This window comes from Aquarana catesbeiana, linkage group LG03 (genome assembly GCF_042186555.1).
Source record: "Aquarana catesbeiana isolate 2022-GZ linkage group LG03, ASM4218655v1, whole genome shotgun sequence".
Lineage (NCBI taxonomy): Eukaryota > Metazoa > Chordata > Amphibia > Anura > Ranidae > Aquarana > Aquarana catesbeiana.
Window position 1 is genome coordinate 676,984,145 of NC_133326.1, and position 132,932 is coordinate 677,117,076.

The window sequence follows — 132,932 nt, forward strand, 5'->3', positions numbered from 1 at the left end:
AGCCGCCGTGCAACACTGACAAAAGGCGACCTTGAGCAGACTGAAACCCCACCCCGCAACAGCGAGGCACAATATGAGAACTATGGTGTCCCTCCGCTCTGTGAATAGTTTTTAATAATGTCCATGTTATTCTCTTTTCCGTCGGAAAATGCCTCCTCTGATGTGCGCATGCGCCATGGTCACGTCATTCCAGCTGATCGCCAAATCAGCTGGAGTGCAGCTCCATCGCGGACACTTTTTGACGGAGGGAACATATCGATAGAACACTGGCATGGGGAGCTACAGTTCATTGATGGGACCATGAATACCAATGTGTACTGTGACATACTGAAGCAGATCATGTCCCCTCCCTTCGGAGACTGGGACACAGGGCAATATTCCAACATGATAACGACCCCAAACACACCTCCAAGATGACCACTGCCTTGCTGAAGAAGCTAAAGGTAAAGGTGATGGACTGGCCAAGCATGTCTCCAGACCTAAACCCTATTGAGCATCTGTGGGACATCCTCAAGAATAGGTGATGGAGCGCAAGGTCTCTAACATGCACCAGCTCCGTGATGTCTTTATGGAGGAGTGGAAGAGGACTCCAGTGGCAACCTGTGAAGCTCTGGTGAACTCCATGCCCAAGAGGGTTAAGGCAGTGCTGGAAAATAATGGTAGCCACACAAAATATTGACACTTTGGGCCCAACTTGGACATTTTCACTTAGGGGTGTACTCACTTTTGTTGCCAGCGGTTTAGACATTAAAGGCTGTGTGTTGAGTTATATGTATATATATATGCTTGGCCAATCATCAGCCAGCAATGCACTGCGATGCAGAGGCTCAATTATTAGTAATATAACAGTATATGTATAATAATATAATCCACATTGGGACAAAGGTTTGGAGATCAAATATCCAGCGGGTTTCACGCCAAGAGATAGTTCTCTTTAAATTACTCCCCTGCCAATGTGAAGAATATTTTTTGATCCCCGTTAACTTCAACAAAGAGGAATCTTTGTGGTGTCGAAGAAAACGAAAAAGACAAATTATGTCCCCTGAAACCATTGGAATATTAGAGAGATGTTCACCAATCCTTACATTCAGTGCCCGCGTGGGTTGACCCCCACAGACCAAATTTTTTGCAGACCACACAGACACTGAAGAGGATAAACAACCCCTTGGGTGGAACAAGTGATGAATTCCTATATTGCATATTGTTTACCAGTGACATTAGAAAAGAAGAATGCAGTTCAGATGGTGTTACAATTTCTTTTTTTTTCAAATTCTTTATTTATATAGAAGAGTAAAGTATCCATCAAAATACAAGAAAGCACCAAAGGTCACATCAAACATAGATACAAGTCATGGAAACACAATCTGAAGCAGAGTTGCTCGAAAGCAAGGTAATATAACATCACTGACACGCAGGTGAGCGTCTCACTTCATAAGATCAGGTGGTAACCATGTACATTCCGCTCGCATTGTGCGAATGGACACTACACAGTTTCAGACAGAAGGAAGCTAGATTGTAGAGGCATAGGGTCACCCAAGCGAGTGCCGAAACAAGAAGTAATGAAGAACAGGGGAGAAAAGAAAAAGAAAAAAGAGGAAGAAAAAGGGGGGGGGGCAGGGTAATGGAACGAGTGGATGCAACAGTAAAAATGACAGGAGGACTTCAATCCCCAGAGCAACTCCAGGATGGACTTCTCTTCGTCCGAATAAACAAACATGTCTCAGTATGCCCATGTTTTCATACATTGTTTTCTCTTGTTTTGAGCAGTAAGTTCCAAATCTACGGTAGCTGGGAATACTTCAATGAGCCTACACAAGCACCTGGCTGCAGGTAGCTATACTGTAGGTGAGACTGTGCAGGGTACACAGTACAGTAACTAGAAATACTTCAAAGTGCCTACACAAGCACCTGGCTGCAGGTAGCTATACTGTAGGCGAGACTGTGCAGGGTACACAGTACAGAAACTAGAAATACTTCAATGAGCCTACACAAGAACCTGTCTGCAGGTAGCTATACTGTAGGAGAGACTGTGCAGGGTACACAGTACAGTAACTAGAAATACTGTAAAAACACCTGCCTGTCTGTCAGTATATTAGGAAGAGAAGAACAGGATCTAGCTAAACTGAATACAGTGTATATATATGTATATATATATATATATATATATATATATATATATATATATATATATATATATATACACAATACACAATACACTGTAACTGCAGTTAACTGACTCGACCTGCCTACTCTATCTAACTTAAATCAAATGACACTGTCTGTCTCTCTCTCTATCTCTATCTGAACGCTGAAACACACTAAACAGGGCCACCGTGCAGGCGGCCTTATATAGTGTGGGGCGTGTACTAAACCCCCTGAGCCATAATTGGCCAAAGCCTCCTTGGCTTTGGCCAATTACGGCTCCCTGTTCAGACGGCGCTGTGATTGGCCAAGCATGCGGGTCATAGTGCATGCTTGGCCAATCATCAGCCAGCAATGCACTGCGATGCCGCAGTGAATTATGGGCCATGACGCGCCACTCGAATTTGGCGCGAACGGCCCATATTGTTCGTAATTTGGTGAACGAACACACAATGTTCGAGTCGAACATGGGTTTGACTCGAACACAAAGCTCGTCCCTACTCATAACTAATGTTTGCAGATAATGTACATGATGTAAATCTATACCACTCACTATAGGTCTACCAGGTGGTCTCTCTAAACTTTTATGCACTTTTGGTAAGTAGCACAGTATATTATTGGAATACTGGGTTAGAGTGGTATTAAATAGTTATTTTCTTTCTTATCAATCACCCCTGCTTTATACCCTGCCTGAATAGTTCTATCAAGCTGTTTCTTATATGTATGAGTGGGGTCCCCCTTTAAGATCTCATAAGTGCCAGGGTCATCTCATCAAGGTAGTTCTGCTTTTTCAACAGCACTATACCCCCACCCTCAATAAAGTGAGACCCAAGTCTCAATGCCATGTGCTGCAGTCACCAACACACTTACACAGGGATAACTAAATATTATTACAGAAAAAGGTGTCCCAGACCAAAAACTTCAAAAAGTGTCTTTCTTAAAACTAGTTGTTTTATTTTCTCACCAAAAAGGCAGCATCACGGTGTAAAAAATGGCAATGTTTTGACCCCATAGCTCTTTTTCAAGACCTCAAACAGCGGCAATTGTGGAGGAAATCAGCTGTTCACTTTGCAAGAAAAGTGGCACTTTGCAAATGAAATTTCTCTTAGCTTAGTGAATGAGCTGAAGCTCTGCTAGCAGCTTCCATCATCCAATTATGTGCAAGCAATGCTCATCAGCTGTCCCTCATTTTGAGCTTATGTATAGATCTCTGCTTAAAAAAAAATACAAAACTGTTTAATCTAACCTGCTAAATAACCTTTTTATTTGAGAAAACCATTACAAAGGTAAAGCAGTGGTGAAAAAAGTACATTTTTTTTGGCATATTAATTCCTTATGGTCTGTTTAACTGGGGTGTCCTTTGGCTACATACTTTTTGTTAAGAAGTCTCCTTCATTGTCATCTCAGAAAGTTGAGAGGTACTGTATGTCTACATCACTCTATTCCTTTCTGCACACCAAACTCCTTGCAGTAGAGGAAGTTGCCATTACCAGACTATCAGTCTATCATTGTGTGAACTAAAATATAACGCTTTTACTGCGAGCCCCCAATAGAGGGAACTGAGCATGTACTAAATCAACAAAGTAAGGATCATAAAAGAAGTTGAAAAATACCAGCCTTGGGGTGAGATAAGGTTAGAGGAGCCCTGCTCCGGCAAGCTTACATTTTAAGAGGGAGGGGCTGGTGAAACAAAAGGTAGGGAGTGTGAGGGATGAACTGATGAGGGCAGTAGAAGATTCGGTTGTTAGCTGGAGGCAGGATTATTATTATTATATTATACAGGATTTCTATAGCGCCGACAGTTTACGCAGCACTTTAAAGACGTTTCTTCAGGATAGGCCATCCTGAAGAGATGAGCTTTCAGGGATCACCTATAAGTGAACAGAGTAGGAGATAGCCGGACAGAGTGGGGTAGTGAGTTCCAGAGGATGGGAGAGACAAGCATGGGAGGAGGAGACAAGGGAGCTAGAGAGGAGAAGGTCTTGGGAGGAACAAAGAGGACGGTTTGGGGGATATTTGGAGATAAGATTGGTGATGTAGCTCGGGGCAGAATTGTGAATGGCTTTTGTATGTTATTGTGAGTGTTTTGAATTGTATTTGTTGGGCAATGGGAAGCCAGTGGAGGGATTGGCAGAGAGGAGTGGTGGACACTGAATGATTGGTAAGATGGATGAGTCTGGCGGTGGCATTCAAGATAGACTGATAGCTTGAGGAGAGGTAGGCCAATGAGGAGAGAGTTACAATAGTCAAGGCGAGAGATAATGAGGCAGTGAATAAGTTGCTTAGTGGTCTCAACGGCTAGAAAGGGTCTTGTCTTCGAGACCTTGGCCTCCCTGGTAGTGTACCCTGCCCATGTTGAGTGCACGTGACCTGGTATGGTTAGGGGGTGGATATTGGGGGAAGGGGGGTGTTAGCATACCTACCGCCCCTGCTTTCCTGACCAGAAATACTAGGATAAAGATCTGCTGTGGGTTTTGGAAAGGGGCCCCACGCACCTCCCACCCCCTTAAAATTTATACCAGATCCTCATGAAGGATAAAGATAGGTTGTTGAAGGTTTTTGGTGGAGTCCCCTTCACAATTCATAGCAGATGTTCATCTGGGATAAGGGTCTGGTTTGGATGTGGAACATAATCCTGGCTGCTTTGTTTACAAACAGAACAAAGCGGCTAAAAAAATTTAATTTAGCAGCAGGCAATTTAAATTGTATTTTTTTTACCTGCATACTTCCTACAGATGTTCCACCTCAGACAAGTTTAAGGCATCCCCCAAGCTTGTTATTGATTTTATTTTTTCATTTCAGATACAATGGAGAGGGATTAGAACACCTGTCAGTTTTTATTGCTGTCCGTGGACCCATAAGATAAGGGAGATTCACCATCTCTATTTGTCATATTTATCATCAAAAGTGAAAGTAAAAGAAATTCCCAAATTTTGGGTTGACACCAGTAATAGAGGTAAAATCTTCCAATGGGAAGACTAGTTCTGGTGACAACCGGGGATTCCCTCGCTTTGGAGGGATTTCCACTCACTTCCCTTTTTAGCTATGGGACAGGGAGTGAAGAGAAATCTCCCTATTGGCACAAAAAAAAAAAAAAAAACAATAAAAACTGACAGGGGTTATAATCCTCCCTTATCCTATCCAAAATAAGAAAAACGTTTTGCCTTTAATTGTGCATTTTAATGTTGCCTTTTGAGCCTTATTAAAGAGCGCCTCTCACAAATAGCATTTTTTTTTTTTGGTACATGTCCTTGTGGTAGTGTCCAGCCGACAATGCACTGTGTGGGATAATCCCTGCTCTGTTAGCCTTAACAATTGAGATAATTGATTTTCACGATTAACTCTTATTAACTCATCTCCTATTAACTTTAATTGGGTTTGCGTTAACGTTTGCAATCTTTTTGTTGCCTGTGTGACCACAGGAAAGACTCACTTCCATGTCCAGGTGATGGTTTGCTTATTTACAACATAGAAATATTAGTAAAATAATAGATATGTGAATAATCCTAAGGGGAGAGTATAAGCATGCATTTTATTAATTACCTCCTGACAATATGCAACATACAACTCGAACATATCCCCAAATCTAAGATGTCATCAACAAAAAAGCCATTTGGCAACATCTGCAAACCAATCTAGTGGTTCACGAATTATGTGTTTCCATTCTTTTTTTCTTTTTACAAAAAATTTTTCCTACTTAATATATGCTTATGGGTGAGATCTTTGGATATTGTAGTTTTCATTATCAGGAGAGCTGTTTAGGGGTATCTTTGTTGAATTTTTATGGTACTCTAGCATCTCTCGAGGAGGCGTGGGCATTTCTTCATTTTTTTTCCCTACATGTTGGTTCCTGTGGGAAACACCTTTTGGGGGGTTTTTTGTGCAATTTTGCAAAAAAAAGTTAGTTTTTTTTACCTTTTTCTCTTTAGAGCCTACAATATATTGTGTTGTATCCAGGCCTAGACAGTGTAACATATCTTGTCATTTATAGTCTGTGTGGTTTGAATTATTTCTATTATGTATAAAAGTTTGGAGATTATCTCATGAAATCTGAGGAGGGAATAAAAATTCTAATAAAAAGGAGAGTCATGTTCACTACCTTACTGCATTGTTGGTCTGCAATTGTCTGCATGAGATGCACCTAATTAGAGGAACTGCCTTTCATTTATGGCTAAGGATTTTCCGATTCAATATCATGCAGTTTACTCTAAATATGGGAGGCACAAGTGTACTTACCTCAACTAAGGTGTGTTTTTCCTGCATGAGGGCAGTGAGGGGACACATTGGGCAGATATTTTTTTTTTGTTATGCATGTTAAATGGCTTGGAATGTATACATACGAGTATTTATATAACCCCTCCATACAATGATGGGGTTTTAGGAGTAGTGACCAGCCTTATATCTAAATACCCGGATGCTCCATTTTGATACTAGGGGATTTTAACAATGTCCATAATCCGAGTATAGACCAGTGGGTACATAGTAGTACCATAGTACCACATAGTGGTACATAGTAGGTACATAGACCAGTGGGTACATAGTGGGTACATAGACCGGTGGGTACATAGGTTGACATTGTTCTCTCAATAGATATGCGAGTTGGGACTGTATGATATCTGGAGAATACAATATCTTGCTGACCAATAGTTCTCATGCTGCTCCAGTACTTACCGGTCCCTTTCGTGCATAGATCTGGTATTAGGAACAAATACTATCCTTTCTTATATAATGACATCTTTTTATCATGCAAGAAGGCTTTACAATCATTCTCAGAAGGAGGTAAATCTATCACCTATTCAGCAGCTCAGTTGCTTACTCTGGAAGCTAAATCTATTTTGTCCTAAAGTGCTCCCATAACCAGATCTTATAACTCAGTTGCTGAATTTTTTTTGTGAATTACAAATCATCTTCATCTGCTTTACCAGTATAGGGTACAACAAAATCATATTTTTGGATTGTGAACTTAAATGATTTTAGCAAAGGGCTGCAATATAACAAAGAGTGAAAAATGTAAGGGGGTCTGAATACTTTCCGTCTCCACTGTACATCTTATAGGACAGAACATACAGGCATATGGGAAATCATTATAGACACTGATACAAATGCACCTACACAAGTTGAACTGGATGGACTATTGTGTTTTTACAGCCTTACCGGCTATAAGACTATGAAATTCAGCAGAAAAATAATAGCTAGGGGGAAGAAGGATAGGAAAGAAATAGAAAGGGCTCACTAGGGTAAAATTAGTGGTTAATGAGGGGAAAATAGGAAAACTTTTTTTATCTATTTTTTTATTTTTGGGTTAGTTTAACTGATGAAAGCTCACCCCTTTGATCTACATATGAATGACATGGTAAATGCAATGTAACAATTATGCTGTTACATTGTATTTCTCAGTGACACTTGCAGAAAAGGAAAATTGTGGCAAGTATTTGAGACAATTTTCCATTTTTTCTGGTGCAAGCTATGACATGTAGACATGTATCTTGCCACGGACTAGCCCAGTGAGGGGAAAATTATGGTATTTGATACAATTTTCTGTTACTATGCGAAAATCATTTGCCAAAAGATATCTAGGCCCCAGCGAGATTTGAACTCGCGACCCCTGGTTTACAAGACCAGTGCTCTAACCCCTGAGCTATGGAGCCCTGTTAACATTTGTTTGAACATGTGCTAACTTCCCATGTGCTAACTTCTCATGGTTATGCCTGTATAGGACAAATGTTTTTTAACTCGTTCACGCTGACGTAATGTAAATAGGCGGCCTTCTGCTTCAAGGGGTTGTACCAGAGTGATGCCTGCAGCTTCAGGCATCACGCTGAAACCGTTTTTTAGAGCTGACGGATAGCTTTCTTGTGATGGAGCCCTAGTTGTTTAGATAAGAATTACCCCAAGGAGGATTTGTGGGACTTTAACGGGAACAACATAGTATAAAAATAATTTTATTAAGTAGAAAAATATATATATATATATATATATTTTTTTTTTCTACTTGATAAAATTATTTTTATACTACGTTGTTGCCGTTAAAGTCCCACAAATCCTCCTTGGGGATAATTCTTATCTATTGATCTAGGGATGTTGGCAACATACATGATCTAGCTGGATGGTAATCTTTTTTATTAGAGCCCTAGTTGTTGGAGAGCAAATTTATTAATTTTTCTTCTGCTCCAAGTACATGTATAAGAGGGTAGATAAGCCTACATTTGAATTTCCCCTTACAACTGGTATATAGCGCCATAAAACATTTTGGCATTCTGCCTCCACTTTTTGGCATTTTTTGGTATTGGTTCCTGTTCTGTCTTATTCACTGTCTGGTTCTCTTCTTGGGATTTGAGTTGTCTGTGGGGACATTTGGGTAATAAACAGATTGCTGAAGTGTTCTAGGGCACAGCTTCTAAGGTTTTCTTTCATGGAGCAGGTGTATCATCAGCTAATAACTACTCTAAATATTAATAAGAAAACACAAAATCTAGCTAATGTAAAGCAACCTTGCTGAAAGTAATTTTTTTTCATAGAGCTCACTAACAGGTTCTTAGCAGTTGGCCGGTTAGCTCAGTTGGTTAGAGCGTGGTGCTAATAACGCCAAGGTCGCGGGTTCGATCCCCGTACGGGCCAAATATTTTTCTCACGAAGTGCTTGAAATCTGACTTCCCTCTACTCAGGTGTATACATAACATATCCTGAATATCCCATTTACAGTATAGCATTCACCAGATACGCAATAGAAATAGGACGAATGTACTTCTGCATATTGAACACATAGCTCCCAATTGTCCCTGATTTTGAGGGACTGTCCCTGATTTGGAAAAAAAAGTCCCTCTGTCCCTCTTTTCTCCTCAATTGCTCCTCATTTTGGTCTGATCTATATAGCTGTATATCAAATGCATTTTTTATCTTTCAAAAAATGTTTCCCAGTGCTTTCATCCTTTCTAGGTTTCTAGGTTTCTAGATTTGTAAATCTCAAACGCCAATATAAAGGAACAGTAGTGGTAAAAAAAAAAAAAAAAAAGCACTTGTGGGTTTACCTAATTTTTTTTTGTAAAAGTTGGGAGGTATGTTGAACATATGTATAAAATTAAACTGATCTTTCCTTCTATAATACCTATTTTTTTATAACTTCCATCTGAGCCTCCAAGGTCACTAACCTTACATATCCATAGCTCCATATTGCTGAAAGTTTTTTAAAATGTCTCCTGAAATAGATGTTGTCATCAGATGCAGAGATGACTACTCCATATGCTGATAGGAAAACATAATTCTGCAGGGTTTCTCAACCAGGGTCTGAGGAAACAAGGGTTCCCACTGTGAATCCCGATTGTAGTAGATGTATATTCGCTCAATTCTGCCTTTTTCCTCTGTGTGTTTATTTCTATCCGTACCACTGAGCATTAGAGAATACATTCTGTAATTTCCCTTACCTTCCTTACCTGCTTGGCCTCGATTTTTTCCTGCTGGGATAATGAAGAGGATATCGGACTTCTTGACAGTGGTTGTAGTCTCAATTTACGCTTAGAGAGTTCACTCAACATACCAAAGATACTATTGCAGTTTTTCTTCCACCCTAAAAATGGGAAGTACAATTCCTTGCTTTAGAATAAAATAACATAGTGACCTTTCGAGTAACACTGAGAACATTCTATCTGAGAAGGATATGGTGCACGGCTATTTGCACAACGTATTTAGCAACAAGACCCTTCGGGCTGAGGTGACAGCTACTAAAAAGTTACATTTTCAAGGTTCCACAAAGGAAATGTACAATAAAGACGCAAAATACTCTTGCGCACAGGTGTATTGGCTAAAAGATCCCAAAGGTTCAAGAAGGACTATGAGTTTCGGCCTTGCTGCTCTTCAGGATGGGCTTATCCTAGTAGTAATGATAAGAAAGAAAGAGAGAGCGCACTAGCCTAGTGCATTATCCTTGACAAATTTATTAGTTAAAAACAGAGATTAAAATCTACTCACAAAGGTAGGAGAAAAAATCGCATTGTATACAGGCACAGAAGCGATTGGTCCAATGGTAGCAGTTTTTCCAGGTCCTAGGAAGAGAGCCTACGGACTACTGCTGGCTAACGCGTTTCGAAGGTAACCCTTCTTCATCAGAGCCAGCAGTAGTCCGTACGCCCTCTTCCTAAATTTGTCAAGGATAATGCACTAGGCTAGTGCGCTCTCTCTTTCTTTCTTATCCACAAAGGAGATTCAAGAATATTAATTGAACTAAAAGCTTGCCATGAACACAAGGACAAGTGGTAAGTCTTGGTGGTGTCCTTGGCTAACTGAGGCAGTAACCTCTATTCATGAGATGGACCACTAAGTTATGTACAGTCCATTGGAGTTGGTGAAGGCAGATATGGTTGTTATATGACCCTTCGCTCTTGAACAAAAATGGGTAACCTAAAGCTGAATTCCAGGTTTGGATACGTTTGCATAGTTACAATTGTCCAACTCAGCTCATATAATCAGAGAATGCTTTGCATTCACTGAGGAAATGCAAAGCATTCTTTCAATGGAGTCCATCTCAAGTGAGTGACCTCCTGTCTTGACTAAGCAGCAGGGTAACTGCTTAGCATGGGATTTGGAAGCTAGCTGCAATCACAGTACATACACAGCATAAACAAAGGAGGAAGGGCCTCCTCAAACAGATATATCCAACTTAAACAAAACATACTTGCATTTTGGGGGAGAACCCTATTATTGCCAAGGTGGTCAGGACTTTTATGTCAACACCTCCTTAATGGCCATAAAAAGATGGCCTTAAAGACCATATGAGAACAACCAAGCGAACGCCTGGGGCTGCTCCAGACTGGGAGGAAATAAGGGATTGTTGGTAATCGGGTAACAAGGGCAGAAAAGGGGACATAAGAGAGCTCGAGTACCTCATTGAGTCCCATAGTTTCAGACTATTCTGCATTAATGGGCTCAGGGACCCAGGACGTAGTTTCTGTGGAAGCCATAGAAGTGCCTGTATAGAAAGAGGGGCACAATTAAGAAGCTCCAAGAACACTCACAATGGAACAACGGAGGAGGCGTGGAGCAGGGTCAGTTGGGAGAATTGTAACACTTTTCAATATTTAGAGCGCTTCACTTTATTTTCTTTTATCTATGTAAATACAATGTAACAATGGTGCTGTTACATTGTATTTCTCATTGACACTTACACACACTAGCTACAAGTGTCATTTTAAATAAAAGCAGCCGCAGCCTCTAATGATACAGAACAAGTCCTGTCTGTCACTTTGCCAAGGTCCGAATGAGCCCAGGCATACCTAATATCGTACATGCAAACCATGTGATTAACGTGTGAAAGTAGTCTTCCTAATATAAGGCCATGTAGAAAGAGAGCATCTTGACATTAGATATTGCATTTGACTGTGGGTTTACTTTTGCTTCAGCACGCAGTTAAAAAAACAGTCCTGCCTGTGTTTGTAGTAGATAATACCTATCAGGGCCATCTTTAATGCAGGGCAGCTGCCCTGGACCCTATCATTGTTGGGGGCCCATCGCAGCCGCCCCCTGAGCCCGCAAATATTTGTCCGCGTGTAGCGGGATAAGCCGATCCCCCGCTTGCTCTCAGAGGCTGTTAATTCAAGCAGCCACGCTGTGACAGGAGATAGGCACAGCTGTGGGCTGTACGTGACGCGAGTCGTGCTTCTCCCTCTGTTAGAACTGGAGCTACTGTGACAGAAAGTGAGACAGAGTGGCTCTGTGTTCTCCCGCTTGCCCCCCCCTTCTTTGGTCAGCAGCGCGGAGATCAAACACACTGACTGGGCTGTGTGTGGATTCTTCTCTCCCCTCTCTTGTCAGCAGGAAAGAGATTAATAGCGGGGGCAGGACCGGACCGGAGAAACTTGCAGAAGAGGACACAGGGTAAGTTGCTGGCAATTAGTGAATGGTGTTAATGTGCAGTAACCTCTAGCAACCAAATAGTGATTGGTAATAACGTGCAATAACCTCTCGAGCTACCAATCAGTATATGGTATTAATGTACAGTAACCTCTAGGAACCAATCAAGGAATGGTATTAATGTGCAGTAACCTCTCTAGTAACCAATCAGAGAATGGTAATAATATGCAGTAACCTCCCTAGCAACCAATCAGTAAATGGTAATAATGTGCAGTAACCTCTAGCAACCAAATAGTGAATGGTAATAATGTGCAGTAACCTCTAGCAACCAATCAGTGAATGGTATTATTGTGTAGTAACCTTCAGCAACCAATCAGCGAATGGTAATAATGCACAGTAACCTCTCTAGCAACCAATCAGTAAATGGTATTAAGGTGCAGTAACCTCTAGCAACCAAATAGTGAATAGTAATAATGTGCAGTAACCTCTCTAGCAACCAATCAGTATATGGTATTAATGTGCAGTAACCTCTAGCATCCAATCAGGGAATGGTCTTAATGTGTAGTAACCTCTAGCAACCAATCAGGGAATGGCAATAATGTGCCGTAACCTCTCTAGCAACCAATCAGTAAATGGTATTAATGTGAAGCAATCTCTAGCAACCAAATACTGAATGGTATTACCGTACAGCAACCAATCAGTAAATGGTAATAATGTGCAGTAACCTCTAGCAACCAATCAGTGATTAGTAATAATGTGCAGTAACCTCTAGCAATCAATCAGTGACTGGTAATAATATGCAGTAACCTCTAGCAACCAATCAGTGAATATTAATAATGTGTAGTAACCTCTAGCAACCAATTAGTGAATGGTAATAATGTGCAGTAACCTCTCTAGCAAACAATTGGTGAATGGTAATGATGTGCAGTAACCTCTATCTACCAATCAGTGAGTGGTAGAGATGTGCAGTAACCTCTAGGAACTAATCAGTGAGCCTGGACCAATCAGGGAGTGTGGACCAGTTCTTTATGTGTACGTTAGTAAAGTTTTTTAGATAAAGCCGGCCATAGACAGTTCGCATCTCGAACAGTTCAGCAGGAACTGGCCAAGATTTGAACCATGTATGGGCAGGCTGAATGTACCATCTATCAACTTGGGTACAACCAGCCTGTCAGATTTTACATGTGATTATTGCTAGCCACTAGCAATAATCATGTGTTCGGCCAGGGGAAGGCTTCCCCTGCCGGAAGAACACAATGGGTTTATAGGAGGGAATCCCCTGTCAACACTGTGTTGATGGGGGAAGCTAGATATTTCCTTTCCTGCAACCTGTGGCTGCAGGAAAAAAAATTAAAAATTATTCCGTCTATGGCTGGCTTAGGTCTGTGTGTGTGGGGGAGGGGGGCCCCAAGAAAATATTTGCCCAGGGTCCAATCAATATCAAAGATGGCCCTGATACCTATGTCAATATTTTTTAGTTTCGATGATTTTTATTCAAGTTTTTCACAATACAAAGTAAGGGCCATGGCATTGACTTTAACAGAGTATGGTTTTCATATACAGAGAAGCATAACTTATAGTCACGGATAAACCACCTCCCCCTCAGAAGAGGGGGGATGACACTTTTTATATTGTCTTCCTTTCCTCAATTTACGTCTTGTTTATAAAATCTCTCAACCTTTTATGGAATAGGCCATCCGTGTTGAGCGGAGTGGCGGACCCCAGCCTGACAACACCAGAGTCTCCAAGGAAAATAGAGACAGAAGGGAGGAGAGAAGGAAGGAGAGAGGGGGGGACTCCACGCTCCATGCTAGACCCCTCAGGAGCCTATGTCAATATTTTTAAGAAGGTTATTATTTCATAATTGAAAGGCCTTGGTATCATTTATAACCTTAAAGTGGATGTAAACCCGAAAATTTATTTATTTATTTTTTTTATATCATACTGTAGAGTATAAGATTTGCTATCATTTGAGCCCAGTCTTGCCACACAGAGTTAATCCATGTCTGAGCAATCCTCTTTTATTGTTCAGTGAGACAATTCTTGACAAACTGAGAAAAACTTTGTCAAATCCTCTCCCTTGCTGTGAGTGACAGGTGATTTACATATCTCGTGCATTAATCTAAGAGACATGCAGTATTTTTAAATTCCCTCCCCCACTCCTTTCTTCAGCAGCTCTGCAAGGATTGGCTGTTCCACACCTCACCATGATTTGGCATGCTGAAGTCATGTGGTTACTTTCTTGTATTTTCACTGGATGTTAGAGATCATAGCAGAAGTTCAGTGTTAAGGGCCGTACACACGATCACAAACATGCAAATTAGCTGTTTTGGAGCAACTACGACCGTGTGTAGGCACCATCAGACAAACTTTTTCTGTTTCCATTGGACTTTTGTTGGCTGTGCGAACGGACAAACTTTCCGGCAACAAAAGTCAGATGGAGCAAAGTTCGATCGTGTGTACACAAAAGCATCGGACTTTTGTACAAACTACAGTACGCAGCCGCGAGAATGTTTCCAGCGCGATCCGATCACGCTGGTTCTTGGCGACAGGGTACTGTACATCTCGCGCTGGCTGCAATAGGAAAAACACATTTTCCTACTGCGAAGAGCGCGAGAGGGAATTCCCCTCTGGGGACATACCAGGCCCTTCGGTCTGGTATGGATTTTAAGGGAAACCCCCTACGCCAAAAAAAAAGGCGTGGGGGTCCCCCCCAACATCCATACCAGACATTTATCCACGCACGCAGCCTGGCCGGTCAGGAAAGGGGGTGGGGACGAGCGAGCACCCCCCCTCCTGAGCCGTACCAGGCTGCATGCCCTCAACATGGGGGGTGGGTGCTTTGGGGGAGGGGGGGCGCCCTGCAGCCCCCCCACCCCAAAGCACCTTGTCCCCATGTTGATGAGGACAAGGGCCTCTTCCCGACAACTCTGGCCATTGGTTGTCGGGGTCTGCGGGCGAGGGGCTTATCGGAAACCGGGAGCCCCCTTTAATAAGGGGGCCCCCAGATCCCGGCCCCTCACCCTTTGTGAATGAGTATGGGGTACATCGTACCCCTACCCATTCACCTAGGGAAAAGTGTCAATAAAAAAACACAGTACACAGGTTTTTAAAGTAATTTATTAGGCAGCTCCAGGGGTCTTCTTCCGACTTCGGGGGACTTCTTCCGACTTCGGGGGTCTTCTTCCGACTTCGGGGGTCTTCTTCCGACTCCGGGGGTCTCTTCGGCGTCTTCTCCCTCTCTCCGGTGTTGTCTCAGCGCTCTCTGGTTCTTCTCCGGTGCCTTCTTCCTTCTGCCGGGCTCCTCCGCTATCTTCTGCTCTTTTGCCGCTCTTTTGCCAGCGGAGGAGCCCGGACATCTGGATCGTCTTCTTCCCTCTTCTCTTCCAGAGATATTGACATGCCGCTCTCTCCGGCTGTAATGCTGTCTGTGCGCTCTGCTATGACTTATATAGGCGGTGACCCCGCCCCCCTATGACATCACAGTCCCGGGGCATGCTGGGACTGTGAGGTCATGAGGGGCGTGGTCATAGGATGACATGACCATGCCCCCTTATGAGATCACAGTCCCAGCATGCCCCGGGACTCTGACCTCATAAGGGTGCGGGGTCACCACCTATATAAGTCCATTTTGGAACGCTCAGAGACCATTCCAGCTGGAGATTGCGTCGTGTCAACATCGGGAAGAAGAGAAGAGGGAAGAAGATGATCCAGAGGTCCGGGCCACCACTAGCAAAAGAGCGGGAGAAGATAGCAGTGGAGCCGGCAGAAGATCCGGACACTGGGAGAAGACGCCGGAGAGACCCCCGGAGTCGGAAGAAGACCCCCGAATTAATAAGGGGGCCCCCAGATAGTGGCCCCCCACCCTTTGTGAATGAGTATGGGGTACATCGTACCCCTACCCATTCACCTAGGGAAAAGTGTCAATAAAAAAACACAGTACACAGGTTTTTAAAGTAATTTATTAGGCAGCTCCAGGGGTCTTCCGACTTCGGGGGACTTCTTCCGACTTCGGGGGTCTTCTTCCGACTTCAGGGGTCTTCTTCCGACTCCGGGGGTCTCTCCGGCGTCTTCTCCCGGTGTCCGGATCTTCTGCCGGCTCCACTGCTATCTTCTCCCGCTCTTTTTGCTAGCAGTGGCCCGGACCTCTGGATCATCTTCTTCCCTCTTCTCTTCTTCCGATGTTGACACAACGCTCTCTCCAGCTGGAATGGTCTCTGAGCGTTCTGCAAAGGACTTATATAGGCGGTGACCCCGCCCCCTTATGAGGTCAGAGTCCCGGGGCATGCTGGGACTGTGATCTCATAAGGGGGCGTGGTCATGTCATCCTATGACCACGCCCCCTCATGACCTCACAGTCCCAGCATGCCCCGGGACTGTGATGTCATAGGGGGGCGGGGTCACCGCCTATATAAGTCATAGCAGAGCACACAGACAGCATTACAGCCGGAGAGAGCGTCGTTTCAACATCTCTGGAAGAGAAGAGGGAAGAAGACCATCCAGATGTCTGGGCTCCTCCGCTGGCAAAAGAGCGGCAAAAGAGCAGAAGATAGTGGAGGAGCCCGGCAGAAGGAAGAAGGCACCGGAGAAGAACCAGAGAGCGCTGAGACAACACCGAAGAGAGGGAGAAGACGCCGGAGAGACCCCCGAAGTCGGAAGAAGAACCTCGAAGTCAGAAGAAGACCCCCGAAGTCGGAAGAAGACCCTGGAGCTGCCTAATAAATTAATTTTAAAACCTGTGTAGTGTGTTTTATTTATTGACACTTTTTTCCCTAGGTGAATGGGTAGGGGTACGCTGTACCCCATACTCATTCACATAGGGTGGGGGGCCGGGATCTGGGGGCCCCCTTATTAAAGGGGGCTCCCAGATTCCGATAAGCCCCACGCCCGCAGACCCCGACAACCAACGGCCAGGGTTGTCGGGAAGAGGCCATTGTCCTCATCAACATTGGGACAAGGTGCTTTGGGGGAAGGGGGGGGCGCAGGGCGCCCCCCTCCCCCACAGCACCCACCCCCCCATGTTGAGGGCATGTGGCCTGGTATGGCTCAGGAGGGGGGGGGCGCTCGCTCGTCCCCACCCCCTTTCCTGACCGGCCGGGCTGCGTGCTCAGATAAGGGTCTGGTATGGATTTGGGGGGACCCCCACGCCGTTTTTTTCGGCGTAGGGGGTTCCCCTTAATATCCATACCCCCTGGAGGGGAACCTAGGCCAGTTTATTATTTAAAATTTGGTGCGGTGTTCCCCCTCAGGATTCATACCAAACACAGTGCCTGGCATTGGCAGGGATCCAAGTCGGATCCCCGCACCAGTGTGAACCCGGCTCGCAAGGTGTCAATCTCGCCAATAAAAGTGGCGAGATTGACACAATATCAGACAACAATACACAAGTTGACCAAAGGGTGGTGGTAAAGAGCTGAAAAACCACGTGATATGGTGAAAGTTGGCTGGAAAAGTCCTGTCGTCTGTATGCAAGACAAACTGTTCGGGCAAAGCCCTTTGTACAAAAATCCAAGGGAAAGTTTGTACAAAGTCCTATCGTGTGTATTGGGCTTTAGAAATACACAGGAGAAAATGCATATTGACAAGGGGAGTCTACTGACATCACGACTCCACCCACCGAGCTCCAGACAACAGACCCACCCACAGAATCTGCAGTTTTTTGGGTCTCATAACAGACAGAGGGGAGACATTTGACAGGTAATGATACATGCAGGAGGCATGCATATCCATATAGATAACCCCTATGGCAGTAGTTTAGAAAGGATGACATTGGGTTTACATTCACTTTAAGTCTCTTGAACTCTAAGAATCCTGGGACTTTTCTGAAAAATGATTATTATAGAAGATACAGTTGGCAAAAGGCACAGCCAGGCCCCAGCGAGATTTGAACTCACGACCCCTGGTTTACAAGACCAGTGCTCTAACCCCTGAGCTATGGAGCCCTGTTGACATGTTGTGGAACAGCACACACAACACAACATTTTTCAAATGTTCAGGTAAAATTTAAGAACTTAAGACATTGGTGTGTATTATTGCAGTTCACAGAATCATTTTAAGTTTTGCCTGAATCACTTTGGCTCTTGTACTTGTACATCCCTTATGAATCACAGCAATGTTTTCATTGGCACTACAAGCCTCCTTTTTTGGCAATAACCTTGTCATAAACGAGAATAACAGGGAAATGCATACATTTCTTCTGGCATCATTGTCTTGCGTAAACTAATTTATTTTAGATGCAATGTAGAGATAAAAAAAATGAAATGTGTTTTATTTCTTTTTTTTTTATTTAAACATTTGCTGTTTTAATGTTAAAAGTTTGGCTCCTGCGGTGTATCCACAAGCCTGGGACAGCAACAGCCACAGACCCAACAACCCCAGCAGTTACTAGCGCTCTAGCCAGGTCCAATGTGGAGTAATTTGAGGGACTTATTTCTTGGTAGCTAATGTTACTGCAAAATGATACTGTATGTTTTATTATATAATTTGATGCATTGATAATGAATGTATCTTCATTTTTCTGTTACAAAGCATAGCAATTTATCTAAAAATAAAGAAAGTTATATATATATATTATATCATATTTTTTTTTAGGCATTTTTATGACACCAAAAAAAAAAATCACAAAAAAAATTAAACAAAAAATAAAAATGTAAATATTGGTAAAAAAGAATTTAAACCAAAATAAGCTAAAAGAATAACAGCTAATGGGGGAAGAGAAAGAAAGTGTTAATTAAGGTAGACTAGGTTCAACAAAGGGTTAACAAGGAGTTAAATATGAACACATTTATTCAAACTTTTTTTTTTACTTTTACTTTTACTAATGTGTCATGCAAATCAAAGGTTATCATTTTGATCTACATATCAATTAAACAGAGAATGCCATTTTGAGAACGCCTTGCATTTATCTCAATGAATGCAAATCGTTTTCTAAATGGACGAGGCGGGGGGGGGGGGGGGGGGGGGGTGATGCAACACCTCATCCAATCAGAGAATGCTATGCATTCGTTGAGAAAAATGCAAGGCGTTGTCTGAATAGTGACGGTACTAAGGGTGCACCCCCTAGTGGTTACTATGCAGAAGGGCAGCCACTCAGCACAACACCCAGAAGATCATGGCCATTACTGTAGTAGTTGGAGATACTACTGATTTACAGTTCCACAGGTACCAGGTATCACATATTATTATTATTACTATTATAATACAGGAGTTTATATAGCACCAACAGTTTGTGCAGCGCTATACAACGTGAGGGCAGACAGAACAGTTACAGTACAATTCAATACAAGATGAATCAGGGGGCCCTGCTTGCAATCTAAAAGAATGCATACTTACAAGGGGCCAAGCTGGCCCAAATGCAAGCATGCAAAATATATCATTGCTGGTGTTCCAATTTAAGAAATTCTTCTGAAACGCATCAAGGCATTGTTGTGAAGTTTATGTGTGGCCTTTTTATGGTGGATTGAGATGACTAGTGTTTTCACTGAATAACTGAAAAAAAAAAAAACAAAAGCAAAAAGACGCCCTCTCAGCAAAGTGAAAAAAAAATTCTGGCACATAATTTAGTATCAATAGTGAACATAAGTTCTCCATATTTTCTAACATTCACTTTGCTAGGTGAACAACCTCTAATTCTGAAATAATTGAAAGGATAAGTTCACCTTTTGGAGCTTGACACCTTACACCCATATTTAGGGTGTAAGGTGTAACATGCCCCAGGTCTGCCCCCCCGGTGACAGCAAGTGAGGGATCCTGTCCCCGTTGTCACTTTTCAAAAACAGCACGGCCTTGTGGGGCTCCTGCCACACAGCCACATCATTCATGCGCAGCAATCTATTAACCACTAGCCGACCTGCTCACGCAGATATACTGCGGAAGATTGGCAGCGGTGCACAAATTCCCGTATGGGTACGTCGGCTCCTTTAAGAGCCGTAGCAGGCGCACGCCCGCTGCACGGCGGGGGGGACCCGATGCGCGTGGCCGGCGACCACGATGACCCCCGGCCACCCACGATCGCGGACACCAGAGCCAGAATGGGAATCTGTGTATATAAGCAGATGAATCCCCGTTATGACAGGGGAGGAGAGACAGGTCGTCTGTTCCTAGTAATTAGGAACAGAGATCTCTCTCCTCCTCCAGTCAGTCCCATCCCCCCACAGTTAGAAACACACATGAGGGAACACATTTAACCCCTTGATTGCCCCCTAGTGTTAACCCCTTCCCTGCGAATGACATTTACACAGTAATCAGTGCATTTTTATAGCTCTGATTGCTGTATAAATGTCAACGGTCCAAAAAAAGTGTCAAAAGTGTCTGATCTGTCCGCCGCAATGTCGTAGTCCCACTAAAAATCGCAGATCGCCACCATTACTAGTAAAAAAAAAAAAAAGAATAATAAAGATGCCATAAATCTATCCCCTCTTTTGTAGACGCTATAACTTTTGCGCAAACCAATTTAATATACACTTATTGCGATTTTTTTAAACAAAAATATGTAGAAGAATACGTATCGGCCTAAACTGATGAAGAAATTTGATTTTTAAAAAAATTGGGGGATATTTATTATGGCAAAAAGTAAAAACTGTTTTTTTTTTTTTTTTTCAAAATTGTCGCTCTTTTTTTGTTTATAGCGCAAAAAATAAAAACTGCAGAGGTTATAAAATACCACCAAAAGAAAGCTCTATTTGTGGGGAAAAAAAGGACGTCAACTTTATTCGGGTACAGCGTGCAATTGTCAGTTAAAGCGACACAGTGCTGTATAGCAAAAAATGGCCCGGTCAGTAAGGGGGCAAATCCTTCCGGGGCTGAAGTGGTTAATCACTTCAGCCCCGGAAGATTTTACCTCTTTCCTGACCAGAGCACTTTTTGCGATTTGGCACTGTGTCGCTCTCAAACAAAATTGACGTCCTTTTTTTCCCACAAATAGAGCTTTCTTTTGGTGGTATTTGATCACCTCTGCGATTTTTATTTTTTGTGCTATAAACAAAAGAAGAGCGACAATTTTGAAAAAAACACATTATTTTTTACATTTTGCTATAATAAATATCCCCAAAAATATATAAAAAAAATTTTTTTTCCTCAGTTTTTACCAAAAATTCTACATATTTTTGGTAAAAAAAAATCGCAATAAGAGTTTACTGATTGGTTTGCGCAAAAGTTATAGCGTTTACAAAATAGGGATGCCATTTTTTATGGCATTTTTATTAATACTTTTTTTTTTTACTAGTAATGGCGGCGATCAGTGATTTTTATTGTGACTGTGATGTTATGGCAGACATGTCGGACATTTTTGACACATTTTTGGGACCATTGTCATTTATACAGCGATCAGTGCGATTAAAAATGATTATTGTGTAAATGACACTGGCAGTGAAGGGCTTAACCACTAGGGGGTGGGGAGGGGTTAAGTATGTCCTAGGGGAGTGATTCTAACTGTAGGGGGGATGGGCTAGCAGTGTCACTAGACTGATCACTGCTCCCGATGACAGGGAGCAGAGATCAGTGACACTTGTCACTAGGCAGAACAGGGAGATGCTGTTTACATCAGCATCTCCCCGTTCGTCCTCTCCGTGAAGCGATCGCGGGTATCCCCGTGGCGATCGAGTCCGTGGGACCCGCGGCCCGACTCACGGAGCACCCGGCCGGCGCGCACGCAATGGCACAGCGGGGAATTCAAGTGGACGTACCTGTAAGTCCATTTGCCCAGCCGTGCCATTCTGCCGACGTACATCGGTGTGCGCCGGTCGGGAAGTGGTTAATGAATGAACTACAAGTCTCCTCTTCCACTGCAGCAGACGGCTTGTAGTTCTCAATGAACTGTAAAGGCACTGATGAGCACTCTCGTAGTTCATTAATGCTTCTTCCAGCTTTGTAACTGTCTGCTCGTATGGAGGTACGGGCATGCAAGCTGGAGGCAGTGTCTGCAGGAGTCCTACATTGCACCAATGATCTATTGATTGTGGGTGCAATGCTCTGTAGGCTCTTCAGATGAAAATAATAAATGCACATTTTTTTTCCTGCAAAAACAATGTGCATATATTATTTTTTTCTTAAATGTGAACTTAGCCTTTAATCCCATTATATACAGATGATACAACAATTCTAAAGAGTTGCAGCATTTGTATTATGCCTTCTATGCTGAGGGTAGACAGAGGAGCATGGACAAGGGGGCTTTAAAAGGGTTACTGACCCTGACGTGATTTGAACACGCAACCTTCTGATCTGGAGTCAGACGCGCTACCGTTGCGCCACAGAGTCCTGTACAAAAGCAAACAATAGGCTCCAGATGGCTGAAGGCTTTCTTCTCACTGTGTTCCTGCACAGGTGTTGTCATTGGCTGAAGAGATTTACCAAAACTGTTACGAAATATATACTGTATTTTATCAAATATATAAAAAAAAAAATCTTTGTGCTTAGTCAAAAAATAATACTTCGGGATGCAGCACTCTACAGGTCCGAATACAAGACACCAACTGGAATTAAAACAAACTAGGTGCACTGAAAATTGTTAATTATATCAGCACAGAGTGGTCCTGTGGATACTCAAAGAGTAGACAGTGCCACGTCCTATTAGATTGAGAAGGGGGAATTGGAAAAAAGGCTTGGACTTTTTAGGCACGACCAAACAATTTATACAAAAATATATTTTTATTATAAACTATTCTCACACAACTGGGTGTGCTTAGGGTGCATTTTTTGAAGCCTATTAGAGCCTCAGGCTCATGTGCTTCAACCCCCCATTGGAATCTATGCGTCCGGCACCCTGCATGTAGATAAGGGGGCCAGACGCATGGATGGGGGGGGGCTACGCTAATGCGGCCCTAATGGATGGGCCGCCACTGGACAATACCTTTATTTTAAAAATATAGAGGAATAATGCCTCAAGGGCCAGGTAAAGGCGAGCAAAGGGCCACGTCCAGCCCCCGGGGCAACAGTTTGGAGACCAGTGCTCTAGGGCAAGGGTCTCAAACTGGCGGCCGTCCAGTTGTTGCAGAACTACAAGTCCCATGAGGCATTGCAAGACTGACAGTTACAAGCATGACTTCTATAGCCAGAGGCATGATGGGACTTGTAGTTCTGCAACAACTGGAGGGCTGTCAGTTTGAGACCCCCCTGCTCTAGGGTGTCTGCTTTCAGAAAATATGCAATGTTTGAGAGTTCTAGCTAATCTTCAGGCCTAAACTGATTTTATAAACACACGTGCAAAAAAACACAAAAACTCTGGTGGCAAAAGGATTAAAGGAATGCTCCAATTTTAATCTTTAATCCAAATGGAATTTTTCGATTTTTTGCTTCGGTACATGTCCCCCAGGGCAGTGCCCAGCCCTCCCCATGCCATGTGTTCGACAGTCCCTTGCCTAATAGCCATTACTGGTTTTTAAGTTTCAGCTCCTATTGACAAACGATGGGGTTCGGATTTGCCATTCAAATTTTGGTATAGTTCTCCAAACCTGCCCTGAACCAAACCTGGTTGTCATCATTTTTTTTAGTAAACTGTGTAACAGGGGCGGACTGATAACTCATGGGGCCCCCGGGCAATAGGAGATTATGGGGCCCCCAGGCAATCAGAGATTATGGGGCCACACAGTATACACATACATGTACACACAGTATACACAGACTGATGTAAAAAAAAACACAGATTTATACATACTGTCCCTGGTTTTACTGAGGCTGGCAACCCTGATGGGGCCCCCTAGTAGCCCAGGGCCCTCGGGCTAGTGCCCGAGTGGCTCAATGGTCAGTCCGCCCCTGCTGTGTAAAGATATGACAGTTTTGAGGAGCTGGAGTATTTGTAATTTCACTACTATACACCTTCAGATGTTTACAATATTTCTTCTATGGTAAGGTTAGAAAAGAAAGGACGTTCTCTTTAAATACACTTGCTGACCCCGACGTGATTTGAAAACGCAAGCTTCTGATCTGGAGTCAGACACGCTACCATTGCGCCACAAAGTCAATTACAGCCGAGATTAGTTCAAGTTGTTTTTCCATATGACCCTTGGAACAAGCATCATCACCAGCAGTACAACATTCTTCTGTATATGCCAATAAGTACATATAAATCTCTCTAGTGTTTGAAAACCTGAATAAGGAGTGCAAATTTGTGTTAGGCAGGCCATACACAATTTTTTTTTTTTTTCTCTTCAACCAGCGGGTTGAACGAAAAAAAAAAAAAAATGAAGCGATTCCCCCAATCGACACATTTGAATCACTCCTGCTGTGCTATTGTATTCTGCCAGCAGGGAACCTGCCCCGCCTGGCATAACACAATGATCATTGTTGCAGGCTATAGCTGGTTGAACACAAGTCAATCAACAGAATGACTTGAGTACAACCAGCTAGCCCAGTGGTCGCCAACCTACGGTGCGATCCTTGTCCGCATTACATGCGGTTTCCTCACCGCTCCTGTGTGAACCCAGGCTTGTCATAGTGATCTCAGCCTGGGTTCACACAAGAGCAGTGCTCAATAGCGCATTTGATTCACTGCATTCCTGTTCAAATTGCATGTGATTCTTCGCAGTGAGATTTGGGGCCCGTTCATTTTGTATGGCTGCAAACCGTACCGCAAAGTATCGGTTTTGGGTATTGGAGCATTTTCAAGAGTTCTCATGAAAATACTAGGCATCAGCGCATCCCTACTCTCTAGTATCTGAAATAGAGGTTGAGTAGTTACATTTTCTGCTAGACTCATACAAGGCACTTAGGTAATGGATGGTTAGCTTAGTTGGTTAATACTCAATGCCATTTAAGCCAAGGTCACAGTGTGATCCCTATAGGGTCCAAACATTTTCCTAGATTGTGTTAAGCTGGGTATACACAGCAAGTTTCTTTTTCATTCTGCCAGCGGGCTGAACGAGTGAAAGATTTCCAGCATGACTGTTCAAAAAGAGTCAATCTACCGACTGACTTCTGTCGAAAAGCGAGGGCCACACACGGATGGAAATTCTGCCGGTCCCATCTGACTCAACCAAATCCGTCTGTACCTATCTTAACTAACACTGATGAAATCTGAGATCCAATATAGCCTGAATAGCACCACGTAAGCTAAAAAAGATAGGACAGATATATTTCCAAATGGTAACAAGGTAAAAAAAAAAAAAATGTTACACAGAATCAATAAACATATCCACTTTTAATAATATATAAAACATACATTTTATTAAAAAATATTACAAAAGTCAACTTACAAAAGTAGACATTGGTAGAAAAATAATTTAAAACCAACACGTTGGCATGAACTTTATAGAGCAGGTGCTGGCTGGATGAGGCACCCGTTGGATTTTTGAAATTTTCAGGGACTTTGTTGATATGATTTCTGTGACCATTTCCCAGTAATGCCCTCCTGGCTCCCCATTCCCCATTTCCAAACTAAACTCTTCTGCCATCAAGTTCCCAGTTCTGCCCCCCCCCATCCCAGTTCCACTTGGATTCCAAGCCTTGAGTTCTGCCACCAGCAACACAAAGCCATGCTTCCTTCTGGTACACAAAGTCTCACCACCTGCCATTCAAGCAGGGCCGCTGCTAGCACTAGGCCAACTAGGCAGCCACCTGCTGTCTAGGGTGCTGCCACGGCCCCTGGTGCATACTTTTTGACCTTGACCTACTTTAGTCCCTGCCGTTGTATTTTTTTTTTTTTGGATGCCTGGGTCTTTGGAGGTCTTTGCATTGGAGGCGAGTGGAGAGATTTAGGGTCAAATAGACCCCAGATCTCTCCACAAAAAGGACCATGCTTTCAAACGGGTTGATGTTCATTCCTTGTGAAAGCAATAAAGTTGATAGAAAAAAACAAAAATTAAAGAGACTGTAAAAAAAAAGAAAAAAAAAGAAAAAAGTTTTGAATAAATAATGAAAAAAAAAAAAAATTTTAAGCACTCACCTCCACCTTTCGCATAAACATGAATGTATACGTAGGTCCCACACGCATATATAAACTACAATCGCACCACACATGTAAGGTATCATTGCGAACATTAGAGCAAGAGCAATCGTTTTAGCTTCAGGCCTCCTGTGTAATGCTAAACTGGTAACCTCGCTAATGGAGATTTTGAGGTAATGAAGTTTGGCACCGTTCCACGGGCATACACAATTTATAAGGGTGACATCTTAGGTAGATATTAACTCTGGGTAACATCATCTTTTATATTTTAACCAAAAAATAGGTATTATCTAGTGTTTGTAAAAATAAAACCGCTGTGCAAATACCATGTGACATAAATAAGTTGCATCACCCACCATTTTATTCTCTCTAAAAAAAAAAAAAGTATATAATGTTTGGGTTTTTTTTTTCTAGCAAAAAAAATACAGATTTTTACGTGCAGGAGAGAAATTTCAGAATTGGCCTGGGTGGGAACTGGTAAAATAAATGTTCTGGAATAATGCACTAGGCTGATGATCCCTCTTTTGTTTGTTTTTTTAGGACATCCCCAGTCCTAGAGGGCAAGCAAGGCTAAAAGCAATTGCCCAGTGATGTGGAGCCATCATCTATAATAGGGGTGCTCAACCTGTGGCCCTCCAGGTGTTGCTGAAGTCCTATCATGCCTCAAGTCATTGGGAGTCATGCTTATAACTGTCAGCCTTGCAATGCCTCATGGGACTTGTAGTGCCGCAACAGCTGGAGGGCCACAGGTTGAACACCATGTTCTATCTATACCTATACCAGGCTACCACATTTATGGGCAGGAGGCATTTTGTGTTTAATGTATATACAGTGCCTTGAAAATGTATTCATACCCCTTGAAATTTTCCACATTTTTTCATGTTACAATCAAAAATGTAAATGTATTTTATTGGGATTTTATGTGATAGACCAACACAAAGTGGCACATAATTGTGAAGTGGAAGGAAAATGATAAATGGTTTTTAACATTTTTTTACAAATAAATATGTGAAAAGTGTGGTGTGCATTTGTATTCAGCCCCCCTTTACTCTGATACCCCGAACTAAAATCTAGTGAAGCAAATTGCCTTCAGAAGTCACCTAATTAGTAAAAGGAGTTCACCTGTGTATAATTTAATCTCAGTATAAATACAACTGTTCTGTGAAGCCCTCAGAGGTTTGTTAGAGAACCTTAGTGAACAAACAGCATCATGAAGGCCAAGGAACACACCAGACAGGTCAGGGATAAAGTTGTGGAGAAGTTTAAATCAGGGTTAGGTTATAAAAAAATATCCCAAGCTTTGAACATCTCACAGAGCTCTGTTCAATCCATCATCCGAAAATGATAAAAATATGGCACAACTGCAAACCTACCAAGACATGGCCGTCCACCTAAACTGACAGGCCGGGCAAGGAGAACATTAATCAGAGAAGAGCCAAGAGGTCCATGGTAACTCTGGAGGAGCTGCAGAGATCCACAGCTCAGGTGGGAGAATCTGTCCACAGGACAACTATTAGTCGTGCACTCCACATATCTGGCCTTCATGAAAGTGTGGCAAGAAGAAAGACATTGTTGAAAAAAAGCCATAAGAAGTCCCTTTGCAGTTTGCGAGAAGCCATGTGGGGGACACAGGAAACATGTGGAAGAAGGTGCTCTGGTCAGATGAGACCAAAATTGAACTTTTTGGTCTAAAAGCAAAACTCTATGTGTGGCAGAAAACTAACACTGCACATTACCCTGAACACACCATCCCTACTGTGAAACATGGTGGTGGCAGCATTATATTGTGGGAAAGCTTTTCTTCAGCAGGGACAGGGAAGCTGATCAGAGTTGATGAGAAGATGGATGGAGCCAAATACAAGGCAATCTTAGAAGAAAACCTGTTAGAGTCTGCAAAAGACTTAAAGCGGAGTTCCGCTGGCGGAAAAAAAATTAAAAGTCAGCAGCTACAAATACTGTAGCTGCTGACTTTTAATATAAGGACACTTACCTGTCCAGGGAGCCCGCAATGTCGGCACCCCAGCCGAACTCCGGATCGATTCCTGGGTGCTGCCCCCGCCATTTCTCGTAAGGGAAGCAGGCAGTGAAGACTTTTCGCTTCACAGCCTGGTTCCCTACTGCGCATGCACGAGTCACGCTGTGAGTTCTGATTGGTCCCTGCTGTCTTCTGGGACCTGTGTGTCTCCCAGAAGACAGCGCGGGGGGGGGGGGGGGGTGATTTGCCGGACATTGCATAGTCCGCATAGTTGCATAGATGGCCGCACAATGTGCAGCGATATACCCCGGAAGTAGGAGCAAATACCTGGATTTGACAGGTATCTGCTCCCCCCTTCCCCCTGAAGGGTGCCAAATGTGAAACCGGAGGTGGGGGGGGCGGGTGAATCTGAGCAGCGGTAGTACCATTTCTGGGTGGAACTCCACTTTAAGATGAGGGTGGAGGTTCACCTTCCAGCAGGACTTCGACCCTAAACATACAACCAAAGCTACAATGGAATGGTTCAAAGCATATTCATGTGTTAGAATGGCCCAGTCAAAGTCCAGACCTAAATCCAATTGAGAATCTGTGGCAAGACTTGAAAATTGCTGTTTACAGACACTCTCCATCCAGCTTGAGTTTAAGCTGTTTTGCAAAGAAGAATGAGCGAAAATGTTACTCTCTAGATGTGCAAAGCTGGTAGAGACATCCTCAAAAAGACTTGCAGCTGTAATTGCAGAGAAAGGGGGTTCTACAAAGTATTGACTCAGGGGGGGCTGAATACAAATGTACCCCACACTTTTCACATGTTTATTTGTAAAAAAATTTGGAAAACCATTTATCATTTTCCTTCCACTTCACAATTATGTGCCACTTTGTGTTGGTCTATCACATAAAATCCCAATAAAATACATTTAAGTTTTTAAGTTGACAAAATGTGGGAAATTTCAAAGGGGTATGAATACTTTTTCAAGGCACAGTACATTGACCTGTACCTTTGAAAACCGCAAAACTGAACCCTTCAAGGAGGTTTAGTCCTGGCATTTTTGGGTGCACAATGGTGCCCAAGTGCAAAAGTGTGAATGACCCCCAATCCAGCTTGTTCCTTGTACCCTGTGGATTGCGGTAACAGTAATTTGGTTGTATAAAGAAATCACAGCGGTTTCCGTTTAAATCCAAGCACAGCGATGAAGACGATTATTTCGGTGAAGGCCGGGAAGGCGCTGCGGAGAGAGAAAAGAGGTCAGGGTTACCAGGAGCAGCGTTCATGGGTGCTTAGAGGATATGCAGCAAGAAATGACAGATTATCTCCTCTGCATTATCCTCTTATATCCATCTCTTCTCTACCCTCCCCCTGTCATCTTTATCCTTCATCTTGTCACTGCCCCCCCCCCCCTTATTATGTACCTGCAAAAGCCAAAGATGTACCAATAGGAGGTGCACTCCCACTTCTGGGACACAAACAGGGAAAGGCTGACCGACGCAGAGCAGTGGGCAGCCAGGGCTGGGAGGGCAGCGTCAAGGAAAGCGATGGTAACAATACAGGGCAGAAGTAGAGGAGAGGAACTAAACAATCATATAAAACATTATAGCAGATTGACATTTATTTCCATAGATGGCCTGTTCAATGATTTACAGCCTTCAGCTTGTTAAAGCAGATCAGGAAACATCTAGAAAACCTAAGCAGCACCCTAAAATATTAGCATTTTGTCTTAAACCCCCCCCCCCTTGAAAAATCACAGTGCAAGTTACAAGTGGTTGTAAATCCTTTCATATACCCAGTGAAGAGACAATCCTCAGGTGATACACAGAGATGAAACAAATCCTCCTGCATAAGTTGTACCTGTTTATCTGCAGCCTTCACATTGCAGAATTTATAAAGCTTGTCTGAGCTTCAAGAAAGCAGGGGGTGGGGAGCTGAAGTTACACTCTCCAGAGTTCAATGGGGAAGAGAGCTGATTGGATTCTATTGCATGCAATACCGCATGTGGCCAGAGCTGTGGGGGGGGGGGGGGGCGCTGGAGAGCCTCGGAAAGACTCAGGGACAGCTCGGCTGAACTCACTCAAGAATGGAGTATTTCCGAGTGTTTCAGAGGATTTCCGAGTATTTCCAAACGGCTCCGAACCGTTCCGAGTGTCCCCGGCGCCCCCGCACAGATCAAGGCTATTGTTCCTTTTTTAAACTTAACTTTATTGCTATCACAATGGGGCTATCAAGCCCCCTATCTGATAACATATTGCAGGTGACAGGTTCTCTTTAAGGTGACATCATCAGACCCCTAATGTCACCTCTGCACTTTGTTGAAGCTGATCGAAAACAGAGCGTGCCGAGCTTCTATCCTTGCCAGAAAGACCAGGGTTAGACAGCTCTGAACCCAGAAGTTCTCAGATCTCGGAGCTTCCTGGTTCATACTTCACAGGGGAGATCAGTGAATGGATGATCGCTGATCCCCTGCTGCGCTCTATACTTATACCCTCCATGGAGGTCTCAGGCACCTAGGAGGGTAAAGTAAGTCCAGGACACAGAGGGAGCGGGTTAGGCAGGAGGTTGTGGCACTTACATTCATGCATAGAAGGCTTTACAGCTGCCAAAATTAGAAAAGAAAAATGGTGAACTAGCACCCTACACCCTTCCCCAGTCCCTGTTGTACTTACCTCCTTGGGTGATAAACTGTCAGCACCCATTTTAGGTGGAGTGGTTTTGTGGTCCATAGCGGTCCAGGAAATTGAAATCCCCGCTTTTCAACCCTTTCTTTCTGTAGGGCTTCTGGGACAGACCAGAGCGATTCTGATTGGTCAGTGCTGGCATGTGATTTCTTTGAGCTATCTGAAAATCTTTGATCCGTCCCTGAAGCCTTACAGAAAGAAGGGGGAGAAGAGCAGAGATTTAAAATCCCCGGACCGCTACACCAGCTGCATAGGCACTGGCAGAGCTCATTGCCAACAGAGGTAAGTACAGCAGGGACTGGTTGAAAGAAGGAGGGGGTGTACTTTGCTAGTGTGCCTTCTTTCCTGAAAGGTGACCTTACACTTTAAAATTACCGCTGCTGTTCTGCAGCATTCTCTGTCCCTGCACCACCTTCAGCGATTAGATGATGGTGATGCCCTCCCTCTGATCTTCCCGTAACCTACCCGAAAAACTCACCCCTCCAGCCTGGATTGACATCACGAGCAATAAAACGTTGCCTGACCAGCCAGAGTACTGTCATAACCATTATCAGCCCGTCTCTATAAAGAGAGATTGCTGGTGTCTCTCTCCTCTTCTCCCCACTCTCACAAGCTTTGCTGAGCCAATGGCTCCCACTGCTGTCAGTCTAATCCTGTGACAAGGGAGCGGTGGGCGGGACTGAGCTGTGTGTGTCTATGAATGCAGGCAGTGTGGCTCGGGATCGAGCCTGCAGGTGTGCCATCATAGGAAGTGGCTTTCTATGGTGGCACATCGGCCAGGAGCCCCGGTGGGGGACCTTAGAAGAGGAGAATCAGAGCCGCTCTGTGCAATTCTATTTCACAGAGCAGGTAAGTATTACATGAGACATACAGTAAAACCTTGGATTGCAAGCATAAATTGTTCCAGACACATGCTTGTAATCCAAAGCACTTGTATATCAAAGCAAATTTCCCCATAAGAAATAATGGAAACTCAGATAATTCGTTCCACAACCATTTATTCATAAGTCCTTCAGTTTATAGTCCATATAAAAAGATTATAGCAATGTGATAGGTTGTGTAACCATAAAATGTCCATCCACAAATGGAAGCCTCCCCAAGGGGATTAGAAGCAAATTCCAGCGGGAGCTACACTCAGAGGTGCCTCTCTTCTCTTTCATACTTAGTTGTGACGCTACTTGTATATCAAGACAAAATATATTAAAAATTTTGCTTGTCTTGCAAAATGCTCTCAAACCAAGGTTTTACTGTATATATGTATGTATATATTTTTGTAAATATTTTATTCTATCTTTCATGTGACAACACTGAAGAAATGACACTTTGCTACAATGTAAAGTAGTGAGTGTACAGCTTGTATAACAGTGTAAATTTGCTGTCCCCTCAAAATAACTCAACACACAGCCATTAATGTCTAAACCGCTGGCAACAAAAGTGAGTACACCCCTAAATGAAAATGTACAGATTGGGCCCAATTAGCCATTTTCCCTCCTTGGTGTCATGTGACTCGTTAGTGTTACAAGGTCTCAGGTGTGAATGGGGAGCAGGTGTGTTAAATTTGGTGTTATCGCTCTCACTCTCTCATACTGGTCACTGGAAGTTCAATATGGCACCTCATGGCAAAGAGCTCTCTGAGGATCTGAAAAAAAGAATTCTTGCTCTACATAAAGATGGCCTAGGCTATAAGAAGATTGCCAAGACCCTGAAACTGAGCTGCAGCACGGAGGCCAAGACCATACAGCGGTTTAACAGGACAGGTTCCAATCAGAACAGGCCTCACCATGATCGACCAAAGAGGTTGAGTTCACGTGCTCAGCGTCATATCCAGAGGTTGTCTTTGGGAAATAGATGTATGAGTGCTGCCAGCAGGGCCGCTGATAGAAATCATGGGGCCCCGTACGGCCTACTTGACAAGGCCCCCTTCAGCCCCACCCCTGGTCCCTCCTTCAGCCCCACCCCTGGCCCCGCCTGGAAACAAGGTGCAGGTTTGTCTTCTAGTGATATTTATCACTGCAGACAGTGCCACCCATGCCATAATGTGCTGCAGACAGTGCCACCCATGCCGCAATGCCATAATGTACTGCAGACAGTGCCACCCATGCCATAATGTACTGCAGACAGTGCCACCCATGCCACCATGTACTGCAGACAGTGCCACCCATGCCACCATGTACTGCAAACAGTGCCACCAATGCTATAATGTGCTGCAGACAGTGCCACCCATGCCATAATGTACTGCAAACAGTGCCACACACCTGTGTTAGCCGGGCCCCATGAGCCACTTTCTCTCCCATCCTGCTGCTGATGCCTGGAGTGTCAGTTGCAAACAATTTTAGATGTCAGCTGCTTCCTTCTTCTGCCGCAGCCGCTGTTCGCCCTCACCGCTTCCCAGTCTCACTGTCTCTGTCTCAGGCCGTGTGGAGAACAGAGCAGAGCTCCATGAGCGGAGGGAGAAGACTCTCCACCAGGGAAGGCAAATTATGCAGGCCGGGACTTGAGCCAGCATGAGGAGCGGGCGCGGAAGAGCCAGAGGTCGGTTGATTAAGGGTCATAGGGTGCTGGCTGAAGGAATATTTTTTTTTTTTTATTCTGCATCAATTTGGTCTCTGGGCAGATTGCCCGGGCCTCAATGCTGGCCGGACCCGGTACAACAGAGCCAGTTGTACTGGCCTATCAGCGGCCCTGGCTGCCAGCATTGCTGCAGAGGTTGAAGGGGTGGGGGGGTCAGCCTGTCAGTGCTCAGACCATAAGCCACACACTGCATCAAATTGGTCTGCATGGCTGTCATCCCAGAAGGAAGCCTCTTCTAAAGATGATGCACAAGAAAGCCCGCAAACATTTTGCTAAAGACAAGCAGACTAAGGACATGGATTACTGGAACCATGTCCTGTGGTCTGATGAGACCAAGATAAACGTATTTGGTTCAGATGGTGTAAAGCGTGTGTGGCGGCAACCAGGTGAGGAGTACAAAGACAAGTGTGTCTTGTCTACAGTCAAGCATGATGGTGGGAGTGTCAGGGTCTGGGGCTGCATGAGTGCTGCCGGCACTGGGGAGCTACAGTTCATTGAGGGAACTATGAATGCCAACATGTACTGTGACATACTGAAGTAGAGCATGATCCCCTCCCTTCGGAGACTGGGTCGGAGGGCAGTATTCTAACATGATAACTAGGGTTGCACCGATACCACTTTTTTAAGACCGAGTACAAGTACTTATATTTTTTTTCAAGTACTCGCCGATATCGATTCTTTTTTAATGTCATGTGACAGTTTTCAAAGCACAATACAGACTAATGATATCTTTGCAGCACTGATAGGTGGCACTGACTGACAGGCACTGATATGCAGCACTGATAGGTGGCACTAATATGCAGCATTGATAAGTGGCACTGACTGATGGGCACTGATAGGTGACACTGGTATGTGGCACTGGCTGATGCGCACTGATTTGCAGCACTAATAGGTGGCACTTATGGGCAATTATAGGAGGAACTGATTGTTAGGCAGTGACACTGAAATGCAGCACTGATAATAGCTGGCAGCCTGGCATGATAAACTTAAAATCGTAGCGTATACAAGAGCCCATCTTGATACACCCTGCACTCAGCCTCAGTAAGCCTAGTCAGAATGCAGCAGCGGACATCTTGTTACACCCAGCCCATATAGTTAGTGAACTATATGAGCTGGGTGTAACAAGATGTCTGCTGCCGCCTTGTAACTGCAGGCTTACTGAGGCCGAGTGCAGGGTGTACTAAGATGAGTGTCGCGGTGTACAGTCTCTGACGGAGAGACGGGCCGTCACTTCCGTTAATGATTCTGATGGGCGGCACATGCGGCTGCGACCCACACCCCTGGCCCAGCCAGCTTACCTTCTGCTGCAAGGACTCGCTCTGCACTGTGCCAGGACTCGCGATCCGCCTTCTCCGCCCACTGACTTCTGGGAGCCTCTGCATGCAAGGGTATTGGGTGAAGCATCAGGGGGAATTTGCCCGAGTACAGGTATTTGGGCAAATACTTGGTATCGGCACCGATATTAGTATCGGTGCAACCCTAATGATATTGACCCCAAACACACCTCCAAGACGACCACTGCCTTGCTAAAGAAGCTGAGGGTAAAGGTGATAGACTGGCCAAGCATGTCTACAGACCTAAACTCTATTGAGCATCTGTGGGGCATCCTCAAAAGGAAGGTGGAGGAGCTCAAGGTCTCTAACATCCACCAGTTCTGTGATGTCGTCATGGAGGAGTGGAAGAGGACTCCAGTGGCAACCTGTGAAGCTCTGGTGAACTCCATGCCCAAGAGGGTTAAGGCAGTGCTGGAAAATAATGGTGGGCACACAAAATATTGACACTTTGGGCCCAATTTGGAGATTTTCACTTAAGGGTGTACTCACTTTTGTTGCCAGCGGTTTAGACATTAATGGCTGTGTGTTGAGTTATTTTGAGGGGACAGCAAATTTACACTGTTATACAAGCTGTACACTCACTACTTTACATTGTAGCAAAGTGTCATTTCTTCAGTGTTGTCACATGAAAAAGATAATAAAATATTTACAAAAATGTGAGGGGTGTACTTACTTTTGTGAGATATTGTATATACTTTACAATCACTTTAAATATTTTGGGGATTTGGGAGTTGAACAGTCCACCCACAACCAGACTGCACAACAATTGTTTCAAGACAATAAGCTGTTCCCCTTCAAGGACACTCGTCTTTCCAGCACTCACCTGCAGAAAGCAAATATCCACCAAATCACGGAGCACTGCCAGCCCTCAAAGAGGTAGAAGAGAAGGGCCACACTAGCACTAGCATGGGCTCCTATGGCTGAAGGGCACAGTACTGGGTTAGGGACTCATAAAAATCAAAACCAGGTATTTAATATTTTAAATAAATAATAATATAGTATTGTAATAATAGTATTTAAAATAAAAAATTTGAAATAACATGCATAGTTGCCACACAAGCCATTTTATAAAATAGGTGGAATCCCAGGCTATACCCAACTAGTCTTAAAAATACTCCCTCCCTCCTCCTAACACCTTTGTTCACTAACCTTTGTAAGAAAGATATATATACTTACCTATATTATTGCAGCTCTGGTCCAGTCACATGTTCCCCGTGTATCAGCCAGCGGTTTACTGTTAAAAATAACTGTGAAATGCAAAACTCCGGTGGGTGTAACAAGATGTCCGCCTGCCCCCTTCTCGATGTATCGTTACTGTGGAGGAGTGCGGGGTGTAGCAAGATGGCAGCGACGGAATGTCACTTCCGATACACATTCGCCTAATCTGACAGAACACCTGCCCCGGATGCTGACGATAGAGATACAGATGGTCCCCGGAGTCTCTATGATCGTTCGGAGGCCGGGCGCGATGTTATGATGTCACGCCAGGCCTCTGCATTAAAAAAAAAAAATTGGGCCGCCTCAGCTGGGAAGCCGAGATCGTTGTTTTTATTGCCCACATATCTCACTGTAAAGAGGACCTGTCATGCCTATTCCTATTACAAGGGATGTTTACATTCCTTGTAATAGATGATAAAACAAAGCAGTGCAGCGCTAAACCCAAAAGTCCAAAAACAGTCCCTTTAAAGTAGAGTCAATAATAGATAAAGAAAAAAAGGTTCTCCTCCGTGGTGATATAGGTGCTCAAGATATTCCATGCAGTGCTACATATCCGTGATACCACCACCGGCCAGCCAAACCGCTCACCTCAGCACATGGACCCCTGAACTAACAGGTGGGTCGAAACAGCATTTACCACACTTAGTGGAGGGGGATGGAGACTTGTCTGGGAAGATACTAAATAAGGGAAATTATTCCCGCGCTATCTAATATGGAAGAGGCTGTGGGTGGAAAAGCCGCAAACACCGATAAGGTGAACACCTAACCTTTTAGATAAATGTATATGAGTAAGTGGTGTTGCGCTGATCCTTATTATAAAAACAGGTGAACAATGAATAATAATAATCAATGCGCTAGATAGGAAAATAGTGAAATAGCGTAAGCGTGGGAGATGATTCGTATTAGAAAATGTTCATCTCCCACGCTTACGCTATTTCACTATTTTCCTATCTAGCGCATTGATTATTATTATTCATTGTTCACCTGTTTTTATAATAAGGATCAGCGCAACACCACTTACTCATATACATTTGTCTGGGAAGATGGTCCCACGGTAATGGAGATGGCACTCAAATCACATGTAATAAAAATGAAAGTACATAGTGCACACTGCGTGGCTAAAACAAATTTCATTTATTAAAAATTAAGGTGCTCACAAGCACAGCACTATGCCCTAGTGCTGGGATACAGATAAAATGTCATCAAAGGATAACGTGGGTTAGATGGTGGCTGCAGTGATGTCCAAAAACTCTACGGTGCGATGACCGCCGGGCTCCCGCGATCGCTCGTGACAGAGCGAGAACTGGGATCTGTGTGTTTAAACACACAAATCCCGCTTCTTTCATGGGAGTAGAGACAGATCTTGTGTTCATACTAAGTATGAATACCGATCTCTCTCTCCTCCTAAACAGTTTCATCTCCCCTACAGTTAGAACACATCTAGGAAACACAGTTAACACCTTGATCGCCCCCTAGTGTTAACCCCTTCCCTGCCAGTCACATTTATACAGTAATCAGTGCATTTTTATAGCACTGATTGCTGTATAATTGACAATGGTCCCAAAAACATGTCAAAAGTGTCCAATTTGTCCGCCGCAATATCGCAGTTCCGATAAAAAACACAGATCACTGTCATTACTAGTAAAAAAAAATAATAATAATAAAAATGCCATAAATCTATTCCCTATTTTGTAGACACTATAACTTTTGCGCAAACCAATCAATATACGCTTATTGCAATTTTTTTTTTACCAAAAATATGTAGAAGAATACATATCGGCCTAAACTGAGGAAAAAAATTGTTTTTATATATATTTTTGGGGGATATTTATTATAGCAAAAAAGTAAAAAATATTGTGTTTTTTTCAAAATTGTCGCTCTTCTTTTGTTTACAGTGCAAAAAATAAAAACCGCAGAGGTGATCAAATACCACCAAAATAAAGCTCTATTTGTGGGAAAAAAAGGATGTCAATTTTGTTTGGGTACAACATCGCACGACCGCGCAATTGTCAGTTAAAACGACACAGTGCAGTATCACAAAAAATGGCCTGGTCATTAAGCAGCCAAATCTTCCGGGGCTGAAGTGGTTAAAGTATTTCTTAACCCCAAAAAATAAATAAATACAGATCCTGGTCCTTTAAAGCAGACTACACAGCACAGTGCTTGTGCTGTATAATCTGCCTCCCTCTAAACTGCAAAAAAAAAAAAAAAAAAACCTGGCTGAACCCTCCACTTCCTGTATGCCTTCTCTGCGCTGACCACGAAAATCAGGACTGCTGAGCCCTGACCACTGTGGTCAGAGTACATCCCTTCGTCATATGCTGCTGTCCTCTCTCTCCCTCCTTCCTGCCTGTCAGCGCCTTCTGTGTCTGTCTCCACCCCGCCGCCGTTATTCTTGAAAAAAAAAAATGAAATTGTCACAGCCAGCCCCTCTATTAAAGGCTGGCATAGCACACTATGTAAGTTGTTTTAAAAAACGAGCGTTCTATATACCGAATTTGAGCTGTCTTCAGGCCGGTCACGTGACTCCCGGCCGCTTTACAGCTACGAGACAGAGCTACTGTGGGAGGAGACAAGTGGCCACGTGATCTCCCCGGCTGACGTCAGAGGGAGATCATGGCCCCTCCTGCAGAAGACATCCATCGGAGCTGTAAAGCAGCCGCGAGTCATGTGCCCACCCTGAAGACAGCTCAAATTCGAACACTCATGTTTTTAATAGAGGGGCTATCATAGACTCATACAAATGAGTTAAAAAATACCTTAAAGTCCATTGCCATGCCACCATAGCTTATGTTTTCTCTTTCACTGTAACAAAAAATCCTGACACCAATGGCCGGTTAGCTCAGTTGGTTAGAGCGTGGTGCTAATAACGCCAAGGTCGCGGGTTCGATCCCCGTACGGGCCAAGTGTTTATTTTTATCAAAATGATTAGATTAACACACAGGTACCCCATACAATAATCTGAAAGGGACAAAATATATTCAAAATGAAATATCGAACATCTTATGTATTTTTTTTTTTTCTGAGAACATAAGTAATTAAGATACTAGAATAATAGGCATTACTGTTGTATAAATGGTTTCATTAGACCCCCCACTTCATTGTAAATATATTATTTTACGGAAATTTTTAATATAAATATCTGATACCAGACCCCCTTACAAAGCTTTAACTCTTTTGCTGCCACAGCCGTTTTTCACCTTTTTTGCATACGTGGCTGAAAAAATAATTTTAGGCCTGAAGATTAACAAAAACCCTCAAACATACATTTTCTGAAAGCAGACACCCTGGACAATAAAATAGCGGTAGTTCTAATTTTTTATGGTCATGCGATATTAGCACAGTGCTTTATTTAACACAAAGTTTCAGTGAAAAATACACCAAAGTTCATTTTAGGGCACATAAATGCAATATATTACCTATTTGTTTAATTTTCTGGTAAAATATAAAATATGGGGTTGTGGCTAGTAGATACCCAACATGTCAAGATTTGAGCCTGTAAAATAGTGACAAACGTTGGTACCCTATATTTTCCATAGAAGTTTCCATAGGGCATTGGTTTAGAGCAGGGGTCGACAACCTATGGCCCGCAGCCGCTAAATGTCCGGCACCTCAGTGCACGTGATGAATTTGCGCGCTCCCGGCCCGCAGACATTTTAACCCCGACCGCACGCAAATATGCAGCCTTGGCTTGAAGGGGTTGTACCGGGTTGATACCTGCAGCTGCACGCATCACCCCGGTACAGTTTTTTAGAGCCGGCAGTCAGCTTTCTTAGGATAACAACCAATGCGGCTAAGAAGCCGCTCGGCTCTTATCCCAAGCAGTCCAAGGGGACATCCTCCCGCCGCCTTCCGCGGCTTGCCTGGGATCTACCGTTCCACAGGGAGGCCCGAGCGATCAGCCAGCACATCCGCCGGCTGGCCAGAGACCTGAACGAAGCCGGAATTAGCTTTGATCGGGTCTCGGATCTAGTAACCTGGATGCGATGTCATGACATCAGTTCTGGTTTATAGAAGACTTAAAGCAGGCAACTGAAAAAAAAAATACAGTATTCAAAACAGCCAAACTTGGCGTTTTAAATGCAAAGGAGGGATTTGGGGTCTTATAGACCCCAGATTCCTCCATAAAGAATACCTATCACTGCCTAATACTATCACAAGGATGTTTACATTCCTTCTAACAGCAATAAAAGTGCTTTAACAGATGGGAGGGTAATATGCAGGGGTGTTCGGGAGCTATGTAATGCAAGGGGGTCCAGGGTGCAGGGGGCTATGTAATGTAAAGGGGTCCAGAGGTGCAGGGGGTTATGTAATGTAAAGGGATTCAGAGGTGCAGGGAGTTATGTAATGTAAAGGGGTCCAGAGGTGCAGGGGGTTATGTAATGTAAAGGGGTACAGGGGGATATGTAATGTAAAGGGATTCAGAGGTGCAGGGGGTTATGTAATGTAAAGGGATTCAGAGGTGCAGGGAGTTATGTAATGTAAAGGGGTCCAGAGGTGCAGGGGGTTATGTAATGTAAAGGGATTCAGAGGTGCAGGGGGTTATGTAATGTAAAGGGGTCCAGAGGTGCAGGGGGTTATGTAATGTAAAGGGGTTCAGAGGTGCAGGGGGTATGTAATGTAAAGGGGTGAAGAGGTGCAGGGGGTTATGTAATGTAAAGGGGTCCAGAGGTGCAGGGGGATGTGTAATGTAAAGGGGTGTAAAAGGTGTCCAGAGGTGTGAAGGCTGTGTAATGTAAAGGGGTCCAGAGGTGCGGGGCTGTGTAATGTAAAGGTGTCCGGAGGTGCAGTGGGCTGTGTAATGTAAACTGGGCCAGAGGTGCGGGGGTCTGTGTAATGTAAACGGGGCCAGAGGTGCGGGAGCTGTGTAATTTAAACGGGGCCAGAGGTGCAGGGGGATATGTAAAGTAAAGGGGTCCAGAGGTGCAGGGGGCTGTGTAATGTAAAGGGATCCAGAGGTGTGGGGCTGTGTAATGTAAAGGGGTCCAGAGGTGCGGGGCTGTGTAATGTAAAGGGGTCCAGAGGTGTGAAGGCTGTGTAATGTAAATGGGTCCAGAGGTGTGGGGGGCTGTGTAATGTACACGGGGCCAGAGGTGCGGGGGCTGTGTAATGTTATCTTTGTTTATTAGCAGGTGAATGTGGCCCTCCATGCATTCACATACAATAAATCCTTTCACACGGATGCCTCCGCTAAGTGGAATCCACTTGCTAAGCAAAAAAATTTGTCTCGGAGCAGGCAGATGACAGGTCTGTGTCCACTCCGCTATGCAGAGCGAACATAGACACAACTCGCTCTCCTTTATGGGGAAAATCGGATGGAAACGGACCGCCTAAAAATTTTAAAGCGTATCTCCACTTTTGTTTAGAAAACAAAACATTCCCCTCTGGATGATCTATGTACAATGCAAGGAATAGGATTGTGTATAAGGGATTGTATGATATTATCTTTTATTTATTTATTTATTTTCATGGTTGAACTAGATGGATTTGTGTCTTTTTTCAACCCGACTAACTATGTAACTATGATTATAACAACCTTTGTTGCAGATTCCTACCTTTTGTTATTCCGAAGAAATCCCTATGTGTTTGTCTGTGCCTCTGTTCTGAGTGGGTCTAATGGGAGTGGTTTCATAATTAACTGTCAGGTGTGCAGCTGCAGAGCACTAATGAGGAAAGCTGCTGGGTCCGCATCCCTTTAGACGTGCTCCTTTTGAAAGTATCTCTCCAAAAATGAGATTTTTGTTGCAGGGGATGCCTGAAATCTGAAATCTTGTATCTTAGACAGACTTCTAGGAAAATCGGTGAGCCAATCACACAAGCAGGAAATGATGTTTCTGGGGAGTGTTCAATATACATTCTGTGTACAGAACACCTCCAGGCAGCCATATTGCATTACTTTTTCAGAAAATGACATTGGCTGCAGATTGAAAAGGAAAGGTCATTTTTAATGACATTCAATTACAATGATCAGTGTCACAATTATATATGCTATATTATTTTTTTCTTTAGTTGCTATCCCCCCCCCCGACGAAAGTGGAGTGACCCTTTAAAAAAAAACCTTTCAAAATGTATTACACACCTTATTTTAGACCCAGTAATGCCATCACTGGGTCTCTTTGCTTCTCTATGTAATGCAAGCAGATCATGACTGGTGGGGTGGTGAGCGAGCAGACTGCTGTACACAGCTTCCTGAGAACACCCCAGCACCCCCCCCCCAGGAATCCTCTGCCCTGATGCAAGAAGTGGGACGGCACTTGGGAGGAGTTATGTAAACTCCACCCCCCATCAAATCATTACCTTTTGTACCACCCCCTCCCTTTAGAATGTAGGGCCCTCCTGTATTGAAATGTACTGTAATTGTGCTGTCCCCCCCTCTACATTGTAAAGCGCTGCGTAAACTGTTGGCGCTATATAAATCATTAATAATAATAATAATTAATATGTAAATATCAAAATGCCTTGATTAGTGGATATGAATCTGGGAGGAGTGGGCGTTCCTAGGCGGGCTGTATTTAGGTAACGCCCACATGTGATGATGAGTCTCCTTGATCGAAAGAACTGAAAACCAATGAAATGAATCAGGTGGGCCAGGGACCGCCAGGCTGCGGAGGAAAGAGCTAGATAATGATGGAAAACCTCCAGCCAGCAAAGGAGGCGGGCTCTATCTGACTTGCTGCAGCTTCTAATGCACACTGTGAGAAGCTCACAGTGTGCAGTGACATCAGAGTAAGCAATTTCAGTACAGGAGAGGAGCCGGTACAACTGTGCAAGACTGAAGGGAAGGCCGGAGGTCCGCTTTAAATGTTCTAAAGTTGAAAACCCAAAAATTCCACTTTTTTTTTTTTAGCAAAAACATTCTAAGAGCCTGGGAAATACTGACCCCTGAAAGGTAGAAGAGTCCACATCTCAATACATTGAGGAGAAAGTCCATTCTTAATTAGAAAAAGACCAGGCACTGCTGAGATTCGAACTCAGGATCTCCTGTTTACTAGACAGGCGCTTTAACCAACTAAGCCACAGCGCCCTGGGCGGCTGAGTACGAAACATAAACCATTATCACATATCACACCCTGCTCTTCTTAACCACTTCAGCTATGGAAGATTTAACCCCCAGCATGACCAGGCCATTTCTTGCACTGTTACTATAACTGACAACTGCTCAGTCATGCGACGTTGTACCCAAACGAAATTGATGTCCTTTTCTCCCCACAAATAGAGCTTTCTTTTGGTGGTATTTGATCACCTCTTCGGTTTTTATTTTTTGTGCTGTAAGCAAAAAAAAAGATCGACAATTTTGAATATATATATATCTATATATTTTTTTTTTTACTTTTGGCTATAATACAAAAATGTCTCAATTTAGGCCAATATATATTCTGCTACATATTTTTAGTAAAAAAAAAAAATCCCAATAAGCGTATACTGATTGGTTTGCGCAAAAGTTATGGAATATTTAAGATTTATGGGAAATTTTAATTTCTATTTATTTATTTGTAATGGCGGTGATCAGCGACTTATAGCGGGACTGCGATATTGCGATGGACAAATCGGACACTAATTGACACTTTTTGAAAACCATTGACACTAATACAGGGATCAGTGCTAAAAATATGCACTGTCACTGTACTAATGACACTGGCTAGGAAGGGGTTAACATCAGGGACGATCAAAGGGTTAAATGTGTTCCCTGGGTGTGCTTATTAACTGTGAGGGGGGGGTGTGTGCTTTGACTGGAGGAAGGTAAAGATCTGTGTTCCTGCTTAGCTGAGCCAGGGGCCACCTGCGTTCTAACCGTAAAACATACTCTGAGGAAGAGGCCACCTGTGTCCTAGCAACAAAATACTGCTGCAGGGGTTACCTGCGTCCTAGCAACAAAAAATGCTTTGAGGCAGGGGCCACCTGCATTCTAGCAACCAATAAAAAAACATGGGGTGGAACTGGGCAGTGACAACTGAGCTTTGCCTGAGCTCAACCTTAACCACTTGCCGACCGGCGCACGCCGATGTACGTCCTAAGTTTGAGGATGGATATCGTTGTTATGGCAGCAGCTAGCTGCCATAACCCCGGTATCACCGCTTTCAGCCAGCGGTCGGCTACAAGATACAAGTGGTCCCTGCGGCGAATTCACCGCGAGATCACTTTTATCGGTGGCGGGAGAGGCCCCCCCCTCCCGATCGCGTCCTGTCAGTGGCTGTGCATGGAGACGAGTGAGGGGAAGATGGCCCCCACCCGTCTCCATGACACTGCAGGACGGAAGCGACGTCATAACGTCACTTCCGCCCATGGCTCTTAAAGGCACATTTTTGTCAAATGACATTTTTTATTTATTTTTTTTACTGCATTTAAGTCCAAATATGAGATCTGAGGTCTTTTTGACCCCAGATCTCATATTTAAGAGGACCTGTTCTGACGCGTTTCGTCATATCCTGACTTCAACAGACGCCCTCTGTTGAAGTCAGGATATGACGAAACGCGTCAGAGCGTGGCCTACACGACGCCGGAAGTGACGCTTGCGCTCCACCACAGCCTGGATCACAACCAGGAAGTTAGAGTTCGCTACTTGGGATTCTGAACCGGCTGAAGTTTACTATGGTGAAGTGCTGTGTCTGATGCTTCCTTCTGATGTGCTCTTTTGATTGCAAGAACAATGTACGTATAATGTTTGAAGGGGGGTCTTTGTGTGATGTGAATGGTTTTAAATAATAAACAGGATTACGCTATGTGCGCCTTTCCTTTGTTGTTTGGTGATTTATGAGCCCCGATCGTCTTGGATCCCTCCGGAGGGTTGCTGACAGTGGCCTATAGTTTGGATCTCTCCTTTCTTGGATGCTTGTGGTTATCAGGCTCTGGTGAGTTTAACCCCCTGAGGGGAGTGTGTTCTCACAGGGTGGAAGTGGATGGATCGGTGGAAGGTGCACACTGAATTTCTTTACTCTGATCACCTATGAACACTTTCTGAACTATTGTGCTTACTGCCCTTCTCTCTCAAAGGACTAACTTTACTGTTGTCTTATTTTATTTTTTTCAAAAAAGTGAATTCGCAAATACGGTGCAAAAAAAAAAGTATTACAATGACCGCCATTTTATTCTCTAGGGTGTTAGAAAAAAAAACAATATATAATGTTTGGGGGTTCTAAGTAATTTTCTAGCAAAAAAAAAAACTGTTTTAAATATGTAAACACCTAAAATCTAAAACGAGGCTGGTCCTTAAGTGGTTAATAACGCCTACAAACTGGGCTTCTAACAGGGGAGGAGCACAGAAGCTGGACTGGCTGAATGTATGGTCCTTTATTCAAATGTCTTAATACTCATGAGAGTTCTTCATTAAAGGGCCAAGCTGTATTGCTTAGCTTCAAAAGTCAGATAGAAACGCAAATTCTCTGGAAGGTAAAGCTAGCTCTCATATGTACTTTAACAATGGATTTAGGCATTAGTCCAGAGTTAAGTGTTAATGTCTAAAAATGTGTCTTATACCACCACACCAAAACTTAAAAGGAAAAGTTTGAGGTTGTCAAAAAAAAAAAATAAACATCCATACTCACCTCCATGCTGCAGCTGCCCACTGCCCGCTCTTAGTGGCATGACAACCATCGCTCAGTTCTTGGTCTTCAGTGAGCAGAGACTGTCAGTCACCGCTCTCTGCTCTGCCACTCCAAGCGATCACCGGAGCGATGGGCGGGAGTAGGTAGCTTCGGCTGGTGGTACGCTGTTGAGAGCCCACCAACTTCACAGCCTGGCGCCGATTGTCAGCTGGCACTGGCTCTCAGCTAAGGGATGATAACCAAAGTTACCTGAGCTGGCCCCTTTCTAGCCCGCTGCTCCAGTGAGTGCTGGAGAGGCAGAGCAGAGACTGACAGTCACCACTCTCTGTTTAGAGCTGACCAAGAACTAAGCGATCAATAGTCATGTGATTGCTCAGTTCTTGTGGCTTAGAGCAGGCAGGAGGCAGCTGCAGCATTCAGGCATCTGGGTGGATCCTGACAATATGGTTTGGATCCTTCTAGGCTCTGTGACGTCAGATAACAAGTTTTGTTCATACTTCTCTAACATAATACTTTCTAAAAGTTAATACTTACTTAAACAGTTAGTGATCCCAGCACCTAACCGCTTTCACTGCCCTCCCCTTCTCCTCTAGATACACCTTAGGCAGCAAGTCCAAAATGTACTGCACAAGAAACACACATCAGCAGCATGTACAAACTTTATGGGATTTACTAAAACTGGAGGGTGCAAAATCTGGTGCAGCTCTGCAGAGAAACCAATCAGCTTCCAGGTTTTATCATCAAAGCCTAATTGAACAATCTGAAGTTGGAAGCCGATTGGCTGCCATGCACAGCTGCACCAGATTCCGTGTGCTCCAGTTTTAGTAAATCTCCCCCTTTGTGTGTACATATCAGACACACAATTATATTTACATTGCATAGTGGGTTTATAACACTTGATGTACAAAGGATACATAGAAGGCTCTGCGTGTTGTTGAACATTGACACTCCAGAGAGGAAACCAGCCAACTCAATGACAAACATCCCCAACGTCACAGACAGAGCCACGATCAACCTGCAGGAAAAGGAGATAATTAATACCCTGCAGAAGGAGGACAGACTTATAGCTCCCTTCTGTCTGTATCATCCTGCAGGAGGAGGACAGACTCATAGCTCTTCTGTCTGTATCACCCTGCAGGAGGAGGACAGACTCATAGCTCTTCTGTCTGTATCACCCTGCAGGAGGAGGACAGACTCATAGCTCTTCTGTCTGTATCACCCTGCAGGAGGAGGAGAGACTCATAGCTCCCTTCTGTCTATCACCCTGCAGGAGGAGGAGAGACTCATAGCCCCTTCTGTCTCTATCATCCTGCAGGAGGAGGACAGACTCATAGCCCCCTTCTGTCTGTATCACCCTGCAGGAGGAGGACAGACTCATAGCCCCCTTCTGTCTGTATCACCCTGCAGGAGGAGGACAGACTCATAGCTCCCTTCTGTCTGTATCACCCTGCAGGAGGAGGAGAGACTCATAGCCCCTTCTGTCTCTATCATCCTGCAGGAGGAGGACAGACTCATAGCCCCCTTCTGTCTGTATCACCCTGCAGGAGGAGGACAGACTCATAGCTCCCTTCTGTCTGTATCACCCTGCAGGAGGAGGACAGACTCATAGCACCCTTCTGTCTGTATCACCCTGCAGGAGGAGGACAGACTCATAGTCCCCTTCTGTCTGTATCATCCTGCAGGAGGAGGACAGACTCAAAGCTCCCTTCTGTCTGTATCACCCTGCAGGAGGAGGACAGACTCATAGTCCCCTTCTGTCTGTATCACCCTGCAGGAGGAGGACAGACTCATAGTCCCCTTCTGTCTGTATCACCCTGCAGGAGGAGGACAGACTCATAGCTCCCTTCTGTCTGTATCACCCTGCAGGAGGAGGACAGACTCATAGCCCCCTTCTGTCTGTATCACCCTGCAGGAGGACAGACTCAAAGCCCCCTTCTGTCTGTATCATCCTGCAGGAGGAGGACAGACTCATAGCCCCCTTCTGTCTGTATCATCCTGCAGGAGGAGGACAGACTCATAGCTCCCTTCTGTCTGTATCACCCTGCAGGAGGAGGACAGACTCATAGCTCCCTTCTGTCTGTATCACCCTGCAGGAGGAGGACAGACTCATAGTCCCCTTCTGTCTGTATCACCCTGCAGGAGGAGGACAGACTCATAGCCCCTTCTGTCTGTATCACCCTGCAGGAGGAGGACAGACTCATAGCCCCCTTCTGTCTGTATCACCCTGCAGGAGGAGGACAGACTCATAGCCCCCTTCTGTCTGTATCACCCTGCAGGAGGAGGACAGACTCATAGCTCCCTTCTGTCTGTATCACCCTGCAGGAGGAGGACAGACTCATAGTCCCCTTCTGTCTGTATCACCCTGCAGGAGGAGGACAGACTCATAGCCCCTTCTGTCTGTATCACCCTGCAGGAGGAGGACAGACTCATAGCCCCCTTCTGTCTGTATTACCCTGCAGGAGGAGGACAGACTCATAGCCCCCTTCTGTCTGTATCACCCTGCAGGAGGAGGACAGACTCATAGCCCCCTTCTGTCTGTATCACCCTGCAGGAGGAGGAGAGACTCATAGCCCCTTCTGTCTCTATCATCCTGCAGGAGGAGGACAGACTCATAGCCCCTTTCTGTCTGTATCACCCTGCAGGAGGAGGACAGACTCATAGCCCCCTTCTGTCTGTATCTCCCTGCAGGAGGAGGACAGACTCATAGCTCCCTTCTGTCTGTATCACCCTGCAGGAGGAGGACAGACTCATAGCTCCCTTCTGTCTGTATCACCCTGCAGGAGGAGGACAGACTCATAGCCCCCTTCTGTCTGTATCACCCTGCAGGAGGAGGACAGACTCATAGCTCCCTTCTGTCTGTATCACCCTGCAGGAGGAGGACAGACTCATAGCCCCCTTCTGTCTGTATCATCCTGCAGGAGGAGGACAGACTCAAAGCTCCCTTCTGTCTGTATCACCCTGCAGGAGGAGGACAGACTCATAGTCCCCTTCTGTCTGTATCACCCTGCAGGAGGAGGAGAGACTCATAGCCCCTTCTGTCTCTATCATCCTGCAGGAGGAGGACAGACTCAAAGCTCCCTTCTGTCTGTATCACCCTGCAGGAGGAGGACAGACTCATAGCCCCTTCTGTCTGTATCATCCTGCAGGAGGAGGACAGACTCATAGCCCCCTTCTGTCTGTATCACCCTGCAGGAGGAGGACAGACTCATAGCCCCCTTCTGTCTGTATCATCCTGCAGGAGGAGGACAGACTCATAGCCCCCTTCTGTCTGTATCATCCTGCAGGAGGAGGACAGACTCATAGCCCCCTTCTGTCTGTATCATCCTGCAGGAGGAGGACAGACTCATAGCCCCCTTCTGTCTGTATCACCCTGCAGGAGGAGGAGAGACTCATAGCCCCTTCTGTCTCTATCATCCTGCAGGAGGAGGACAGACTCAAAGCTCCCTTCTGTCTGTATCACCCTGCAGGAGGAGGACAGACTCATAGCTCCTTCTCTCTGTATCACCCTGCAGGAGGAGGACAGACTCATAGCACCCTTCTGTCTGTATCACCCTGCAGGAGGAGGACAGACTCATAGCTCCCTTCTGTCTGTATAACCCTGCAGGAGGAGGACAGACTCATAGCCCCCTTCTGTCTGTATCACCCTGCAGGAGGAGGACAGACTCATAGTCCCCTTCTGTCTGTATCACCCTGCAGGAGGAGGACAGACTCATAGCTCCCTTCTGTCTGTATCACCCTGCAGGAGGAGGACAGACTCATAGCTCCTTCTCTCTGTATCACCCTGCAGGAGGAGGACAGACTCATAGCTCCTTCTCTCTGTATCACCCTGCAGGAGGAGGACAGACTCATAGCACCCTTCTGTCTGTATCACCCTGCAGGAGGAGGACAGACTCATAGCTCCCTTCTGTCTGTATAACCCTGCAGGAGGAGGACAGACTCATCGCTCCCTTCTGTCTGTATCACCCTGCAGGAGGAGGACAGACTCATAGCCCCCTTCTGTCTGTATCACCCTGCAGGAGGAGGGGGAGTACTTACTGAGTGTCGGCTGCATTGTATTGATCCTGTGTATAACTGACAGGCAAGCAGGCTAAAACATTATTTTCCTAGAAAGAAAAAAAAAAAAAAGACAAAAGAGGTTTATTGGTTAATATAGAAATAATTCATGAATTTCTCTGATTTTATCCTTTGTGAAATTTTAATAATATATAATATATATATATTTCTTTTTATTTTTTTTTATTATTAAAATTTCAAAAAGGATAAAATCAGAGAGATTATATATATATATATATATATATATATAGCAGAGGTACTCAGGCATAAAATAAAATCAAGTTTATATGAACAAAGCATGAATGGATAAGATTTACTTGGATTTTTTTTTTTAATCAGCGTGATATAATTCAGAACAAAAGAGAATGAACTTCAGTAAAACACAACAAAATCACCCCTCACATCAGGGTCCCCATCAGAGCCCCTCTTACATCAGGGTCCCCATCAGAGCCCCTCTTACGTCAGGGTCCCCATCAGAGCCCCTCTTACGTCAGGGTCCCCATCAGAGACCCTCTTACGTCAGGGTCCCCATCAGAGCCCCTCTTACGTCAGGGTCCTCATCAGAGTCCCTCTTACGTCAGGGTCCCCATCAGAGCCCCTCTTACGTCAGGGTCCTCATTTGTTTTGTGAACCTGACTGTACATTCGTTCTGTGCAAATAGGGGCACAAATGAATGTTGTTAGGCCATTGTCTTTAAACGTTGAATGTTATTCATTTGTAAAACACCATGAATATACTGCATTATGGCCAGTAGATGGAGCTGACAATCATAGTAAATATGCATATGATAATATGTAATATTATGATAAATATATTATATATAAATATGATCTTATATAAGTATAATAAATATGATAAATATGTATGATGACAATCAGCTACCATTTAGCGGCTATAAAGCAGTAATTGTCCTGATTCACTCTATTCTCGATGAATGAATAGCATTTGACCTGGAGAGAAAATAGACCATTAAAATTTGATTTTGCCCGCATTTGCGCAAAAAGGTTGACACCAGTTTTCTATCTGTAGCTTGTTCCCTATTCCCAGGGCCTTCATTCGAAATCATTGGGCTCCTCACAGCCTACCCAACCCAGCCTTCCCCCTCCTTTCCCATCAATACATCCAGAGACCTTGTCAACCAATCAGTGGGAGGGCAGGAGGTGACAATACACATAAGACCTTGTTCAGCCAATCATTGGGTGGGGGCAATACACATAAGATCTTGTTCAGCCAATCATTGGGTGGGGGCAATACACATAAGATCTTGTTCAGCCAATCAGTGGGCGGGGGAGGTGGATCTAATACATTCAGAAACGTGCTTAAACAATAGGGGAGGGGGGAGACAAGAGGCAAACCCTGGTTATCCAATCAGTAAGAAGGCAGAAGGGGACCTCAATGCACCCAGGACCCTGCTCAGCCAATCAGTGGGAGGACAAGCGTTAACCCCTATACATTCAGAGACCTGCTCAAACAATAAGGGGGACACAGGAGATAAATCATGGTCATCCAATCAGGAGGATTACAGAGGGGGACCTCAATGTACCCAGGACCTTGTTTAGCCAATCAATGGTAGGACAATCAGAAGTAAGCCAGGAGTCCCGCCCACCCTGTGCCATGCACAATGTCCCTGTGTTACACCGTGCTGGACTCATCCTGTTTCCAAGCTGAACCCGGACCCCTGCCAATCTAATAAGGCCCACAAAGGGAGTACTGAACCCCTATACATTATATATATATATATATATATATATATATATATATATATATATATATATATATATATTTAGCAGAGGCTAGAGAATAAAATGGTGGGTTTTGCCAATTTTTTTTATGTCACATTGTATTTGCGCAGCTGTTTTTTTCCGACGCAATTTTTTGGGAAAAAAATATGCTTTCATGAATTTTAGTGCACAAAATCACAATAGAATACCCAATATTTTTGTAAACTATAAAAGAAGATGTTTTGCTGAGTAAATACCAAACATGTCACTCTTTAAACTTGTGTATGCCTGTGGAAACGGCCCCAAACTACGGTACCTAAACCTCCATAGGCGAAACTTTAAAAGCCTCTACAGTTTAGCAGTTTAAAGCTACACAGGAAGCCTGTTGTTATTTATTTTATAAAAAAAAAAAATTAAAAAATACACAGTCTCTCTATTTTTTTTTTGGATCACTTTTATTGCGATCACAAGGGATGGACAACAACTCTTGTGTTAGCATGGGCCGTGACAGGTCCTCTTTACTGAGACATCTGAGGTCTATTAGACCCCACATCTCTCTTCTGCCTCCAGTCTAGGTTCACACTGAATGCGGCTTTGAAATTGTGCAACTTCACTTGAAATCGCACCATTTCAAAGCCGCATGTCAGTGCGACTTCAGGTGCGACTTCATGCACCAATGTTTATGCAAGTCGCACCTGAAATCGCCGAAAGTAGTGCAGGAACCACTTTTTCAAATCGAGGCGCCACCGCAAAGTCGGCGCGGCACCAATTTGAACAGTTTCATTGCTGACAATAGTGTGAGACTTGCCATGCGATTTGACCCGTCAAATCGTATAACAAGTTGCACTGGTGTGAACGGGGGCTCAAAAGCATCTGATCAGTGGCGGCTGGTGTTTTTTTTTTTTTTTTTTGGGGGGAGGCGGCAAACAAAAACCCTCCCCTCCCTGGGTGGCAGGCTGACAGCACCTCCCCCACCCGCCCGTTGTCTTCCGGTCATTTCGGCACATACCCCATCTAGGTGGCGAGCATCGGGCATCAGCTCCTGTGTCCCCTTCTCCATCACGGTGGCTTCCGCCGTGCGTCTCCTCCCTTTCCTTTTAGGAATACAATAGGATTGCCTGTCCTTTCAGCCAATTGGGTGATGGGTCTCAAGACCTGCTTCCTGATTGGCCGGGAGAAGGTTCAGTGTTACAAATAGCGAATATTAATTTCGCTATTGTAACACACCTGGGTGGGCTCGCTTGCATTCCCTGCCCCCCCCCCCCCCCCAATGAGCCCACCCTATTTGGAAGCCTATTAGAGCCTCTGGTTAGGTGGTTAAACCCCCCTCGTGTTGGAATTCCTGCGTCCTGCATAGGGGCCGGACGCATGGATAGGGGGGCGGCGTCCCTAATGGATCCTGCATCTGATCATATCGAGATCGGTTTGATCAGATGCTTTTACAAGCCAGTAAGGGCCTGTTTACATCCTGGCGAAACCGGAAGTGACAACATCCTTGTCGCTCCCGGTTTCTTACAACATAAAGATGATCGGAGACGTTCTGGTCCCCAGTCATCTCTATGGTCAGCCAGTGGAACTGCGCCAGCTTCAGTCCTGGAGAGCCTGGGAAGACAGCCTTCGACTGAATGTAAAAGCAATCCAGCGACTATTAAGCCACTAGGAATGCTTTTACATTAACCACTTCAGCCCCGGAAGGATTTGCCCCCTTAATGACCAGGCCATTTATTGCGATTCGGCACTGCGTCAGTTTAACTGACAATTGCGCGGTCATGCGACACTGTACCCAAACAAAATTGACGTCCTTTTTTTTCCCACAAATAGAGCGTTCTTTTGGTGGTATTTGATCACCTCTGCAGATTTTATTTTTTGCGCTATTAACGAACAAAGAGCAACAAGTTTTTTTTACTTTTTGCTATAATAACTATCCCCAAAAAATATATGAAAAAACAAAATGTATTCTTCAGTTTAGGCCGATATGTATTCTTCTACATATTTTTGGAGAAAAAAAAAAATTGCAATAAGCGTATATTGCAGGGATATGCAATTAGTGGACCTCCAGCTGTTGCTAAACTACAAGTCCCATCATGCCTCTGCCTCTGGGTGTCATGCTTGTGCCTGTCAGAGTCTTGCTATGTCTCATGGGACTTGTAGTTCTGTAACAGCTGGAGGTCCGCTAATTGCATATCCCTGGTGTATTGATTGGTTTGCGCAAAAGTTATCGCGTCTACAAAATAGGGGATAGATTTAGGGACTTTTATTTTTTTTTATTTACTACTAATGACGGCAATCTGCGATTTTTATCGGGACTGCGACATAGCGGCGGACACTTTTGACACTTTTTATTGGGACCATTGATATTTATACAGCGATCAGTGCTATAAATAGCCACCGATTACTGTATAAATGTCACTGGCAGGGAAGGGGTTAACACTGGGGGGGCGATCAAGGGGTTAACTGCGTTCCCTAGGTAGGCGTTTCTAACTGTAGGGGGGATGGGCTACCAGTGACATGACAGAGATCGCTGTTCCCAATCACTGGGAGCAGTGGATCCCTGCCATGTCATTAGGCAGAACAGGGAAATGCAATCGCGGGTTTCCGGCGGAGATTGAGTCTGCCAGACCAGACCGGCAACGTGAGCGCGCGCGCACCGCACGCCTGCCCGCAACAGTGCAAACAATTGTACAGCTACGGCGATTCGCGCAAGAGAGCCATACTGTCACCGTGTAAGGCCGGCGGGCGGTCGGGAAGTGCTTAAACAGCAATCGCCGGTAGAAATGAAAGATCCCGGGATGATGATGACTGTAGCTGCAGGCACCATCCCAGTATAACTGCTCACAGTCCAGGATGTCATAGGACAGTGATGGCAAACCTTGGCACCCCAGATGTTTTGGAACTACATTTCCCATGATGCTCCACTACACTGCAGAGTGCCTGAGCATCATGGGAAATGTAGTTCCAAAACATCTGGGCTGCCAAGGTTCGCCATCACTGTCATAGGACATCCTACGGGGCGGGGAGTGGTTCATGGTGCAGAGGTGGGGGCTGAACAGCAACACATTGTTGAAAAGATCATTTAATCTGTTGAAGGTCACGTGACAGCGATTGATTTCCTCCAATCTGCAGAGAGCGCACCGCCGGACATTAGAAGCTAAGCGCCACACTGTGTGATCGGAAGACAATGGGGGAGATTTACTAAGACTCAGAATCAGGTGCAGCTCTGCATGGCAGCCAATCAGCTTCTAACTTCAGCTTGTTGAATGAAGCTTTAACCACTTGACGACCGCCTCACGCCGATGTACGTCGGCAAAGTGGCACGGACAGGCAAAATCACGTACAGGGTACGTGATTTGCCTTCCGCGGGTGGGGGGTCCGATCGGACCCCCCCCCGGTGCCCGAGGCGGTCGTCTTTTGTCCAGCGGCGATCGGTGATGAGGGGGAGACCATCCGTTCGTGGCCCCCCCCTCGCGATCGCCGCCGGCCAATGAGAATCTTCCTTTGCTGCTGTATGCTAAACAGCAGCAAAGGAAATGATGTCATCTCTCCTCGGCTCGGTAATTTCCGTTCCGGCCCGAGGAGAGAAGACATCAATGTGAGTGCACAACACACACATAGTAGAACATGCCAGGCACACAAAACACCCCGATCCCCCCCCCGATCGCCCCCCGATCCCCCCCCAATCACCCCCCCCCTGTCACAAACTGACACCAGCAGTTTTTTTTGTTTTTTGTTTTTTTTTTTTTTCTGATTACTGCATAGTGTCAGTTTGTGACAGTTACAGTGTTGGGACAGTTAGTATTAGCCCCCTGTAGGTCTAGGGTACCCCCCTAACCCCCCCTAATAAAGTTTTAACCCCTTGATCACCCCCTGTCACCAGTGTCACTAAGCGATCATTTTTCTGATCGCTGTATTAGTGTCGCTGGTGACGCTAGTTAGTGAGGTAAATATTTAGGTTCGCCGTCAGCGTTTTATAGCGTCAGGGACCCCCATATACTATCTAATAAATGTTTTAACCCCTTGATTGCCCCCTAGTTAACCCTTTCACCACTGATCACCGTATAAACGTTACGGTTGATGCTGGTTAGTTTGTTTATTTTTTATAGTGTCAGGGCACCCGCCGTTTATTACCGAATAAAGGTTTAGCCCCCTGATCGCCCGGCGGTGATATGCGTCGCCCCAGGCAGCGTCAGATTAGCGCCAGTACCGCTAACACCCACGCACGCAGCATGCGCCTCCCTTAGTGGTATAGTATCTGATCGGATCAATATCTGATCCGATCAGATCTATACTAGCGTCCCCAGCAGATTAGGGTTCCCAAAAACACAGTGTTAGCGGGATCAGCCCAGATACCTGCTAGCACCTGCGTTTTGTGCCTCCGCCCAGCCCACCCAAGTGCAGTATCGATCGATCACTGTCACTTACAAAACACTAAAACGCATAACTGCAGCGTTCGCAGAGTCAGGCCTGATCCCTGCGATCGCTAACAGTTTTTTTGGTAGCATTTTGGTGAACTGGCAAGCACCAGCCCCAGGCGTCAGGTTAGCGCCAGTACCGCTAACACCCACGCACGCACCGTACACCTCCCTTAGTGGTATAGTATCTGAACGGATCAATATCTGATCCGATCAGATCTATACTAGCGTCCCCAGCAGTTTAGGGTTCCCAAAAACGCAGTGTTAGCGGAATCAGCCCAGATACCTGCTAGCACCTGCGTTTTGCCCCTCCGCCCGGCCCAGCCCACCCAAGTGCAGTATCGATCGATCACTGACACTTACAAAACACTAAACGCATAACTGCAGTGTTCGCAGAGTCAGGCCTGATCCCTGCGATCGCTAACAGTTTTTTTGGTAGTATTTTGGTGAACTGGCAAGCACCAGCCCCAGGCAGCGTCAGATTAGCGCCAGTACCGCTAACACCCACGCACGCACCGTACACCTCCCTTAGTGGTATAGTATCTGATCGCATCAATATCTGATCCGATCAGATCTATATTAGCGTCACCAGCAGTTTAGGGTTCCCAAAAACGCAGTGTTAGCGGGATCAGCCCAGATACCAGCTAGCACCTGCATTTTGCCCCTCCGCCCGGCTCGGCCCACCCAAGTGCAGTATCGATCGATCACTGTCACTTACAAAACACTAAACACATAACTGCAGCGTTTGCAGAGTCGGGTCTGATCCCTGCGATCGCTAACAGTTTTTTTGGTAGCGTTTTGGTGAACTGGCAAGTACCAGTGGCCTAGTACACCCCGGTCGTAGTCAAACCAGCACTGCAGTAACACTTGGTGACGTGGCGAGTCCCATAAGTGCAGTTCAAGCTGGTGAGGTGGCAAGCACAAGTAGTGTCCCGCTGCCACCAAGAAGAAGACAAACACAGGCCCGTCGTGCCCATAGTGCCCTTCCTGCTGCATTCGCCAATCCTAATTGGGAACCCACCACTTCTGCAGCGCCCGTACTTCCCCCATTCACATCCCCAACCAAATGCAGTCGGCTGCATGAGAGGCATTTTTATGTCCTCCCGAGTACCCCTACCCAACGACCCCCCCCAAAAAAGATGTCGTGTCTGCAGCAAGCGCGGATATAGGCGTGACACCCACTATTATTGTCCCTCCTGTCCTGACAATCCTGGTCTTTGCATTGGTGAATGTTTTGAACGCTACCATTCACTAGTTGAGTATTAGCGTAGGGTACAGCATTGCACAGACTAGGCACACTTTCACAGGGTCTCCCAAGATGCCATCGCATTTTGAGAGACCCGAACCTGGAACCGGTTACCGTTATAAAAGTTAGTTACAAAAAAAGTGTAAAAAAAAAAAAAAATATGAAATAAAAAAAAATAGTTGTTGTTTTATTGTTCTCTCTCTCTCTATTCTCTCTCTCTATTGTTCTGCTCTTTTTTACTGTATTCTATTCTGCAATGTTTTATTGTTATTGTTATTATGTTTTATCATGTTTGTTTTTCAGGTGTGTAATTATTTACACTTTACTGTGCTTTATTGTTAACCATTGTTAACCATTTTTTTGTCTTCAGGTACGCCATTCACGACTTTGAGTGGTTATACCAGAATGATGCCTGCAGGTTTAGGTATCATCTTGGTATCATTCTTTTCAGCCAGCGGTCGGCTTTCATGTAAAAGCAATCCTAGCGGCTAATTAGCCTCTAGACTGCTTTTACAAGCCGTGGGAGGGAATGCCCCCCCCCCCCCACCGTCTTCCGTGTTTTTCTCTGGCTCTCCTGTCTCAACAGGGAACCTGAGAATGCAGCCGGTGATTCAGCCAGCTGACCATAGAGCTGATCAGAGACCAGAGTGGCTCCAAACATCTCTATGGCCTAAGAAACCGGAAGCTACGAGTAATTCATGACTTAGATTTCGCCGGATGTAAATAGCGCCATTGGGAAATTGGGGAAGCATTTTATCACACCGATCTTGGTGTGGTCAGATGCTTTGAGGGCAGAGGAGAGATCTAGGGTCTAATAGACCACAATTTTTTCAAAAAAGAGTACCTGTCACTACCTATTGCTATCATAGGGGATATTTACATTCCCCGAGATAACAATAAAAATGATTAAAAAAAAAAATATGAAAGGAACAGTTTAAAAGTAAGATTAAAAAAGCAAAAAAATAATAAAGAAAAAAAAAAAAAAAAAAAAAAAACACCCCTGTCGCCCCCTGCTCTCGCGCTAAGGCGAACGCAAGCGGCGGTCTGTCGTCAAACGTAAACAGCAATTGCACCATGCATGTGAGGTATCACCGCGAAGGCCAGATCGAGTGCAGTAATTTTTCCAGTAGACCTCCTCTGTAAATCTAAAGTGGTAACCTGTAAAGGCTTTTGAAGGCTTTTAAACATGTATTTATTTTGTTGCCACTGCACGTTTGTGCGCAATTTTAAAGCATGTCATGTTTGGTATCCATGTACTCGGCCTAAGATCATCTTTTTTATTTCATCAAACATTTGGGCAATATAGCGTGTTTTAGTGCATTAAAATTAAAAAAAGTGTGTTTTTTCCCCAAAAAATGCGTTTGAAAAATCGCTGCGCAATTACTGTGTGAAAAAAAAAAATGAAACACCCACCATTTTAATCTGTAGGGCATTTGCTTTAAAAAAATATATAATGTTTGGGGGTTCAAAGTAATTTTTTTGCAAAAAAAAAAAACTTTTTCATGTAAACAATAAGTGTCAGAAAGGGCTTTGTCTTCAAGTGGTTAGAAGAGTGGGTGATGTGTGACATAAGCTTCTAAATGTTGTGCATAAAATGCCAGGACAGTTCAAAACCCCCCCAAATGACCCCATTTTGGAAAGTAGACACCCCAAGCTATTTGCTGAGAGGCATGTCGAGTCCATGGAATATTTTATATTGCGACACAAGTTGCGGGAAAGAGACAAATTTTTTTTTTTTTTTTTTGCACAAAGTTGTCACTAAATGATATATTGCTCAAACATGCCATGGGAATATGTGAAATTACACCCCAAAATACATTCTGCTGCTTCTCCTGAGTACGGGGATACCACATGCGTGAGACTTTTTGGGAGCCTAGCCGCGTACGGGACCCCGAAAACCAAGCACCGCCTTCAGGCTTTCTAAGGGCGTGAATTTTTGATTTCACTCTTCACTGCCTATCACAGTTTCGGAGGCCATGGAATGCCCAGGTGGCACAAAACCCCCCCAAATGACCCCATTTTGGAAAGTAGACACCCCAAGCTATTTGCTGAGAGGTATAGTGAGTATTTTGCAGACCTCACTTTTTGTCACAAAGTTTTGAAAATTGAAAAAAGAAAAAAAAAAAAGTTTTTTCTTGTCTTTCTTCATTTTCAAAAACAAATGAGAGCTGCAAAATACTCACCATGCCTTTCAGCAAATAGCTTGGGGTGTCTACTTTCCAAAATGGGGTCATTTGGGGGGGTTTTGTGCCACCTGGGCATTCCATGGCCTCCGAAACTGTGATAGGCAGTAAAGAGTGAAATCAAAAATTTTCACCCTTAGAAATCCTGAAGGCAGTGATTGGTTTTCGGGGTCCAGTACGCGGCTAGGCTCCCAAAAAGTCCCACACATGTGGTATCCCCGTACTCAGGAGAAGCAGCTAAATGTATTTTGGGGTGCAATTCCACATATGCCCATGGCCTGTGTGAGCAATATATCATTTAGTGACAACTTTATGAAAAAAAAAAAAAAAAAAAAAGTGTCACTTTCCCGCAACTTGTGTCAAAATATAAAATATTCCATGGACTCAATATGCCTCTCAGCAAATAGCTTGGGGTGTCTACTTTCCAAAATGGGGTCATTTTGGGGGGTTTTGTGCCATCTTGGCATTCCATGGCCTCCGAAACTGTGATAGGCAGTGAAGAGTGAAAGCAAAAATTTACACCCTTAGAAATCCTGAAGGCGGTGATTGGTTTTCGGGGCCCCGTACGCGGCTAGGCTCCCAAAAAGTGCCACACATGTGGTATCCCCATACTCAGGAGAAGCAGCTAAATGTATTTTGGGGTGCAATTCCACATATGCCCATGGCCTGTGTGAGCAATATATCATTTAGTGACCACTTTTTGTAAATATTTTTTTTTTTTTGTCATTTTTCAATCACTTGGGACAAAAAAAATAAATATTCAATGGGTTCAACATGCCTCTCAGCAATTTCCTTGGGGTGTCTACTTTCCAAAATGGGGTCATTTGGGGGGGTTTTGTACTGCCCTGCCATTTTAGCACCTCAAGAAATGACATAGGCAGTCATAAACTAAAAGCTGTGTAAATTCCAGAAAATGTACCCTAGTTTGTAGACGCTATAACTTGTGCGCAAACCAATAAATATACGCTTATTGACATTTTTTTTACCAAAGACATGTGGCCGAATACATTTTGGCCTAAATGTATGACTAAAATTTAGTTTATTGGATTTTTTTTATAACAAAAAGTAGAAAATATCATTTTTTTTCAAAATTTTCGGTCTTTTTCCGTTTATAGCGCAAAAAATAAAAACCGCAGAGGTGATCAAATACCATCAAAAGAAAGCTCTATTTGTGGGAAGAAAAGGACGCAAATTTCGTTTGGGTACAGCATTGCATGACCGCGCAATTAGCAGTTAAAGCGACGCAGTGCCGAATTGGAAAAAGACCTCTGGTCCTTAGGCAGCATAATGGTCCGGGGCTCAAGTGGTTAACAATGAAGCCTGGAAGCTTTGCAGAGCTGCACCAGATTTTGCACTCTCCAGTTTCAGTAAATCCTCCCCCTATATGTGTTGTATTCCCAATTAAGGAGGAGCTCCAGCGCGTTTCGCAAACCCGCAGAGCCCGCCAGGGAGTCGGCACCGCACGGCGCTAATCACAGGTAGTGAGACATCTTCCTGATCCGCGGCCGCAGAGATCGGGAAATGTCTCACTGCCTGTGATTAGCGCCGTGCCGACTTCCTGGCGGGCTCTGCATGTGCGGGTTTGCTTAACACGCTGGAGCTCAACCAATCAATATACGCCTATTGCGATTTTTTTTTTTTAACAAGAACATGTAGAAGAATATATATCGGCCTAAACTGAAGAAGAAATTTTGCTTTTTTATATATTTTTTTGGATATTTATTATAGCAAAAAGTTGTTTTTTTTTCTAAACTGTCGCTCTTTGTTCATTTATAGCGGAAAAAAATAAAAAAACGCAGAAGTGATTAAATACCACCAAAAGAAAGCTCTATTTGTGGGGAAAAAAAAGGACGTCAATTTTATTTGGGTACAGTGTCGCACGACCGCGCAACTGTCAGTTAAACCGAAGCAGCGCAATAAGTGGCCCGGTCATTAAGGGGGCAAATCCTTCCGGGGGGCTGAAGTGGTTAAAGTAAAAGCATTCCTAGTGGCTTAATAGTCGCTGGATCGCTTATTCCCAACAATGACCCGCAGTATGCAGAGGAGAGCGCACAGGCTGCAGGTTTTTGTAAACAGCGCCCCCCTAAGGGGCAGTTTATGTACTCTCTGCAGCGGCAACAGATCGGCGGCGGATAGCGGCGGTACCAACCAATAGCTAAGCCGTCTGGAAAGAAGGGAGGCACTTACCCTTGACCAGAATATGGTGACAACGATGACCAGGTGAGCTAACAGCGTCAGAAATCGGGCTGGGATTAGACTGCTGATGACGGCCATTGTGGGATCTGTAATCACAAAGATAAAAAGACGTTATTATCAGCGAGGACAGACCGCTATTCTAGCACTGGCAGACCAATCCTGTAGTGCAGGGATATGCAATTAGCCGACCTTTAGCTGTTGCAGAACTACAAGTCCCATGAGGCATAGCAAGACTCCGACAGCCACAAGCATGACACCCAGAGGCAGAGGCATGATGGGACTTGTAGTTCTGTAACAGCTGGAGGTCCGCTAATTGCATATCCCTGCTGTAGTGGGTCTGCCAGGGGCCCTAAAGAGGACCCGCGCTCAAATATCAACAGCCTTAGCGGAATAGATACAAATAGATTAAAAATTGGGACAAAAAAGGACTGAGACAAAAAAAAAAAAAAAAAAATGAAAAATGCCGCCCCGATTGTCACCCTCTAACAGGAAGTGCCTAAACCAAGACCCCACCCACTTGAATAGCAGTTTTACCCCCCAAGTGAATTCTGTTGAACACTTTGAGTCCCAGAGGATTACATTACCCAACACACCCTGGAGGTTCATTTACACTACAGACACAGGAAGGAAAACCTAAACCACACATAGCCTGGCCAGCATCAGAATCCACAGACACCACCCCCCACTAGTCTGGTGCAGATGGTACAGCCCACCCGACACATAAAAAGTCATAACCCGATATACACATCCAGTATTACCTGCCGCGCGGCCCGCTCACCATGGGTTGCCTAGCAACAACTAGCCGCTAAACCACCGCCGCCGCTGGTTCGTCAGAATGTGTACCGGAAGTGGCGGTCCGTCGCCGCCATCTTGCTACACCTTGCACTCCTCCGCAGTAAGGTGAGAAGAGGGAAAGCGGACATGTTGTTACACCCACCAGAGTTTTGCATTTTTTACGCTTATTTTTAACAGTACAGTGAGTTTATATAGGGAAATACAGTACGTAGAACTCCGTCTGATTGGTTAGATGTTGAATTTTAAAAGCAGCGGCAAGCCTGCTCATCTCACAGGTTTGCTAATGTGACAGAAGTTCGCTGCTTTTAAAATTTACCATCGAAACATTCAGACGGAGTTCTAAGTGCCCGTATTTAACTATATAAACTCACTTTACTGTTAAAAATAAGTGTAAAATGCAAAACCCCGGGGGTGTAACAAGATGTCCCCTTTCCCGCTTCTCAGTGTATCCTTACTGTAGTGTAGAGAAGTGTGGGGTGTAGCAAAATGGCGGAGACTAAACGTCACTTCCGAATGGGTCGCCTAATCTGATAAAACAGCGGCGGCGGTGGTTTAGCGACTAGTTGTTGCTAGGCAACCCATGGTGAGCGGGCCGCGCGGCAGGTAATACTGGATGTGTATCGGGTTATGATTTTTTTTTATGATGAAACACCGCCAGATCTCGCGAGATAGTCGGCTTGGGCGCTTAGAGCTCTGAGACCTCTACAGTTTGTCTCCCTTTCCTAGGGTTGGTCTCCAATAATATGGCCGCCGCTGTCAATGGCACAGAAGCGTCGAGAACTAAAACTACCTTCACACCAGTCGGGGCTGGATGTTATTTATGAAAGGCCAGTAGAGTAAAAATTCGGTTTTGAAAACTTTTTTTTTTTTAACATTGGGAGAGAATATTAAATCTGCAAAATCATGGCTGGGAATATGAGTAATTTCGTAATAATTGTGTATTTTCTTAGTTTCTAAAGATTACAAAAAAAAGTGCAACCGGCTATAGATAGCCCCCTGATCCAGAGATTGTTAAGGGTCAAGTCGCCAGCATTGCTGGTTGATGAAATTCTGCAGCAGCTGCTTTGTTGGATAATTGCCATGATATTATTTATGATCCTTTTATCAGTGTCACAACTTTTTCAACATAATGAGAAATATATAATAATTAATTCTTTATGGACTTGAAGTGATCTGATGGAATAAGTAAAGAAAGGGGAAAAAAAGACACATGGCAGCGGTGGGATTCGAACCCACGCCTCCAGAGAGACTGGAGCCTAAATCCAGCGCCTTAGACCGCTCGGCCACGCTACCCTGTTGGTGCTGTACAGCAGCCAGTACTGCAGCCATTGGGTTTGCACATAGCACAATTGAGTACAAGCAAAGATTATTTTAGTTACTATGTGCTGCAAGTACATCAAGTATGATTACTTCCTTTTTTTTAATACTTCACCCCCAGCGCTCTGCACTAATACTACCAAACTTTGAAGTCTGCATTACTTACTCCAGACCACTGCGCTCTGCATTACACCGTACTGACCTCTGAGCCCTGTGTTACATACTACTGGCCTCTGCATTATCCATGACTTACTGCTGACCTCTGAACTCCTTATTAATTACTCTTGACCCCTACACTCTGCATTATTTAGTATTGAACTCTGCTTAACATACTACTGACATCTGAACTCTGCGTTACTTACTACTGACCCCTGCGCTGTATGTTACTTTTTAATAACCTCTGAACTCTACATTACTTACTCCAGACTCCTGCACTCTTATGTTACTAACTCCTAACCCCTGAACACCGCATTGCTTACTCCTGATCTCTGACATCTGCATTAGTTACTCCACCCTGCATTGCATGGTACTGATCTCTGAACACTGTCCCCTGCCCTGTGCATTAAATACTACTGGTCTCTGAACTCTGTGTTATATAGTAATGAGCCCTGAACTTTGCCATACATAATACTGGCCCATGCGCTCTCGGTTACATCGTACTGACCTCTGAATCCTGCATTATATTGTACTTAACCCTGCATTATATACTACTGACCCCTGCACTCTTCATTATTTACTCCTCGCTCCTGCACTCTGTGTTACTTACTCCTGTTCCCTGCACTCTGTGTTACATATGCCCGATGACTGAACAGTGAGTTACCCAATGCTTATTTCTGCACTCTGCATTACATACTACTGACCTCTGAACTCTGTTACTTACTATTGACCATTGAACTCTGGCTTACATTGTAATGACTGTTGAACTCTGCATTACTTACTACTGATCTCTCCAGTATTACTAGTACTACATACTAGTGACCTTTGAACTCTGTGTTATTTGCTCCTGATCCCTGAGCTCTGTGTTACTTACTCCTGATCCCCAAACTCTGTGTTACTTACTCCTGATCCCCAAACTCTGTGTTATTTACTCCTGATTTCTAAACTCTGTGTTACTTACACTTGACCTCGTCCATTTGCATTACATACTACTAACTAGGGATGAGCTTCGAGTTCGAGTCGAACTCATGTTCGACTCGAACATTGGCTGTTCGCAAGTTCACCGAACAGCGAACAATTTGGGGTGTTCGCGGCAAATTCGAATGCCGCGGAACACCCTTTAAAAGTCTATGGGAGAAATCAAAAGTGCTAATTTTAAAGGCTAATATGCAAGTTATTGTCATAAAAAGTGTTTGGGGACCTGGGTCCTGCCCCAGGGGACATGGATCAATGCAAAAAAAAGTTTTAAAAACGGCCGTTTTTTCAGGAGCAGTGATTTTAATAATACTTAAAGTCAATCAATAAAAGTGTAATATCCCTTTAAATTTCGTACCTGGGGGGTGTCTATAGTGTGCCTGTAAAGGGGCGCATGTTTCCTGTGTTTAGAACAGTCTGACAGCAAAATGACATTTTGAAGGAAAAAACTCATTTAAAACTACCCGCGGCTATTGCATTGCCGACAATACACATAGAAGTTCATTGATAAAAACGGCATGGGAATTCCCCAAAGGGGAACCCCGAACCAAAATTTAAAAAAAAAAATGACGTGGGGGTCCCCCTAAATTCCATACCAGGCCCTTCAGGTCTGGTATGGATATTAAGGGGAACCCCGGCCAAAATTTAAAAAAAAAAATGACGTGGGGTTCCCCCTAAATTCCATACCAGACCCTTCAGGTCTGGTATGGATTTTAAGGGGAACCCCGCGCCAAAAAAAAAAAAAAAAACGGCGTGGGGTCCCCCCAAAAATCCATACCAGACCCTTATCCGAGCACGCAACCTGGCAGGCCGCAGGAAAAGAGGGGGGGACAAGAGTGCGGCCCCCCTCCCTCCTGAACCGTACCAGGCCACATGCCCTCAACATTGGGAGGGTGCTTTGGGGTAGCCCCCCAAAACACCTTGTCCCCATGTTGATGAGGACAAGGGCCTCATCCCCACAACCCTGGCCGGTGGTTGTGGGGGTCTGCGGGCGGGGGGCTTATCGGAATCTGGAAGCCCCCTTTAACAAGGTGACCCCCAGATCCCGGCCCCCCCCCCTGTGTGAAATGGTAAGGGGGTACATAAGTACCCCTACCATTTCACGAAAAAAGTGTCACAAATGTTAAAAATGACAAGAGACAGTTTTTGACAATTCCTTTATTTAAATGCTTCTTCTTTCTTCTATCTTGCTTCATCTTCTGGTTCTTCTGGCTCTTCTGGTTCTTCTGGTTCTTCCTCCGGCGTTCTCGTCCAGCATCTCCTCCGCAGCGTCTTCTGTCTTCTTCTCCTCGGGCCGCTCCGCACCCATGGCATGGGGGGGAGGCTCCCGCTCTTCTCTTCTTCTCTTCTTCTTTTCTTCTTTTCTTCTTTTCTTCTCTTCTTCTCTTCTTCTTCATTTTCTTCTCCGGGCCGCTCCGCAATCCATGCTGGCATGGAGGGAGGCTCCCGCTGTGTGACGGCGCTCCTCGTCTGACAGTTCTTAAATAACGGGGGGGCGGGGCCACCCGGTGACCCCGCCCCCCTCTGACGCACGGTGACTTGACGGGACTTCCCTGTGGCATTCCCCGTGACGTCACAGGGAAGTCCCGTCAAGTCACCGTGCGTCAGAGGGGGGGCGGGGTCACCGGGTGGCCCCGCCCCCCCGTTATTTAAGAACTGTCAGACGAGGAGCGCCGTCACACAGCGGGAGCCTCCCTCCATGCCAGCATGGATTGCGGAGCGGCCCGGAGAAGAAAATGAAGAAGAAGAGAAGAAGAGAAGAAAAGAAGAAAAGAAGAAAAGAAGAAGAGAAGAAGAGAAGAGCGGGAGCCTCCCCCCCATGCCATGGGTGCGGAGCGGCCCGAGGAGAAGAAGACAGAAGACGCTGCGGAGGAGATGCTGGACGAGAACGCCGGAGGAAGAACCAGAAGAACCAGAAGAGCCAGAAGAACCAGAAGATGAAGCAAGATAGAAGAAAGAAGAAGCATTTAAATAAAGGAATTGTCAAAAACTGTCTCTTGTCATTTTTAACATTTGTGACACTTTTTTCGTGAAATGGTAGGGGTACTTATGTACCCCCTTACCATTTCACACAGGGGGGGGGGCCGGGATCTGGGGGTCACCTTGTTAAAGGGGGCTTCCAGATTCCGATAAGCCCCCCGCCCGCAGACCCCCACAACCACCGGCCAGGGTTGTGGGGATGAGGCCCTTGTCCTCATCAACATGGGGACAAGGTGTTTTGGGGGGCTACCCCAAAGCACCCTCCCAATGTTGAGGGCATGTGGCCTGGTACGGTTCAGGAGGGAGGGGGGGCCGCACTCTTGTCCCCCCCTCTTTTCCTGCGGCCTGCCAGGTTGCGTGCTCGGATAAGGGTCTGGTATGGATTTTTGGGGGGACCCCACGCCGTTTTTTTTTTTTTTTTTGGCGCGGGGTTCCCCTTAAAATCCATACCAGACCTGAAGGGTCTGGTATGGAATTTAGGGGGAACCCCACGTCATTTTTTTTTTAAATTTTGGCCGGGGTTCCCCTTAATATCCATACCAGACCTGAAGGGCCTGGTATGGAATTTAGGGGGACCCCCACGTCATTTTTTTTTTTAATTTTGGTTCGGGGTTCCCCTTTGGGGAATTCCCATGCCGTTTTTATCAATGAACTTCTATGTGTATTGTCGGCAATGCAATAGCCGCGGGTAGTTTTAAATGAGTTTTTTCCTTCAAAATGTCATTTTGCTGTCAGACTGTTCTAAACACAGGAAACATGCGCCCCTTTACAGGCACACTATAGACACCCCCCAGGTACGAAATTTAAAGGGATATTACACTTTTATTGTTTGACTTTAAGCATTATTAAAATCACTGCTCCTGAAAAAACGGCCGTTTTTAAAACTTTTTTTTGCATTGATCCATGTCCCCTGGGGCAGGACCCAGGTCCCCAAACACTTTTTATGACAATAACTTGCATATAAGCCTTGAAAATTAGCACTTTTGATTATTCATGTTCGTGTCCCATAGACTTTAACGGTGTTCGCATGTTCGAACGAACTTTTTTCCTGTTCGCATGTTCTGGTGCGAACCGAACAGGGGGGTGTTCGGCTCATCCCTACTACTAACCCTTGCACTCTACATTACTACTGACTCCTGAATTCTATGTTACTTAAGGCTCGTACACACAGACATATTTGCAGGCATTTTGGTGCATCACAGTGTACCCCTATACCTCTCTCTATACTTCATCTATCACAGTGTACCCCTATAACTCTCCTTATACCTCTCCTTTATCTCAATGTACCCCATACCTCTCTCCATACCTCCTCTATATCACAATGTACCCCTATACCTCTCTCCATACCTCCTATCACAGTGTACCCCTATACCTCTCTCTACATCTCTCCTTTATCACAGTGTACCCCTATACCTCTCTCTACATCTCTCCTTTATCACAGTGTACCCCTATACCTCTCTCCATAACCCCTCTGTATCACAATGTACCCCTATACCTCTCTACTTACCTCCTCTGTATCACAGTGTACCCATATACCTTTTCTGTCACAGTATACCCCTATGACTCTCTTTATACCTCTCCTTTATCACAATGTACCCCTATACCTCTCTCCATACCTCCTCTGTATCACAGTGTACCCCTATACCTCTCTCTATATCTCTCCTTTATCACAATGTACCCCTATACCTCTCTCCATACCTCCTCTGTATCACAGTGCACCCCTATACCTCTCTCTATATCTCTCCTTTATCACAGTGTACCCCTATTCCTCTCTCTATATCTCTCCTTTATCATAGTGCACCCCTATACCTCTCTCTATATCTCTCCTTTATCACAGTGTACCCCTATACCTCTCTCTATAGCTCTCCTTTATCACAGTGTACCCTATACGTCTCTCCATAACCCCTCTGTATCACAATGTACCCCTATACCTCTCTACTTACCTCCTAATGTATCACAGTGTACCCCTATAACTCTTCCATCACAGTGTACCCCTATACCTCTCTCCATACTTCCTCTGTATCACAGCATACCACTATAACTCTCTTTATACCTCTCCTTTATCGCAATGTACTCCTATACCTCTCTCCATACCTCTCCTTTATCGCAATGTACCCCTATACCTCTCTCCATACCTCCTCTTTATAACAATGTACCCCTATACCTCTCTCCATACCTCCTCTTTATAACAATGTACCCCTATACCTCTCTCCATACCTCCTCTATATCACAATGTACCCCTATACCTCTCTTCATACCTCCTCTATATCACAATGTACCCCTATACATCTCTCCATACCTCCTCTATATCACAATGTACCCCTATACCTCTCTCCATACCTCCTCTGTATCACAGTGTACCCCTATACCTTTTCTATTACAGCGTACCCCTATAACTCTCTTTATATTTCTCCTTTATCGCAATGTACTCCTATACCTCTCTCCATACCTCCTCTATATCACAATGTACCCCTATACCTCTCTTCATACCTCTTCTATATCACAATGTACCCCTATACATCTCTCCATACCTCCTCTATATCACAGTGTACCCCTATACCTCTCTTCATACCTCCTCTATATCACAGTGTACCCCTATACATCTCTCCATACCTCCTCTGTATCACAGTGTACCCCTATACATCTCTCCATACCTCCTCTGTATCACAGTGTACCCCTATACCTTTTCTATCACAGTGTACCCCTATAATTATCTTTATACCTCTCCTTTATCACAATGTACCCCTATACCTCTCTCCATGCCTCCTCTGTATCACAGTGTACCCCTATACCTCTCTCTATATCTCTCCTTTATCACAATGTATCCCTATATCTCTTTCCATAACCCCTCTGTATCACAATGTACCCTTATACCTCTCTACTGACCTCCTCTGTATCACAGCATACCCCTATAACTCTCTTTATACCCCTGCTTTATCACAATGTACCCCTATCCCTCTCTCCATACCTCCTATCACAGTGTACCCCTGTATATTCCCCATTCTCCTCTATATCACAGCGTACCCCTGTATATTCCCCATTCTCCTCTATATCACAGTGTGAGTCTCTTTATAACCCTTCTATAGCTGACTGCACTTCTTACATACTTTCATACTTAACCATTTCATCATTCATCTTCCATTCATCACACCCCACACCTCCCCCCTATGTAGACTGAAGTAAGATAAGCTAAGGGGATGTAAAGGGAACACTGAGTGCAGGAACTTCTGATGATATACAAGACAAGTGCAACATGTTGGTAATGAAGAAAAAAGAACAAAGTAATAACAAAGTAGCATGGTGAGAGGTCAGACAGGCTGGGAGATTATGTACACTAGCACGTGGTGCTTCTTTATCCTCACAGGCTCTGTGGCGCAATGGATAGCGCATTGGACTTCTAGCTGGTGAAGCGATTCAAAGGTTGTGGGTTCGAGTCCCACCAGAGTCGAGTTTTGCTCCAGGATTGTCAATCTACAAGTAGCTGAGTACAGAGGAGGGGGGAGGTCCTAGGAGTACATGTGGTTATGTGTAAACTGCTTGTAATAGAAACTTCCTCTGTGTAAAGAGGTTGTAAAAGTGAGATTGTAGATCCCATGGTGTTGTATAGAAGGTAATGTGTTTTTTTTTTTTATAATTTATATGGGCTGATATATTAGGATAGAACTTCATTCCCCAGGCTGCTGTTCTGCTTCTCCTTGCATACATCATCTTAGCTCATCAGTATATTAACAAATCAATCCATAGATCATAGGAGGTCTTTACTGCCTAATTTTCCAGTTTTTGGGACAATCTCATGTCTATGGATCCTTCCCCACTGATCTACTTTTGGTGTTTAAAGTAGTGTTTCACCAAAAAAAAAAAAAAAAACATGAAAAATCCTAAAAAAAAATACAAAAAAAATTTGGATATTTTTATTTTTTAACTTACCTCTAAATGCCTGTTGCTAGGGGGTCCCTCGTAGTCTGCCTTTTCCAGTGCCTGGGCTGGTGACATCACTTCCCCTCGGCACAGGAAGGGCTCATCTCTGCTCCCTCCCTCCTGTCAATCATCTGGGACCCATTACAGGTCCCAGGTGACTGATGGGCCAATCACAGCCCGGCGGCCACAGTTGCAATGCCGGCGCCGCTGAACGGAGGGGGAGACGAGCGGGGCTTCGATCCCCCACATCGCTGGACCCTGGGACAGGTAAGTGTCCAATTAAAAGTCAGCAGCTGCAGTATTTGTAGCTGCTGACTTTTATTTATTTTTTTTTTTTTTTTGACTCTTTAACCACTTTAGCCCTGAAAGATTTTACCCCCTTCCTGACCAGAGCATTTTTTGTGATTCGGCACTGCGTCGCTTTAACTGACAATTGCGCGGTCGTGGCGACGTTGCACCCAAACAAAATTGACGTCCTTTTTTTCCCCACAAATAGATCTTTCTTTTGGTGGTATTTGATCGGTTTTTATCTTTTGCGCTATAAACAAAAAGAGAGCAACAATTTTGAAAAAAAAAGCAATATATTTTACTTTTTTCTATAATAAATATCCCCCAAAAATATATAAAAAAAACACATTTCTTTCTCAGTTTAGGCCGATATGTATTCTTCTACATATTTTTGGTAAAAAAAAAAAAAAAAAAATCGCAATAAGCGTATATTGATTGGTTTGCACAAAAGTTATAGCGTCTACAAAATAGGGGATCGATTTATGGCATTTTTATTATTAATTTTTTTTTTTTTTTATTAATGGTGGAGTGCATGAGCTTTAGGAGAGGCTTCCTTCGTGGATGAGACCCATGCATTCCATTCCTCCGCAGTGTACGCCGTACTGTGTCTCGGGAAACAATCACCCCAGTTTGGCTTTCTTCTTCTTTAGCTAACTGCAGTGAACGTGCATGGTGATTTTCTTCAACCCTTCTCATCAGAAGACACTCTTGACGAGGTGTTAACTTCCATGGATGGCCTGGACGTCTCTGTGAGATGGTTGCAGTTCCATCTTTGTTACATTTTTGTATCACGTTTGCTCCAGTTTTATGTTTGATAAGTAAAGCTTTGCTGATCTTCTTGTACCCTTCACCTTTCTTGTGTAAATAAATTGTTTTCTTTCTCAGGCCTTGTGACATTCCTCTTGTCCCATGTGGTGCCCTTACTGACAACATGGAATGGGAAGGGGGTTTCTTTGTTAAGTAACACCCTTTTATAATCTGCTGTCTGCTGGACACCTGTTTAATGAATAATTAGACTCACCTGTAGTTGAATTCTTGTTAATTAGGATTTTGTTGTCTAAAATTTAGCTTTGCTCCTAAGACTTTCATTGGGGTGTATTCATTTTTGCAACATGGTCTTGAATGCATTTGTTAGGAAAAATATTATTTTTGTGTGTGTGCGCAAATTAACAAATTAACTTGGTTGCAATTAAGGACGAGCTCCGGCGTGTTCGCACACCCCACGTACAGAGCCCGCCAGGAAGTCGGCACTGCGCTAATCACAGGCAGTGAGACATTGTCCCCGATGCGCGGCTGCAAAGATCGGGAAATGTCTCACTGCCTGTGATTAGCGCAGTGCCGACTTCCTGGCGGGCTCTGTACGTGGGGTGTGCGAACACGCCGGAGCTCATCCTTAGTTGCAATCAATGGCCCGCATTTGTGGGAGTATTTTGTAGTGTAGTGTTCCTTAGAAGATGTTGATTTCAAAAGGAAAATAAAAGTTTCCTGGCAAATCTGTTGGGGTGTACTCAGTTATGCTGAGAACTGCATATCAGCATACAATCAAGTGTAGTACTCACAGGCTCTGTGGCGCAATGGATAGCGCATTGGACTTCTAGCTGGTGGAGTGATTCAAAGGTTGTGGGTTCGAGTCCCACCAGAGTCGAGTTTTGCTCCAGTACCGTCAATCTATTAGTAACTGAGTACAAAGGAGGAGATTTATAACAGATCCTAGTAGTACATGTGGTTATGTGTCAACCACTAGCACCTGCTTGTAATAGAAACTTCCTTCATGTAAAGAGGTTGTGAAGCTAATTTGCAGATCAAGTTGTATAGAAGTAAACTTGTATGTTGTTACTTGATTTTATCATTAATATGAATAGAAATTCATTTCCCAGGCTCCTCTCAATGTTCTCTGCTTTTGTGCTTCTCCTTGCAGCCTACATCTTAGGTTACTGGTATATTAGTAAATCAATCTATAGGTCATATGAGATCATTGTTGTTCAATTTTGAAATCATATTTATTATTTATATGAAATATTTGTTTTTCAAATAAACATTTAATATTAGGTGCCCCCCATGACACTGGCTACTAGGAATGGGCTTTATGTTCGGGACAAAGATGAGTTCGGCTCGAACTTTGGCTGTTTGCCTGTTCGCCGAATAGCGAACAATTTGGGGTGTTCGCGGCAAATTCGAAAGCCGCGGAACACCCTTTAAAAGTCTATGGGAGAATTTAAAAGTGCTAATTTTAAAGGTTAATATGCAAGTTATTGTCATAAAAAGTGCTTGGGGACCCGGGTCCTGCCCCAGGGGACATGGATCAATGCAAAAAAAAAAGTTTTAAAAATGGCCTTTTTTCAGGAGCAGTGATTTTAATAATGCTTAAAGTAAAACAATAAAAGTGTAATATTCCTTTCAATTTCATACCTGGGGGGTGTCTATAGTATACCTGTAAAGTGGTGCATGTTTCTCATGTTTAGAACAGTCTGAGAGCAAAATTACATTTCTAAAGAAAAAAAGTAATTTAAAACTACTCGCGGCTATAATGAATTGTTGGTCCCGGCAATACACATAAAAGTAATTGAAAAAAACGGCATGAGATTCCCTCACAGGGGAACCACGAACCAAAAATTAAAAAAAAAAATACATGGGGGTCCCCCCAAATTCCATACCAGGCCCTTCAGGTCTGGTATGGATATTAAGGGGAACCCCGCGCCAAAATTTAAAAAGAAATGGCGTGGGGGTCCCCCTCAAAATCCATACCAGACCTGAATTTTAAGGGGAACCCTGTGCCAAAATTTTTAAAAAATGGTGTGGGGGTCCCCCCTAAAAATCCACACCAGACCCTTGTCCGAGCATGCAACCTGGAAGGCCGCAGGAAAAGAGGGGGTACGAGAGAGCACCCCCCCTCCTGAACCGTACCAGGCCACATGCCCTCAACATTGGGAGGGTGCTTTGGGGTAGCCCCCCAAAGCACCTTGTTTCCATGTTGATGGGGAGAAGGGCCTCATCCCCAGAACCCTTGCCCGGTGGTTGTGGGGGTCTGCGGGCGGGGGGGTTTGGATAGAGATGAGAGGGATTAGAGCACCTGTCAGGTTTTTATTGCTGTCTGTGCCCGTTTTAGGGAGATTCACCCTCTCTATTTGTCTTGTCTACCATTATAAATGAACTTACCTATCTGTCCACAGTTATCTGTAGAATGTACTCCGAGCTGCATGTGTTCAGCTCAGTTTAGATTCCAGCACAGTGCCTAGATGACATGCGTGGGAGTGACGTCATACCGTACTGGTCAATCAAGGCGGCCAAAGTTGGGTACCCATGATATTTGTGATAGTGTAATCCCAGACAGGATGAGACATTACGTACTTTAGCATGTGGTCTCCATCTTGCCCCTACAGGCTCTGTGGCGCAATGGATAGCGCATTGGACTTCTAGCTGGTGAAGTGATTCAAAGGTTGTGGGTTCGAGTCCCACCAGAGTCGCTTTTTGCTGTACAATTAGCATAGTACAAAGGAGGAGATTTGTGTACAAGTCCTAATAGTACACTGGGTCATGTGTAAAACACCAACAACTCCTTGTAATAGAAAGTTCCTGTATGCAAAGAGGTTGTAACACTCGTTTCTTGATCACATTTCGTTGTACAGAAATAAATATGTATGCTGGTAATTAAATGGATATGGGGTTGACTTATTTGAATATAAATTCATTTCCCAGGCTTCTATTAATTTTCTATGCTGCTATGCATCTCTTGCAAACTTAGAAAATCTTAGCTTATCGGTATACTATTAAATCAAGCCACAGATCGTATGAGATCAATTTGGCAGTTTCATATTAATTTACCTATAATTTATATAAAATCTTTGCTTTTCAAATAAACATTTATTATAAGGTGCCCACATGGATTATCTAAAGACAAAGCAAAGCAGAAACTATTTACTTTCAGACTCTCTCTTTCTATAGATAAGCTAATACTATACTTTATATGACATTAACAATTATTTTGCTGTCAAGAGTCACCTTTTTTCACATGTGATCCTTCACAACTGAAACCTTCCTGTTATTTGATTTAATAAATCAAGCCATTGTCAATCAATTTGTTGTTTTATATTTATTATCTCATATTTATTTCATATATTTGCTTGTCCAATAAACATTTAATGCAAGATTGTAGGCAGGTTGCTATAGTATATTAGTTAGGTAGTGGCTGGCCCAGGCTGGGGAATGGGGTAATGCTGTAAATTGCTGTTCCTGGGATTTTTGGAACCAGCCTCTCCACCCTGCAATATAAATAAGGGGGAAAGACAGGTTCCGGAGTCTACTTCAGCCTGCTCATGAAGAAATGTTATGACTACTGCAGAGGAGGCCTGCTCAGATTGCATTCCATTGGACGCACTGGGAGCCCGGAGATCACCAAGCATGGACTACTACCTTGTGAAGATATTCCTGAGCATTCAAGTAGAGATTACTGCATTACTCCTCCTGCTTGTCTTGCCAAGTCTAGTATGAAGTTATTTAAAGGTGTGCATGATGGTTCCTTGTGTATGAAAGAACTAGGGTCGGTAAAGCACATATGACTTATGAAGCAAAGCCACTACGAAAGGTCTACTCAGCAAGACAAGCAGGAGGAGTAATGCAGTTGCTATGGGTAACCAGCTAGTGCAAGGTACATTGCTGACAGTTGTAAAGTGTGTTATCTGGTGTTGGTGGCGGGTCCCCTGATAGTGAGAGGGTTGGTAATCTGGCTCCCTCCCTAGTGGTTGGTTTCCCAAAGCAACTGGGACTGAACCCGCATTACAGAGTCCCATAGCCTTGTCGCATGGTAGGAGAGTAAAGGAGTTAACAAGTGCATGCATGAGGTCCATGCTAAGTTCATGGCGGGACCCCATTCTGTCACTGGGAGTGAGATTGTTGAACTTTTGAAAGAATGGGAGTGCCACACCATCCTGTTTTTAGCCCTGATGAAGGGGAGTGCTGAGCCCCCGAAACACGCTGGCTGTTACAAAAAAAAAATCTTTTAAAATGTCTGTACAAGCTGGTGTGTTGCTCTCATCCATTCTAAACATCAACAAACTCCTCTGGGGGTCCAGCGAGACTCCACAGTTGCTGTTGAGAAGCCTCTAGGACAGTGTTTCTCAACTCCAATCCTCAAGGCGCCCCAACAGGTCATGTTTTCAGGTTTTCCGTTATTTTGCACAGGTGATTTGATCAGTTTCACTGCCTTAGTAATTACCACAACCGGAGTTGAGAAACACTGCTCTAGGACCACAAACCACCCATTGCGTTAAAACGCATCTGCATAAGGTTCAGCGGTGGAAAGGGCGCGGGCTCAGCGGTGTCCCTCCTAAATCCAACATACATCAAATGAAAGTGTGTACTGGCACGGGACGGTACTTTTCAGAGGAATATATAAAATTATTGTATTCCGCGCTTAGGTGTAGGCTAGGCTGCTGCCTCCCCTGGGGGGCTTCAGTTGAAGCTCTCATATTAAAAAGTTGTATAGGTGTAGGGGTGGGTGGCGCTGCCCGTCACCTGAAGAGTGATCCTCTCCAGCGCCACCCACCCCTACATCTATACAACTTTTCAGAGGAACTCTGTACTTTTATTACTGCACACAGGGACACGGCTCATCTCTAAGTTGGGTAACTGCCTTAATGTTTGATCCTCACATGATACCAGGCATTGACGAGAGGGTGCAGAGTGAAAGGTACGCCCATGTGCAGGGCGAGTGGCCCCGCCCACAACTTGGCATAGTCGGCAGTATACACCACATACACCCTACAACGTGCCCTCATGACACTGGATACACAGAGCACTATGGATTATCTAAAGACAAAGCACAGCAGAAACTGTTTACTTTCAGATTCTCTCTTTCTATAGTTTACTTGATACTATAATTTATCAGACTTTAACAATTATTTTGCTGTTAAGAGGCACCTTTTTCACATGTGGTCCTTCACAATTGAAACCTGCTGTTTATTCTTCTAGTTGCTTTGGTGATCTTGGAAGTTTCTGGATTGTTGCTGTGGCTTTAATATAAATTGCTATTAATTCCAATAATGCTACTATAGCTATAATATCCTAAGCATTTGTCAAAATATGCTGTGTATTATAAATGTTATATTACTGATGTTTCATATTGATTTGTCTAGATTCTAGGATTTACATAAAATCTTTGTTTTGCAAATAAACATTTAATACAAGCTGCACTCATGCCACACTAGATACATGGAGCACTGTGGGTTATCTAAGGGTAAAGCACAGTGGAAACTGTTTACTTTTAGACTCTTTCTTTCTAACTGAAAATACTGATAGCCATGTTTAAAAGCGTTGTACACTTTACATTTTGTTGTTGTTGTTGTTTTAACTATGTAAAGGTGTAGTTATAATCCCTATGTCGTTTGCTTGGCTTACCTTGTAATGATGGGCACATATAATGTAGTTACAGCTTGTAGTGTTATAGCTGATCGATTCCCTTATCTTCATCCATGAATCCACATACCTTGATCCTATTCACCAGCATATCTAGTACACCCAGAGAGCTTAAGTAGTTAATCCAGGACCCTGCACTCTGTACATTACTTAACCGCTTGCGGACCACCTACCGCAGATTTACTGAAGCAGAGCGGCCCTGCTACACTGGATCACGTACATGTATGTGATCCAACACTTCTGGTCTGGCACTCCTATCAACCCGAAAGAACACCTTTGAGATGAATTAGAGTGGAGACTGCGAGCCAGGCCTTCTCGTCCAACATCAGTGCCTGACCTCACAAATGCGCTTCTGGAAGAATGATCAAACATTCCCATAGACACCCTCCTAAACATTGTGGACAGCCTTCCCAGAAGAGTTGAAGCTTTTATAGCTGCAAAGGGTGGGCCAACTGAATATTGAACCCTACGGAATAAGACTGGGATGCCATTAAAGTTCATGTGAGTGTAAAGGCAGGTGTTCCAATACTTTTGACAATATAGTGTGTGTCGTAGAATAGACATTGGCTTAAATTGATGAAGAAATGAAATTTTTTCATTTTTTTATTGGATTTGTTTTATAGCAGAAAGTAAAAAATATTGTTTTTTTTTTTTCAAAATTGTTGGTCTTTTTATTTATAGCGCAAAAAATAAAAACCACAGAGGTGATCAAATACCACCAAAAGAAATCTCTATTTATGGGGGAAAAAAGGATATAGATTTAATTTGGGTACAGCGTCGTATGATCGGGCAATTGTCACTTAAAGTGCCGTACCACAAGAAATGGCCAGGTCAGGAAGGGGGGGGGGGGTAAATCTTCCAGAGGTTAGGTGGTTAATAAATGGATTGTGATGGACATGGATCTACTTTAACTAATAGAGACAAGATCAGAAACGGCATTCTGCTGTTGGTGGGGAAATCCAGCTTACAGTGCTGTCATGACTGAGCAGTTAATAAGGAATTCTGAAATTTATACTTGAGACTTTTGCAATATTTTTAAACATTTATTAAAGAAATAAAAGGAAATACACTCAAAATGCTGTATAACAGCAAAAAACATTATGGTGATACAATCAAACAAATGTGCGAGATTTGAAATACATATGCATAACATATAGGAAGGACATACAGATACTGTATAGAGATACATATACAAACTCATGTCTGTATACATGCCCTGTGATTTATATAATTATAAAGTTGTATGATAGGACAGTACAGTTAAAGAAGCAGTTGTTATATCTGCTGATACAATGACCCTGTCGGGAGGCACCAGGAGCTGCTGATTTTGTCCCTCGTTCTAGTCTCATTTGTCCCATTACTGTTCCAGTTTACCCATAGGAAGCCTACTTAATAATGATTTCAGGACACAAAAGGGTTGCCATCCTCAAACCTTCACTTTGCTTTCATACCCAAGCATCTTGTATCTCATGGACTCCAAAACGGACTCTTTTGTTTTACCCCAGAATTCTCCAGCCCTAATGCATTAAACATTTTGTAGGATAATACGATGCTCCATACTGGTTGCCTGCAGTTGGGAATACTTCTTCAGAGTTTACCAGTTATGCACTCAAAAAACAATTTATACGTATTTGTGTGGACACACATCTAGAAACTTTTTAGGGGGCGTGCCTTAATGTTTTTGAATCATATAAATATATTATACTTATGACCTGTTTGACCTGACAACCATACAGAGATGCTGAATACCAAAATGTATGGTCGGTGTATAGAATAGCTCTCCTTGTTGCTGCAGGTGAACTCATTTTTTGATACCCCCCCTTTAAAAAAAGAGAATATAATCATAACTTGTTTTGAGTATCCAAAAATACGACCCCTTTGCAGCATGGAGTCTGAGACTTGAGTCTGAGAAGTCTGAGACTTTCCAGCTGTGGTTGAGAGATTCCACTTGGGACACTAACAACCATGGAGATTTGATTAGAAAGTCTACAAACAGGTTTTAGGAGTCCATTGTACTTGTCCATTTAACTTTAGGGCCAAGGTCTCCAAACATAGGTTGAAGTATGGTTATGTTCCATTTGGTAAGCACCAGGGTTTGGGGAACTTGAGTGCATCCATCTCGGGGGGCTTACACTTTCAGACCCACTGAGGGGAGGCGAGCAGAGGCTTACTTCTATGGTGGAAGCGGGGGAGACATTCCCTTCAGAAGACAAGTCATTGTCCCGCTTGCCAATTTGGCTGCAAAGGTTGAGCTGATTTGGGAAATGCAACCTGTCCTGAAGGTGCGTCTGCAGCTCATCGAAAAAACGGGCCTTGGCTATTGGGCTTATGTCCTGGATGAAGTCTTCTGTGCGGTCCAAGCAGTCTCGGAACCCAGAAAGATAAAACTTTTCAGCAGGTTTCACCCATCGGTGAGGATCTGAGAGAGAAAGGCAGACAGTTAGAAGAGTAAAGTGTGTTTGAGATAAAAGCTATTTTGTCTGAGTGGAACAAATCTCAAGTAGCATGGGTATGTGCAAGATAATGCACATTTTTTTATAGCATACACTAAATTAATCTAAATAGCAGAAATTGGCAATTTGGGGGAATAATAAATTATACATTGTATCCAATGACTTGGTTAGGACAACTTCAGGATCACCTTGGTCTTATTCTCAATAAGGTGTTGGATCCTAATGGGAAATTTCCAAAGCCCATGGACAGTGATCAAATGCAAAGGAAGTCCAAAAAAAGATCTGCAAACATTACTCTTCTTTGTCTACTATATTGGCATGGGAAAATCAATGTAGAGAAATGGAAGAAGGGTTTTGGGCTGTAATCGGCCTTCTAAAAATACTAGCAGTGCAAATGTCAGTTACTCATAGCACCCAACAAGGTTTTAGTTTAAGCACACTCCTCTGGAAAAGTCGGAATTTGATTGGTTTGTGTTTCTGCGATTTGTACATCATAACTGCACATTGCACCTTTTTCAATCCTTTCTAGTAGTTTTCATATTTCTCTTTTATAAAAAAAAAAACGCGTCGAGAGGACTCCACTGCCGCCATTTTAACTCACAATCGCTTTTTATACCTTTGAGATGTAAGTGTTTCTCTTTAAATAAATGTTATGTTTATACGGAATTACACTATATGGCCCCTTCTTCATTCTATGTGGGTTGTGTCCGAGGACGTTTATACTTCTATATGGAGAAGATACCCCTGGGAACGAACCTTTAGGACTCCACCTTCAGTTCATCTTCGGGGCTCCCCCTCCATTGCCAGTGGGCAATCTAAGCCTGTTTGACCCATACAGCATACACTTTGTGGGTCCCAACTTTCTGGTAAGCCTCCATTCACTCGGGTGGTGGTATTTGCACATTCTTATGTCTACACACATCAGATCTTCTTGAAGGCTTCCAAGATTGCATAATTGTTTTTGTGTCTCTATCAATCAATGATAAAAGTTTACCTGACCTATATAGTACATACTTATTGTGGGTCCAATATCTCTGGTACGCCTTCATCCAGTTTTGGGACAGTATTGTCACTAACATAGCTGTGTATTCACGTGGTGACTTTAACGGTTTACATCATGATGGACTTTGATTTATTCAACATGGACATTCACTAGACATTTAAAGTTATTTTGTGATAATCCTTTTCATCATTTCTATATATTTTTTTTCATTTTTTTCACTTTTGTATCACTTTTAGTGCTACACTTGTTTATATATATGGTTCATATTTCTCTTTTATACCTGTACATGGAACATGTCTAAAAATTTAAGCCTTTTTCTTTGCTGATAGAACCCCTTCTTTAGGCCCTGTGGAATGAACCTGGAAAGGAACCTAAGCTCAGGTCAGGAAGCCCAGTCCCTGACCGCAAACTACCAGGCTGACCCCTGATGCAAATACAAGAAAATGCAAAAAAATAGGTAAATTTAGGCATCTATACAACAAGTTTTGGTGGCAGGGAAGGAAGCAGGTAGGGAAATATGCTGGAAACTGAAAAAAATGGATGAGGGAATGAGCACATGTTGGCTTTTTTGCTTTGGATGCTAAAGGACCTTGCCCGAGCACTGTTGAGTTGGGAAAGGTTAAAACACCTGTCAAGTCCCCCCCCCATCTGTTTCCCCGCTAGAGAGATTCACGTTATTTGTCCTGCTGACGATTGTCAAAACTGTAAGACAGAAAGTGGTTGAAAATTCAAAGTTTTACAATTGTCATCTGAACAAGAGGTAAGGGGAAATCTTTCAATGGAGACATCTGTTCAAGAGACAGCTGTCTAACAGGGGATTTCCCCTCACTTTAGAAAGAAAAACTTCACTTCCTGTCTCAAAACCACAAAGGCAGCGAAGAGATATGCCCAATAGGTAGCTAAAAGCAAAAAAGACACTATTTTTTTTTACCCTTTTCTGTTCCAAAAAAACCCCTAAAAATAATGTTTAATCTTCTTGTACAATTTTCCATTAAATTTACCATATAAACCATATAATATGAGGTCAAAACTGAACACTTTGTTGTATCCAATTAGGCAGGCCCTTACACTACATAATTGAAGGTAAATCTAAAGGGAATTGTGCAGCAAGTTGTAAGAAAATTGTATAATGTATGGACAGCCTTAGATACATTTTAACTGCTTGCTGACCAGCCGCCGTCATTATGCCGCGGCAGGTTGGCTCTCCTGCCAAAATTGGAATAGCTGTACGTCGGTTCGCAGTTGCAGGCGGGCACGCTCCGCTGGCGGAGCTTGCTCGCGCCTGCTGCACGCCGCTTGAGTGTGCCAGCAGGTTGAGCGGACTCGATGTCCGCCGGCGACCCGCGATCCCCTAGCACAGAGGCAGAACAGGGATCTGCCTTTGTAAACAAGGCAAATCCCCGTTCTGACAGGAGACATGACAGAGATCTACTGTTCCCAGTCATCGGGAAGAGTGATCTCTGTCATGTCCCTGGCTGCCCATCCCCCCTACAGTTAGAACACACCCAGGGAACACAGTTAACCCCTTGATCGCGCCCTAGTGTTAATCCCTTCCCTGCCAGTGTCATTTGTACATTGATCAGTGCATTTTTATAGCACAGAGCAATGTAATAATGTCACTGGTCCCCAAAAAGTGTCATTTGGGGTCAGATTTGTCCGCTGCAATGTCACAGTCCCACTAAAAATCGCAGATCACTGCCATTACTAGTAAAAACAATAAAAAATAAATAAAAGTCCCTCAATCTATCCCATAGATTGTAGACGTGATAACTTTTGCGCAAACCAATCGATATACGCCTATTGGGATTTTTTTTTACTAAAAATATGTAGAAGAATATATATCAGGCTAAACTGATGAATACATTTGTTTTTTTAATATTTTTTTTTGGCTATCTATTATAGCAAAAAGTAAAAAAAAAAAATGTTTTTTTTTTTTTTCAAAATTGTCGCTCTTTGTTTGTTTATAGCGCAAAAAATAAAAACCACAGAGGTAATCAAATGCCACCAAAAAGAAAGCTCTATTTGTGGTAAAAAAGGACGTCAATTTTGTTTGGGCATAGCAAACCCCTAAACTCTGTATGTAGCACACGCCTTAACACTGCACTCTGTACACAGTGCACCCTTGAGCTCACAGTACAATGATATGATGATGGTCTGTGAGAAGAATCCTCCTTACATTAGTGGTCAGTGGGAAGAATGCTCCTTACATTTGTAATCATTTGGAAGGATGCTCCTTACATTGATGGTCAGTGGGCATAATGTTCCTTACGTTGATGGCCAGTTGGAAGAATGTTCTTTACATTGGGGGGTCAATAGGAATAATGTTTCTTACATTGGGGGTCAGTGGGAAGAATGTCCCTTACATTTTTTAATCATTTGGAAGGATGCTCCTTACATCGATGGTCAGTGGGCATAATGTCCCTTACATTGGTGGCCAGTTGGAAGAATGTTCCTTACACTGGGGGTCAATAGGAATAATAGTTTATGTTGGGGGTCAGTGGGAAGAATGTCCCTTACATTGGTGGCCAGTTGGAAGAATGTTCCTTACATTGGGGGTCAATAGGAATAATAGTTTCTTATGTTGGGGGTCAGTGGGAAGAATGTCCCTTACATTGGTGGCCAGTTGGAAGAATGTCCCTTACATTGGGGGTTAGTGGAAAAATATGTGGTCATTGGGAAGAATACCCCCTCTCACAAATAGCTAAACAATCAGTGGGGTCAGTGGTTATTTATCTGAGAGGCAGAAATTGTTAATTACTCAAGGAACCTGTAGCAACCTCTGTAGGAACCCCAATTTGAGAAAGTCTGGACTAGATTGTAAGCTCAGCACACCAGAAATCTTTCCTATTGTGTTTGAATTTTACTATGAATCTATATAATCTTCTTTTTTTGTATCACATTATAAAGTGCCATTGGAAACTATAATGGCACTATGCAAGTGAGTAATATTATTAATTGCTACTGCTGTTATTGTTATCCTTACTTCGTACAGGGCCACGGCAGGTGATGTTGCAATACTAATTAATGTTTATAGCAGCCTTTACCTTTGTTAGGGGTTCCTTGAGCACTAACCTGTTTCTGTCTCTTAGGTAAGTAACTACTGACAACATTTATCTTTTTAGCTATCTGTAAAGAAAGTATTTTTCCCACCGGCCACAGGGGTAAGGAGCATTCTTTCCAGTGACCATCACGCTAATGTACTTTGAGTTGTAGACAGAGCAATCAATACCAGGGGTTCCCTGAGACCGGAAAGTTATTTTAAGAGTTCCTTCATGTTAAAAAGGTTGAGAAAGGCTTGAATATAGTATTAATAGTAATAATACTTCTATTGCTACTACAACTACTAATATTACAAGTCAATCTAATACTACTATCTAATACTACTATCACTAGTAACTGCATGATTGCTTCTACTAGTATGACTACTAGTAGTCATACTATTCATTTAATAGTAATGCTAGAAACAAAATTTGGGAGGTGTGGAAGTTTAAAGGTGCTTTTCACTATAAATACATATAACACAATAGATGTTTAAAAAGTAAATCATTTTATTACATAGACATAACCACTTTGCGTCATGACGGCATGACATTCACATCACGTCTGACGCAATGGGGAGGGGTGTAAAAGGACCCACGTGGCGGAAGACATTTTGCTGGAGTCCCTGGGAGCCACACATCACGCATGACGGCAATAGGTAGGTCTGCTTATACAGGTGGCCTTGGATCAAAGCACTGTTATTTTAGTGCATTGCCATTGCAGCGAACTTGACCAAATTTAATGGCCTCCCTTCACATTTGTAGGTCCAGTTGTTAACACCCTTGGATGAACGTATGCCCCAACCTTCCTTTGGTGTCCTAGGACCCATGGACTGCCTATAACACGGAGGCAGGTATAACTAGAACCAAATTTAAGATGTTCAATAAATCATGCATCCTACGCTGAAGGCGCAGCTTGGCCAGAGGGACATTTATTTGTTGGATTTGTTCCCTTTATAGGGCCTTAGATTTGGCCAGTGTTGGATCAGGCAACCAATGCCGTCTGAAATACCTTAGGCTTCCAGTCTCCTATTTGAAGGAAGTTGTTAAGTAAGCATCATTTGTTTGAATTATAAGTTGTTCCAACTGAGTCTATATAGTAACATTAACTGATACAGACATGCTATACCTTAATTGATTTACAGGTTACACCCCTTTAGTTGTGTACACTTCATCAATACATACCCCTTCCTGCGGGTGAACTGGCTCATTTGGGCGATCGTCCTTGTTCGGCTGGATGTACTGGGCCACTGGACCTTACTCCTCCCTCATGTCTTGGCCATAATATGGCTCCAAACCCTCAAACGCATTGAGGTAGGAACCATTATGTGGGGACGCTTGCCATATATGCGGATGTATTCATGTATGTATGTATATATATATATATTAGTATTGCCTTACTTTCTCTTATGTATAATTTCTTTTTTTTGGATTTATGTTTAGTTGATATGTATGTTTATTCATTTAGTAGATGAGATTCCATGTTTTTCCTGAAGAAGCCGTATGGCGAAACATGTAGAACATTAGCGTGGGAAACGACAGTTTAACAGCTCTTAATGTGTCCCTCCTTTCAGCTGGATGTGGATGTATTGTATATAGTGGTTTTTATTAATGTTATATCTATGTATTAAAATTATTTACTTTTAAACACATCTATTGTGTTATATGTATTTATAGTGAAAAGCACCTTTAAAGTCCCACACCTCCCAAATTTTGCTTCTTGTCTATATACAAGGGATGTTGGTGCCATACATACTTTTGATTGACCCTGGCCTTGATCACGCAACCTTTCAAATTTAATAGTAATACTACTTATTTTGCCAATACAACTATTAGCAGTTCAACCTGTCAAACAGATACTACTACTACTAACAATTGTGCTACTACTTTTACTATTGGTGCTGGTAGTATTGGTACTATTATTATTGTTAACATGATTGCGCCACTGTTCAAAACGAGGACATACCATGATATATTTTAATACACTAATACTATAAGCAACAGGAGTTATTATGGTGCCCAAGAAAGCTTACAATCTACTGTCAATGATTTTTTTTCATGACTAGTCTACCGGTGCTCCTGATTGTAAGGTCCATGTCACATGGGTGATCCTGTGGTTGGTGACAACTTAACAGTGACAGGATCAGTAAGAGATTGAAGCTGCTCCCTCACTATTCAGGAGACAGAGATGTTGCCACCCCCATGCCACTACCCCGTTCCTAAAATTTGGGTAAAAAAAAAATGGGTACACAGCCTATAAAAAAAAAAAAAAGGTCACATGATGGGTAAGATTAATACCTTGCGACTTCACACGGATGATGTCTCTGACATAGACAACCGCCAGCTCCAGGATCTCCGCTTTCTCCATTTTAGGATTGTGAAGCTTCTGCAGGAGAATAATCCAGAGAAAATGGGTCAACAATTAAAGCCTAATAGTTACAAAACATACTTGTGCATTATAAAATGTCAGGTGCTTTAGTGATTTTCCCTTCCCATCTGGTCAATCGGCACTTTTTTTTGTATAATATTTTTACTACTAATAATACTAAAAGTATTGTTGCAATGATTTTACTGATACAACTGCTACTATGATTAATATACATTGCATTGCTATGCTATTAGCACTGTATATTGGCATGAAAATGATGGCATAAAAATGATTTAACAATAAAATAACATCAAATCCAAAGTTCCAATTTAGCTGGTCGCATAACTTATAGTCCTAAATCTGACCTTAGAACAGGCAGTATAGATTGACATGACTAAGACACATGGAACACCACAAGGTGTCACTACATAATATACATTGAATTATCAGTATACACTCTTTAGTACAGTGATCACCAAACTGCAGCCCATGGGCCGGTTTGGCCCTTTGACAGCTTTTAATTGTCCCTATTCCTCTCATTAACACACCAACATTGAGCACTCTTGTCCTGATAGCAAAAACAAGCGCCTATTTCTCCAAATCACCCTGATACCAATGATGGGACCCTATTTTCCCACTGGTACCAGTGATGGGGAACTATTCCACCCAATGACACCAACAATGGGCACTATTATTTCACTAATACCAATGATGGAGCACTATGCTTAGAATTGATTCCAATGACTGGGCATCGTTTCTCCCACTCAGGGGCGTAACTAGAAATAGCAGGGCCCCATAGCAAAATGTTTATGGGGCCCCCCTGCAAACAGCCCCCCCCACAGCTGCCCTAGTGTCAATGCAGCGTGACCTGTGCCACATACAGCGTGACCTGTTCCCAATACAGCGTGACCTGTGCCCAATACAGCCTGGTCTGCCTGTGCCCCATACAGCCCCACCTATGCAGAGGAAGAGGCAAGCCACCCGGATCAGCAGAGAGCGGGATTGCCCGCTGTAATAGCTTTCATTTGAATTTCCCGTCTTCCCGGGACTCATCCTCACATAGCCCCACCTCTTGGCCTGACGCCTTTGATGACGTCACATGTCCCGCATTGGATCGGCATGCAGTCTATCAAAGGCACCGGGCCAAAAGGTGGAGCTATGTGACGTGAGCCCCGGGAACACTGGAAGTTCTAATGAAAGCTCTTACATCGGGCAATTCAGCTCTCTGTTGATACGGACAGCTCGCCTCTTCCTTTCCTCTCTCTTCCCCTGGCTGGGAGACTGTGCCGGCGGTGCTCTTATCCTCACTAGGCCCCACCCGGCTGCGGGCCCCATAGCGCCCGCATGGGTCGCTATGGTGGTAGTTACGCCCCTGCTCCCACTAATACCAATGATGGAGCACTTACTATGCTTACCTTTGATTCCAATGACTGGGCATCGTTTCTCCCACTGATGCCAATGATGGGGCACTATGCTTCCAATGGTTACCAATGATGGGACACTATGTCTCCCACTGATACCAATGATGGGGCACCATTTCTCCCACGGGTGCCAATGATGGGGGGCACTATGCTTCTAGTTGATACCGATAATGGGGAACCATTTCTCCCACTGATACCAATGATGGGGAACCTTTTCTCCCACTGATACCAATGATGGAGCACTATGCTTCTGATTGATACCAATGATGGGGCACAATGCTTTCAATTTATACCAATGAAGGGGCACAATTTCTCCCACTGATACCAATAATGGGGCACTATTCTTCCCACTGATACCAATGATGGGGCACCATGTCTCCAACTGATACCAATAATGGAGTCCTATTCCTGCAATGACACCAAGAACGGTATACTATTTATCCCACTGATACCAATGATAGGGCACTATTCCTCACAATGACACCCATAATGGGGCACTATTTCTTCCACTGATACCAATGATGAGGCACTATTCCTCCAACTGACACCAAGAACGGGGCACTAGTCCACCCAGTGATACCAATGATAAGACAATATTTCTCCCATCAATGGCCATTTTTTCCAACTGACACCCATAATGGGACAATATTTCTTCCACTAATATAAACCATTACTCACAATTCCTCCAGATGACAGCAACAATGGGAGAGGATTCTACTGAAAACAACCAATATCCTCCCACCAACCCACAGGCGCTATGTATTTTTTTTTCTCATCGCTCACTAGCGCTGGGACATTGTTTACTCTCAAGGACCACTGACACCAGGCATTTTCTACTACCATTGGCCATAGTCTGGCCCCTCTAAGGTCCCAAAGCAGAACTAAACCCTCATATCCTTTGCAGCCTTGGAAGCTGCCATCTTAGCCTCTGTTTGATTTGAAGATACTACGGTGCTGCATGTGTGATCAGTTGTTCACCAGCCATTTGATGGCTTGACAGTTTAGTTAAGAACACAAGTGATTGTAACAATCATCATTCACGACATGCCTTGACGGAGACTGTTTTGGGAAACAGTTAAACTGATGGATTTAGTTCCACTTTAAGGACAGTGAACTGGCCCTTTGCTTAAAAAATTTGAGGATCCCTGCTTTAGCACGACTCAGTAGCTCATGAGTTTCAAGTGGGCATGGTATGCCAATGCTGATAGAGCCAAGCCAGAGCTCTCACGGTCCAATGCAGGTCAATAAGGTTCCCTTTAGGTTCTTTGTATATCAGCCTCAGAATGTCTGCAAACCTACAAATCTGCAAGGTAACACTTTTAGTCTTGATTGGAGACAACGTCAGATTTTCTTTATTTTTAGCTCTGGATAGAGAGAAGACTTCATGTTTCTCACAAGTTTTTATTTTGTCTGTGGCCTTTTGGGAAGATTTTCCCTCACTTTCCCTGTGACACCCAAAACAAAAAATGAGGACTGCAGCTGTCAATGATGGAGAATATGGATATAACCTTTCCTCGTTCATCTTATGCCCTGTACACACGACCGGTTTTGCCGTCGGAATAAACTCCGAAGGTTTCTCCGACGGAACTCCGACGGAATTCCGCTCAAGCGGTCTTGCCTACACACGGTCACACCAAAGTCCGACCGTCCAGAACGCGGTGACGTACAACACGTACGATGGGACTAGAAAAGGGAAGTTCAATAGCCAGTAGCCAATAGCTTCCGTCTCATACTTTCTTCAGAGCATGCGTCGTTTTTGGTCCGTCGAAACAGCATACAGACGAGCGATTTTCCCGATAGGAATTGGTTCCGTCGGAAATATTTAGAACATGTTCCATTTCTAGGTCCGTCAGAATATTCAAAAAAACAAAGTCCGATGAGGCACACACAATCAGAATAGACGATGAAAAGCTTCTGTCAGACTTTTTCTGTCGGACATTCCGCACGTGTGTACGCGGCACACAAGAACAATTTTTGGGTTTTTTTTTTTTGTCCTCATTGGTCATAGAGGAAATTAGACACAAAACCTGACAGAGAATCCAAAATTTTTGGCTCTATCTGAAACCAAACAAAAACATTTTCCCTGGAATTAAATGTAAAGGGTTATGCATTGCTATTTCTACAAGGGTCAGTTTGGGTATGCATTCCCTTTAAACACCAAGGTAGGGAAAATACAGTGCCTTGAAAAAGTATTCATACCCCTTGAAATTTTCCACATTTTGTCATGTTACAACCACAAACATAAATGTATTTTATTGGCATTTTATGTGATAGACCAACACAAAGCGGCACATAATTGTGAAGTGGAAGGAAAATGATAAATGGTTTTCTAAATGTTTTACAAATAAATATGTGAAAAGTGTGGGGTACATTTGTATTCAGCCCCCCTGAGTCAATACTTTGTAGAACCTCCTTTCTCTGCAATTACAGCTGCAAGTCTTTTTGGGGATGTCTCTACCAGCTTTGCACATCTAGAGCAGGGGTCTCCAAACTTTCTAAACAGAGGGCCAGTTTACTGTCCTTCAGGCTTTAAGGGGGCCGGACTGTGGCCAGTGGGAGTAGAAACATCCCGGGCATCATTGACAGAAAATTATGTTCCATCATTGATTTTAGAGGGAGAATTGTGCCCCATTATTGGTGTCAGTGGAAGGAATAGTGCCCCATTATTGGTGTAATTTAGAGAGATAGTGCCCCATTGATGGTGTCAGTTGGAGAAATAGGGGGAAATTTACTAAAGCAGGAGCTTGTAAAATCTGGTGCATTTCTGCATAGAAATCAGCTTCCAGGTTTTATTTTCAAAGCTTAACGAGCTGAAGTTATAAGCTGATTGGCTAAAATGCACATCTGCACCAGATTCTTTGTGCACCAGTTTTAGTAAATCTCCCTCATAGTGTCTCATCGATAATATCAGTGGGAGGAATAGAGCCCCATCAATGGTGTCAGTGGGAGGAATAGAGCCCCATCGATGGTGTCAGTTGGAGGAATAGAGCCCCATCGATGGTGTCAGTTGGAGGAATAGAGCCCCATCGATGGTGTCAGTTGGAGGAATAGAGCCCCATCGATGGTGTCAGTGGGAGGAATAGAGCCCCATCGATGGTGTCGGTGGGAGGAATAGAGCCCCATTCATTGGTGTCAGTGGGAGGAATAGAGCTCCATTGATGGTGTCCGTGGGAGGAATAGAGCCCCATTGATGGTGTCGGTGGGAGGAATAGAGCCCCATTGATGGTGTTGGTGGGAGGAATAGAGCCCCATTGATGGTGTTGGTGGGAGGAATAGAGCCCCATTCATTGGTGTCAGTGGGAGGAATAGAGCTCCATTGATGGTGTCGGTGGGAGGAATAGAGCCCCATTGATGGTGTCAGTGGGATGAATAGAGCCCCATTGATGGTGTCAGTGGGATGAATAGAGCCCCATTGATGGTGTCAGTGGGATGAATAGAGCCCCATTGATGGTGTCAGTGGGATGAATAGAGCCCCATTGATGATGTCAGTGGGATGAATAGAGCCCCACTGATGGTGTCAGTGGAATGAATAGAGCCCCATTGATGGTGTCAGTGGGAGGAATAGAGCTCCATCGATGGTGTCAGTTGGAGGAATAGAGCCCCATCGATGGTGTCAGTTGGAGGAATAGAGCCCCATCGATGGTGTCGGTGGGAGGAATAGAGCCCCATTGATGGTGTCGGTGGGAGGAATAGAGCCCCATTGATGGTGTTGGTGGGAGGAATAGAGCCCCATTCATTGGTGTCAGTGGGAGGAATAGAGCTCCATTGATGGTGTCGGTGGGATGAATAGAGCCCCATTGATGGTGTCAGTGGGATGAATAGAGCCCCATTGATGGTGTCAGTGGAATGAATAGAGCCCCATTGATGGTGTCAGTGGGATGAATAGAGCCCCATTGATGGTGTCAGTGGGATGAATAGAGCCCCATTGATGGTGTCAGTGGAATGAATAGAGCCCCATTGATGGTGTCAGTGGGAGGAATAGAGCCCCATCATTGGTGTCAGTTGGAGGAATAAAGCCCCATTGATGGTGTCAGTGGGAGGAATGGTGCTCCATCATTGGTGTCTGTTGAAAGAATAGTGCACCAAGGGCCAGATAAAGGCAAGCAAAGGGCCACATCTGGCCCCCAAGCCACAGTTTGGAGACCACTGACCTAGAGAATTTTTGTCCATTCTTCTTTGCAAAATAACTCAAGTTCTATCAGATTGGATGGAAAGTGTCTGTGAACAGCAATTTTCCTTTTATAAACCATTTATCATTTTCCTTCCACTTCACAATTAGGTGCCACTTTGTGTTGGTCTATCACATGAAATCCAAATAAAATACATTTACGTTTTTGGTTGTAACATGACAAAATGTGGAAAATTTCAAAGGGTGTGAAAACTCTTTCACTGCATCATTTGCCTGTAGCCATAGAGGCCTGCCTACATACATCTATCACATCAGACTGATGCACATAAACAATGGTAATATTTTCTTTGTGGCAACAAGCAGATCTCAAATTGGTACACAGAAATATTGTTAATGTTCTTTGCAAAGCTGAAAAAAGTTAAAGTGGTTGGAATCCCTTCCATATACCCAGTGACGTGACTGGCCTCAGGAGATACACAGAGATGAAACAAATCATCCTACATAAGTTGTACCTGTTTATCCACAGTCATCTCTTCTCTACATCCATTCAAAGTGCTGCATTTATAAAGCTTGTCTATTCAGAAAAAAGGGGACGGGGAGCTGAAATGACACTCTGCAGAGCTCAGTAAGGAGAGGTCTGAGAGCTGATTGGAAGGAAGGGACACACCCCCTTCTCACAGCTTACAGGACAGAGCCAAGGCTGTCAATCAGCTGGAGATCCCTCCCCGTCACCATTTTTCTCTTGGTGTCAAGAAAACTTGGCAGAAGTGACTCATGCTGAAAGCAGAGGAAGGAGCAGCAGCAGACAGAAATGACACTTAGGCCTGGTTCACAAATATGCATTTTTTTAGTGCATTTTCAGTTTTGCAGAAACACACTTCAGTCCATTTAACATGGTTTCCTATGGATGTAGTTCACATCTGTGCATTTTATGGAAAGGGCCAGGGACTTTTTCTGGTTTTTAGTTCCATAGACTTTAATGGATCAAAAACGTGCATTGAAAAATGCAAAATGCACCTGGAATATGCAAACTGCAACCAGCATAGGTGTGAACCAGGCCTTAGTGCTCCTTATGGAGACAAGTACACACAAGGGATATGGGCTGTTCATATTTCATGTCTGAGATATACAACCACTTTAATTGTTAAGGTTGTAATATGGCCAGCCTGCATTTGCTAAAAAGGAGAGTAGAGGTCGACCGATATATCGGCCGATATTTGGCTTTTTTTACTTAATTGGCATCGGCCAATTGTGCTGATAAAAAAAGCCGATTATAACTTCAGCGGGACTTGCAAATGACTTCTGTAATAGAAGTCAATTGCAAGCTGTTTGAAGTTTGTTTTCTCTCCTCCTCTGGGCAGCCTGCCAAGTCTGATAAGAAGATACATTGTATCTCTTCGGGTTCTTTTTATCAATAGACTGAACTCCGTGGAGAAGTTTTCAGTTTAACCATTTAAAGACTAAATCTTTTTTGACATTTGTTGCTTACAAGTAAAAATCCTGTATTTTCTGCTAGAAAATCACTTAGAACCCCCAAACATTATATATATATTTTTTTTAGCAGAGACCCTAGGGAATAAAATAGCGGTTGTTGCAATATTTTATGTCACACGGTATTTGCGCAGCGGTCTTTCAAACGCAATTTTTTTTTTAAAAATACACTAATTAAAAAAAAAAAAAATAAAACAGTAAAGTTAGCCCATTTTTTTTTTTTCGTCCAAAAGTTTTGATTACCTGTTTTTGTGTATTTAATATTTAAGATATAGTTTTTTTTTAATCTAAATTCTACATACAAGTGAACTGATTGGAGGTTTGTTTTGTTCAATAAATGTTTAAATGTAAAAAATTTTCTGTATCACTTATTACTTAAGGCTGCTTTCACACTGGAGCGGGCATGCGTTGACGGTAAAACGCTGTTAGTTTTAGCGGCGCTTTACCGTCATTTTAGCGGCGCTATTCGGCTGTTAGCGGGGCGCTTATAACCCAGCTAGCAGCCGAGGAAGGGGTTAAATGCGCCCCTGAAGTGCTGCTGCCAAAACGTTATGCAGGTGCTTCGGCAGTGGTGCGCATTCATTTTAATGGGCAGGAGTGGTGGAGGAGAGGTATACACCGCTCCAAAGATGCCGCTTGCAGGACTTTTTTTTTACATCCTGCCAGCGCATCGCCTCAGTGTGAAAGCACTCGGGATATCACACTGAGACTGCAGGGGAGACGTTTTACTGGCACTTTACAGGCGCTATTTTTAGCCTAAAAAAATGCCCCAGTGTGAAAGGGGTCTAACTGTTAGATTTTATGAGATGAGGGGGGAAAAAGAAAAAAAAAAAAAAATCGGCCTAATATATCGGCCCAAAAAAATCGGCATCATATATCGGCCATCGGCCACCGCGATTTCTAAATATCGGCATCGGCATCGGCCAGAGAAAAACCCATATCGGTCGACCTCTAAAGGAGAGGCTACGAACTACCCCAATGTGAAGAGGCATCATGAAGAAAGCCATTGTGGAGCTCTACTTCTAGAAATGTTAGTAGCTTGGCTCTCGTACTCACTGGCTTTACTACTAAGACTGGCCATACATTATACAATTTTCTTGTTCAATTTTCCTTTAGGATTTACCAAAACCATATACAGTGGAACCTTGGTTTACGAGTAACGAGGTTAACGAGCGTTTTGAAAGACGAGCAACTTTTCTTTTTAAATTCTGACTCGGTTTGCGAGTGTTGTCTCGCAAAACGAGCAGAATTCAAGCAAGTGGGAGGTGCAGTACCGCATTTGACCAGAGGTGTGGGGGCGCCGGGGACACTTGGAACGGTTCTGAGCCAATTGGAAATACCCAGAATGACTCGGAAATACTCGGAAACACTCGGAAATACTCCGTTCCCAAGTGTTTCCAAGCCTTTGCGAGTTCGGCCGAGCTATCCCCGAGTATTTCTGAGGCTCTCCGGCGCCCCTCACCTCTGGCCACATGCGATATTCCATGTAATAGAAGTCAATGCGGAACAAATTATCTTTGTTTCCATTGACTTCTATGGGGAAACTCGCTTTGATATGCGAGTGCTTTGGATCACAAGCATTCTTCTGGAACGGATTTTGCTTGTAATCCAAGGTTCCACTGAAATAGGAGGTCAAACCTAAACACTTTCAATTTGTATGCAATCAGGCAGGCCCTTGCACTACATAGTTGAAGGTAAATCTAAAGGAAAGTGAACAAAAAAAATTGTATAATGTACGGCCAGCTTAAAGCCTCATACACACGATCGGACTTTGTACAAACTTTCCAGTGGATTTTTGTACAAAGGGCGTTGGCCGTAAACTAATTAAGCATACACACGGCAGGACTTTTTCGGCAACAAACACGAATGTAGTGACATTTCAACGTACTGACGACACTTCAAAAAGAGGACGTTCAATTCTCCGGCGCCACCCTTTGGTCAACTTTTGTATTGTTGTCTGATCTTTTGCATTGGTTCTGAGCATGCGTGTTTGTAGTTTGTACAAAAGCCCAATGGTTTTGTGTACACACGATCGGACTTTGCTCCATCTGACTTTTGTTGCCGGAAAGTTTGTCCGTTCGCACAGCCAACAAAAGTCCGATGAAAACTGAAAAAGTTTGTCCGATAGAGCGTACACACGGTCGGATGTTGCCTTAAAACAGCTAATTTGCATGTTTGTTGTCAAAAAGTCCGATCGCGTGTACGAGCCTTTAGAGTCACTTTTCTCTAACCATCCTAATTGACATACTAGGGCCAGTGACCCACAAAGTATTGAAGCAACAGAAGCTGTATAATAGTCAGTAGTAGTAGGATTTTCCAAAAGAGGACAGAGGTGGCACCATATTTTGACTTTTCCGTTTTCATGGCGGTGGGCTATAAAAACCATAAAGGTGCGATGCATACTAGCCCATTACTTTGCAGGGGAATAAAGAGGAAGTAAAACCCATCAGGGTTGATTTCCTCTTTAAAGTGGTTCTAAAAACAGAAGTTTTTTTTATCTTAATCCATTCTATGCAATAAGATAAAGAAACTTCTGTGTGCAGCAGCCCCCCCCCCCCCCCCCTCAGCCCCTCTAATACTCACCTGACCCCCATCTCAATCCATTGTTGTTTCACAAGAGTTTCGGCTGTCTGGAACTCTCCTTCCTCATTGTCTGAGACAGCAGCAAGGCGCCATTGGCATCAAAGTCAGCGAGCCAATGAGAAGAGAGAGGGGGCGGACACACAGAGCAGCAGCTCGGGTGCCCCCATAGTAAGCTGCTTGCTGTGGGGGGCACTCGGCTGAAGGGACGGGCCAGGAGTGTCGGCGAAGGACTGGAGAAGAGGAGGATCGGGGCTGCTCTGTGCAAAACCACTGCACAGAGCAGGCAAGTATGGCATGTTTGCTATTTTTAAACAAAAACAAAACTTTAATATCACTTTAAAAGGAAACAGGTGATAGGAGGTATGTCCTTATAGATACGGCACCTCATCCCTTGAAGAGTATTCAATTAGGAGCAAAAGGAATGGGATTATTGCAGTGCCACAAACAAATTAGAACCAAATTGTTTAAAAATTGTATTTTTATTAATATCAAAAGCTAAAAAGTATATATAATTCATACATATACATTATGCAAAAAAGGAGTCAAAACAAGAAAAACATAATACAGTTTCAGAGTAATGAAGGTCACCACTGATGTTGAAAGGTGATCACTGGTCAATTCATCCCAACTAGTTTCGCCAATACATTGGCTTCATCAGGGTAATGTACAAAATAACGCAAATGGTAAAAACACTGTAGAGAAAAAAAGTGTATTATATAATTGAATCCACATAGTATGGTAAAATAGAAATGACAAAGTGACATGACTGCTCATTTCTATTTTACCATACTATGTGGATTCAATTATATAATACACTTTTTTTCTCTACAGTGTTTTTACCATTTGCGTTGTTTTGTACATTCCCCTGATGAAGCCAATGTATTGGCGAAACTAGTTGGGATGAATTGACCAGTGATCACCTTTCAACATCAGTGGTGACCTTCATTACTCTGAAACTGTATTATGTTTTTCTTGTTTTGACTCCTTTTTTGCATAATGTATATGTATGAATTATATATACTTTTTAGCTTTTGATATTAATAAAAATACAATTTTTAAACAATTTGGTTCTAATTTGTTTGTGGCACCGCAATAATCCCATTCCTTTTGCTCCTAATTGATCACTTTAAAAGGGTTGCTCTAGGATACAAAGGTTTAAAAAGGCTGCCATGGACATTACACCGTCTACATCATCTAGCAATTCTGTGATAATCTAGTGTCCATGTGGCAACAAAATACACCCCCGAATGTGGGGAATAAAATGATCAGGCAAAATAGAATATTTTGTTCAATCTCTATTGAGTCCTTTGATGAAGGGACAGTCTGCATGTGGCCTCGCTTCCTTCGCTTGCCCCAAGTGAGAATGCTTGTATGACTAATGAGTGTCTCGAGATGCTAATTTTAATAGTGCAGCGTTTTATAACTTGATTTTACGAATGAGTGTCTGTTTGAGGCCTAGGAGACATTGCGTGGCAGTACTACAGTTCATTCTCTAATGTCTTCGGTGTGTATTTCCATTATAGACAGAGCATAGGGAAGCTGTAAAAACAGTGCAGACAAACTGCCAAAGGCATCCACTGTGCTTGGTCATGTGATCTGTGATGTGTCGGGGGACACAAGGGAAGTTCCTGGTCCTCAGTAGCTTCCCTGGGCGGTGGCCAGCAACCAGTGCTAGGACAAAGTCCTTTAGCACCTAGGGCAAAAAGGCCAAACTGTACCCTGTACCCCTCTGCTCCTTTACCATGATCTATGAATTCTCTCAGCAGCTTAAATTGCAAGCACAACCTTTGCTGTGCTCCCTCTTTCTGAAAAGCCCAGGGCAAATGCCTGTTCTGCCAACCTATCAGCCCATCCCTGCCAGCAACTCTTAGGTCAGGCTGTTCTTCTGACTGTAATGTATGTAATGCAAGTAATGCAAGGCAGTAAGGGGGGCACTGTTTGCACTGGGTGGCCAGTAAGAGTTTAGGACTAATTGCATATGGAGGGCACTAGGGAAGGAGGGGTCTGAACTGGGGGGTGGGGGTGGGGGGGCAGTAAGGGGAATACTGTTTGCACTGGTTGGGCAACAAAGTTGGAGGACTGTTTGCAGTGAGGGCACTAGGAATGGGGTACTCTTCAAACTGGGAGGGCAATAAGGGGGCACTGTTTGCAATGGGTGGGCAATAGAGGCAGAGGACCGTTTGCAATGTGGGCACTGTTTGCGCTGGGTGGGCAACAAAGGTGGAGGACTGTTTGTAATGAGGGCACTAGGAATGGGGTACTCTTCAAGCTGGGAGGGCAATAAGGGGGTACTGTTTGCAATGAGTGGGCAATACAGGTGGAGGACCGTTTGCAATGTGGGCACTGTTTGCACTGGGTGGGCAACAAAGGTGGAGGACTGTTTGCAATGAGGGCACTGTTTGCACTGGGTGGGTAACAAAGGTGGAGGACTGTTTGTAATGAGGACACTAGGAATGGGGTACTCTTCAAACTGGGAGGGCAATAAGGGTACACTGTTTGCAATGGGTGGGCAATAGAGGCGGAGGACAATTTGCAATGTGGGCACTGTTTGCACTGGGTGGGCAACAAAGGTGGAGGACTGTTTGCAATGATGGCACTGTTTGCACTGGGTGGGCAACAAAGATGGAGGACTGTTTGCAATGAGGGCACTAGAAATGGGGTATTCTTCAAAATGGGAGGGCAATAAGGGGGGCACTGTTTGCACTAAGTGGGCAATAAGGGCAGAGGACTGTTTGCAATGAGGGCACTAAGGATGAGGTACACTTTACGCTGGGGGAAATAAGGGGGGCACTGTTTGCACTGGGTGGTCAGTAAGGATGGAGGACTGTTTGAAATGAGGGCAGTAAGGATGTGGTACACTTCGCACTGGGGGGGTAATAAGGGGGGGCACCATTTGCACAAGGTGAGCAGTAAAAGTGGAGGATTATTTGCAAAGTGGGCACTAGGGAGAGGGAACTGTTTTCAGCAAGGGCAGTAAGGTGGGTCATATTTGCACAGTAGCCCATCCCTGGGCCACTATTCTTTCTTTTACACCCGTTATCCCATGACTTGCAACTGTAAATTTCAGAACCTGCATTATGATATGAAGGGTCAATCCATTCAAAAATGTGGAATATCACTTAAATCGTCTGACATCTCTCATAAGTAATCCAACGATAATATCTCAATGGTTGAGTTTCAAGTCCCGCTTTGGCAATTATGACCATTCGTTTTTTTTTTTTGGATTTAATTTGTGATGTAAAGGAAAAGGGACTACTTAAAGTTAGGAATTCACAAATAGTACTGGAAGTTGAGATCAAGAATTCTTACTGAGGTCATAAAGGAAAGAGCAAGCCAACTGGCAATTTAACCCACCTAAAAATTTACCAACTTTGGTTGGATTGGCCTTAAAGCTAATCTACCTCCATGCTTGACTAGTGTAAAATGAGGCTACTCAATATGAAAGCAGTGCAGAAAGTGGAGGGCTCACACTTTCCCTCTTGGCCCTCAGCAGAGAAAAGAGCAAAGAACCTCCCTATACTTATCCCAATGAAATAACTCATTGATCTCTATGTGATCATAAAACCTCCTAACCACCTTGGAGACTTACAATGGACAATACTCCGTTGAATACTCTAATGATTTTTGGTCAATTTGATATTTTATTATGCAAAGTTTGAAAAGCACACTGGGCTTTCTGGGAAAACTGTGTTAATCACTAGTTCAGAGGTCTCCAAACTGCTGCTCTTTGCTTGTCTTTATACGACCCTTGGGGCACTATTTCTCCAAATGATACCAATGATGGGGCATCATTCCTCCCAATGAATCCTTCGATTAAGCACTATTCCTCCCACTGATACCAACAAGGGGGCACTATTCCTCCCAAATAAAGCCAATTATGGGACATTTTCTTTACTCCCACTGGCCATAGTCAAGCTATAGCTTGAAGGATGGTAAACTTGCCCTCTCTTTAGAATGTTTGGAGACCTATGGGCAAAAACTGACCTATTTCCCCCTTGTTGCTGCTATTAAAAAAAATGTCAGGATGACCCCCAAAAACAAAACTTTTTCCTAGATCTCTTGATTGCTGGCTGCCTCTCTAAAAGGTTAGGTTGGTTGCATCTGCCAGTACCGATGCTTGGTCGAGAAACAGATAAGGCAGCACCAGAAGAAAGTGAGTATTTGGGGGGTCAAACTTTCATTTTTGTTATGCAAGTGGACAGCTTTTTGATCTTAGATCCATTAAAAAACCCTTCTTTTTTTTTGAAAGCCCATGGCATGTGAAACACTCAAAAATTTAATCCGGTGCCAAAAAAATGTGCACACACATAAAGAGTGAAACACAAAAACATGCAACGGGTGTACACAAGTCCTCTAAAATCAGAGGGCCTTGCCCTAATCCCCCAGGGCAAGAGGTTGCAGACGGGGACTGGGGTACTTTACACTTGGTTCATCTGGCCGAAACCAGGCGGACCCCTTTCTCTGGAGGGTCTACCGAAACAGACCCACCCAAGTACTTGGTGGGGCTCCCCTGAAGGGAGACCCCATGAGAGAGGGTGAACCAAGCCAGAAGGCCATGTCCACCCCCTCCCAAGACTTTCAGGGCAGGCCCAAGGACTACCAGTGACACGTAAAAAAAACAGGTACAAACATAAAAATACAACAAATAAAAGTACAAAGGCTTAAATAAAAGAAGGTGGGGGAAAAGGAAGTGGAGGGGAGAGTGAAATATGGCTGTGAAAAGCTTACTATAGCTTACTATATCTGTTAGCAGAGAGGTAGCAGCCAAGTCCCCGTTGTGAGTCATCCAGGATTTACTTTTAGCACAAAAGCACTAAGGAAAAGAACTTACTGGGCTTGCATATAGCTCCCCCTATTGGCTGCAAAGAGTAAAAATAAAATTCATAGGCAATATTTTACATGTAGTAGATAAAAAGAAATATATACAGTATCTGACAAAAGTGAGTACACCCCTCACATTTTTGTAAATATTTTATTATATCTTTTCATGTGACAACACTGAAGAAATGACACTTTGCTATAATGTAAAGTAGTGAGTGTACAGCTTGTATAACAGTGTAAATTTGCTGTCCTCTCAAAATAACTCAACACACAGCCATTAATGTCTAAACCACTGGCAACAAAAGTGAGTACACCCCTAAGTGAAAATGTCCAAATTGGACCCAAAGTGTCAATATTTTGTGTGGCCACCATTATTTTCCAGAACTGCCTTAACCCTCTTGGGCATGGAGTTCACCAGAGCTTCACAGGTTGCCACTGGAGTCCTCTTCCACTCCTCCATGAAGACATCACGGAGCTGGTGGATGTTAGAGAACTTGCACTCCTCCACCTTCCATTTGAGGATGTCCCACAGATGCTCAATAGGGTTTAGGTCTGGAGACATGCTTGGCCAGGCCATCACCTTTACCCTCAGCTTCTTTAGCAAAGCAGTGGTCATCTTGGAGGTGTGTTTTGGGTTGTTATTATGTTGGAATACTGTCCTGTGGCCCAGTCTCCCGCCAGCAGCTTAGAAATTAACGGCTGTGTGTTGAGTTATTTTGAGGGGACAGCAAATTTACACTGTTATACAAGCTGTACACTCACTACTTTACATTGTAGCAAAGTGTCATTTCTTCAGTGTTGTCACATGAAAAGATATAATAAAATATTTACATAAATGTGAGGGGTGTACTCACTTTTGTGAGATACTGTATATATATATATATATATATATATATATCTTACTCAAAATTTTATTTTTTTAGGGCTGAACAAGTGAAAAAGAAAGAAAATGGAAAAATAAAGAAAACACACTCACCTTGATGGCTGCAACACCGAACCCAGCGGTAGCTGTCCCCGTTGGCTCCACACCGAGAACTGAGCAACCATTGACTGTTGATTGCTCAGTTCTCGGTGTTCAGTCTGCAGAGAGGCAGTGACTATCAGTCACCGGCTCTTTGCTCTGCCCCCTCCAGCACTTACTGGAGCAGATGGCATAATTCTCCCAGCAACTCACTGAGAGGATGAGCCAGCTACCTGTCCTGGCATCTGGGTGGATCTCGACTGTAAAGTCAGTCTCTCCAGACTCTGGACTGACTGAGTGACTTCAGCCCACAGAGGACAGAGGACTCAGGTCATGCAGAACTAAATGCAGAGACATAGGGCCAAAATAACTTTGGTCCTACTTCTCCTTTAATATCATTTGCTTTAAAAGCAGACCTATCTTAGAAATGCCACGACAGTAGATATTACAGGAGACAAGTACATTCCCATTCTAAATATATATATATATATACAGACCTTTTGGTCTGTCAAGTATAATAGTATTAAAAGGGTTTTTTTTATCTGTTTGATAAGTGCAAATAACACTGTTAGTTTTGCTCAAAAACTTGTGAACTTACTGGAGTTGAGGATACAGGAGGGAAATGAGAGCAGGATTGGAGAGGGAGATAAGGAAGGGTTATGAAGATGACGGGTTATGGAGATGGGGCAGGTGGGGAGGGGGTGGTGAGGCGTTATGGAGAGGAGGATGGCTGGGGGAGATGAGAAGACAATGGGGGGATGAAGATGAGGGGTTATGGAGGCGATGATGGCAGAGGGAGATGAGGGAAGAGGAGAAGGCGTTATGGGGATGAGGAGAGGTGGGGTTATGAAAATGAGGATGGGGGAGTGATGGGGAAGGGAGATGAGGAGGGGTTATGTAGAAGAGGACGGGGAAGGGAGATGAGGAGGGGTTATGTAGAAGAGGATGGGGAAGGGAGATGAGGAGGGGTTATGTAGAAGAGGATGGGGAAGGGAGGTGAGGAGGGGTCGTACAGAAGAGGATGGGGAAGGGAGATGAGGAGGGGTCGTGTAGAGGAGGATGGGGAAGGGAGAAGAGGAGGGGTTATGGAGAGGAGGATGGGGAAGGGAGATGAGGAGGGGTCGTACAGAGGAGGATGGGGAAGGGAGATAAGGAAGGGTTTTTTGTTTTTTGAAAAGCTGGTGGAGTTATGAAGATGAGGATAGGGGCTGGTAAAGAGGGGTTATGGAGATGAGGCGGTAGGGGGGTGGTGAGGAGTTATGGAAAGGAGGATGGCTGGGGGAGATAAGAAGGGGTTATGGAGAAGAGAATGGGGGGAAGAAGATGAAGGGTTATGGAGACGAGGATGGCAGAGGGAGATGAGGGAAGAGGAGAAGGGGTTATGGGGATGAGGAGAGGTGATGGAGAGGAGGGGTTATGAAGATGAGGAACAGGGGAGGGAGATAAGGAGGGGTTATGGAGAGGAGGATGGGGAAGGGAGATGAGGAGGGGTTATGGAGAGGTGGTTGGGGAAGGGAGATGAGGAGGGGTTATGGAGAGGTGGATGGGGAAGGGAGATGAGGTGGGGTTATGGAGAGGAGGATGGTGGAGGGAGATGAGGAAGGGTTATGTAGAAGAGGATGGGGAAGGGAGATGAGGAGGGGTTATGTAGAAGAGGATGGGGAAGGGAGATGAGGAGGGGTTATGTAGAAGAGGATGGGGAAGGGAGATGAGGAGGGGTCGTACAGAGGAGGATGGGGAAGGGAGATGAGGAGGGGTCGCGTAGAGGAGGATAGGGAAGGGAGATGAGGAGGGGTCGTGTAAAGGAGGATGGGGAAGGGAGCTAAGGAAGGGTTTTTTGAAAAGCCGGTGGAGTTATGAAGATGAGGATAGGGGCTGGTGAGGAGGGGTTATGGAGATGAGGCAGGAGGGGGGTGGTGAGGAGTTATGGAAGGGAGGATGGCTGGGGGAGATAAGAAGGGGTTATGGAGAAGAGAATGAGGGGAAGAAGGGTTATGGAGACGAGGATGGCAGAGGGAGATGAGGGAAGAGGAGAAGGGGTTATGGGGATGAGGAGAGGTGATGGAGAGGAGGGGTTATGAAGATGAGGAACAGGGGAGGGAGATGAGGAGGAGTTATGGAGAGGTGGATGGGGAAGGGAGATGAGGAGGGGTTATGGAGAGGAGGATGGGGAAGGGAGATGAGGAGGGGTTATGAAGATGAGGATGGGGGGGCACGAGGAGGAGTTGTTGAGATTAGGATGGTGGAGAGAGATGAGGAGGGTTTATGTAGAGTAGGATGGGGAAGGGAGATGATGTGGGGTTACAAAGATGAGGAGGTGTGGCGGAAGAGAAGAGGGTTATGGAGGTGATGTGGGAGGATGAAGAGCGGTTGTGGAGATGAGGGGGGAGGGGTTATGGAAATGAGGATGGGGGTAGGGAGGGGGATGATAGGGGATTATGGAAGTCAACAGATGGGAAAGAAATGAGAAGGGGTTATGTAGAGGAGGATGGGAGGAAAAAAAATGAGGAGGTGGGGCGGAAGAGGAGAGGGTTATGGAGATGAAGATGGTTATGGAGGTGATGGGGGAGGATGAAGAGCGGTTGTGGAGATGAGGGGTAAGATGATAAGATGATGAGGAGTTATGTAGTGGAGGATAAGGAGGGGTTGTGGAAATGGGGATGGGGAAGGGAGATGAGGAGGGGTTATGTAGAGGAGGATGGTGGGGGGAGATGAGAAGGGGTTGTGGAGATAAGGATGGGGAAGGGCGATGAAGAAGGTTTATGGAGATGAAGATGTGGGATGGAGATGAGGAGGAGTTATGTAGAGAAGGATGGTGGAGGGAGATGAGGAGGGGTTATGTAGAGGAGGATGGTGGGGGGAGATGAGAAGGGGTTGTGGAGATAAGGATGGGGAAGGGCGATGAAGAAGGTTTATGGAGATGAAGATGTGGGATGGAGATGAGGAGGGGTTATGTAGAGAAGGATGGTGGAGGGAGATGAGGAGGGGTTATGAAAATGAGTAGTGAGGAGGGAGATAAGGATGGGTTTTGGTGGACATTTAATGTAACCTTCATACTGTATAACTATTTCCTATCAAATATATTAATGTTTTAAATCTCTTGCTTTGGTGTATATTTTGTGAATGTGTACAAGTTGCCTATTATACAATATATACAGGTTCTTCATCTGTGTGCAAAGCTGTATTTCAGCATTTAAAAAAAAAAAAACCCAGTACATTAGAGCTGAATTTTAGGCACATATAAAAGATATAAATGAAGTCAGCTCTGCAATCAATAAATCATTAAATATATATTTGTAATCAGAAGTACTGTCAGTACCTGTCTGTGACCTGATATCAGCCCCTTGCAGTCCCTGTACAACTGGGGTGGAGTGCAAAAGGAAGAAGCAGCACAAGGAGCCAATCACTTTAAGCACTGAAAAGAAGGCGTGTTATGGATTACCTGGTCTCAGAGGAATGATGCTTGCCATCTGATTTAAGGGCATCTAGTGGCAGAAAAAAAGCACTGCAGGAGAAATCTCTGGATTGAAGGTGAATTTTGCAGCAAACGCTGGTATTTTTAAATCGATCTTTTAATAGGTTATTCAGGTTTATCTTGTTTTTGACTGGCGTTCTGCTTTAAGATCTTAAAATGCACTGTACACTAAATACCTGTCTGTCGATCGGTGTTTTAAATCATAGAAAGAATGGCTTACAAGACTAAGTTCTCACAGGCCTTGCAATTTAAAAATAGTTTTGGCTACACATACAGCTAGAGTCTATTTATGAAACATTCGTTGAATGAATGGCACACACATTCCACGCAGGCGGTATTTTCTGTAGCAGATTAATTCCTGGTATCATCAGCTCCAACTACTGGCCATAATGCAGTATAGTTTTTTTCTGAAATCCCTCAACGAGAATATATACCTCATTTTGCCCACTAGAGGGAGCTGACGATCATAGGAAATTAATCTGTTACAGAAATGACAGACAAAATTTGCACAGATTCGTGTAACATTTGTCCATTGAATGTCTTATAAATAGATCCCTAAGTGTGTTAGATTAAGGGGTTCATCTCAGGTGGAAAAATATATTTAGCTGCAAAAACTGCTTGAAATGCCAGTTTTAATTTGTCAGTTTAGGGGGGGTTAACATTTAAGTGTTAGTTGAGGGTGTAGGTTAACCACCTGACCTCCTGAAGATTTACCCCCCCCCCCATGACCAGGCCATTTTTTGTGACACAGCACTGCGTTACTTTAACTTACAATTGCGCGGTCGTGCAACACTGTTACCCAAATAAAATTTATGTTATTTTTTTCTCACAAAGAGAGCTTTTTCGTGGTATTTGATCACCTCTGCGTTTTTTTATTTTTTGTGCTATAAACAAAAAAAGACCGACAATTTAGAAATAACAATATTTTTTACTTTCTGCTGTAAAACATACCCAATAAAAAAAAAATGTAAAAATATCAAATTTCTTCATCAATTTAGGCCATCCTGTTATCCTGTTACAAATTTTTGGTAAAACAAAATCCCAATAAGCGTATATTGATTGGTGTGCGCAAAAGTTATCGCGTCTACAAACTACATACTGGAATTTTTTTTTACCAATTTATTTTATACAAGTAATGCCGCCGGTCAGTGACCTATAGCGGGACTGCGATATTGCGGCGGGAAATCGGACACTAACTGACATATTTGACACTGTGCAGGAACCAGTGACACTAATACAGTGATCAGTGCTAAAAATGCGCACTGTCACTGTACTAATGACACTGGCTGGGGAGGGGTTAAACATCTAGGGCAATCAAAGGGTTAAATGTTTGGTAACCAGTGTTTTTGTGTTTACTATGTGTGCTGCTTTTACTAAGGGATCTGGTGGAATTTATATTGTGCTTTGCAGTGAAACAAAATCTATCCCTTCCCCCTTGTCAGAACGGAGATCTGTCTTGTTTACAGGAGCTCCATCCTGTGTCTCTGCTCGGCAGGTGCTGGTGGACATCCAGTGTCCGGCACCCGCAGATCAGCGTGCGCCCCCTAGGTGGAAGTGCAGAAACATGTATATACAGTATCTCACAAAAGTGAGTACACCCCTCACATTTTTGTAAATATTTTATTCTATCTTTTAATGTGACAACACTGAAGAAATGACACTTTGCTACAATGTAAAGTAGTGAGTGTACAGCTTGTATAACAGTGTAAATTTGCTGTCCCCTCAAAATAACTCAACACACAGCCATTAATGTCTAAACCGCTGGCAACAAAAGTGAGTACACCCCTAAGTGAAAATCTCCAGATTGGGCCCAAAGTGTCAATAGTTTGTGTGGCCACCATTATTTTCCAGCACTGCCTTAACCCTCTTGGGCATGGAGTTCACCAGAGCTTCACAGGTTGTCACTGGAGTCCTCTTCTACTCCTCCATGAAGACATCACGGAGCTGGTGGATGTTAGAGACCTTGTGCTCCTCCACCTTCCGTTTGAGGATGCCCCATAGATGTTCAATAGGGTTTAGATCTGGAGACATGCTTTGCCAGTCCACCACCTTCAACCTCACCTTCTTTAGCAAGGCAGTGGTCATCTTGGAGGTGTGTTTGGGGTCGCTATCATGTTGGAATACTGCCCTGCGGCCGAGTCTCTGAAGGGAGGGGATCATGCTCTGCTTCAGTATGTCACAGTACATGTTGGCATTCATGGTTCCCTCAATGAACTGTAGCTTCCCAGTGCTGGCAGCACTCATGCAGCCCCAGACCATGACACTCCCACCACCATGCTTGACTGTAGACAAGACACACTTGTCTTTGTACTCCTCACCTGGTTGCCGCCACACACGCTTGACACCATCTGAACCAAATAAGTTTATCTTGGTCTCATCAGACCACAGGACATGGTTCCAGTAATCCATGTCCTTAGTCTGCTTGTCTTCAGCAAAATGTTTGCGAGTTTTCTTATTCATCATCTTTAGAAGAGGCTTCCTTCTGGGATGACAGCCATGCAGACCAATATGGTGCAGTGTGTGGTGTATGGTCTGACCACTGACAGGCTGACCCCCCACCCCTTCAACCTCTGCAGCAATGCTGGCAGCACTCATATGTCTATTTCCCAAAGACAATCTCTGGATATGACACTGAGAATGTGCACTCAACTTCTTTGGTCGACCATAGCGAGGCCTGTTCTGAGTGGAACCTGTCCTGTTAAACCGCTGTATGGTCTTGGCCACCATGCTGCAGCTCAGTTTCAGGGTCTTGGCAATCCTCTTATAGCCTAGGCCATCTTTATGTAGAGCAACAATTCTTTTTTTCAGATCCTCAGAGAGTTCTTTGCCATGAGGTGCCATGTTGAAATTCCAGTGACCAGTATAAGAGAGTGAGAGCGATAACACCAAATTTAACAAACCTGCTCCCCATTCACACCTGAGACCTTGTAACACTAACGAATCACATGACACCGGGGAGGGTGTTATGTGAGGGCAGCATGCTTTCAAAAGGTGCGGCAAAACAAACGTTTTCTGTATGTTCGCAAATGTACAGATGTGAATGGAGCCTCATTGTTCTTGTGGAAACATCTAGAATAGTCGTAGCGCAGGCTTTTTTCATGCGTTTTTCCCACGACACAGATAGGACAGCCCGCTGATTTCAATGGGCTGCACTACACGCGGCAAAGTAGCTCATGGGACATTCTGGCGTGTTGCGGGTCGCACATTTTTTTATTGAGCGTTTTGCTGTGTTTGATACTCATTTTTTCACGCAGCAAAATGTGTTTGATTCGGTTTTTGTGATGTTGTTATCAATTAATGGCACTGAAATCGCGACTGGTTCATCTTAGGTGTATAAAGGTGTCCCTGGAAGTCTGTAATTCTCACTATACACTATACATGGATAAAGGTGTCCCTGGAAGTCTGTAATTCTCACTATACAGGTATAAAAGAGTCCCTGGAAGTCTGTAAAGCTCACCATACACTATACAATCTTATTGTACAATCTCTGTACAATCTTCTTTGCATCTACCAAAACTATATAATAGGAGCACACACCTATCTATCCAATAACTCTGTGTCCAATCAGGCAGGCCCTTGCACTACATAGTTGATGGTCTATATCTAAAGGAGATTTTACAATCAGATTTTATAGTGTATGGCCAGCTTCACAGACTTCCAGGGACACACTGTTTTCAATACTACAGCCCTCCTCCACATAGGCTGGTATGTGATCGCTCAGCTCCTGCACACTCTGCCAAATGAACAATCTGTGCAAGATGAAGGTAAGGTACAAAACTTTCGATGACTGTGTATAGAGAGAAGCTCACTGACAATATCTGCATTTGAAAACATTGAAACTGCAGAGGGGGGCGGGAGCAATCTCCTGGAGGAGGAGGGCAGGTGCAGGGTGTGAGTTAATGAGGTCAGCTGCTAAGTACTTCCTTCTAACGGTTTTTACGTCCCAAATATCACATTTCAGGATGGAGCAGGAAGTAATGGAGGAGTTTCTTTATTGAACTTACTGGAGGCTCAGGTAAGATCTGTCCTAAAAGTCAGAGAAAGCTTTTACTGTTCTGCAATAGAGGTACATTAATGGTATATTGGTAGATATGGGAGCTGGAATTTAGAAAAAAAAGTGAACTTAGTATTTAACTGTTACAGTTTTATAATGTTCAAGAGTATTAAAAAAATGCAAAAAAAAAAAAAAATGCAAAAAAATAAAAATAAAAAAAAGGTGTCCACATGACCCCCCCTTAATGTGTCCCCAGGTTAGTAAGGAGTGTAAAAGAAAAGATTTAAATTGTATTATTTTTTTAACATATACAATAAGTCTTTGACCTATAAAAGTGTGTAATTCTGTCTCTCCGTTCCTGTGATTGACACTGCTCTGTCCCACTGCTGTGCCAACTATGTGTCACCACTATACATGGTTGCACTTTATAAGCTTTTCTGTGTCATGGGCCTGTTCACTGGACAACAAAAAAGTATCATCAAAATGCTGAAGTCCTAATCTAAAAACATGCTTTCTAAACTCCCAGTACCTGAAACATGTTAGCCTAGAAGCACTATGCAATAGAGTCCGACTTGCTGATAGTATATAACCTCCCTTTCCCAGTCTAATAGCTACTATGTGGGGCATTGTAGAAAGATAATAATATAAGTAGAGATTTTGGGGCCTTGTACTAGTGGAATTTTAGAAATGTTATTAAATATATCCTAAAAATATATATATATATATCTATATATATACATATATATAGATATATATATATATATATATATATATACAGCATCTGACAAAAGTGAGTACACCCCTCTCATTTTTGTAAATATTTTATTCTATCTTTTCATGTGACAACACTGAAGAAATGACACTTTGCTACAATGTAAAGTAGTGAGTGTACAGCTTGTATAACAGTGTAAATTTGCTGTCCCCTCAAAAGAACTTAACACACAGCCATAAACCGCTTTCTCACCGTCAAATGATGGAGGGAGAGTGCGGCTCTCATTCTGGAAGGATGTCATATGACAGCGTCCCAGGAGGGCCACTGTTGCGCGCTCTCTGGGGCACGCAGCACATCGATCGTGGCCACGCCGTGTTGCTAGGACATGGCGCAACCCCCGTTCTCTGTAAAGAGATCGACTCCTTAACCATGTGATCGGCTGTGTCCAATCACAGGTGATCATATGTAAACAAGGAAGTGCCATAAATCGGTTCTCATCGCCTCACACTGACAATGTGTGCCAATCAGCAGCATCTCCTCACAGGGGAGACCTGGGCAGGTAATCAGGGCACTAATCTTCAGTGCCCTGATTACAGGAAAGTCCCAACAGTGCCCATCAGTGCCACCAATCAGTGCCTGTAAATGGTACCAGTCAGTGCCTCCCATTAGTGCTGCCCATCAATGACCATCAGTGCCCATCAGCGCTGCCATCAGTGCTGTCCATCAGTGCCCACCAGTGCCACCTATCAGTGCTCATCAGTGCCACCTATCAGTGCCCACCAGTGCCACCTATCAGTGCGGCATATTAGTGCCTCATCAGTGGTGCCTAATCAGTGCCCATAAGTGCTGCCTCATCAGTGCCCATGCAATTGTCATTCAAAGTGCGACAGCGCTGAAAGCTTAAAAAAATGGCCTGGGCAGGAAGGGGGTGAATGTGCCTTGTATTGAGGTGGTTAATGTCTAAACCGCTGCTAACAAAAGTGAGTACACCCCTAAGTGAAAATATCCAAATTGGGCCCAAAGAGTCAATAGTTTGTGTGGTCACCATTATTTTCCAGCACTGCCTTAACCCTCTTGGGCATGGAGTTCACCAGAGCTTCACAGGTTGCCACTGGAGTCCTCTTCCACTCCTCCATGATGACATCACAGAGCTGGTGGATGTTAGAGACCTTGCGCTCCTCCACCTTCCGTTTGAGGATGTCCCACAGATGATCAATCGGGTTTAGGTCTGGAGACATGCTTGGCCAGTCCATCACCTTTACCTTCAGCTTCTTTAGCAGGCAGTGGTCATCTTAGAGGTGTGTTTGGGGTCGCTATCATGTTGGAATACTGCCCTGTGGCCCAGTTTCTGAAGGGAGGGGATCATGCTTTGCTTCAGTAGGTCACAGTACATGTTGGCATTCATGGTTCCCTCAATGGACTGTAGCTCCCCAGTCCCAGCAGCACTCATGCAGCCCCAGACCATGACACTCCCACCACCATGCTTGACTGTAGGCAAGACACACTTGTCTTTGTACTCCTCACCTGGTTGCTGCCACACATGCTTGACACCATCTGAACCAAATAAGTTTATCTTGGTCTCATCAGACCACAGGACATGGTTCCAGTAATCCATGTCCTTAGTCTGCTTGTCTTCAGCAAACTGTTTGCGGGCTTTCTTGTGCATCATCTTTAGAAGAGGCTTCCTTCTGGGATGACAGCCATGTAGACCAATCTATGCAATGTGTGGCGTATGGTCTGAGCACTGACAGGCTGACCCCCCCACCGCTTCAACCCCTGCAGCAATGCTGGCAGCACTCATATGTCTATTTCCCAAAGACAACCTCTGGATATGACTCTAAAGCATGTGCACTCAACTTCTTTGGTTGACCATGGCAAGGCTTGTTCTGATTGGAACCTGTCCTGTTATACGGCTGTAAGATCTTGGCCTCCGTGCTGTAGCTCAGTTTCAGGGTCTTGGAAATCTTCTTATAGCCTAGGCCATCTTTATGTAGAGCAATAATTTTTTTTTTCAGATCCTCAGAGAGTTCTTTGCCATGAGGTGCTATGCTGAACCTCCAGTGACCAGTATGAGAGAGTGAGAGCGATAACACCAAATTTAACACACCTGCTCCCCATTCACACCTGAGAACTTGTAACAGTAATGAGTCACATGACACCGGGGAGGGAAAAGGGCTAATTGAGTCCAATTTGGACATTTTCACTTAGGGGTGTACTCACTTTTGTTGCCAGCGGTTTAGTCATTAATGGCTGTGTGTTGAGTTATTTTGAGGGGACAGCAAATTTACACTGTTATACAAGCTGTACACTCACTACTTTACATTGTAGCAAAGTGTCATTTCTTCAGTGTTGTCACATGAAAAGATAGAATAAAATATTTACAAAAATGTGAGGGGTGTACTCACTTTTGTAAGAGATACACACACACACACACACACACACACACACACACACACACACACACACACACATATATATATATATATATATATATATTAGAGCTGCACAATTCTGGCTAAAATGAGAATCACAATTTTTTTAATTAGAATAAAGATCACGATTCTCACTGTGTCACATCATCTTTCACATTATACAAAAAAATTGGGCTAACTTTACAGTTTAGTTTTTTTTTATTCATTAAAGTATATTTTTTCCCAAACAATTGTGTTTGAAAGTCCGCTGTGCAAATACAGTGTGACATAAACCGCCATTTTATTCTCTAGGGTCTCTGCAAAAAAATATATAAAATGTTTGGGGGTTCTAAGTAATTTTGTAGCAAAAAATACTGATTTTAACTTGTAAGCAACAAGTGTCAGAAAAAAAAGGTTTAGTCTTTAAGTGGTTAAACTGCCCTCATTTACAGACCAAAGTTCATTCCTTAGATCTAAGAACAAAATGTTACCATGTATCTCTTTATTTCAGATAAACTTGGCAGGCTGCCTAGATTTTTTTTTTCTTTGTCAGCTGTCAGAAGTGAGCAGAGAACTCTCTTCACTTGTTACATAGAATGAGGTAATGCTGTTTTAAGATCAGGAGGGGGGTAGAATCGCGATTTTGATTCTTTAACAAATAACTGTGCAGCTTTAATATCTCTCTCCTATTATTATTATTATTATACAGGATCTATCTATCTATCTATCTATCTATCTATCTATCTATCTATCTATCTATCTATCTATCTATCTATCTAAAAAACTTTTTTATTTTATTTTATATTATTATTTTTTTTTATACATATATTTTTTTATATTTTTATATATCAAGGCACTTTTTTCTATTATGTGTGATTCCTACATGGACAGCGACACCTAGAGGCCATCATAAGCTTTTTTCCAGAAATACAGCAATCAGGAAAAAAAAGCATTGTGGCCACTAGATGGCGCTGGCGATATGGGAATCACACATAATAGAGAACAGCAATGTTTGTTCTGATTGTGTGAATGTTTGTCAGATCCACACAATAAAATGTTTTATACATAGACTCCTAAATACTGATGTCAGAGAGCCAGCATGGCAGCCAAGTACACTAGTTAGTGGCCACAATGCACTTTTTTTTCCCCCCAGACATACCTTAATCAGGAAAGATGTATTGTGGCCACTAGATGGCGCTGATAATATAGGACTCACACATCCCTGTTCTTATATCATCAGTGCCACCTAATGGCCATAAACTGTTTTTTTCCAGAAAAATCTCAATCAGGGGGAAAAAAAAAGTTTTGTGGCCACTAGATGGCACTGATGATATAAGAATCAAACATAATAGAGGAAATATGGCAATTTTTGCTCTGATTGCGTGAATGTTTGTCAGAACCACACAAAAAAAAAACATTTTATACATAGAATCCTAAATACTGAAGTCAGAGAACCAGCATGGCAGCCAAGTACACAGCGTCAACTAGTGGCCATAATGATTTTTTTTTTTTTTCCCAGACATACCTTAAAGCATGTCCTTTTTTATCTTTTATAGTAAAAACAAATAATGATCATACATGCTCCTATTTTATATCCCTGACGAAGGTGTTTAACCAGAAACGCGTCGGGTACCGGGGATCACTATATACCGGAGAGTACAATTTTGCTATGATATTTTTCATGTAACTTGTTGTTTTTTGTTTTTTTTTGTTTTTTATGTGTGTACATTTTCTGTAAAAACTTTGATGCTTTTCTAATATCGATCATCTTCATAATTGCGTATTTTTATGCATATTCAATAAATACAATCTTTTGCCTAATACATGTGTATTAGAGCTGCACGTTTCTGGCTAAAATGAGAATCACGATTTTTTTTGCTTAGAAGATAGATCACGATTCTCGCGGCGTAACATCATTTTTCACATTAAAACAAAAATTTGGGCTAACTTTACTGTTTCGTTTTTTTTATTCATTGAAGTGTATTTTTTCCCAAAAAAAATTGCATTTGAAAGACCACTGGGCAAATACAGTGTGACATAAAATATTGCAGCAATTGCCATTTTATTCCCTAGGGTCTCTGCTAAAATATAAAATATATATATAATGTTTGGGGATTCCAAGTAATTTTCTAGCAAAAAATATTGATTTTAACTTAAAGCGGAGTTCCACACAAAAATGGAACTTCCGCTTTTCGGAACCCTCCCCCCCCTCCGGTGTCACATTTGTCACCTTTCAGGGGGGAGGGGGGTGCAGATACCTGTCTAAGACAGGTATTTGCACCCACTTCCGGCATAGACTCCCATGGGAGTCTATGCCTCTTCCCGTCCCCACCGCGCTGTCTGCTGGGAACACACAGCTCCCAGGAGAGAGCGGGGACCACTAGGGACGCGCAGCGCGACTCGCGCATGCGCAGTAGGGAACCAGGAAGTGAAGCCACAACGCCTCACTTCCTGATTCCCTCACCTAGGATGGCGGCGGCAGCTGCCGAGAACCGAGCGGGTTCTCGGCGTCCCCTGCCGACATCGCTGGACCCTGGGACAGGTAAGTGGCCATGTATTAAAAGTCAGCAGCTGCAGTATTTGTAGCTGCTGGCTTTTAATATTTTTTTTTTTTTGGCGGTGTGGGTGAACCCCCGCTTTAAGAAAGAAGTGTCAGAAAAAGATTTAGGCTTTAAGTGGTTAAACTTCCAGCATTTTGTTGTTATAAACTTGGCAGACTGCCCCGATTATTTATTTACACAGAAGTTCTATCCCTTTGATCTAAGAAGGAAGCTTAGTAACAATGTTTCAAGTTATAAACTGGGCAGACTGCCCAGATGCTTTCTTTTGACAGCTGAGTGAGTAGATAATCTCTGCACTTGTTTATATGAAAGAATCAGCAAACTCAGCAGGAGAAATTGTCAGGGGAGGTGAATCGAGATCACGATTTTTTAACGATTAATTGTGCAGCATAATGTGTATGTTGCCTACAAAGTCCCAATAAAGGGGGATTTTTCTTTTTCTCTACCTTAAAGCAGAGTTCCACCCAAAAGTGGAACTTCCGCTTATCTAATCCCCCCCCCCCCCCCATGGCCACATTTGGCACTTTTGGGGGGAGATAACTGTTTTTTACAGGTACCCTGTCCCCACTTCCGGGAGACCATGCCGCGGCAAATTACATCAGCAGCTCCGTCCCCCTTCTTCTCCCTCCCTTTCTGCGGGGCCAGCGAGAGAGCGCAGTGCGCAGTAGGTCCTGGCCATGAAGCCGATAGATAATATAGAAATCACACATTCTTACAGTATATCATTAGCGCCACCTAATGGCCTTTATGTGTTTTTTTTAAATGGAACTATCTGAATCAAGGAAAAAAAGTTTTGTGGCCACTAGATGGCGCTGATGATATAGGAATTTCACATATGATGGCAATTTTTATCCCTAATTGTGGAAATGTTTGTCACATGATCCGCGCAGCAAAGGTTTTATATAAAGAAGTCAGAGGACCGGCATAATAGCCAGGCACTGAGCATTTCCAGAAGGAGGTCATCAATAGCCCTGTTTTCACTTAGCATGATTTTCCTTTAAATGCATGAAAACTGATTTTCACTGCCTTCCCCGTGAATTAAAAAAGTAAAATAGATTATACTATGCTGGAATTGGAGCTAACGCATTCATTTTTGACACAGGCGTTATAGCCCCGTTAACCCTTCTTGTATTATATTGTAGTGGAACTGAACCGTCTCCCTTTATATTCACATTACAGAGGAATTCATCACTCTGCTCTCTCCTAATACCATCAAGCCCCCCCAATTTTAGTTTGACAGTCTGCAAGTGCTACTGGGACCATAGAAAACGAATATAAAGAGATATTACTGCCCTTGTATTTTCTTTTGAGGAATATAGCGCTGAATTAAATGGTGCCCGCCGTTCAGATTTAACCTCTTGGCGCCGACGGCAGTGGGTGGGCCTCTCTCAGCGGGTGGGCCTTGGTGGCGAGCGGCTGGATATTGCAAAAACAGCTGTGCCGAGAGCGCGTGCCCTCCCAGTACAGTTGGCTAACGCAAGTAGCGATTGGGAGGTTTCTGATCATGTAACAGCCAATCACAGGGGTTGCGTAATCATAAACCCCGCCCCACCTCCGGGCATCCAAAACCCCCTTAAAGGGCCGGGAGGCACCGGCGAGGGGTTAAAGTGGTTGTAAAGGCACAACGTTTTTTTACCTTCATTAATCCTATGCATGAAGGTAAAAAAACTTTTCTGTGTGCAGCAGCCCAACCCCAATACTTGCCTGAGCCCCCTCTCAATCCAGTGATGTGCACTAGAGCCATGGCTCTCCTGGGCTTCTTCCTCCTCATTGGCTGAGCCATTGTCTCGGGCTACTGTCAATCAAAGCCAGTGAGCCAATGAGGAGAGAGCAGGGGTGGGGCTGAACCACGATCTGTGTGTGAATGGACACACAAAGCAGCAGCTCGGGAGCGAGCCTGCTCAGGTGCCCCCATAGCAGCTGCTTGCTGTGGGGGCACTTAGCAGGAGGGAGGGGCCAAGAGGGACCCAAGAAGAGGAGGATCTGGGCTGCTCTGTGCAAAACCACTACACAGAGCAGGTAAGTATAACATGTTTGTTATTTTTAAAGAAAAATAAAAAGGAGACTTTAAATACTCTTTATTCTCACTTTTAAATGAAAAGTAACAAATAAAACAGACAAGAGTATTCTCAGTATTGTAACCGCCATGACCTCCGGCCTCCCCTTCACTCTAGCACAGTTGTACAGACTCCTCTCTTGGACTGAAATGGCTTCCTCTGATTTCACTGCACACTGTGAGCTTCTTACAATGTGCATTAGAATCTTTTGCAAGTCAAATACAGCCTGCCCCTCCCCCCCCCGTCTGACTGTCCCTTCCAGCATCATCTAGCCCCTCCTCCCCGTCTGACTGTCTCTGGCCCGCCCCTTTTTATCCATTGGATTTCAGTTCTGTCGTACATGTAGTAATGTAGTAGGCTCACCATCCCATGTGGGCGTTACCTTAGGCGGTCTGTATGGGAACACCCACTCCTCCGAACTGACATCCACCTATCCAGGCACTTTGATACTAATATAACTCCTCCCAAGAGCCCGCCTACTGTTTACATCAGGACCAGAGGCGGGGCAAGGGGGAGGGCAGGAGGGACGGCTGCTCTGGGCACTGCGGTGTCATGTGAGGTGGGGGGAGGGTTCTGCAAGGAAATTGGGGAGAGGGGGGGGATTTGTGTTTCAAGGGGGAATTTGGAAGGCAGAAAGGAGGTAATAATTGTTATAGAAAGGAAAATTTGGGGGGTTATAAGAGTGGTGATTTAAGAGGATTTGTGCTGGGAGAGGGGATAGGGGGGAAGATGATTTGTGCTAGAGGGGGGGATTTGTGCTAGGATGGGGGGTTGGTGGGATTTGTGCTGGGAGAGGGACTAGGGGGAAGATGATTTGTGCTAGGAGGATGGGTTGGGGGGGATTTGTGCTACGAGGGGGGGTTGGGGAAGATGATTTGTGCTAGGAGAGGGGGGGTTTGCTGGGAGGGGGGGTTGGGGGGATTTGTGCTGGGAGAGGGGATGGGGGGAAGGTAATTTGTGCTGGGGGGGGTTGGGAGAATTTGTGCTAGGTGGGGGGGTTGGGGGGATTTGTGCTGGGAGAGGGGATAGGGGGAAGATGATTTGTGCTAGGAGGGGGGGTTGGGGGGATTTGGGCTGGGTGGGGGGGTTGGGGGGAGATTTGTGCAGGGAGAAGGGGTTAGGGGGAAGATGATTTGTGCTAGGAGGGGGGGGGGTTGGGGGATTTGTGCTGGGAGAGAGGAAAGGGGGAAGATGATTTGTGCTAGGAGGGGGGGTTGGGGGGATTTGTGCTGGGTGGGGGGGTTGGGGGGAGATTTGTGCAGGGAGAAGGGGTTAGGGGGAAGATGATTTGTGCTAGGAGGGGGGATTTGTGCTGGGAGGGTGGGTTGGGGGGTAATTTTGCTGCGAGGGGGGGTTGGGGAAGATGATTTGTGCTAGGAGAGGGGGGGTTGCTGGGAGGGGGGGGTTGGGGGGGATTTGTGCTGGGAGAGGGGATGGGGGAAGGTAATTTGTGCTGGGGGGGTTGGGGGGATTTGTGCTAGGAGGGGGGGGTGGGGGGATTTGTGCTGGGAGAGGGGATAGGGGGGGAGATGATTTGTGCTAGGAGGGGGGAGGTTGGGGGATTTGTGCTGGGAGAGAGGAAAGGGGAAGATGATTTGTGCTAGGAGGGGGGGTTGGGGGGATTTGTGCTGGGAGGGGGGTTGGGGGGAGATTTGTGCTGGGAGAGGGGTTAGGGGGAAGATGATTTGTGCTAGGAGGGGGGATTTGTGCTGGGAGGGTGGGGAAGATGATTTGTGCTAGGAGAGGGGGGGTTGCTGGGAGGGGGGTTGGGGGGGATTTGTGCTGGGAGAGGGGATGGGGGAAGGTAATTTGTGCTGGGGGGGGTTGGGGGGATTTGTGCTAGGAGGGGGGGTGGGGGGATTTGTGCTGGGAGAGGGGTTGGGGGAAGATGATTTGTGCTAGGAGGGGGGATTTGTGCTGGGAGGGGGGTTTGGGGGAGATTTGTGCTGGGAGAGGGGTTGGGGGAAGATGATTTGTGCTAGGAGGGGGGTTGTGGGGGATTTGTGCTGGGAGAGGGGATAGGGGGGAGATGATTTGTGCTAGGAGGGGGGGTTGGGGGGATTTGTGCTGGGAGAGGGGATAGGGGAAGATGATTTGTGCTAGGAGGGGGGGTTGGGGGATTTGTGCTGGGAGGGGGGTTGGGGGAGATTTGTGCTGGGAGAGGGGTTGGGGGAAGATGATTTGTGCTAGGAGGGGGGATTTGTGCTGGGAGGGGGGTTTGGAGGAGATTTGTGCTGGGAGAGAGGAAAGGGGGAAGATGATTTGTGCTAGGAGGGGGGGTGGGGGGATTTGTGCTGGGAGGGGGGTTGGGGGAGATTTGTGCTGGGAGAGGGGTAGGGGGAAGATGATTTGTGCTAGGAGGGGGGATTTGTGCTGGGAGGGGGGTTTGGAGGAGATTTGTGCTGGGAGAGAGGAAAGGGGGAAGATGATTTGTGCTAGGAGGGGGGGTGGGGGGATTTGTGCTGGGAGGGGGGTTGGGGGAGATTTGTGCTGGGAGAGGGGTTGGGGGAAGATGATTTGTGCTAGGAGGGGGGATTTGTGCTGGGAGGGGGGTTTGGAGGAGATTTGTGCTGGGAGAGAGGAAAGGGGGAAGATGATTTGTGCTAGGAGGGGGGTTGGGGGGATTTGCGCTGGGAGAGAGGAAAGGGGGAAGATGATTTGTGCTAGGAGGAGGGGGTGGGAGGATTTAGAGTGAGGGAGAGAGGATGTGTACTTGGAGGGGAAATTTTAGGGGTAGTGGATTTGTGCTAGGAGCGGTGATTTTTTTTAGGGGGGAGGGGGCATTTGTGATGGGGGAATTTGGGGGATGGGGCAAAGATTTGTACTGGGATGAGAGATTCCAGCAGGGGGACAGATTTATACTGGGGGGGTGTTTTTCCTAGGGGGGTAAGCATGTAAATTAGTGCTCAGGTTTTTATAAAGAGATTTTTGGTGGCACATATTTCTCATACATCTGTGGGGGGGGGGGTGGAGTTTAGCATGTACAGGGCAGTGATTAGGACTGAGGGCTCTGGAGAAGAACACTGATGCGGGGTGCTGAGATGTTTTCTGTACAGCCCACTAATGGCCCCTCCCACCAGCCATGATCTGCTTGCATTGCATAGAGAAACACAGTGACCCAATAATGACATCACTGGGTCAAATATAAAGTATATAATAAAAATGTCATTAGTATGTTGATAAGGGGAGGGAGGGGGAACCAGACAAGGCAAAATATAAGTAGATTAGACTTTAGCTTTAATTGAACTTTGCAAATTGTCACTAACCTGATTGCCGGTAAGCTTCAGAAGCAGGACCCTCATCTCGTCCAGGCTCCGGTTTATCCGATCTCGCCTCTGCTTCTCCACCACAGGCTTGAGGATCTACGGACAGGAACAAGTTAACAAGGAGCACCAAAACCCCTCCCATGGTTCCCGCTCAGCTCCGCCCACAGACTGCGAGGGCGAGTGATCCGGTAACAGAAGGATAAATACAATTTATATTAGATGAGTTAAGTGTTCAATAGCAAATAATTGATAATAGATTTTTAATAAAGATACATTGTAGCTCTAAAAGTTAAAGTGGTTGTAGACCTCAGATATGAAATATGAACAAAGCACATCCCTCTATAGCGTGCGCTTGTCTCAGTCCAGAGCACTAAGTGTCATTTCTGTCTGCTGCTTCCTTCCTCTGCTATCATCATGAATCACTTCTGGCAAGTTTTCCTGATGCCAGGAGAAAAAAGGTGACAGGGGAGGCACCTCCAACACACAGCCTGTGATTGACAGTCTCAGCTCTGTTCCTGTTTGCTGTGTGGAGGTGTGTCAATTTCCTCCAATCATCTGTCAGAACTCTCCTCACTGAGCTCTGCAGTGTGTGACTTCAGCTCTCCGCCCCCTTTTTTTCTGAGCTCTCAGAAAAGCTTTCTAATTTAGCCCTCTGGATGTAGAGAAGAGAAAGCTGCAGATAAACAGGTACAACTTATGTAGGAGGATTTGTTTAATCTCTGTGTATCACCAGAGGATAGTCACTTCACTGGGTATATGGAAAGGCTTACAACCACTTTAATGGAGACTTGTAATGGGTCTGCATTATGAAACAGGTTCTCTAGGAGACAAAAAACATCCTCAAGACTCAACTGCTTATACCTTGAATGTAGATGCCGGGGACGGGTGCCCAGCCTGGGACGTCTAATCCCTAATAAAATCAATGCATGGTAGAAAAAAGCTGGCCACATGGTAAACTCCTCTTGTCACTCTATTAGCTACATAGAATGAATACAGTACATGAAATCCTAACGCGTTTCGGCTATTACAGCCTTTCTCATAGCTATGAGAAAGGCTGTAATAGCCGAAACATGTACGTATATGAGGAAGGCTGTAATAGCCGAAATGCGTTAGCTTATGAGGAAGGCTGTAAAAGCAGAAATGCGTTAGAATATGAGGAAGGCTGTAATAGCCGAAACACGTTAGGATATGAGGAAGGCTGTAATAGCCGAAACACGTTAGGATATGAGGAAGGCTGTAATAGCCGAAACGCGTTAGGATATGAGGAAGGTTGTAATAGCCGAAACGCGTTAGGATTTCATGTACTGTATTCATGCTATGTAGCTAATAAAGAGTGACAAAAGGTGTTTACTGAGTGGCCAGCTTTTTTCTACCATGGATAGGTTCTCTTGGAGGGTAATAGAAGAATGTGTATGTACAGCCTGGCCTAGTCACAAATACATAAAGGAATTGTCCCCCTTTAGTTGATTTAAAGTTTATCTCTCAATAAAACTTTTTTTCTTTGATTTTGAATAGTGTGTGAAAGGGTTAGAACCCCTGTCAGGGTTTTATAACCATCCATGTCCCCACTGATGTGTCCTGGTGACCATTTATTACTGTCTGTGTCCCTACAACAGGGATCCACCCTCTCTATATGTCCTGGTGATTATTTTGAAACCAAAAAGTGAAGGGAAATATATACCCAATGGGACAGAAAGAAAAACCAAATCTGACCAGGGTTCTAACTATTCCTTACTCTACCTAAAAACTATAAAACAAACAAAAAATACACCTAAAATTTTTAAAGGGATCCTCCACTATGATCTCCACCAAACCTATCACACCTTACCATATCTTATAAGTACAGTATCTTCCGCCAACATGGCTTATGATACCAAACCCACGCCTTATCACAGCTCCCAACTGTCCTTGATTTCGAGGGACTGTCCCTGATTTGGAGCATTTGTCCCTCATTTTGCTCTGATCGATATAGTTGTATATAAAATGCACTTTCCAAGTGCTAAATCTTTCATCTATTTTGTAAATAGCTGCATTTGTAAGTTTAATAAGCCAGTATACTAATATTTTTTTTTTTATAATTCTTCTTTAAGGGGGAGTGGCAGGGGGTGTGCTCTGTGATCTCTGCGTCCTCCAGACACTGCTGATCACAGATCGGGGTAAAGAACCAACCAGCTGCTCTCTGCCACGTGATCAGCTGTGTCCAACCACAGACGATCACAGATGTACACAAGTCAGTAATCTGTATTTCCTTTCCTCGCGCTGAGAGCCAATAACTGACTTGTGTTAAACGGACATCAGCACTGATTATCAGTGTCCTGATTATCAGTGCAGTCCCAACTGTGCCCACTGGCACTGCCAATCAGTGCTGCCAATCAGTGATGCCCACCAGTGCAGCCAATCAGTGCCCCCTAATAGTGCCCATCAGTGCCACCTACCGGTGTCAGCTATCAGTGCCTATAAGTGCCACTTTATCAGTGCCACCTCATCGGGGCACATCAGTGCCACCTCATCAGTGAAGCCTATCAGTGCCACCTATCAGTGCCAGCTCATCAGTGCCACCTCATCAGGGCACATCAGTGCCGCCTCATCAGTGCCACCTCATCAGTGCCCATCAGTGAAGCCTATCAATGCTAGTCAGTGCCACCTATCAGTGCCATCTCATCAGTGCCACCTCATCAGTGCCCATCAGTGAAGCCTATCAGTGCTCAGTGCCTGTCAGTGCTACCTATCAGTGCCAGCTCATCAGTGCCACCTCATCAGTGCCCATCAGTGAAGCCTATCAATGCTAGTCAGTGCCACCTATCAGTGCCTTCTCATCAGTGCCACCTCATCAGGGCACATCAGTGAAGCCTACCAGTGCCTGTCAGTGCCTGTCAGTGCCACCCATCAATGCCACCTCATCAGGACACATCAGTGCCACCTCATCAGTGCCCATCAGTGAAGCCTATCAGTGCTACATCATCAGAGAACATCAGTGCCGCCTCATCAGGACCACCTCATCAGTGCCCATCAGTGAAGCCAATCAGTGCCACCTATCAGTGCCGTCTCATCAGTGCCACCTTATCAGGGCACATCAGTGAAGCCTACCAGTGCCATCTCATCAGGGCACATCAGTGCCACCTCATCAGTGCCCATCAGTGAAGTCTATCAGTGCCCATCAGTGCCACCTATCAGTGCCCATCAGTGAAGCCTATCAGTGTCACATCAGTGCCACCTCATCAGGACCACCTCATCAGTGCCACCTATCAGTGCCGTCTCATCAGTGCCACCTCATCAGGGCACAGCAGTAAAGCCTACCAGTGCCACCTATCTGTGCCGTCTCATCAGTGCCACCTATCCGTGCCGTCTCATCAGTACTACCTATCCATGCCGTCTCATCAGGGCATATCAGTGGAGAAAAATTACCTGTTTTCAAAATTTTATAACAAACTATGAAAAAGTTTTTGGTCTTTTTTTTTGTTTATTTTGCAAAAAAATAAAAACCCCACTGGTGATCATATACCACCAAAAGGAAACTCCATCTGTGGGGGGAATTTTTTTTTTTTTAAATGTCATATCGGAACAGTGTAGCATGTCTGCGCAATTGTCATTCAAAGTGTGACAGCTCTGAAAGGTTAAAATTGGCCTTGGCAGGAAGGGGGTAAAAGTACCCAGTAGGCAAGTGGTTAAACATAAGCATGCTTAAAAAAAAAAATGTTGGACAGCATTTTTCAGTATAAAATTTTCTGACTTATACTGGTTTATCTTCAACTTAAAATGGATTAGTCCTTTAAATTGAATGTACATTTTATTTTCAGAGGACATCTATTTTATACTATTACTGCTGTGTTAATTGTAATGTTTGATCGGCTTCCATATTATTGGAATTGTATTGGAGATTTGCCACTAGGTGGAGCTGTGTAATTCCCTGCAATCACACAGTCCTCCTGGGAAACATGCGCGCTTGTCAACTGTACGCCAGGCTCGCCCAAAGACTTTCAAACTTTATAAAACTTTATAAAGTGCTGATCTAAAACAAACATGCCGAAAAGGAGCTTTAACTTGACTGTAACTTTCACTTGCTGCATTCTTGTGCCATATCAGGGCTGCAGCACAGAAGGTTTTTCACCTTAATACATAGAATGCATTAACCACTTCCGGACCGCCGCATGCCAATATACGTCCTAACTTTGACGGGGGATATCATTGTTATGGCAGCAGCTAGCTGCCATAACCCCGGTATCCTCTTCTTCGGCTGGCGGTCCGGTTTCCGATAATAGTGGTCTCTGTGGTGGATTCGCCACAAGATTACTTTTATCAGCGCCGGGAGAGGGGCCCCTCCCATCGCGCTCCGGTGCCCTCCGCCTCTTACCGGAGCCGTCGGTAGCGGCGGAGGCGATCAGATGTTGTCCTTTGTGTGACATGGAGACAAGTAAGGGGAAGATGGCCCCCACCCGTCTCCACACCATTTTACGTCAAAACTTCACTTCCGCCTATAGCTCTTAAAGGGCCATTTTTTTTTATTTGGTTTTTTTTTATTTTTTTATTTTTTATTGCATTTTAGTGTAAATATGAGATCTGAGGTCATTTTGACCCCAGATCTCACATTTAAGAGGTCCTGTCATACTTTTTTTTCTATTACAAGGGATGTTTACATTCCTTGTAATAGGAATAAAAGTGACACAATTTTTTTTTTAAAAGAACAGTGTAAAAATAAAAAGGTAAAATAAATAAGAAAAAAAATGTTTAAATGCGCCCCGTCCTGAGCTTGCATGCAGAAGCGAACGCATACTTGAGTAGCGCCTGCATATGAAAACGGTGTTCAAGCCACACATGTGAGGTATCGCCGCGATCGGTAGAGCGAGAGCAATAATTCTAGACCTCCTTTGTAACTCAAAACATGCAACCTGTAGAATTTTTTAAACATCGCCTATGGAGATTTTTAAGGGTAAAAGTCTGTCGCCATTCCACGAGCGGGCGCAATTTTGAAGCGTGACATGTTGGGTATCAATTTACTCGACGTAACATTATCTTTCACAATATAAAAAAAAAAAATTGGGCTAACTTTACTGTTGTCTTATTTTTTAATTCAAAAAATGTATTTTTACCAAAAAAAGTGCGCTTGTAAGACCGCTGCGCAAATACGGTGTGACAGAAAGTATTGCAACGACCGCCATTTTATTCTCTAGGGTGTTAGAAAAAAAAATGTATAATGTTTGGGGGTTCTAAGTCATTTTCTAGCAAAAAAGAATGTTTTTAACTTGTAAACAACAAATCTCAAAAAAGAGGCTCGGTCCTTAAGTGGTTAAGGTGGAAAACCACAAGACTTTACAACTTTTTTGGGGACTTGTTCACACCAGGCGCGGTGCGGGAACGCGTGAAAAATCACAAGTTTCTACGCAAAACACACAAAAAACACGCTGCAATTTGGAGATGCACACGGGTGCCATTAATTCCTAATCATTAGGAACCAACCAAAATTCGAACAGTGTGCGGACAGCTAAAAGGTCAAATGCTCAGGTCTGCTTGCCCCGCCAGACAGGGATGTGCTGTGTGGCAGAGCTGTGTAAATCTCAGGACTGGATGGACAGGAATAGAGATTCTTTAGGAGGTATAACCACTCCCTGATGTGTAGTTCATCTATTTGCCCGGAGTTCAGCTTTCACTACTAAAAGACATCCTTCGATTTCTGGATGCAGAGAGAGATGTGTCTGTAGTTAAAAGTAGCTTCAAGCCGGGAGATGTAATCCATTATGTCCTGGACAGACGCCGCACGTTAAATATTTCACAAAATCTGCACAGTCTTTTGCCTGAAGTATCACCTATGAAGAGCCGTCGCTTTGAGACATGCGCAGTCGTGGGTAATTCTGGAATCCTCCTGAACAGTGGATGTGGCATGGAGATTGACAGTCATGACTTTGTAATAAGCGACAGGTTGGTGAGATCAGAGAGATCGAGTCGGTGAACATTACCACTCCTTCATCATCCTCAATCGTTGGGAACCAGGAGCTACTCCCCCTACTCTGATACAAGCCTGTTTGACTCCCAAGTCGCTGACTGGGAGTCCATCCTCTCTGGTAAGGGTATTTATGCCTACACCTTTCACACAGAAGTTTATGACCGCAACTCGCGGATACCATCTTTGGATCCATTGGTCCTCCTACACTGAGTTTGGTGGCTGTTGATCGCCTTCCATTGTATTATTTGGACTTATAGTCATCACTTCACTCACTTAAGTTCCGGATGGACTTTTTATTGTATTAGCAGCCCGGCACTTTTAGTCAGTGGTTCTTTTCACATAATTAACTTTATCCTCTTTGCAATACACTTGTGTTGTGCACAACCCTCACAAATTTATACACAATTTATTTCATGTGCAATATGCCCGTGATGTACACTATTTTCACAATTTTATAACCACTCTTCCCTATTGTTGGGTTTGTGGTTCCCCTTACATCATTTCCCCTTTTATGTACATATATCGGTGTGTACATTGGTTCACCCCATATGCCATTTTACTTTATTTATGATTCACCCATTTGTACACATTCATTCATTTTGTGGTTAGATTTATTTGTTTTGTTGTTGCTAATCAACAGTCCCTACAGGACCTTTTTTTCCATTAATAATCTTTGTTGTGCATATTGCCCTCCAGACACCATTCTGTTTGGCTTCGCCCAATAAAGGACATGCTTTTTTAGCGCCACACTTATTTTTATTTTAATATTCCTACAATTTGTCTGATTGTGGTGTTGGCTGCTTTGCTTTGTGGTTGGCGCATTATTATTTTTGAATTCTGTATTAATTCCTAATGGCACACCCACACATCTCGCAAATGCACGTGTGTTCTCTAAAACGCACGGTACCGGAGTTTTAAAAATTGTGCTGGAACCTTTTTTTTTGCGAGTTTTATGCGCTTAGGGTGGCCCATTGAAATGAATGGGCTGCCCTGAAACAGGAACACACAAAAAAAATAATAATAAAAAAACACGTTTGCGCTCAGACGCACCTCCTGGTGTGAATGAGCCCTTAAAGTTAAACTCTGTTTTTTTATTCCTCCCTCCCCTTATCCCCATATTAAGAAAAAAAAATATTGGCAAGTTCTTCTTACCCTCTCCACGCTCCAGTGATGTCCCTGGCATCCTCCTCCATCCAGCGCCGCCAGTCCTCTTGGGGCAGAACGACATTCATAATCTTCCTGAGATCCTGGGCTGTTTACACGCCCCTGGGGGTTTGTTTATCATGCAGGCTGGGCTTATAGTACTCCAGGACTGAACAGTGCTCACAGGTCTGTGTAATGACTTGAGCACCTGTCAGTTCAGGCCCACCCCATGCAGCAGTAACATCATCAGAACCGCTAGAAAATAGCAGGAAAAATCTACACACAGGGATCTATTTATAGAACATTTGTTGGACGAATGTCACACACACACTGGTCTCATCTTCCCCATAATTTCTGTAATAGATTAATTCCTCTGATCGTCAGCGCCATCTGTTGACCAAAAACAAGGTATATTTCTCTACATTGAAGTAGTTCAGAAAACAATACCACATTTTGGCCACTAGATGGAGCTGATGCGCATCGGCCAATTCATAGACCTTCCATTGTGTGGTGCTGCAAAGCAGGAAGTCGAATCTGCACATTTAATATGGAAATAGGATTACCCAGTGTACATATATAACTAGAAATGATAAATCTAGTCAGAGCTATACTGCATTTTGGCCACTAGACAAAAACAAGGTATATTTCTCTACATTGAAGTAGTTCAGAAAACAATACCACATTTTGTCCACTAGATGGAGCTGATGCGCATCGGTCAATTCACAGACCTTCCATTGTGTGGTGCTGTGAAGCAGGAAGCAGAATCTGCACATTTAATACAGAAATAGGATTACCCAGTGTACATATATAACTAGAAATGATAAATCTAGTCAGAGCTATACTGCATTTTGGCCACTAGACAAAAACAAGGTATATTTCTCTACATTGACGTAGTTCAGAAAACGATACCATGTTTTGGCCACTAGATGGAGCTGATGCGCATCAGCCAATTTATAGACCTTCCATTGTGTGGGGCTGCATAGCAGGAAGCCGAATCTGCACATTTAATATGGAAATAGGATTACCCTGTCTGTGTACAAATATAATTATTATATTATTTTTTTCTTTAAAACTTGAAAGCACCAGGATAAGATTATTTCAATCAAGTTTTTATTTATATTATATTTATGAAATATAACCGCCCCTAAAAATTTTGTTCAAGCGTGCAGATTGCTCGACGCTATTTACTGTCCTGTGGCTATATCCATTAAAATGAACATCAGACATGGTTATGTGATGGATATATATTGTTGTGAACAAACAGGGCACTGCATTGTCATATGTATTCATTGTTTTTTTTGTTTTTTTGTTTTTTTAAGGGCATACACTTCTTTATTATAAATACATTTTAACTTGCATACAATAACAAGTGTTTTTTTTTTTTTTAGTAATATATCATTTGGATTTGTTGATTCCTCAACTGATGTCATAATCACCATTGGTAACAAATCTTTTTTCCCCATTGGGTTGATTTCCCTTAACTTCCTGTCTTGGTGACACAACAGGAGGTGAGAGTCTCTCCTCAAGTCAAGGGAGATCCCGAGACAGTTGTCACGGGATAAAGAGAGAGAACAGAGGTTCTAACCCTTCCACACACATTCAGAACTATCAAAATAAAAAATACAAAATTATATTTATATTTATATATATATATATATATATATACTCATATATATAACTCACTACCTGCCTGGAGTTTGCATGTTCTCCCTGTGCCTCTGTGGGTTTCCTCCGGGTACTCTGGTTTCCTCCCACACTCCAAAGACATGCTGGTAGGTTAATTGGATCCTGTCTAAATTGGCTCTGATATGTGTATGTATGAATGTGAGTTAGTGACCCATAGATTGTAAGCTCCTTGAGGGTAAGGACTATGTATATGTAAAAAGCGCTGCGTAAATTGATGGCGCCATATAAGTAATTGAAATATATGAATAAAACAAAAAAACTGACTCCAACCCATCTCCTGATAGAACAGAGCTTTAGGAGTCAGGCTGCACATGCTCAGTTTGCTGTGTATTGCTAGAGTTTTTTTTTTTTTGGGAGGGTGCATGTGATCAACACAGGGCCAATCAGCACTGTCCAGACAGGGGGTCAGGGGAAAATGAAAACTCCTCCTACAAGCTTAACTAGAACTGATAAAAGTCACAAGACTGTTATATACTGCTGATGAGAAAAGGTATTTAGCAGTTTATATTTACTAAAATAATTGCATTTCCATGTTCTGTGTACTGTGGGAGACCAGCAGGGCCATCTTTAACGCAGGGCAAGAGGGGGGAGCTGCCCCGGGCCCAGTCATTGTTGTGGGGCCCAAAGGCAGCTTCCCCTTGAGCCCCCACAGCCCGCAAAATAGTTGATAAGTGGATTTGAGGGGGCCCAAGAAAAATGTTTGCCCAGGGTCCAATCAATATTAAAGACGGCCCTGGAGACCAGATATAGTGAGGGTTTTCATGCCAGTCTTTTCCAATCTGATTTGTACAATCTCTGTAGTTTAGTTTTTAAAAATCTAATTTATAGAAGTAATTTTTAAAAGCCTAAATGATATAACAGGTACTCTCAGGAGTCAGGTATTCCAGAGTGCTCATGCTAGGAACACTATGCCTTCTGTCTGCTTCCCATTATACATATATACTGCCCATGACAATTTTAAGTCTTCTGGACAATGATACAAAGTACAGGCTTCAGGTAATCCCCCATTACTACTACGCCCACTTCCTCCATGGGTCATCACCCATTGTACTGATTAAAGTATAACTAAAGGCAAAACTTTATTATTATTATTTTTTGGACGGAGTAGAGAGGGATTAGAACCCCTGTAAGCTTATATTGCTATCTGTGCCCCCGTTAGGAAGATTTACCCTCTCTATTTGTCCTGTTTACCACATATCAAAGCGAGTTTCCCCATAGAAGTAAATGGAAATGGAAGATAGTTTTTTCCGCATTGACTTCTATTGCATGCAATACCGCATGTGGCCAGAGGTCGGGGGGGAGGGCGCCGGAGAGCCTCAGAAATACTCATGGACAGCTCGGCTGAACTCAGAAAGGCTTGGAACACTCGGGAACAGAGTATTTCCAAGTGCTTCCGAGTATTTCCGAGTGATTCCGAGAATTTCCGAACGGCTCCGAACCGTTCCGAGTGTCATCGGCGCCCCCCGCACCTCTGGCCAAATGCAGTACTGCACACCACATTAGCTTGAATTCTGCTTGTCTTGCCCCCCACCTACTGCTTCTATCTGGCAGTACTGTCCAGATTGGATTCAAACATGCTTATATATATATATATATATATAATTGGGCAGACCCAATGGACCACTGGGTCTTTTTCTGCCATTTATCTTCTATGTTTTCTATGGATTCATACAGTCACATGACCCTGCACAGGGGAGTTAGGACAATTCCTCTTCTCTGGTGTCACCGGTATATGGTCATGTAATATCACATGACCAGACACAGGGGACACATACTGGAAATGTTTCAGCGAGGTCATCTGTGTGCATGAATCTGCTCAATTCAATCTGCTTTACAAATGTTAATGTGAGGGAAATAAAATAAGTGCTAATATGGTGTTAATAGAAGGACCCCAGTAGCAAGGCTGCCACCTCTGGGACCCCCTTGTTTCTACATTTCTGGGACCCTTGTTCCTCTATCCCTGGGACCCCCTTTTCCTCCACCCCTTGCACCCCCTGGTTCCTACACCTCTGTGACCCCCTGTTCTTCCACCCCTGGGACCCCCTTGTTCTTCCACCCCTGGGACCCCCCTGTTCCACCATCTCTGGGACCCCCCCGTTCCTCCACCCCTAGGACCCCTCTGTTTCACCACCTCTGGGACCCCCCGGTTCCTCCACCCCTAGGACCCCCCGGTTCTTCCACCCCTGGGACCCCCCGGTTCTTCCACCCCTGGGACCCTCCGGTTCCTCCACCCCTGGGACCCTCCTGTTTCTCTACCTACGGGGACCCCCTGTTCCTCCACCACTGTTCCTCCACCTCTGAGACCCCCTGTTCCTCCACTTCTGGGATCCCCCGGTTCCTCCACCCCTGGGACCCTCCTGTTCCTCCACCTACGGGGACCCCCTGTTCCTCCACCACTGTTCCTCCACCTCTGGCACCCCCTGTTCATCCAACTCTGAGACCCCTGTTCCTCCACCTTGTGAACCCCCTGGTTCCTCCACCTCTGGCACCCTCTGTTCCTCCACCTCAGGGACCCCCCTGTTCCTCCACCTCGGGACCCCCCCTGTTCCTCCATCTGAGACCAGCTGTTCCTCCACCTTGTAAACCCCCTGGTTCCTCCACCCCTAGGACCCCCGCGGTTCCTCCACCCCTGGGACCTTCCTGTTCCTCTACCCAGGGGGACCCCCTGTTCCTCCGGGGGGACCCCCTGTTCCTCCACCTCTGGGACACCCTGTTCCTCCACTACTGTTTCTCCACCTCTGAGACTCCCTGTTCCTCCACCCCTGGGACCCTCCTGTTTCTCCACCTACGGGGACCCCCTGTTCCCCCACCTCTGGGACCCCCTGTTCATTCACCTCTGGGACCCCCTGTTCCTCCACCTTGTGAACCCCCCGATTCCTCCACCTCTGGCATCCCCTGTTCCTCCACCTTGGGGCATTGCTAAGAACGACCCCGAAATCTTGCATAGAAGCAAGCCGTGCACACTGTACAATCTGGATGATTTCAAGAACAAGACACAATATATTGCTAAAGTTCTGCTCTAGGTCTATTGACTGTAGTAGGACCCATTCACACCCAGTGCAGTTGGGTGCGTTTAACACACCCTCACTGCATATAGAGTCCACAACCCATGTTATCCAATAGGCATAGATCACACCATTGCAGCGATAATACAATAAGTACAACAAGCTGCATTTTTACGCAATGCAAACGTGTCTACCTGTAAAGACGTGTAAACTAAATACAGAGCACACAAAAGCCCAAAGAAAAAAGGAGGAAGTGACCTCAAAGCAAATACAAGCAGACAAGCTCCTATAAATGCTTGGGAAAAACGCACAGTAAACGCATGTAAAAACAGGTATTAATGCATGTCAATGCAAATGCAAAAAAAACCCGCACAGTTTCTGGTGTGACTGGGCCCTTAGTAATGGATTGTTTTAGCTATTTAATGGTGAGGAATGCATTGTATAATTCTCTACACATCTGATATTTCACTGGGCAATACTCAATCACACACTGGCTTGTATCATGTTTTGGAAGATCTCAGCTGTGTCCCCAATTCCTCACTGTGGAGACTCACTTCTCCTGCTGCAGTATAGGAGGTGTAAAAGAAAAAGAAAAAACTCAGGAGGTAGACATGGGAACTGGAACTTAGGCTGGCCATACACTATATCGGACTTTCTCAAACTTTTTGGCTTGGCGGAACCCTGGAAGTAATGTTCAGGTCTCAGGGAACCCCTGATAAGGTTAGTCCATTGATGGTCAATGGAAAGGATGTTCCTTACATTGGTGATCAGTGGGAAGAATGCTCCTTACATTGGTGATCAGTGGGAAGAAAACTCCTTACATTGGTGGTCAGTGGGAAGAATGTCCCATACATGGGTGGTCAGTGGGAAGAATGCTCCTTACATTGGTGATCAGTGGGAAGAATGTTCCTTATATTGGTGGTCAGTGGGAAGAATGCTCCTTACATTGGTGATCAGTGGAAGAATGTTCCTTATATTGGTGGTCAGAGGGAAGAATGCTCCTTACATTGGTGATCAGTGGGAAGAATGTCCCATACATGGGTGGTCAGTGGGAAGAATGTCCCTTACATTGGTGGTCCATGGGAAGAATGCTCCTTACATTGGTGGTCAGTGGGAAGAATGCTCCTTATATTGGTGGTCAATGGGAAGAATGTCCCTTACATTGGTGATCAGTGGGAAGAATGCTCCTTACATTGGTGGTCAATGGGAAGAATACTCCTTACATTGGTGGTCAATGGGAAGAATGCCCTTTACATTGGTGGTCAATGGGAAGAATGTCCTTTACATTGATGGTCAGTGGGAAGAATGCCCCTTACATTGGTAGTCAATGGGAAGAATGTCCCTTACATTGGTGGTCAATAGAAAGAATACTCCTTTCATGGGAGGTGAGTGGGAAAAATGTTCATTATATTGGTGATCAGTGGGAAGAATGCTCCTTACATTGGTGATCAGTGAGAAGAATGTCCCTTACATTGGTGGTCAGTGAGAAGAATGTTCCTTACATTGGAGGTCAGTGAGAAGAATGCTCCTTACAATAGTGATCAGTGGGAAGAATGTTCCTTACATTGGTGATCAGTGAGAAGAATGCTCCTTACAATAG

General features: G+C 44.1%; 2 protein-coding genes and 10 non-coding genes across 13 annotated transcripts in view; 5 read left to right on the forward strand and 7 right to left on the reverse strand.

Annotated features, from left to right (window-relative positions):
* Positions 1-7,717: 7,717 nt before the first annotated feature.
* On the reverse strand, positions 7,718-7,790 carry TRNAT-UGU (transfer RNA threonine (anticodon UGU)). The gene has a single exon. It is a non-coding gene; the product is annotated as a tRNA-Thr (tRNA).
* Positions 7,791-8,686: 896 nt separating this feature from the next.
* Positions 8,687-8,760, forward strand: TRNAI-AAU (transfer RNA isoleucine (anticodon AAU)). Its single transcript has one exon. It is a non-coding gene; the product is annotated as a tRNA-Ile (tRNA).
* A 9,094-nt stretch (positions 8,761-17,854) lies between these two features.
* On the reverse strand, positions 17,855-17,927 carry TRNAT-UGU (transfer RNA threonine (anticodon UGU)). Its single transcript has one exon. It is a non-coding gene; the product is annotated as a tRNA-Thr (tRNA).
* Positions 17,928-22,167: 4,240 nt separating this feature from the next.
* TRNAW-CCA (transfer RNA tryptophan (anticodon CCA)) lies at positions 22,168-22,239 on the reverse strand. Its single transcript has one exon. It is a non-coding gene; the product is annotated as a tRNA-Trp (tRNA).
* Positions 22,240-28,710: 6,471 nt separating this feature from the next.
* On the reverse strand, positions 28,711-61,913 carry TMEM107 (transmembrane protein 107). 2 transcript variants are annotated; one of them, XM_073624172.1, is made up of 6 exons: positions 61,735-61,913; positions 60,968-61,062; positions 49,204-49,271; positions 46,083-46,183; positions 29,244-29,340; positions 28,711-29,059 (listed from the first exon to the last, which is right to left on the reverse strand). In XM_073624172.1, exons 2-6 carry the CDS (start codon positions 61,052-61,054, stop codon positions 28,990-28,992), a joined length of 423 nt encoding a protein of 140 aa, XP_073480273.1. In that variant the 5' UTR covers positions 61,055-61,062; positions 61,735-61,913; the 3' UTR covers positions 28,711-28,989. The 2 variants fall into 2 exon arrangements, with proteins under 2 accessions (XP_073480273.1, XP_073480272.1); XM_073624171.1 differs by lacking the exon at positions 29,244-29,340 and adding an exon at positions 35,232-35,328 and having other exon boundaries at positions 61,735-61,906.
* Positions 38,458-38,531, forward strand: TRNAI-AAU (transfer RNA isoleucine (anticodon AAU)). Its single transcript has one exon. It is a non-coding gene; the product is annotated as a tRNA-Ile (tRNA).
* On the reverse strand, positions 42,577-42,650 carry TRNAT-AGU (transfer RNA threonine (anticodon AGU)). Its single transcript has one exon. It is a non-coding gene; the product is annotated as a tRNA-Thr (tRNA).
* A 1,069-nt stretch (positions 61,914-62,982) lies between the features above and the next one.
* TRNAL-UAG (transfer RNA leucine (anticodon UAG)) lies at positions 62,983-63,064 on the reverse strand. The gene has a single exon. It is a non-coding gene; the product is annotated as a tRNA-Leu (tRNA).
* A 6,498-nt stretch (positions 63,065-69,562) lies between these two features.
* Positions 69,563-69,647, forward strand: TRNAR-UCU (transfer RNA arginine (anticodon UCU)). The gene is given in 2 exon segments: positions 69,563-69,599; positions 69,612-69,647. It is a non-coding gene; the product is annotated as a tRNA-Arg (tRNA).
* A 2,318-nt stretch (positions 69,648-71,965) lies between these two features.
* Positions 71,966-72,050, forward strand: TRNAR-UCU (transfer RNA arginine (anticodon UCU)). Its single transcript is given in 2 exon segments — positions 71,966-72,002; positions 72,015-72,050. It is a non-coding gene; the product is annotated as a tRNA-Arg (tRNA).
* A 1,734-nt stretch (positions 72,051-73,784) lies between these two features.
* Positions 73,785-73,869, forward strand: TRNAR-UCU (transfer RNA arginine (anticodon UCU)). Its single transcript is given in 2 exon segments — positions 73,785-73,821; positions 73,834-73,869. It is a non-coding gene; the product is annotated as a tRNA-Arg (tRNA).
* A 4,019-nt stretch (positions 73,870-77,888) lies between these two features.
* LOC141134737 (transcription factor HES-7-like) overlaps positions 77,889-132,932 on the reverse strand; it is a 55,990-nt gene continuing 946 nt past the window's right edge. The window contains exons 2-4 of the mRNA XM_073624173.1: positions 119,561-119,656; positions 85,609-85,696; positions 77,889-79,235 (exon numbers count right to left, since the gene is read on the reverse strand). Coding sequence (XP_073480274.1) covers positions 78,847-79,235; positions 85,609-85,696; positions 119,561-119,656 — 573 coding nt within the window. The 3' untranslated portion in view covers positions 77,889-78,846. The remainder of the gene's footprint in view (positions 79,236-85,608; positions 85,697-119,560; positions 119,657-132,932) is intronic.

Bases quoted from the DNA above. Each gene is read 5' to 3' on its own strand.
- TMEM107 (XM_073624172.1), bottom strand. From the start codon at position 61,054: ATGGCCGTCATCAGCAGTCTAATCCCAGCCCGATTTCTGACGCTGTTA. The intron at 46,184-49,203 runs GTAAGTACTCCC...CTTTTCCTGCAG, and splicing joins TACAATGCAGCCGACACTCA to GTTGATCGTGGCTCTGTCTG. The intron at 29,341-46,082 runs GTATCCTTTGTA...CTGCCCTCCCAG, and splicing joins CAACACGCAGAGCCTTCTAT to CCCTGGCTGCCCACTGCTCT.